Here is a 122,938-nt window from a genome sequence, read left to right on the forward strand (position 1 = left end):
TGTGTGTGTGTGTGTGTGTGTGTGTGTACATTTATACATCTTTAATCTTCGATGTTCTTTTTCTAAAATAAAAGTTTTTAACTCTAATTCTTTCTGTAATATTTCAACTTGCAACTTTTCTTTTCGCAATTGCATTTCTAAAATTTCAATTTTAAGTTCATGTTTTTCTTTTACATTATTCATCATTATATTTAATTTTATTTTTATTATCCACTAACAAATTAACTTTTTTTTTATACTCTTCCGAGATTTGTCTTGATTGATTGATGAAGTTGAAGATTATTTGGAGTTTTTTTTTGCTTGATTATCTCAATACTTTTATTGTCAAATTTTTCATCCTTTTTGTTATGCTCATTATGCACCAATCACATTACTTGATACAAATTTAATTGCAGTTAGCAGTTGGATATACGAGGGTCGTTCGATAAGTCAAGTAAATTTTTGCGAGATAGCGCTACGATGAACTGTGTAGTATATGGCCAGGAAATAATACTATTCAAACTCATACTTAGTTTCAGCCAAAAGTGAGACACTTAGTTTATATGTGGCAGACGTTGGAAATGAGCATGGCAGCAGTTGTCGTAAAAATGGAGAAAAACGAATTTCAATGCAGTGATTAAACATTTTTATTTAAAGAAGTGGACGCTTGCGCAGATTAAAGCCGAAATAAACGACGTTCACGGGGACTCTGTCCAGAGACCAGCTGAAGATCGTTTATTTTTGGATTAATGAATTCAAAAGAGGTTGGATATCAACCAAAGATAAAATGCACCGGACATCCAGTTGAAGTCATTACACCAGAAATGATTAAAAAAATCCATCGTATCGTCATAGAAAGTCACCAAATGAAAGTGCGTGACATAGAGATTTTAGGCATCTTAATAGATAGGGTGTATAATATCCTGCACAAAGAATTAAAAATGAAAAAGCTTTGTGCATGATGCCGCGATTATTGACCATCGATCAAAAACGCATGCGAAAAGACATTTCGCAGCAGTGTTTGTCGATGCTTAAGCGCAATCCACAAGATTTTTGGCGTCAATTTGTAACCGTAGACGAGACTTGGATCCATCGCTATAACCCGACTCAAAACAGCAGTCGAAGCAGTAGACAGCGCCTGGTGAATGTGCGCCAAAGAAGACGAAGATTGTTTTGTCAGCCGGGAAGATAATGGCCACTGTTTTTTGGGATCCCAAGGAATTATCTTCATTAACTACTTACAGAAGGGTCAAACAGTTATAGGAGCATATTATTCTACACTTCTGAATCGTTTGTACGAAGAGTGCAAACGAAACGGCCGAGATTGACGCGCAAAAAAATCATTTTTCACCATGATAATGCTCACACCTCCACAGTCGCAATGGCAAAATTACATGAATTAAGATTCGAATTGCTGCCTCATTCACCCTATTCTCCTGATTTGGCTCCTTGTGACTTCTTTCTATTCCCAAACCTCAAGATCTGGCTCGGGGGAAAGAAATTTTTGTCAAAATACGCATCCACAGCAGCGATGAGGAGGTCATCACTGCTGTGGATGCATATTTTGAAAGCCTCGAGACTTCCTACTTTTTCGAAGGGATCAAAAAATTGGAACCATTGGACTAAGTGTGTGGAGCTCCAAGGAGACTATGTCGAAAAGTGAAAAAGAATTTTCCGGAAAATATGATTTTATTGCTTTTTTACCTAACTTATCAAACAACTCTCGTACATTCAGTTGATCGGAACCAAGATAAAGTTGAAGGAAAACAAATTAAGTTAATCGGAAATTAAACTGAGTTCAAAATTAAATGCAGTTTACAGGAACTCTGATTTGAACCATGTTGGAAGAAATGGATATTAGAAGTTATATTGATGACAGATTGAGGTTATGGAACATATGTCTTAAAAAAGATATCTTTAAGATCTCAGAAGACGTCTTTCTGATATAATCTTTCGAAAAACGTCTTTAAAAGGACATATTTAAAACATCTTTCTGAAGACGTCTTTAAAACATGTCCAAAAGATATTATGACTAACATATTTATATAACATATTTATGACTTCTTTTGGTAAAGTCTTAAAGACGTCTCTTAGAAGACGTCTTTTAAACGTCTTTTAGACGTGCGTGCTGTCTGGGTTTGCGCATAATCTGTCTTTTCAGATTTGGCCATTGGGGAACATACAGTCCCTAACAGCATACATTACTGCGAATTATCTCATTTTTGTACTGTTTGTACTGTAATTATCTGTAATATACTGAGATTTACGCTAGAACATCACTGACAGTATCATTTCTTTCGCGCGCGTATATTTTTAGGTTATACTGGAGGTACGAAAATAGTACGTACGCCTTTCCATCGCGCGCGTATATTCTATAAACGTAACATTTGTCACAAAATATTATCGTCATAAATATATCATCATTTAATCGTTATTTTTAAGCCATTTTTAATAAATAAATAACATTATTTGAAATAACATTATTAATAATCATAATACATAATGAAATAACATTGAAATAACATTATTAATTACTATTTTTCTTTAATTAATTAATTAAATATAATATATAAATAAAAAAAAACATTTCGCATATTTAATACAATTAGTAACAAATTCATAAACAAGTAAACAAAAAAAATATATATATATATAACAATTTATAAATAATTTTCATAAGAAAAATGATTTTCATTAAACATAATATATTCATGGCTTTATATATGTAATTAAATTATCTACAAGAATTACATATGCAATCGAGATTTTAAAATTGAGACTGTTTATATGACAATAGGAACATTCATTAACCAAATCTATCATATTTTATGCTAAAATTTTGTATTCATTTATATCATCATTTTAGTAGCAGGTTTCATCCCAACATAGAAGTGAAGCAGCATCGAGCCAGGATCCCAAGTTAGATCCCAAGTTGAGTGGTTGTTTTAGAAACATGCGATGTATTAAGATAAAATGTATTAAGATAAAAAATGTTTCATCACTTTCTCTTATTATTTTTTTTAAATTTTTTCATTTTTTTCACTTATTTTCCGTAAGAGGTATCACGTATATTATAGATTTTCAGTACTAACAATTTTCAATATCGGAACGCAACCATAATCTATTGAAACTTCCCGTTTTCATCCTTTCCTAATATTGTCATCATTCGTTGTAAATATTCGCGGCGAAATTCCATAAAAGGTGTTACGTCGGACATAGGAACGAACTTAGTCGATTGCAGTATGTATGAGAATAGTCTGAGATGATCACAATATACGCATTGCGATCTTCTCAGAACATAGAACATAGAACGCGTGCTATTAGGGGTATGTAAGATAATTTCTGTGATATTATTGTGATGCATATATTGTGATAAGTATACGAAGCATGGTATCTCTATTCATAGGTACATGTAAATATTGGTGCAAATATATTGTATTTGTGCAGTTTATTTGCTAATAAATATATCTATTTTGTATATAGTGTTTATTTTTGTTTGTCTTTATTTTATATATATATATATATATATATATATATATATCTTTAATTTTATATATATATATCTTTATTTATATATCTATTTAATCATCTAATTATCATTTAATATCTATTTCAAATTTTGATATTGAAAAGGATTACATGTATATATGAGACAAAAACCATCAACCCTACCATGATGTAAAAAGAAAGGTGTAACAACATCACATATGCGCAGTCTCGACCAATAAGAATTGGTCAAAATGCTGAAAAGCAATATAGCTGCAGCGCGAACTTCCGAAATTTTCCAATTAGTGCAGAGAAACATTAACTTATATTAGAGACGGATGATTTGTATCATCTGTTTCCTGTAAATGATTGCGAATAAATAGCTTAGCTATTTGCGAGCATATAGCAAAGAAATGTGTGTGTGTGTGTGTGTATATATATATATATATATATATATATATATATATAGAGAGAGAGAGAGAGAGAGAGAGAGAAAGAGAGAGAGAGAGCTGCTGTTTTATCGAATCGTTATAACAGTCGCAGGATTTCATCCACCTCATCACACACACACACACACACACACGCACACACACACACACACATTATTGCAAATAAAAATTATATTATTTATATAATTATAAATATTTAGAAATTATTAAAATTAATTATTTAGAAATTCACATAAGTTATTCTCTTACTACAGAGGAATTTTTGTACTACATTTGTATTATTCAAGTATTTTTATACTATTTTTTAAAAATATCTGCATTTTAAGTACATGTATCCTATAGATCTTACATGTATGGACTGGTAATACAGATATGATTGATGGATGCCACGGAAGGTTGGAGAGAGAACATCTCTCTTTTTTTAAAAGTGTCCGGAAATACGTTTTGCGCATGCTTGACATACTATACATTAATGCATTCTTAAGGTGTATACTTATGCAAGTTAAAGAAAAGTTTGAGGTTATTTGCGGAGTATCGTATTTGCGGAATATCGATAGGAATATCACATTATATTTCTAAAAAGAAATAATGGTTCGAAAGTGTGTTTTGTAGAGTGAATTATTCTGCAGAAAATATTTCTTTTCATTCGTAAGTAATAGGGTGCATTCGTTTATGCAGTCACTAGACCGCAGATGTCGTTTGTTTACTCTGTCTGCGAAAGTGATTGTCATATTCGAACTCATGTGTAATACATATTTCCGGACATTTTAAGAAAAACAAATACTAAAAAGTACATCTCTCTCTCTGTCTAACCTCCCGCGGACACTGTTTCTTATGCAGAAACTATAGCAATTGCCAGTCCATATCTTATAAGGTCTATGATGTAACCATATATGATTGTTTTGTGTTTGAATAGCGCGGGTGTATTTTGATCCAAATTTTATTGGCTCCGCTTATCGTGCCGCCATTGCTATGCGCATGGTACACCTTTCTTTTTACATCATAAACCTTACAATTTACTTTAGTTCGCACTCCACCACCAGATGGCAGTGTCTTATCTTTTATTGCCCATCTTATGTACAGAATTTTCATTTCTCTTATGCTTGTTTCCTCCAACGTTTAAAATTTGAATCGAGTTTAAATTCCGATCAATGACATTTTGCGTTCCACCAAGTTTGTGGCGGTCCCCCGCTTACACAACTAATACCTAGCAAAGCATCTACGAAAAGTACCATGGCCCGCATAGCGCAGTGGTAGCGCGCCAGTCTTAGATACCTGAGGACTTAGGTTTGAATCTCACCGCAGCCAACATCTTTTTCCGTCATCAAATTCAACACAACGCTCCTCACCAACGCCACAAGTTTTTATGTACAAATTCAAGTCAGGTAAACAATGCATTCTGAACGCCCATTTTTGACCGATTAACAAGTTTGAACGGCGTTTAAACAGAAGACAACGCAAAACGTATGTGCATATATCAGTATTTGAGGGTATTTTAGTATATTATTTTATTAAACAAACTATATTCATCGTTGAATAATTAAAAGCTAGTACAGTAAATAAATAAAGTAACATTTATGACAAATTAATTTATCATTTATTTATGACAAATAAATTTTCTTTTGATCATATTTCTATCGCAAAACAAGTAAACATTAAGACTTTTATTTGATAATTATATGTAAGGCTATGAGTACAACAGTAATTTATAATAAATGTAAGTAATCCTGGTTTTATCTTTGATTATTCAAAAATATACTTATGATAATAGGAAAATTAAAATAAACACATTTTTAAAAAATAGAAATAACTGTAAATAAAATTAAATTTTGCTTTAACTTATCAAAATAATAAAAATGTAAGACTTTTTATCTATAAAAAAAGTATTTTATATATATATATATATATGTGTGTGTGTGTGTATGATATATATATGTATATTTATAACATCTTTAATCTTCGCTGTTTTTTTTTCTAAAATAAAAGTTTTTAACTCTAATTCTTTCTGTAATATTTCAACTTGCAACTTTTTTTTTCGCAATTGCATTTTTAAAATTTCAATTTCAAGTTCATGTTTTTCTTTTACATTATTCATTATTATATTTATTAACTCTATTTTTATTATCTATAACAAATTAATCATTTTTTTTTATACTCTTCCGAGTTTCGTCATGAAGTTGAAGATTATTTGAAGTTTTTTTTTTTGCTTGATCATCTCGATACTTTTATCGTCAAATTTTTCCTTTCTTATGCTCATTATGCACCAATCATTACTTGATACAAATTTAGTTGGAGTTAGCAGACATTGGATATACGTTCAGTTGATCGGAACCAAGATAAAGTTGAAGGAAAACAAATTAAGTTGATCGAAGATTAAACTGAGTTCAAAATTGAACGCAGTTTACAGGAATGATCCGCTATATTTAAATCCATAAACATAGTAGTTTAAATCCATAGACATCGAGCATGCTATATACTAGGCAATGGGCGACATGTGCGAGTGAGAAGAAACAACACCTGATTTTTTAATGTTTCCCCCACCTTCTTCTATTAGAGAGAGAGAGAGAAAAAAATCAGATGTTGTTTCTTCTCACTCGCACATATCGCCCATTGCCTAGTATATAGCATGTTCGGTCTATCTATACTATGTCTATGGTTAAATACGAGAAAGAAAGAAATATACACCATCTCATTCTAACCAATAACGATATTTTTTACTTTGCATGTGCATTGATTTAAGTGTATTGTGCATTTGTATTAAACACGTGGAAAGCGTGATAATATATTATTAAATAATAGAGATACTGAAATTGCAAAATATAGTCATAAATTAATTAATTGTGATAAATCAAATAAAAAATGGGTGGATGTTCATTTTTTTATTTAAATTTTATTTTATATTGTAATAAAGTTTGTTTATAATAATAATAAATATGTATAATAATCCTTTCTAAAAAAAAGGCATTACATCTATACTTGCATCTCTCGAAATTTCCTCGAAGTTTATTGTTGACGCTTTTCCGTCATGAATTCTCTCTGTGCTAACTTTGTGAATAGCTGTCATTGTATTGATTCCACAGAGGATCATTTTGACAATTGTGTATCAAAAAGTTAAAAATATTATAGTGTAACAGTAGTATTATAGTAATAGTAATATATTAATTTTTGCTCTTGTATTGAAAAAAATAAATAGTGAAAAAAAAAATAAATTTAAAATCATTAAAATAAAAGAATATATATTAATAAATTGGTAATATAATTATATAAAATAATTATGTAAAAGTTTTATAAATATACACATTTTATTATCTTTAAAACGCTTATGTTTTTAAATTATAATATTACAATTTAAGATTAATGTAGTTAATGTATTTGAAAATAAGTAGGAATAGCCAAAAGATAGGGGACCAATCAAAAGTTGTTTTTTCGTAGCCAGTCTCTGATTATAGTGTCTCTAATATATTGTGAGTCTACGGTGTGAGTATACGGTAAGTCTTCAAGAAGTGGAAATGTCTCATTTACTAAAAAAAGACAACGTGAGTTGGTATCGCTTTGTCAAGAGATTCTCGGATTGGTTAATGTTATTCTCCAACTATGAGGTTAACACGTACACTGTAGAAAAGAGATAAAGATTCCAACTTTAGTATGCCCGTCCTTTTCTTCGCTGAGCCGCGGTTTTCTATAGTTTAATATAGGGAAGACTCACTCCAGTATACTATAGAGCTCAATGTGTACATCTAATTGTTCGAGTTTGATTTTGGTAGTAGCATATGACAGTGTAGCAATGATTTCGGTATGATAAGTAACAGTAGAAAATGGAGGATGACATCGATATTTATGCGGATTTGCCGAGTTTCAATTTGAATTCTGAGAAAAATGTAAGAGTTATTGATAATAATATTAATTCTGGTTAGCACGACTTCTCTTTATTACGCGACTTATTTCGACACATATACGTGTGTGTGTGTGTATATATATATATATATATATAGTGTTCGATTTTAAATATATTATTGTAAAGTGTATGTTATTTTATATTTTTATATTCACTAAAAGATTAATATTTTTGTCTTCGAATTTTAACCTAACAATGACATAACTGGTACTTCGACATAACCTGAAAAGTCTTTCCCGCGCCCGCCGTAAAATCATATTTATGTATTCTGTAAATAAGGTAATTTCTCATTGAATTATTAATGTTTATATTACAGTTTATTACACTAGGCCTGTTTTTTTTTTTGGCTGAACTGGTTGTATTAATTCACAGTTTATCTTTCTTACACTGGAAGAAAAAAGATAAACTCTGAACTAATGCAGCCAGTTCAGCTAAAAAGAACAGATCCATTGTTAAATACGTTATCCAATGTTGCTGCAATAAAATAATTTTATATATAACATGACGAAAATCGTTATTTTATTAATTTATACATCTTGTTTCTTTGTAACATATATAAGATATATTTTAAATTTTTTATTTATTTATTTTTGCTACTTTAAAGACTTTTATATGTGCTAGTATATAAAAGTATATAAAAATTTAAATAAAATAAAATATATTTAAGAATGCTTTCTTTATGTACATGTCTAAGCACATAGAGCGTTACTTTTTATCAAATTTAAGATTTAATAATCTTTAATATATTCTAATGTTAATCCATATTTTCCATATTATTTTTCACAAATGATTGAAAATTAGATAATTTATTCTTAATTTAACATAATTAGTTGATATATAATTTGTGTTGTATAAAGATTTATAAAATTATAAAAATAATCCAAAAATATAATTGGCAGTGATGTTTGAAGTAACTAAATGCTACGTTAAGTTTAACTTAATATATCGATATATGAAAAGTTCATTTGCATTGTATACTTTTATAGCAATAATTCTTATCTTGATTTTAAAGTTATTTATAAACTAATTATAATTAAAACTGCATGTATTTTTTAAATCCTTAGATATAATTATGTGTATATATATATATATATATATATATATACACATAATTATATCTAAGGATTTAAAAGATACATGCAGTTTTAATATTATATCGCGCAATTATATATATATAATTCATGTATATAATTATAGTTTATATATATAATTTGTATATATAAATTTTGTGTGTGTGTGTGTGTGTGTGTGTGTGTGTATAAAAATATATCTTTGTGTAATAATATATAAAAAAATGTCCATTAAATAATACATATTGTCACTGATGTAAAATCTATAAAATGAATTAATATTTTCAAATCATTTGTAAAGGACCAAAATTGCAATTGCGAAGAATTAAAAAAAAAGCTTAATTTATTCATAAACAAATTCGAAAACATCCAGAAGATAAAAGCGAATTTGGAGAACAATCTATCTTCCTTACTTAAAACTGCAAAAGCAGAGATTGCACGAAAGGATAAGATGATTGATGATCTTAGGAAACGGTAAGACTCTTATATAAATTATAATATTCAAATCTGTTCCTAATTTTAATAAAATGTTTAGGTTGGACGATGCAACCTTTAGAAGAAACAACAGGAACGAATCTAAAGGTTTTTCTATTCATAGATTAGCGCATCAGCATACGTTAACTAGAAAGTATGAAAATGTCCCTTCAATTTATTTAGAAGAAAGCGAAACTGAATTGCATCAAATTAAATTCTGTCATGATGAATATGAAGATAAGAAGTCACAAAATGATATTAAACGGATATCGACGCTATTTGGAGAGAGATTACATAAGAGAATTATGGAAGAAGAAAATGAAAAGAAGAAACAAAAAGCGTTAAAACTTAGTGCAGAAGTTAAAACAAAAGAGTTTCCTAAAAAGGACAGCGTAGAAAACAATAAGGAAAACGGATCTCAATTCAGTATAAATAACAATGGTAATGAATCTAATACCTATATTTTAAATAGTATAAAAATTATTTTATATGCAGTTATATAAGATTGTATAGAATTGTGTAGATTCAAATTTTGATATGACTTAAAAAAATTTTTAATAAATACTTGATATTGAAAAATTATTATATTTATTAAATATCTGTTATTATTATTTATCTACCAACATCTTGAAAACTTTTAGATATAAAATTTGAGATAGCTTGCATAGTCAAATATAATTAAAAATAATCAGTCAAATAATCATTAATTAAAATGATCTATTAGTATGTTGATACTATATTGATCTATTAGAAAACATTCTTGTTGCAGAATCTTCATATAAAAAGAACTTGATGAAGAGGATGAATGAAGAGGATAATACATATAGAAATAAACGTTTAAAGATTGAAAATAAAACCACTACGAAAGAAATTGATATTGCGCGATATAATTTAATTGACAATCCTGTGCAATACGAAATGAAAGATAATCTAGCAAAATTTGAGGACCGATTAGGTGCATCTTCTTTTCTCAAAAAGGAGAAAATTCCAATTCACACGGGACATAGAGCTGCTTCAGAACACCAAGACATAAAACAGGATAAAGATTGTACAAATGGATGGAAAAGTGAGAGGAAAAATAATTCAGGAAAGGATTTAGATGGTTTCAATATTAGAAACGATGATGATTTAAGAAAATCTCGAACTCCTTCGGCGTCAAGTCATGCTTCAGAAAGATTTAACAGTGATAAAAAGAACGAATATAAATATAGCCCATCAAGAAGAAGTTCTAAAAGTAGAAGCAATTATGAGAGTACAAACAGCCATCGTTTACGTGAAAGATCCAATAGAACATATAAAGAAAAGAAGTACGATGATTATAAATACGATAGCCGATACAAAAGTGATAGATTAAAAAGAAATTACAAAAGTGAGGAAAATGATAGTAAAGCAAAACATAGACGTTTCGGAGAACATAGCGTTCTATGGGACAAATCCAAATACTCGTCAAGCGATGCAGAAGACAAAGAAGGCAGTAGCTCACATAAGAATAAAAAGTATGAAATACGCAGAATGAAAAAGATGACAGCAAATATTTTAAATGATAGAAAATTGGAGGAAAACAAAGTTACAAGGCAAACTGACTCCCAGAAGTCTTCTAGCCGAACAATTTCAAATACTATTGCGAAATATAGTATTGAGAAAAGTGCTGAGCAACATAAAACGAAGAACGAACCAGAGATGAAATCTATAAAAGAAAAGGAAGAAAATTTAATTACATGTATTGCAATGGAAGATTTGAATATTATGGAAGAAGGAGAAATTTTAGATAGTCCTGAAAAAAAAAATTCTACAAATATCTTTAAAGATAATAAAATAAAAGAAGATAATGTAAAAATTGAAAATAAAAATATTCTTATTAATACATTTACTGATGAACTCATAGATCACAAACCAATTCTTCAAACTAACACAAAACAATTAGAAGTGGCAAATATTAATACAAAAAAAATTGAAGAAACGTCACATTCACGAGAAAATTCGAAAGATTATGGAGAAATAATATATTTAAATTCTGGCAAAACTGATATGACAGTTAATGAGATACATTATACTAAAGATGAAGACATATGCATATCTCACACTAATGAAGATTTAATGGATATTCGTAATATTAGAATAATCGAACAGGTGTGTGACAGTGATATTGATATTAATAACAAAAATGATGCCGATAAAATATTAAAGGATTCTATTGTACCCGAAATCACTACCAATATTCAAGGGACTGATTTTAATGTTGAAAATGTTATTAAAATCAAAGAGTTAATCGATTCCAATATTGAAAGCGCCACTAAAAAGAAAGAAATAGACGATCCCAATATTGAAAGTACTGTTGAAGCAGACATGAATAATATTAATAGTGATAATAATATGCAAGAAATCGACGATAAACAATTAAAATCTTCTATTAAAGTTACAAAAGTGGAGACTGTGCTCGAGTGTAATATCAAAAATAAAGATTTATGTCAAATACCAATACCAATCGGAAGCAAGATTTCTCATCAAACATCAAATAAAAATGATGTCGAAATACATCTTAATGATCACAATTATGTTCAGAAAACTTTTACCAATGTTTCTGATTTTGATGCAAGTCAAAAGCCCTTATCGAATTCAGAATATGATGAAGCTGTGTTGGAAATAGTAACATCAAAAGAAATAAAATCGGACAAAACAATTAATGTTCAATCAATTAATGCTAAAAGAACAATCCCGGCTATAGTGAAAAATAAAAAAGACCAGCAAGACAAGGGAATAGTAATTTTGCATCGTCGAAGAGCTGTGATACTGAGTGACAGTAATGCGTCTATGACCATCCTGATGAATACAGATATAACGGAAACGTCCTCTGTCATTAATAATTGTAACGATAACGATTCTGTTTTGAAACCACGTGCCTGCAAGACATCACGAGTGTTTGCAAAGGCGACTTGTAAATAATTATTGTACATTTATACGTTCATACAGTGTGTTAATAAAATCGAATTTGATAAGCGAAAAAGTGAGAGTAGGAATAGTTGATTGTGCAAAATAGTATATTTTTAGTAGTATATTTTTGTTCTAAGACGATACTGAACTGACGGGCGAACTCCGACGAAAACATCACACATCTAACATACATAGATACATTTATTTATACATACATACACTCATACATACAGATACGCATACATATCCATGAAATTTTCAGGCAAAATATTCTCTTATACACAGCTCCTAGACGCATTTTTAAAAGCATAGTATTATTCCTCCTTGTAATTCCGATCCGAGTGAGTATGTATTGTTTGGTTAGACGACAATTTCCCGCAAAATGGAGGGGATAATGTTAGTACCAACGAAATGCCTCTAAACAAAATAATTTTAGTTTCTGTAGATTAGTAGCACTGTTCAAGTAGTAATCTGTTGGTTTGCACATCCTTTTTGACATATGCGCGGGCATGTATGTACGTAATAAGTATTATATATCAGAATATAAATATAAAATACATTATAGTATTTTATTAAAATAAAATTAAATAAAGACAAATAAGCAAAAACATAATAACTGAGAAAACATAAAGTGAAGATGAAAAACAATATAAATATTATATACATTAATGTTACATAATAATATTGTCGCGTTCGCGGCGTTAATTCCCGTGATCGCGATACTCGGCGGAGCGCTCTCGGAAAGGAAGAACACTGTTTTAAGAAAGACTCGCTCTTTATTAAACCAACGGTACAGAAACACGTCCGGCCACCGCAGAATCCGGCCGTCAAATCTGAAAAACAGTCGGAGAACGACGCGTTGCCAAGGGCCGATCCTCTATTCGAACTCTTATCGATTGATATTGATTATTTCTTAGCAGCGCCGAACGGAATACCGCACGGCCGCAACACTGCAAATTTTTGTCGTCGAATTAAGCAAGAGGACGAAGCTGTGCCCGCGGAGTTGGAAGAATTCTTTAATAATAATTCCCGAGAGTTGGAGGAAGATCAGAGATTAGTTTTCGCTACATTGTTGCGAGAATTTCGTGACGTGTTTTCGGAGCAAGCAGGAAAGTGTGAAGTTCTTCAACATAAAATTGAATTAATGGATTCTTGTCCTATCAAACAGGCTCCTAGGAGAATTCCAATTCATATGCGTTCAGAAGTTGAAAAAATTATGGAGGACATGAAAGAACAAGGGGTAATTGAAGAATCTTCAAGCCCTTGGGTTTCTCCAGCAGTTTTGGTAAAGAAGAAAGATGGATCTCTTAGATTTTGCATTGATTTTCGGAAATTGAATGCGGTTACGAAAAAAGATTCTTATCCGCTACCAAGGGTTGACGATCTTCTTGATCAGTTATCGGGAAATGCCTGGTTTTCTACTCTAGATTTGAAGAGTGGTTATTGGCAACTGAAAATTCGTCCCGAAGATAGGGAAAAGACTGCTTTTTCTGTGGGGAATGGACTTTGGCAATTTGTTGCGATGCCTTTTGGTCTGTGTAATGCCCCAGCTACCTTTGAACGTCTTATGGAACGGGTGTTACGGGGTTTACTTTCGAAAATTTGCCTGGTTTATTTAGATGATGTGATAGTTTTTGGCAAAACCTTTGAGAAAATGAAAGAGAATTTAAGAGAGGTTCTTCTGAGATTTCGTGCTGCGAAACTTAGTGTTAACCCAAAGAAATGTGATTTATTTAAGAGACAGGTAAAATATTTGGGTCATATTGTTTCTTCTGCCGGGATCACTACGGATCCTGAGAAGACTGAAGCGGTCACTGAGTGGCCAGTTCCTCAGAATAAGAAACAGGTCCGGAGTTTTCTTGGATTTTGCTCTTATTATCGGAAGTTTGTTAAAGGATTTTCTTCAATTGCGAAGCCTCTATTTAAATTAACTGAGAATTTGACTAAATTTGAATGGACTGAGCAATGTCAAGAAGCATTTTTGAGGTTAAAACAGGCATTAACGTCTGCACCTCTTCTTTCCTTTCCGAAGGGGGAAGGAAAGATGATTTTGGATACGGATGCTTCAGGTTTTGGAATAGGGGCGGTACTTTCACAAGTTCAGGACGGCTGTGAGAGGGTCATTGCTTATTATAGTCGAGTTTTGAACAAACCTGAGCGGAATTATTGCACAACAAGAAGAGAGTTATTAGCTTTGGTAGATTCGATGAAACATTTTCATCATTATTTGTACGGAAAGAGTTTCTCTATTCGAACTGATCATGCTTCTTTGAGATGGTTGATGTCCTTCAAAGACTTGGAGGGACAATTGGCTCGTTGGATGGAAAGGTTACAACAATACGATTTTGATGTTGCTCATCGAAAGGGGATTATACATGGTAATGCCGATGGTCTTTCGAGACGCCCTTGTGTAGAAGAAAAATGTAGATTCTGTTCTAAAGTGGAAGTTCAGAGAGGGCTTTTGGAGGATAAAGTAGTTGCTCGTATTGTTTTGCGTGAGGATTCTTCTGAGGATTGGCGAAGGGCTCAAATAGAGGATCAGGAACTGGCAATGTTTTTAACTTGCGAAAGAAAATGATTTGCGACCTTCTTGGGAGGAAGTTTCTTCGAAAGGATTGTCAGCCAAGATCTATTGGCAACAATGGCATGCCTTGGAAGTCCAAAATGGGATTTTGCATAAGAGATGGGAGGCTCCTAATTTGAAAAACAGTCGGAGAACGACGCGTTGCCAAGGGCCGATCCTCTATTCGAACTCTTATCGATTGATATTGATTATTTCTTAGCAGCGCCGAACGGAATACCGCACGGCCGCAACAATATATTATTAGTATATAATACATCATATATAATAGTAGTATATATTATTAGTATATAATACATCATATGTAATAGTATATAATTATCATTATATACTATTATTATATAACATTAATGTATATAATATTTATCATTGTTTTTCACCTTATTCATTTTATGTTCTCACTTATTTGTCTTTACTTAATTTTATTTTAATAAAATACTATAATTTTTTTATATTTACATTCTAATATATAATATATATATATATATATCTAATATATAATACTTATTACGTACATGCCTGCGCATATGTCAAAAAGGATGTGCAAACCAATAGATTACTACTTGAACAGTGCTACTAATTCATAGAAACTAAAATTATTTTGTTTAGAGGATTTTGTGGGTACCAACATTATTCCCTCCATTTTTCGAGAAATTGTCGTCTAATCTGTTGTTTACATGTTTAAAGTTTAAACTTTTGTGCACAGCAAAATGTTATCACAAGTTAATCTCAAAAATCAATAACAAAAGTCAATAACTGTAATTTTCTAACTTTTTTTTTCCTCTTTCATATGAAATATACAAACCCGGATGCATTATTATCTATACTTCAATTCTGGAAAAGGATTTTTAATTTTGTATAATCAATGAAAAGATTACTTGAAAATAATCGACTCAGTCGGTATCTCCAGCATCGTCTTAAGCTTTAATCTTTTCGCATGTGGGAATGCATGGAAGATGAAAATTAAAAAAGAATAATGGATTGTATGGATAAAACTGAAGCAAATGTTTTTGTAAGTTTAAATAATCGTAAGTGTATTTTATCATAAGATATCTGTTTTTTGCTAGCTTATCTATTTAAAATTGATTTACAAGGCATTATGTCAATATTAAAAAAGGATAGCATTTGAACAGAGGAAAATCTTTAGGCACCAGCCGCTGTGAGTGATTGTGGTCAATCGTAACGTGGTCAAATGAGATGCTTCCATTAAAGAATTATCAGTCAATGTAATTAGATTTGCTTTTTCAAGTTTGTCAAGCGTATTTTTACTACGCTGTATAGTAAAAATGATTTCGATTAAGCTCCGATTAACATAATCAATTAAGGGAGTAGACTAATTTGAAATTTTTAAAAAATCGAGGAATTTTTTTTGTTTTAAAAAATAGCTTAAGTCTTAAAGTGCCATTTCATGTGCAGCATGCAGCTGTAGTAGTTCGCTATTATTGGTTAAAATTTGTTCACTAGATAACGTATTTCCGACGCAAAATAATTTCACCGCATCTCATTTTGCTGTTTTAAAGTTGAACCGGACGAGCAAATCCGCAACAAAACAAAAGAAATCTATGCGGCGTGCAGCGTAACATCAATTAACATATATTAATGAATATAGGAGAATGACATCAAATGATGTATAGAAACTTGTTTGTGATGTTACATGAAACATATTATTAATTAATTATTTCGAATAAGTAGTAATAAGATTATTTATGTATATAAAGTCATAATCTCAATTTATCAACATCAAGAATATAAATAATGAATCGCAATTGTTGTAATCTTTTAAAGCTTGTTTATTATAAGTTATTATAAGTTTATTAAGTGATCTTATAATTTAAAAAGTTATAATTTATTTTAAATGAGAAAAACTTTGATGTTGCTTTTTTACTTTCTAAATTATTTAATGAAAAATTACATATTTTATGTAACTTACAATACAGTTTAAATGTGCTGATTACTAATTTATTTTTCTGTTAGATGTGGAATTTGTGAAGAAATAATCGAAGAATCGTTAATTTCAAGTCATAAATGCTTGGAAGGATATGAAATGTTCTTCACTGATAATAACAGATATTTTTATCTAGTACATGGTAAATATAAATGAAAATAATGTACAATTCTTGAAAAAAAATTAAAATAACTGTATATATAATAATTTTTTATATAGATAGTGGCGTCGTAGTACAAAGAAGTGCTATGGAGAATACGTAGAAAGCATTGTATACGATAAACCATCAAGTCATTAAAATAGAGATAAATATGTTGCGCTTGAGGAATCATTTATCCATTTGCTATCGGAAATGAGTGAAAATATTTTATTCAATAATTTTTCTAATTCAACGGACCTAGAAGAACTATTTATTGAGGTTGAAAAACGGGAAGCATTATAATTAGTTTACTTTTAGCACAACGCAACAGAGTGATAACTGCTAAAGCATGGGATGCGATTTCGGAATCTCTGTAGATTATTAAAAATATGACATTGGAAGATCTGTGAATGTAAATGTTTAATATAAAAAATAAAGCTTGTGTATAGTTAAACAAATTAAATAAAAACAAAGTAGTCAATAACACAAATAAAAATCCATAAACGAGAAATGAATGAAAGTTGAGAAAGAATGATACAATATATATAACGTCTCTTTTTCTTAGAAATTTTGGTTGCCCAAATTATAATTGCACCAACAGTTATTGCAATCGCAATTTTTTGTCTTTTCAAGTTTTCCATATTACATTTTTGAATTATTTGTGCACAAAACACATATTTTGTATGACACTGATATAATTTTGGATTGTATGCCATTAAAATAGGATATCCTGTATATTTGTAAAATAAAAAATTTAGCGCTTTTAAAATAAAAAAACAAATAAGAAAAAAAATCCCTTTTTAAATCGACGTTTTCTTGGTTTTTTTCAATAGTAAACATTGTTCAGTCAATATTCTCTCTTTCATATCCTCAGCTGTCTCAGTTATGAAACTGAAAATTGCCGCCGGCTAAATACGTTGCTGCCGTTATTCCTTTTCATGAGCAGCAAATGCAGCAGAAATTCTAGAAAATTTGAATCACGTGACATTCTTGCTGCCTCAGAGTGCTACGTATGAAAAGGCACCTTTAGAATTAATATGTAGAAAGCATAGACATATGAAATATATAGACCGAGCAAAGTTGTCACTTTAGATAAGGGAAGTTTTAATATACGGGGCGAGGGGCACTCCAGGGCATTCGTTCATTTCGTGTAGATTCGGTAACATTCGATTTATTTATGTTTTGTGCTCCATTTGAATAGTGAAAGTTCGAAGAAATTAGTCGTTTGAAATAAAAATATATTAAAATAGTAATGAGTTTTTGCGTTGTATATAATTGTAAAAATCATAATAAAAAAAATATGGAACAGCTAGAGATGGAAAATATTACAAATAAAAAAATATCGTTTCATTTGTAAATATTGCAAATATAGGTTATGTGGATTAAAAATTTGTAATATTTAAATTAATATTTAAATTATTCCTTAATGTATATACATATGTGTGTGTTTGTGTGTGTAACATTACTATATACATAATATATTATAAATGTATTTTATATATATATATATATATATATATACAAGTTATAGAAATTATTTTGTTTTAAGAAACAACAGAAAATATTTTATATAAAATAACGAAAGCAGCATGTTTCATTATTAATTAGTTTAAAATATTTTTATGTATCACAGTTAGGTTAAAAATCACTAATTACAAATATGACATGTGAAAAGCCGAATATATTCGAGAACTTACGAAGATAATCGTCAGATGAGTGCCCCCTTACCGCAAATATCAGTTATCCTTCGTACTAAGACTCGGTCTATTTCATATGTCTATGGCAGAAAGTCCCAAGTAAATATTCAATGTATTTTTCGAATATAACATTTTGAGTCGCATACTTACGCATTAGTAAACGCCCGAAGATCCGGGAGGCACAGTTCTATAGAATTCTCCTATCGCTTTTTTTGGGTACAATAGATATAATAAACGCCTTCTTTTGTAAATATTATTTTCGGAAGTATTAACTCCAGTCTTGTAGTAGTGCAAAAGTATCCAGTAATGTAACTATAAATGAAACTCAAAACACGAGCTAAACATGTCTCCTTTATCGTAACAAACGAAATTTATAAAAATAAAAAAATATGTTTTTTCAATATACAAATACTTATCTGCACTTATTTTTTTAACTTTTAATAATTATTTGTACTGAAAAAGAAAAAAATAAATAAAGTAATTACGTCTTGTTTTATTATAATATGTTATACTAATGTTTATTTATGTGTACTATATTATATGAAAACAATTAACATTATTTGGAAACAACATTATTTGAGAAATAATTGTTTTTCAAAGATTCTGTGTCAATGAAAAATAACAATCTTGGGTCATAATAATAGTTGTATCTGGCATTAAGATGTATAAAACAAGTTTTTTATAACTTTTGAATTGGATAATTTTTGTCCTAATTAAATAAGACCTTGAAGTCATTAATACGTATATATCAGAAATACGTGTGCATTATGTGTGCATTATCTGTATTCAGAACGCGCTTATAAATAGGTTAGCGCATATTTTTGTCATTTTATCTTTTTCGTTTAATGACTGATGAAGATAGAATAACAAAAACACGTGCTAACATTTTTATAAACGCGTTCTGAATACGGGCTTACATGTACATAAGCATAGAGCTTTTAGTAATAATAAAAAAATAATACGACAGATACAAAATATACTGTTTTTCTTGTTTTAATATCATATATAATTTTTATTTTTGACATTTTTTCATAATGGCTTTTATTAATTTTTTATTCCATAGCTTATTTTTATAATATATATGTACACACACACACACACACACACACACACACACACACACACACACACACATTTCGTATATTATACTGCTGCAGCACTACTTATCCTAGCAGACACTATCACCGCACTAGAACTGAGTAGTGACACTACATCGCACTAGTAGTGTTTAGTAATGAACACTATGACTACGTTTACACGTCCCCTTTAATCAAATTTAATAACATCAGTAGTTATGAAACTGGCCAATCACAGTCATTCCATTCTTCAGAGGAATAATTATGATTGGCCAGTTTTATAATTACGGATGTTATTAAACCCGATTAAAAGGGACGTGTAAATGTAGTTTATGCCGCACTAGAAGTACTAAGTAGTGACACTACTGCGTACTAGAAGTGCTAAGTAGTGACACTATTGCGCACTAGTAGTGCACAGTAATATTTTTCTACAAGGGAATGAGATACGATGTAAATATGATAATTAAATTCTAAGTTATCTTTGAAATTTCTATAAGTAATGATATTAAAACGAAATGAAAATCAATAATACAAGCAAATAATACAAGCAAATAATATAAGCAGATTGAATAATATAAGAAAATATAATATAAAAAAATCAATAATATAATATAAGGTCGAATAATATAATATAAGCTAATCAAATAATATAATATAAGAAAATCAGTAGTATAATATAAGCAAACGAATAATATAATATGAGACAATCAAATAATACAATATAAGCAAATCAAATATTCCAAATAATATTAGAAGCAATGATTATCTTAAATTGTTAGAAGTAAGTTATTAAAGGAATTAGAATTCTAATAATTTCCTTTTCGTTTCCTTTTACTTTTCCTTTATAATTATAAAATTCAGATTCAGGTTTGAGACAGTGACTGCACTCTCTGATGATTTGGTAACGACTGACCTACGTCTGCATCTAAACTGTATCTCTAAGGTAGGTCCGATGTAAACGGGAAAGGCGAACAAAGCACTCCTCGACTGAGCATTTTATTTCGTGTCACAATTATTTACGCGAAAATGGAAAAAAATAAATGAAAAAGAAAGAAAGGAGAATAAAACTAGGATCTAATGTTTTTCGGAAATATCGTTAGTGCTTTGTTACGTCCAACCCGAGGTAAATATATTTTTATATATATTTTTTTTTTTTAAATGGATGGGGCTTGGAAGGACGCTCCAAATACCCTCTCGCAGGTGGCCGCGCTGAGGCGTCCCTACGAGTCAGACACACTGTGCAGAGCCACGAGTGCGAGTCAATGTCTTGAAAAAGACGCTATGACTTCGACTGCGTGACGTGCGTCCGTCGGTCCGTAATTTAGGCAAGAGAATTTAATCTCTTTTGCCAGGGACAGGACCATCGCGCGAATCTTAGGATAATGAGAAATGAAAGAGGGAGCAAATAACTAAACGATAAATAATTTAAATTTTACAATGTAATTAATAATTTTAAAACGATTACAGGGTTAGGTAGCTACAAGATCGTATCATTATTTTTTTTACGTTGGAATATATTTACTGATGATATATTTACAAAAATATTAAAACAAGAAGGGTGTTACGTACAGAAATTCGTGTGTTCTAAAAATTGACGGATGTATTGTTTGGTTTTCTGTGTATAAATTCTATTAATCTATTAGTTTAGTATTTTTAATCTGTTATTAATCTATTTTAAATTTGTATATTGTTGTCTGTGTGTGGTTGTTTCTGAGAGGAGGTCGGGTTTTCGCTAGTGAGGTCTAGGAGAGGAGGGGAAGGAGTCCGTAGTTTTAGTTCGCAGAATTCGTCCAAGGATTTCTGGGTGCGGAAATCTGGATATATCTGGAGGTCATGGCGCTCTGGGAAGAGTACACTGAAATCTGGGGGTGATCCAGGTTCAGCTGGTTTGATCGGGGAATAGGATGGAGAAGATATGTGTAAATAATGGGGTCTCCTGCTGGAATAACTCGTGGTTTCTTGATGTATCAAAACCTCGGATGTCCTAGGCGAAGGATAGTTCCCTGATTGATGCGCTCGCTTGTTCCGACGGTAACGGAGCCTCTTCAGGGCTCGCCTCCGTCTTTGAGTGTCGGAGAGAGTGGATGATGCAGCTTTCACTAAAAGAAATGGATTTGGAATATGAAGGAAATGTCATTAGTCGCGAACCTTAAGGCTATCTCTGAAATATTTCAGGAAACCGAGAGATCCGACAGAGGAGAGAAATTAAAAAGGGAAAGAGAAAATTGTAAGAGAGGAGAGAAAAAAAAGGAAAAGAATAGATTTCCCGAATTACTCAGCAGCCATGCAGAACCTGCTGAGTGCTCCGCAACGCATAGGGAGCCCGAGAGGTTCGACGGCTGAACCCAATAGAGGAGAAGCAAATTTTGCCGAATTATTCGGCAGCCATGAACCTGCTGAGTGCTCCGCAACGCATAGGGAGCCCGAGAGGTTCGACGGCCCAAGCAAAGAAAGAAAGAGAAAAGAAAAAGAAAAAGGGAGTAGAAGTGTAAGGAGAACGGCAGAGGATAGAAAGGATGTAAGGGAGGAATGAGAAAGTATAAGGAGAAGAGACCCGAAAATTATTATTATTACGGAATTTTTTTATGTGTAATTAAACTTACTTTTACTCTGGAGACTTGAGACCTGCGAGATGAAGGCGGTAATGGTGTCGTCAGGAAACTTGATCACTTGTACTTGTTGATTATTTTCGACTGACACCGACTGAATTATTGACAAACTGAATTATCGACAAACTGATAAACTGAAAATGTTCCGACCGTGTAAAAAAAAAGGACGTAGCAGAGAGTGTGTGTTCCGTGCCTTTAAGGGCACTATATATATATGATGTTGAGGAAAACATCTGTACACGTGTTGTTTTTCCGCGATTAGGATAATAGGGATTATCCGCTTAGCCAAATTCTTAGTAACCGACTCTCGGAAATTCAGTTGCGTAGCCGTCGCGATCGTAACAGAACATGTGTCATCCGTTTATCAGCTTAATTAAATTCTAATAACAGACACCCGAAAGAGAAGAATCGTGCAGTCGTCACGACGTAACAGCTTAGTAGTGAATCTTATTATTGCAAAACGAGAATTCATTTTAATGTTTTCGTCAGTTAAATTTTCGTTGGGCAACGACTCTCCGAGCTAGCCTTTCATTGGAAAGTTTATATTAGGAATATTTTGAGTGCGATAAGCCTCCCCTTTAGTATAAACTAAAATCGTTGAACGTTCCTTTGTCTCTTCTACAGCTGCAGGATTGAAAATCGAAGAAGAAACAGTACGAGAAAAAAAAATTACGTTATAAAATTATATTCCCCAGAAGATGATAATAATAATAATAATAATAATAATAATAATAATAATAATAAAATGATATCTTTTATCATAAGACGAAAGAAAATGAATTCTCGCTATTATTAACTTAATTAACTTAATAATGGAAGTTATAAAATATAAAATAATAAAATCATAAGATAATAAAAGTTATATGTCTCTAATATTTAAATTCGCGCATGTGTTAACCTAAGGTGCCGTTCGACTGCATCTACATCATTTCGAATGAATGTTCGCAAATTTTAATTTTCCGCGGACGTTACAGTACATTTCACATATGCGTATAAAATAATACTTAAAATTATATCATAAGAATGGATCGTACATTTATGAACAAAAAGGGTTCACTAGGACATCTGAACAAGGAAAACTGTCGAATGGTCATACATTCGAGCGCGAAACGGCTATCACTAGCACCGCCGCGAAAAAGTTGAAAACAAAATCGGTGAAAGTGCCAATAAATGCAGGCCAGGGATATCGCATAATTAACTTTTTATTAATTTTTACAATTAATTAAGCAATGATCTGTTATACCGCTGTTTGGAAGGCTTTATGCAAAACAATAACAAAAGCCTAAATTCTTTGATTTTGTCGTTTATACCAAAATATTTAGCGACATCAAGACCGTAGAAATTATCACATATATTGCAGCTAGCATTTTTAATAAAGGCTACACAAGCATACTTTTGATGATGCATACGATGGGCATAATTATTAACCCGAATTCAACTGCTTTGGCAGAGCAACTTGACGACGCATGCGTCTTCAAAAGCGAGGCACAGATGTTGCAGCATCTAAAAAAGACCGAATCCAGAGCAGCCTTGGAGCCTTGGATGCTGCATATGAAAAAGGAGATTCATCGTATGAAGCAGTCATGACTGATTAACGGTAAGACGCAAAAAACTATATGATATCAAGTTGTCAAACTTTAAACGCATTTTTTTCAAAATCATGTTTTACAAGACAGTGTACACGATCTCAAGTTGTAACTAATGGATTGATTTGAAATTTGAACCATATTCAGAAAAACAATAATTATCGCGTAATGGAGGATTTTGTTGATAACATTTTTAATATCAAAGTATAATAACAATTAAAGCAGGGGTCGGCAAAACGCTGAAATTGGGCACGGGCGTCTGCGAGTTGTGTACATCCCCGCCTATTGTGTACATCTCAGAAGCGTATCTAATATTTTTTGTACCTTGAGATAAAGTTCCGCATTTTACACTTACAAGAAGCGTTGCGTATATATAAACGATAATGTTAAATATAACGATAGTCTTAAATTACTAGTATTCGAATCATTGTAATATCATAAAATTTGTTTATAATAGTTTAGCTAAACCGTTTAAGGATGAAATATGCAAAAATATGTTGTAATATATAGAAAAATGCATAAGTTCTTATGAGTTCTTATGAATTATATTTCCTGTGAGGGGGGATAATAAAAAAGAGATTTTAATCAATATCAAAAATATTGATTATCGAATTGTTATAGACTTACTAATGGAAGACCACTATGTAGTAGCGCGTAGTTGGTGACTGTTTGAATTTATTTCATTTAGAAAAATCTAACAATCAAAAATCCTGCTTGCCGAAAAATAGCCATGTTTCTCGTTGTAGTTTGTTAACATGTACTCGGCCCATACCTATGTATTGCTTATTCATTCAACTTACATCTAGTTAATTTTTTTATTAGTCAAATAAAAAGAATTGTTTATTTAATATTGTTATAAGAATTGTTTATTTAAAATATAGATAGTTATTATTTCATGCTAATTCTGGGTCTGAATTTGGGCAATACAATATTTTTTAACTCCTTGAATAGCACGTTCAACGAACAAACGTTCCTGCTATTCCCTCTCCTCACTTCCCATATAGAACATAACCTTCAATGAACGTCCATTGAACCTCTATGGCTCCATTAAATTTCCATCGAACGTCTATTTTCACGATGGAAGTCATATAGACGTTTATTAGAGATCCAGAAAACTTCCACAGTGGACGGTGTTCTAGGATTCCACCGTGGACGTTCATTAGCCGTCCAGCTAAACTCCGTGATGGACGATCCCCTAAGATTTCACCGTGAATGTCCATCAGCCATCCAGCGAACCTTCACGGTGGATGGTCCCACATGGAACATGACATTCATTAGAGGTCTACATAACGTCCACATAATCTTCATCTATCTCTATAGTAAAAATTAAATAAATCTCTAATGGAGATCTATACTATCTTTATAATGAAGTTCTAATGGAGCTCTACCAAACCTCCATTAGATGTCTTATGGAAGTTGTATGGATGAATCACTAATGTTTCATGAAATTTTTATTTTATCATATATTTTATAAATTTTTATCATATATAGAGCTTAATTGAAAGTTTTAGAGTCTTTGTATTAGGTGTACAAAAAAATTCTGAGCTTTTTTTTGTAAAATTCAATCTTTATTCAAAAACAAACAAAAAAATATTAATCAGCGAAATATTCCCCGTTTGCATCAACGACCTTTTGCCATCTTTCGGGTAGCTTGCGAATTCCTTGACGATAGAAGCTCACCGGCTTCGAAGCGATAAAGTCATCAATGCATTTTCGTATCTTTTCAAATCTCACGAAATGTGTATCAGCCAAATGATGCTGCAGCGACCGGAATAGATAGTAATCGGAAGGCGCCATGTCTGGGCTACATGCCGCGTGCGGGAGAAGTTACCAGCCTAACTCAAAGATATGTCCTGAGTCGCTTTCGCAACATGTGGTCGAGCATTGTCATGAAGCAAGATCACTTTACGACGTCCTTGGCCAGTAAATGGCATCTTTTCTTCTAATGCATCGCTCAAATTGGTCAATTGTTGTTGATAGCGGTCTGCCGTGATTGTTTCACCCGATTGTAACAACTCGTAATACAACACCTTTCCAATCTCACCAGATACAGAACAAAACCTTTTTGGCATGGATATTGGGCTTTGGCATCGATGTCGAAAGTTGACCAGGGTCAACCCATGATTTTCTACATTTAGGGTTATCATAAAGAATCCACTTTTCATCGCCTATAATGATTTTGTGCAGAAAATCTTTTTTCCGGAACTTTGAAAGCAAAGTGAATGTAGTGTCACGCCGACGATTTTTGTTGTCTTCGGACAATTCATGCGGAACCCATCTGCCTTCCTTCTGAACCTTTCCCATCGTATGTAAACGTACGAAAATGGTTTGCTGCGTAACGCCAAGCTGTTCTGCAAGCTCCTTTTCAGTTTGCGCAGAGTTTATATCCAGCAGTGCTTGCAATTCGTCCGTTTCAATCTTTTGAGGGCATCCAGCACGCGGTTCATCTTCAAGACTGAAATCTCCTTGGCGAAATTTTTGATACCATCTTTTATATGTAGTATGACTTACAGCATTCTCTCCATATGCAGCACAAATCATTGCAGTGGTTTCAGCAGCATTTTTCTTCAGATGAAACGCGAAGTGGATGGAAAATCGAATATGCTCTTTTGTTATTGCCATCGTGAACACTACTGATTTTTGAGGTTATGTGCATCAAACGCCAAATCGGCATTTTAGAAGGCCAAATATCAACGCTTTAAAACCGCAAAAGGGCGGGAAGATATATAAAATTTAAATTGTTATTTTGGTTGTATGAAATCTAAAGCTCAGAACTTTTTTGTACACCTAATAGATGATTACTTTATGATAAAAATTGAATATATACTTATAAATAAATTAAAAATTTATTGCATAAATCTTATTTATTCGTATTTGATTGTATATAAATGATTATACCAAACACAAGAAAACATATATTGTGGAATAAGAGAAGTATCTCACGTATCTAATACGATCAATGAATATATAAGTAAGTAAATAGAATATATATACGTAAATTTATAAATACTACTCATATGGAACATGATATTAAAAATCCATATAACATATAATCTTCACTTTTATATATATAATTAAATTATCTACAAAAATTACACACGTTATCAGGACATTGACATTGAGATTATTTGAATCTTATGACAATGTGATAACATTTACTGATCGGAGATCAGTCATATGATCTGTCATATTTTTATATCAAAATTCTAAGTTTAATTATACTATTATTCTAGTATCTGATTTCAGCCGATCACAGAGGTGAAGCGAGCTCGATCGTGTATGCTCCAAGGATGGGTGACTTTCGGAAAAATTATATACAGACATTTACAGGATAAAAAAAGATTTCATTGTACGTTCTATTGTACGTTACGTATGTATGTGTGCTTCGTTCCTTCAAAAAAATATTTTTGTTCAGCATTATAAAAAATTCTTTTTATTAACTTTTTCTGTAAAGGTCTTCTGAAAGGTTCATGGACGTCTAATGGAAATTACAAACCTCCATGATGGACTTCTAATGGACATCTATTAGAGCTTTTTGTTTCGTGTCGTCTATCGAGACTCCATGGACCCTCTATTAGCGATCACCTAACGTCTAACAGATCTCTATGGAAAACATCTAATAAAGGTCTCATAGAGCTTCTACGAAGCGGAATTGTGGATTTCTTGTGGACGTCTACTGGAAGTCTAATGGCCATCTAATGGATGTTCCGAATATCCATGACCGACGTCTAATGGACGTCTACTGGAGGATTTTGTTCTATGTGGATTTATTGCGCCTAGCGATCTCTAACGTTAGCCCCAGCGCGCTCAACTGTTGCCCGCGGGCATTTGGACGCCCGCGAGCAATGCCTATTTGCCGATCCCTGAATTAGAGTACCCTGAATTAGAATAGAGTTTATGTAAAAATTTAAACATTCATATTTTTCTCAATTTTCAAAGAATTTTCAATGGAAAAAGGCTTTGTCACGCGATAAAGAATACTCTACAGTTTATTAAACAAATCGATTTCTTTTGTTTCAGATTTATCAAAATGGCGGAATCGTGTACATCGTTTCCCGGCGCATTCAAAATCACTTTTCACGCGAATTGTTATAATTTCTTTAAATTTTAATATTTTTTAATAAAATTTGAGCTATAACAAGTTAAATATATGTACTAAAAAAGAGCTAAATTAGAAATTGCATTTATGCTTATTTCACAATTCAAGCTTAAAGAATGTCCGCTTTTTAAACCAGTCAACTGGTCTACTTCCTTAACTGGAGCGATAGCATCCTTTACGCAAAATTTCTTCTAATTCATTGTCACTAATTCAATTTTTTCTATGTGCCAAAAAAATGTGAAAAAAAAATTAACGATTTTATTTACGTTGACAAAACTAATCAAATTAATCAGATTAATTGGAACTCGATCGAAGTCAGGCCTAAGCGAGAGCACCCCACATCGATTAGTGCAGAAGAGAAGCGGCCGTGGCGTCGCGTATCGATCAGAAAATAGCCGGCACGACGACGCCGATACGCGCGCGTCGGTCGTTGACGTCACCAAAAGCGTCTGTGCGCCGCGTTGCGCTTCGGTTCAGTCACAGAAAATGTCGGGATGATCCGCGCCATGGATGTCGTCGCCGTCGTCACCGTCGCCGCCACGGCCTTTTTAACGCTCTTCCAATTCACGACGCTCGCGAGCATGTGCTCCTAGACGCTCTTTCGCCGTCGGTCCGCTGTCTCGACGACGAGAGGGAGATCCGCGCTCAGCTGCGGTTGTCCGCGCCGCGTTTACCTTCAGCGAGAATCGATCGGCGGCGTTCGCACATACAATCCGCGACCAGGCTGTCAAGATGGGTTCTATAGTGCTCAAGTCGCTCTCGGTGCTCCTTGGCATATTCTTCGTCTTCGTCGGTACCATGAAACTCACTTCGCACATCAGCAAGGATCTGCATAAGGACTTGGTAAGCTGATCTACTGAATAAGGAGAGGACCGATTCTTTCCGCCTCGTTTATACGACGCTCCGATGAAACAATACCCTGCAATACAGGATCGATAAATGGAGATTGATAAATGCGCGATTATTAGCGATTTAACAAATGAGAAAATTTTTGTTAAAATGATCATTACTAGATTTGAGTTATTACTAGATTTGATCATCTATCATCATAATTGAAATTATAATTAAATTTAACAATGGAGACCCCGTAACAGGACGTGAAGCTGATGTTATTTGTCTACTGCAGCTTAATATTGTTGAAATTGGTAATGACTCGACTGTTAATAATATTATTACATTTAACAGCGTCGAAAATGATTGATACGTAATGAGAAATTGTATAATAATCGCTGAAATCAATGTTGTATTGTTGTTAAATATAATGATTATTGTCTTCTGATTGCTAAAATTAAGTTCTTGGCTATTTATCTTGATGGTGTGCGGTTCAAGTTTGCAAAACTTCTATTTGGAATCAACAATTAATCGATAAGTTTAAACGCTTCTTGCAATTTAATCGTATACAATCCGACCCATAACTATTAGATGATGCCTAACCGATTTATTCGCAAAATTAAATTCTAACACATAACTAGAAAGTTATTAATACCATTGATTTTTCATTATATAGCTGAGATTGTTGCTTAGACAAGAAATAAAAAGTCAATTCAACTGTCTAGCAAATTGACAAACTTAGACGCCATTTGACATATGTATGTCATCCGTCTCCGCGACTTATGTAATTTCGTGGGACGTCGCGCGGTACCAAAGTAAATACGCCGCAAGTGCAAGTCGCTATGTGTATCCGTCCGGTCTGTCACAGTCCCAGCTTTGTTATGTAACATTTACGTGCTTAAACTTGAGTCTGCCGTCACTGCCCTTGATTCATTGTTATATGGTCGCGTGCGCTTGTAGCAACATTTGCGTTTATGTTCCCCTTGCCAGTCGAAATTTTTTTACCAACCATATTTCCACGGTGCTCATTATCGGATTGTTAATGCTCCAGAAAAACGAGGAAAAAAAAGTCAATGATAAATGAGTTTAATTAAGCAATCTTTAATTAAGCATCTTCATTGGATGTTAATGTTTAGATGCACACGGTGCAGTGATTCCTCAATCCCTCAAAAAAGGTGATGGTTGATGTAATTGATTGATAATTTTTATCAATATAAATTAATTTTAATTTTGCTCTAATTTATCTTTTATTTTTTCTTTAATTCTAAAAATTTATTCTTATTTTTTTAATTCTTGGAATTAAAGAAAAATAAAAAATTTAAATCGAGATTACAATTGATCTTAATATTGATAGAATGGACATGAATTATTAAGTGATGTTCTATAGGTTGATGCACATTGAGTATTTTGGTTTTTTACGATGACATTGCATCGGCAATTATTTTTTTCATAACAGTCGACGTAATTTTACAAACAAAAAAATCGTATCGAAATCAATCAAAAATAAAAAAAATGAACGCAGCGATTAAGAGATTAATACGAGTTAAACAAGAAAGTGGATTTGGAAATATCAATTTTCTTAATTTTTTAAAAGAAGGAAATTTTTTTACACATTTGACAAATGGTTTTTTGATACATCTAAACATTTAAGAAAAAAAAATGAATAATGTGCAAACTTGATCTGGTCAATATATCGATGCTTGCTCACGTGTCGAATAAGAATCTTCTACTTTATATAATTATTATTAAGTTCTATCATTTTTGCTTCTTGGATTTTTTCCGATCTTATGCATTTACTCTTAATGCATTTACAAAAATCTATAAATCTATAAAAGTCTAAAAAATAATTCTTAACCTAAATCGAAATTTTTCTCTTATTTTCGAAACGTTCAATTTACTTTGAACAATTAAATCGATTTTTTAATCTATAACTTTTATTTAAAGTCGTAAAAATTCTATTGAAAATATTTGAAAATATTTGAAAATTTCTCTTTTGAATTTTAAAATAAGAAATTATTCGTATCATTCGTATTGTCATACTATACATATTTTAGATGCAAAAAAAAGTAGGAGCTCAATTCCCATAAGTTAAATCCATTATATAATTTTTTGAAATTATAAACTTCAAAATTAAGAGGTCAAAAGTAACGGTAAAACTTCGACTTGAGATGGCCGGCCAAATGTCTAATTATGTAGCATCGCAAATACATCAGTCACAATGCGATCAAGGTCGCCAGTAAAAAAAAAATATAATTTTTGAAATCTATTCGATTGTAAAATACGACGCATGCGCCTAGCTCTTTATAGATGATATAAAAATACGCGCGTAATATGCACTCGATAACATACATAGATTTATTGCAAGTATTAGAAGTATGTTGCGTGATGTTGAAAATTACAATTTGATATAATCAGAAACGATCATTAGCATACTTTTATTAAAAGTAAAAATTTAATAAAATAAATATTTAATGAATAGATTATTATTTGTAATAAATATAAAATATTTTATTATCACATGTTTTACCTTCCTCTGTAGAGATAGTGATTCTCTTTTTTTGTGAATTTCTTTTCTTCAAGCTACAAAAGAATACAATTTATGCTAAATTTCTAGCTTGAATTAACGGAACATTGTTATCGTTACGTACAAACTCAATGTAAAATCTTAATGTAAAATATAGACCTCATCGATGTATCACTTCGTTATTTCAGTATCTCCGACATTGCTCAACGAAAGTGATATTAAGGTAAACACTCGTGCAGATTACTTGGTCAATCGCCAATAAGCTCGCTAACTTGCTAGCGAATGATATTTATATACTTCGCATATTAGAACAAGTTACGTTTTCTTCAAGTCCCCGAATTGTTTGAAGCTGCCAAAACGGACTCTCGATTATTTCATCACTATGATATCTAGATACCGTGTGATAAATGTTCAGTGATAATCATTCTAGAAATCCATAAGGGATAAATATATTTCATTGAAGTCTAAAATAATTTTTTTCTTATCAATATTTAATTCTTATCAATATATATTCATTATTAAATTATTAGCATTAAATAGCTTAATAGTAAGTCTCTAGTAAGTCTTAAATGAGAATTTTATTAGGCTCAGCTAAAGTGAAGAATATGATTTATTATCATATTCATTCAATCTCTTACAATATGATCGAAACTTCTTTCTGAGCTACGATTATACTACGATTGATATTCTTTTTAAATTATTTAAATTTTTTAATAAGAAATGCATTAAAAAATTTCACTAGGCCAATTAAATTCTAAATGTTATAATTAAAATATACCGATATTTTTTGTATCTGCTAGAAAATTGTCGTACGTAGAATTTATAATAGCAACATCTAACAATATATGTAAGAAAATTTAAATCTTATAACCAAATCACGCAGTCACTTTTATAAGAAGTGTAAATGATTATTTGATTAGCCATAAACTTTCTTGTTAAATTTGACAAATTGTTCGAATATAAATTTTATCATTATCATCTATATTAATTAGATAATATGCGATATTGCAGTGACAGTTAATCATTTATTCATTTTAGTTAATTTTCCGTACCTTTCGTAGATTTTTGCTATAACTACAAAATTTATTTCGGTATAATGCGTTAAATTCATAAAGTCTTATTTTTTGTTTTTGAAATTCACTGGAAAAGATTAATAGAATTTTGATATATTTATTTTTTGTTTTAGAGGAAGGAATATGTCAAATATGCAAAAGTATTTCCGCTCTCGGGAACGCTCGATTTCAAAGTGCCCAGCAAGTGGTATCGAAGAATCGTCGGCGCGCTCGAGATTATCTGCGGCCTCGCTATGGCGATTATTCCAAGTCGTAGGTGCAAAAGATCAACTATATTCTTAATTTCTCTCTCGCAATCGCTTATTCTGCTAAATTGTTAATTTCATGATTTTTCGCATAATTTTATGTTTTGTTTTCAATTTTACCACGGTTCTCGACATTATAGATATATTTATTTGTCATAAATATTTTATTTTCTGCGGATTTCCATGATTGTACAAATTATTATTGAATAATAAATATTAATTTTTATAGAATTTTAAGGATTTAAACGAATATTTCTAATTCCGACTTTTAGTTCCAATTTCTTATATTTATTATCCCTGGCGAAAATAAAAAGTAGAATGTAAGAGAAGAGTAACAAAAGGAGCACGTTCTAAGGAGCATAAATTGGAACAATGTAAAAGAAGCGTAAACATTTAAAGAAGCATAAAAAAGCGTTTTAATACTTCTTTTACATTTCATTGTTTCAATCTATGTTCCCTAGAACGTTTGCTTACGTCACTTTTGTCACTTTTCCCTTACATTCAATTTACGCTCCAATTTTTATTTTCATCAGGGATTCCGCGCAAATTTTTTATTTGAATCGCTATATCACAAAAATTACCGTATTTGATAAAAAAAGCCGATCCATTGCAATAATCACCTGTAAATTGCTTGCAGACAAAATTAAAAACTTATCAAACACGGTGCTGCTTCTCTTGATGCTGATGGCCGTGTATTCTCATTACATGGTTAACGACAAATTCGAGAGGATCGCCCCGGCACTGGTAAGTTCAATATTATCAATGTTATTGCATATATTTCACGTGCTGTAAATTGGGAATTGATTTCAGGTATTCTTCTTTATGCTGACGGGGCGATTGGTAATCGACTGGCAGCTAAGACAAGAAGATGCGCAATCAGTGACGGCAAACGGTGTTGACGACAAAACGAAAAAGCAAGACTGAGCGGGATTACAGTTGGAAAACGCATTGTCTGTTTTCATTTTAAATTATTTGATTCCGTGATTCAGACACTGATTCTGAGGAAGATTAATTATTTATTTATTTCAAACGTATTCTCTCCTATTTTTTAAAAAAATGGAACTTTTATCTCAAGACGCAGCGTCATTCAATACATTTTTTTCTAGATTTTTCTTCACAATAAAGATTTGATGTGCATAAAAGTATACATATGTATAAGAAGGAAAAAAATTGGAAATCCTATGGATTAAGCTTGTAAAAAGATGTAGTTTTGAAAGTGGAAACAAGATGAGGAAAGAATAATTTACAGTATTCACTTTTAATGTGTCCAGTGAGATGAATTTTTGTTGCACTCTACATCGTACTCTGTTACATATGGTTTGCAGAATAAAAAGCGAGTGTCGTTAAGTCAGACGAGATAATTAATAATATAATTAATGGAAGTTACATAAAAAAAGACCCAAAAAACATTTTTGGTCTTATAATGCTTTTTTATTGCCAGCGCGGAATTACTCGATGAATGTGCAATGCGTAATATTGTCTTCGAGTAATATAATTTAGTGATAATTACAAATCTCTGTAATCTGGTCCTTAATATCGATAGCAATTGCAGTTGGATGGTCGGCAAATGTTGTTTCCTGTAAGTTAATGAGAGTGGTAAACAATATCCTGCAATATCGGTCCATTAAGATACCATTGCATTAATGTCGATTATCGCTAGTCATAATTAAAGAAGTTATCTCTCTCTACTTATATTAAGAAAACGATACAAAAGGGGACATAAGATCATTAAACAGTTAACTATATACTACATCAGTGAAATTAACTTTAAAAAAACTAGATTGACTTAGATTGATTTTGATTGACTTAATTTGGTTGAAGATTCTCTTTATTTCTTTTGAAAGTTAATAGTAAAATAATTATTATATGACAGCTGTATAACATGAAACATTACACAATTGTAATATAAGTGATTAAAATAAGAATATAGATAGTTATGATACAAATCAGGAGATATCTCTATGGAATAGCTATAATATAATTATAAATGTATGATATAAAAGAAACTGCGATAAATAGGCGTAAAAAATAATAATATAATAAATAATAAATAATAATATAAATAGAGAAAGGAAATTTAATCTGCTACGTGCAACACGATCGACATTGGTGCGACCAATCCTCGGTGATACTAGCTTAAACACGAGGTACTAACTGCCACTTGAATGAATGCTCTTATATATATCGTGCGAGGACATGCGTGTATGGACATATAGAAAAATGTTTCTTAATAATCGAAACATATGTGCGCACTAGCGTTAATTTATTTCTTAAAATCTCTACGTGCGAATAACGAGTGTGATTAGATAATTTGATAAATAAAACCAAAATTTAAACTGTGAATAGACTTTTTTTACTATTTTTATCCATGACAGCCGTTTTTATGTTCAATAATATCCAGATTTTGATAACTGAACAATTTTTATGAATTGTTTAAAATATTTTAAATAATATTCACATCTTAATTAAAACATATATCTTAGTTTAAAAACTCTTCAGTTATATTTTTATAAATGTAAATTTTTCTTTTGCATATAATAACATATAATGCATATAATAACTACAAAATAATCAATAATGTAACTTTAGAAAATAAATACATATTTTATTTAAATATATAAAAAATATATTTTTAGATTGATCTTTTTTGATAAATGGATTACATTTAATAATATAAATTTGAAAGGAACATTGAGAAATTTGTTAACAAAAGAAGATTGATATTTATACATACATATTTATTTTATTTAGCATTAAGTTTATAAAAAAATATATGTGACATTAGATGTATATAATGTATATCTTGTATATTTAAACATACTATAAATAAAATATAACTAATTTTATATCTCTTCATCTCGATAATTTTTATAATTTAAAGCTTATGAAAACAATATTTCTAAAAAATCACAGAAGCCATTTATTTAAGAAAAAGTAATCTAATAAAAGATTCTTAATTTTTGAAATAATTAACAATAATTGTTGTACAATAATTGCTGTACAATATAATTGTTCAATTTTTTTGCTGTTTATTAGTTAGAACAACGGTTTTTTGTATATATGTCTCATCAATATCATTAAAAAATTATTTAGAAGCAATGTTGATATTAAAGCTTTTTATAAAGAGAATATTAAAAGTACTAAAGTAAATAGTTTTAATAAATATAATAAAATTACAATTATACATTTCTCATTTTAAACAATTGCAATCTGAAAATAATCCATAATAATTTCTATATTTATTAAGTGCACTGTAGTCAAGACTGATCCGACTAGCTGATTGTGCTTTTTTCGTTCTTTTGTTATCTGCATTTAAAGATTATAAAAATTATGAAATATTATTAAAATATTTTTTACTGGCCATTATAAAATAGGCAACAAGTTTAATACAATTAATTGCAGATAAGTTGTTACTAAACATGTTTTTCATTGTCTTCATAGGTTCTATGCAGGTTCCTGACCAGTAGTTAAAAGATGCAGAGCTTTCCGAAGATTCATTACAGAAGTAGATATATCATCATAATCCAATGCACTACTTGCCCATTTAATAAACTTTTGAGCCTTACCAATTTGCTCAACTGATAATTGAATATCACCTATAAAATAGTATTGTCAGAGACAAAATAATTATTTATCATATCAAATTATTATGTTGTATTATTTAGTTGATTTACTCATTTATTTTGTATTTATTTTGTATTAGTATCCTATTTATATTATGGGACTTACTTTCTGTTTTGTACGAATTATCTTCTGAATCAAATGATTGCGTTCTTGTGGTTGGTGGATTTGCAGGAATAGGTGGAATACTTTGTGAAATATCATCTTTAGGACTTTCAGATACAGTATTTATATTTGACTCAAATTCTCCATCTAGTAGCCATAAAATATTCATTAAAATTTTATAAATTTTTAATAATTTAAAACTACATGGTCAATATTTACCATCGTTTGATGCTTTAATTGGACTATCTTCATCATCATTCTCTTTCATTGGGCCTGGTATTGGAGTTTCTCCTTTTATTAGACAATTGTGAATGTAAGCTGCCTTCCATTGAGCATATTTTCGATTTTGTGTTGCTTCTACGCTCAATTCTCCAAACAGCGTCAATACATCATATAGTATCTGAGCAGTGTAAAAACTTTGTACTACATTCTTAGAGAAGTTTGCAGCTCTGTCATTCTTATCAGCATACAAAAAAAGCTTCAAAGCCCAATTTTCCAAGTGTGCCTGAGCAGCTACATCATTAGTAATAGCTTCATTGTCATATAATTCTTTCTTTGTTGCTTCCAACCAATCCATCAACTTCATTAAAAAATTTGTTTCTTCTGATGTTTTTGTTGACAACTTTAATCCAGTTTGAAGAGCATACAGGCGACCTGTCGTATATGTAAATATTACTAATTCTTATCTTCAAAATGTAAGAGAGAATCATTAAACTTTCAATACAGATCTATCTTCTCCTCTCTGCTACCATTACTGAAATGCTTTTATGATATCTATAAATAAGATTTAGAATGTACAATATATTTCTTATGTACGTACACCAATAACTGACGACGCAATCTCGCTGATCATGTTTTGCCGCAACAGTTAAATACTGTTGTATGCTTTTTAAAGGAGCAGGTACTTTCGGTAAGCCAGGTCCTGTCAGTGCCATTGGAATAAGAAATATCAAAGTTATACGTCAAAATATAATATATTTTCTTGATGGGCTGCTTCTCGAATATTCGTATTTATATATTTTAACGTGCGAAAAATAATTATTGGCCGTATTATAACCGCGACAAGATTACTTAATATGCAAAAGATGATTTTTTTATTATCGAAATAATTAATCTCTATGTCGATCAAAATCCTTCAGAATATCTTGCAGTGATGTTTCATATCAACAATGAAGTTGTAATTTGTTAAGGGTCGGCTGGAGTGACAGATAAATTCCGAATTGATATTAGAGATCCATGCGGTGATATTCCGAAACTCTGACTTCAGGTTTACCAATGCTGAGAAATAAAATCTCAATTTCAATGTATTGATATATGTCCATTGATATATGTACCAGAGAGGAACCTTAGAGCGGCCACGCCGGCTTTTTTCATGACCGTAAAAATCGTCGTACACTATCGCCACCAACGTCTATAATTGAGCCGTGGAACTACAAGTCACATCTATTTTGCGACACTGCCGATAAAATTATGTCTCGTGAAATAGATGTGGTGCGAGTCCATGCTACATCGACAGAATGTAGATGAGAATGTATATATAATTATATATGTACATATTATATTTACGTTCGCGTAATTTTTCTTTTATTATAGACTAAAGTATTGATTAATATTGACAAAAATATATACATTTATCAATATATTAATTTTTTATACATTCATATACATTTCGATTCGATGTTGATTCGATGTCGATTCTATTAACATTTTTCTCGCTGAGATATTAGTTCATATTAGTTTCTTTCTTTTGTAAAATTTCTGTTTGATATAACAAAAATAAATCGTGAAATTTATAAGATATGATATTTATTCATATAATCTATTGACCATTACAAAAAAAGTAGCTATTGTATAGTAACTGTATGTGTAATAATAATAATGAAAGATAAAAAATAATTTTTGTATTTTTTCTTTTATAAAAAGAAAGTTTAAGTTTGAAGATAAATTGGAATTGAAAAGAAAATTGTTCATATGTAATTATTTATATTTATGATTAAAAATATGTGTGTGTGTGTGTGTGTGTGTGTGTGTGTGTGTGTGTGTGTGTGTGTGTGTGTGTGTGATTATACACATACAATTTTTTTTTATTTAAAATTATTAGCTATTATACTAATAAAATATAAGCGTGATATTTAAATGAATTTTAATTTATTAAAGCAAAAATTTCTAATATTATTACACGTCTAAGATTATTACACTTATAATTAGATTATTGCATTTTCGATAACAACTATCTTTTTACTTGCTTATAAGATGTTGAAAACTTTCGGATTTTTTTGTATATAATTAAGTGAGTGTACAAAATATTCGAGAGACGTTTATAAAATAAATTTTATTTTAATCCACAATCTAATTTTTGCTCGTTTATTTGGTTTTTAAATGTATATTGTTTTACATATACTTATATATATATATATATATATATTTATTATTATGTGTATATATATATATATATATTTATTAATATATATATTTATTATTATTTTTTTATTATTTAATAATAATATATAATTAATAATATATTATTATTATTTAATATATATATTTATTATTAATTATTATTAATTAATTTGATATGATGATTTAATTAATCATTATTATATTAATTAATTAATTTATCCTGATTTGATCTTTATTCATTTTGTCGAAAAACTCTGATTATTCTGATTATTCACTGTATGTGTTTTTTCCGCAAAAAAATTAGATTCAGCGTAACAATAATAGGATAAACAGCATAAAGTGGAATATATAACGAAGTCAAAAAACAAGACGGTAATTGGCTATCGCATTGTCGCGTTGTCGCGTTGCCGCTTTGCCGCGTCCTGTGTGCAGCCGGCCTAAAGTAGCGAAATCTACTTTAATGTTTAAAGATGTTTAAGTGAAACGATGTGATTGGTCGACGCTTACGGTAGTTACGCTGTATGTGACGGCACCCTAAGAGTCTAACGGATTTGTAGAGTAGCTGAGACAATTTGGTTGGATGACAGTTTATTGTAACGTTTGCAGAAAATTAAAACTTGCGGACCTTGCTTTTATCCGAAATGACGTAGGTGCAGTCGATACCTTAGGTTAACACATGCGTGATTTTAAATATTAAGAAATATATTTTATCATTTTATAGTCTTATCATTTTATATATATATTCCTTCTTTTTTTTATATAACTTTTATTATTAAGATAATTAATAGTAAAGCGAGAATTCACTTTCTTTCGTCTTGCGATAAGATATAATTTTATTTTATTACTATTATTATTGTTTTCTTTTGGATATATATTTGAATATATAATTTGGAAATATAATTTTATAATTTAATTTTTTTTTCTCGAATTGTCTCTTCTTCGGTTCTCGATGCTGCAACTGTAGAAGAGACAAAAGAGGATTCGATCTTAGTTTATACTAGAGAGGAAGCATTCAATGCCTATTGCACTCAAATATTCCTAATATAAACTTCCCAACGAAGAGCTAGCTCGGAGAGTCTTTTGTTGCGTAAACGAAAATTTAACTGACGAAAACGAAAAATATTAAATGAATTCTCATTTGCAATAATAAGATTTATTATTAAGTATTAACGATATCTCCGAAAAAATATTAGGTTTAGCTTTATTTTTTTTCTTTTTTTTCCTTTTATCTTTTCCTATTTTCGCGTAAATAACCGTAGCACGAAATAAAATGCTCAGTCAAGAAGTGCTTTGTTTGCCCCTCCCCTTTGCATCGGGCTCTATCCTAGAGATAGAGGCTTAGATGCAGACGCGGCAGTCGTTACCAAATCATTAGAGAGTGCAGTCACTATCTCAAACCGCTGAATCTTATAATTATAAGGAATTACATCTTATAATTACAAAGGAAAAGTAAAAGGAAAGGAAAAGGAAATCACTAGAATTCTAATACGTTTAATAACTTACCTTTAATAATTTAAGGTAATCATTACTTCTAATACTATTTGGAATATTATTTGATTTGCTTATATTATATTGTTCAATTTGCTTATATTATATTATTTGTCTTATATTATATTATTTGATTAGCTTGTATTATATTATTCGACCAGCTTATATTATATTATTGATTTTATTATATTATATTATATTATATTATATTATATTATATATATATTATATTATATTATATTATATTATTATATTATATTATATTATCTGATTTGCTTATATTGTATTAGTGATTTTCATTTCATTTTAATATCACTACTTATATAAATTTTAGAGATAACTTAGAATTTAATTATCATATTCACATCTTATCTCATTATTATTACATATTTGATATTTTTATATTGGTTGAGTTGTATATCATTCATATTACTATTATATCTACATCTATCTATATTCAACGTCGATATCTTTGTTTGTGTGTGTGTGTGTGTGTGTGTGTGTGTGTGTGTGTGTGTGTGTGTGTGTGTATTAATATTCCTTAATCGTATATCTTTGAATTTACATATTATTTGTTTATCATTCCTATTTAATATTTTCTGATTTCCATTCCCATTTCATAATAATTAAGCTTATATCACCCTCATCTTTTGCATAGATCAAGTATTCATATATATAAACCTGTATCATATAAGTAAACCTGTATTTCAGATATTTTGGCATTATTTTATTCATCACTATATTTCACCATATAATTCTCATTAATACTTTCATTACTATTATATTATTATTATTATTATTATTTTCTTTATTATTATTATTTTAATGTAACTATTTATTCGTGTTATAATTTTTTTACATACATTTAATATTTTACAATAATCAAACAAATCATTTCTTTCTATCATATTAAATAACTTTGAATCACAATTTCACAACTAATTACACCAACAATCATAACTTTACAATGCAATATCATATCCCGATTATTATATTAACTATTATTAATTAATTAAATTATTAATTAAATTAATTAATTATTATTATATTAAAACATTTCCCCGCGATTTCCGCTCAATCGCGGGTTCCAATCCGAAAATATAGTTTATAATCATATCCAGTATCGCCATTGAACATAAATACACTAGATATCCCTTCCCAAATTCCATTAACTCTTCTACGGCATCTTGAGACGTAACATTATGCTTACGCAAGTGGGAAACCAGTTTAAGGGTGCCATCACATGCGGCGTAACTTGCGTAAGCGTAACTTGCGCCGACCAATCACATCGTTTCACTTGACATCAGATTCCGCTTAGTTATTTTATGCTGTTTACGCTATTATTGTTACACTGAATCTAATTTTTTTGCGGAGGAAACACATATACAGTGAATAATCAGAATAATTAGAGTTTTTTCGGGAAAATGAATGAAAGATTAAGATAAGTTAATTAATTAATATAATAATGATTAATTAAATTATATCAAATTAATTAATAATAAATATATATATATTAATATATATATAATTATAAATATGTATATAATTAATATATACATATATATTATATATATATATATATATATATATATATATAAATTAATTTAATGTTTTTCAATGCGTAGTTCAACAATATCTAACAACTGATTAAACATTTCTATGGACATTCTACAATAATATAGAACATTTTTGTAATCTTTAAATTCCATTTCTTTAATCAAATTGTCACCGTCACCATGTAATAATCTTCATCTTTCTGCGAATATTGGACGCACTCATATTCTATGACGAGCTTTTTCCTGTTGTGTATACTATCTTGTGATATATACTATCAGTTTCCAAACAATTTTAAAATATTATATCGTCTAATTTTCTGTTGTTGAGATTATTTCATCTTCTTCCACTTTTACCATTGCTTCCATATTATTAATAACAACAGGTCAGAGTCCATGATAACTTCTGAATACACTCTCACAGATTAAGTCACATCTACTTGTTCGTACCATTCTCGTACATAAATCTCGGTTCCCATGAAGCGTACTTTTCTAGATACGCAGATTACAAAAACCAATCACAAATTAGTTTATCATTTCTGTTAGAGAGTACAACAGAAACCCTAATCAGCAATTGGTTGTATTAAGTACGCATTTCTCGAAATTCCACGAAATATGCTTTATGTGAAAGAAAGCTTTCAGAATGGCATAACATATTTTAGTAAAATACTAGAATATGCAGATTACTCTTGCGTAAGTTACGCCACATGTGACGGTACCCTAACTTCTTAACGACAGGATTGTTATCGTTACGTTGTCGTTGCGCAAGTATAATATATGGGAAAAAAGGTGGTGAGGTCCAATCGGACACATTGCCGATTGATCAATTAAATAAAAAAATTTTTGATAGGTGACTAGAAAATTCCTAGGTATCGGCTGATGTGAATGGTGTGTCCGATTGAAAATATGCGCATTTGAGACACTCCCAAAAAGCTGCGTAATGACATACCTAGCTAGTGAAACTGTCGTTAAGAAGTTAGAGAATAGGCCTACAGAAATCTGATCATTTGTCGTTAACATCCTAAGAAAAAACGCAACTATAAGAGTGAATTCCCACTGAGCGCGTCACGTATCGCGTCACGAATTAATCAATCAAAACATCCCATTTTATTGTATCATTTGCCGCGCAACTCCTTGCACGACGCATCGGTTAGATTGCTTGGCATTCTAGATACAAAAGGATTCCAAAATAAGGAGAAAATGGATCCCAAATCGCGCACGTTTATAATTCTACAAACACAAATTAAAGAAATAACACTTGAATTAAAATAATATATTTGTATACGTATAAGTAAATATATATATATATATATATATATATATATATACAGAGAGATTATGTTTACGTACGATTTTACTTTGATATTAAGTTAGTGCTCGCTCATGTGTTGTGTTGATTTGCGGCGATGCGGCAACAGCGACGCATTCAATGTGAATAAGAACGACGCTATCTTTAAGTTTACCTCGCGTCGCGTTATAACGCAATGGATAATGCGACGCGTGACGCGCTCAGTGGGAATTCATCCTAAAAAAAAATGTATAAAAATTTTTTATATTGGTGAACTTGATGAGAACGAAAAATGTGCTATAAACTGATTACCTAAATGTCCCTAGCATTTTGGGTTTAAACCGAGTTAATGAAATCAGACATAAGTAAAAAATACTCTATACATGATCTGCATAGAGAAACTCTACGAGATGGCAGCACAATAAATTCAAAGAAAAAACATGGTGATGATTCCTTGTAACTGCGCTCCCACTGTGTGATATCGCATGTGATTCCAACTTGTCAGCGGAACTTATCGATGATATTTTTATTGTCTTTGTTCTTATGTTGTGCGTTGCGAATTTTAATAAATGATGTAATAGGCAAAACTTGAAGATGTCAAAATTGAATGGACAATTTTTTCTTTGTTTTAAATCGGTTATTATCGCTTCGACTGTACGTAACGCATATATAATTATGTTTACTTTTTTAAATTTATTGTTTCATGTTACTATTATATGTTTTGTGTTGTTTCTTAGAAATAGATAGTTTAACTGGATAATTAATACATTTATATTTAATAGAATCAATCTATTATTTATATTTATTTAATATTTATTTAGCCATATATTCCATATATATTCCTAGTCATCCTTTTTAATGAATACTCAATTTAATCTAAAAAGATACTAATTATTGATATTTATTGTAGGTTTTAACTGTAATTTTCGCAACTTATTGTGAAGTACCTGAACATAATTTAAGTCTTGTATATAATTTAACAAAGTTGTCATTTAGGGAAGATATTATCATCAAGCACGATTATCCTAATGAAACAATACGAATGCAATTATGTTCTCCGTTAATCAAAAAATGCAATAACCAAGATGGTTATGCAATATGTCTTATAAAAAACAACATAGAAAAGGGAATAGGTAATATTATGTAGCTTAAATGTTATTTATTAGAGATATATATAATTATAAATTTGAAAAAGGAATTAATTTTGTTTATATATAGGAAAGTTTCCCCCAGTCTTAGATACATCTGGCAGAATTTTATTTAACTTTACTGGTGACAATTGCCTAGATGGAATCAATTATACAGTGCATGTTATTATAAAATGTGATTATAGCATAGGGAATAATTCGTATCCTGAATTATTTCCACATGTAAGTAATTTTTTTTAAGATAAATTTAGATTGAGTATTGTATGTGATAAAGATATTTTTAGAGTGATCAACAATGTAATTTATTTATGATATGGAAAACGGCATTGGCTTGTGGACCCAGAACTCAAACAAACTGTACAGTTGTCAATGATGGACATTATTATGATTTAAGTCCTTTGACAAGGTTCACAGAAAATTATGAGATTTCCATAAATAATATGACGTATCCCAAAATAATATTAAATGTTTGTCATTCTACAATACATCAATATAGTGCCATATGTCCAATTAAATCTGGAGCTTGTTTGGATGATCCTAAAAATCCCAAGAGGTAGATATTGATATATCTTTTATTAAAATCTTTTATTAAAATCTTTTATTTAAATTAGATGCAATGCAATTGTATAATTATATATTATCATGCAGACTATTTTGTTTTAATTGACATATTAGAAATTCTTTAAAAATAAGTGAAATATAAAAATGTAATTTTTATAACGTTATATAATTGCTTTAGAAAACATAATTAGTATTCCATAAGATATTATTTTATTTTAAAATATTATTTTAAAAGTAATTGTACATTTTTTTACATAAATTGATTTACTTTATTTTTTATAAAAGTATTAATATAAGATTATTGGAAATGAATGTTTTTTACAAAATGTGGAAAATATTTTATATCACTTAAGTAGAACAAAAAGTCATAAAGATGATGTCAAAATGATATTATTTTGATGTTATCTTGATCTTTATATGAATTTTTTATTCTACTAACAGATATCAAAGTAAAATATAAAATTTCTTTTAAAATATAGTTTTTTAGAAATACTTTAATAACAAATGAAGTGACTTAAAGGTTATAAATATAGATGTTTTAAAAATTGATTCTATTTAAAAAGATGGTAATGATTTTTATGTGACTTTGGAGCTTCCATTTAAAGAAAAATTTTTAATAAAATAATTTTTAACTCGTTACATTAAGAACCATAATGCGATAAAAATTGTATTTTTATATTAGTTTTAAAAAAATTTGAATATATAAATTAAAAAATAGAAGGATTGTATATATGAATATAAAACTTTTTTTTTTTAAATAAATCTTGTAGATATTCTAGTCTGGGAGAAGTGCAAAAACCTCCTTTCTTTGCGAATGGTCATTTACAAATAGAATATCAGGATGGTGCAGTATGCAAAATGGAAAATATAATGACTCCTCATATTAAAACAACTATAACATTTATATGTAATTTGAAATCTATGGTATAACATTTATCATAACGAAATTTATATGTATATAGCAGAAAATATACTAAATCCATTTAATGAATATCATAATATTGTTATTAGGAATCTATCCCAGAATACATAGGAGAAAGAAATTGTCATTATCAGTTAATATGGTATACCGCTGCAGCATGTGACATTGAGACTTTGCGTAATTATAGTATTACAACAGCAGATAAGTGCATTGTTACAAATCCAGTTACTAATTTCACGTAAGAATACTCTCTGATATACAATTAATATCAATAAATATATAACACATATTTATAATTTATCTATGTATTATCTATGTATTTATCTATGTATTTTGTAATATACAGATATAACTTGCAAACATTAATGAACAGAGAATTCACCGTTACAAGTGCAAGCAATGTTAAATACAAATTCAGTGTTTGTAGTATGCTTATTAACAGTACCTGTGGCACTGGGACAGGTGCTATACTTTATCATAAAACTACGATGTTTATATTAAGTAGTAAATCTGAATTTTATTTATTGTCATTTTTTTGTGTAGGAGTATGCAATTCAGAACATGGTACATCATTAGGCCAAGCTAATACAAATCTAATATGGAAACAAGGTGGTCCCTACTTAAATTATACCAACGGGAATTTGTGTAAAAATGAAATGCGTCGTCATACACTTATTGAATTTTTGTGTGGACCTGAAGGATCACCTGATTTGCCGTTGCTTATGGAAGAATATCCTTGTCAAACCATCATACATTGGAATACAAATTTAGTTTGTGAGAAAAGAGTAAGCGTTATTATATATATATATATTAGTTTTTTTATATTAGTTTTTCATGATGTAATAAATACAGAATTATTTTTTTTGTTTAGATTAAATGTGCTACTGATAATGACGATGAAATCAATTTAACTCCGCTTATACAATCTAGAAAGAATTACATTATAAAAGTTAATAGTACGGAATTTCATATAAATGTATGTCGACCATTAGTTCCTACTCAAGGTCTTACATGTGAACATGGTAGTGCTGCTTGTAAAGTTTTGGTAACTTCAAAGAATGAATATGTTAATGAAATTGTGAGTATAATTAATATTTATATTGCTATTAGTAACATCATAATAATAGAAAATATATAGTAATTTAAATATCACAATAATTTAAACACATATTTTCATTAAAATAATAATTTAATTAAAGAGTTTAGGATTCCCTGAGGAAAGTCCAACATTAAATAAAGATCTACAAACAGTATTACGTTATATTGGTGGTTCACAATGTCCAGAAAATCCAGCTAAATCGATATCTTCAAATTTCATATTTATTTGCAACAATAATAATCAGGTAACAATATATACAATTTTTCAAAAATGTTAATTTCTATTTCAATACTAAACTTGTTATTTAATCAAATTTTGTAATCCAAAGAATTTAGAAGAAAATCATATCTTATTGCAGCTTTTTATATTGTTAAAGAATTAATATTTGTGAAATATTAAACTTAAAATTGTAAAAGGTAAAACCTGTTTAAATTTATGTAAAGTCTTGTTTATTTTATATAATACATTTTCGTATTTTTAGGGACTTCCAGTATATAAACATTATATTGATTGTACTTATGTATTTGAATGGAATACTAGTATAGCATGTGGAGCTGTAATGGGAGATTGGAAATCACCATGTACCATAAAGGATAGTTTTCTATCATATGAATATGATCTTTCTTTGTTATATAAAAAGCAACAAATACATTATGTAAGTTTAAAATGTTAATAGTAATTTTGTGCAGTTGTGTATGTATGTGTGTTTGTGCGCGCACAAGCGGGTATAGGATGTCCCGTAGCATATTATCATCGTTCGTGAGAAAGTAGATGGGAGCGAGATAAATCAAAATGTCTTATATCATTTTGCGATATTCGCAATAATTTTCGAGTTATTAAATATTAAAGTTGCACAAATAAGAGCGGGGAGAAAGCGCTCTGACCTGTAGGACGACCCAGTGTGACGACAATGGTCATCCGGCGCTCGGCGATGGGCGGAGCGCGCGCGGCGAGGGGAAGGATAGCCGCCGCTCATTCGTCCTACAGGTCAGGCGGGAGAGCGCTTTCTCTCCGCGCGTCCTTATTTGCAATTTTAATATCTAATAACTCGAAAATTATTGCGAATATCGCAAAATGGTATGACATTTTCATTTAGCTCGCTCCTATCTTCTCACAAGCGGTGTTACACATACTGCCTGTGTGCGTGCGTGCGTGCGTGCGTGCGTGCGTGCGAGATGTAATAATTATCTAATCTACTTTTAAATGATTTTGTTATCATTGACAATAATGCCTATCAATAATGTAATATCTATTAATGAAATATCAGTAAACTTATCAAAAATAAAATTATAGGTGAAAAGTAGACAAGGTAAGGAATATGCTCTGAATATTTGCGGCGGAGAAAAGTATTGTAACGGTTCTGCTATATGTCACGAAGACAATGGTTATGGATCGTTGGGAAGTGTGATTTTTGATTATAGCCGTGATAATATAAAACTAAAATATTCAAATGGCAGTAAATGTAACAATAGTAAGTTAAATATTTGCGTTTTGCTAATATACTCATTTACAAGTATATATAAAAGATACATTTTTATGTAACAGGTTCTTACACATCTGAAGTAAGATTTATTTGTGACTTATCTGTGAGCATCGGTACACCACAATTGCTATTGGTAAGTGAAAATAAATATACAATGTCTCTAGGTAAAATATGAAATTTTTCAAAAGTAAGATAATGAAAATTAGATATTAATAAGAATTTGAATTCTAAATTTTATTTATAGAAATATATAAATAAAATATAAATCACAATTATAATAGATTAGATTTTTAGATAAAAATAAATTAATAAATTTTAGCTTACTTTTGAAACTTTTCTTTTATTAATGATTATATATGGCATTTCGAAATTTCTTTCCAAGCATTTCAGATACAATTCTTTATATAACAAATACATCTAGACAAAATATTTTATATTTAATTATACTAATATAACCTGTGGAATTAATTTTTAATATTGCTTGATTCATTTATGTTTTGTCAAGATTTTAATTTATAATATGCATGTTATATACATTTTCCATATGCAAATATATTAAATTTTGAAAAGATTATTATATTTACAATATTTATAATTGATTTTCATTAATTTAATATAATTTCATATATATATATATATATATATATCCTGTTATGATAGTACAAATCTTCGTCATTATTTTCTTATAAAATAATTTATGGATTATGTTTTGATTTTTTTGTTTGGATTTATCCATTTCTATCAATATACCAAAGAGTTTAACTTTAATCGCAGTTAATTTATTCTCTATTTTTTTCTAATTTTTAGAATTAAAAAAGATAAAAAGTTAACCAATAAAAAATTAATATAGAAATGAATATAAGAATAAAACCTGAAGATATATTAAATAAGATAGGAATGAAAGATATGCACAAAAAAGACACTTTATATTTGCACATTCTATTGATGTATGAAAATGTTTTAAAAATTACATGAAAATAGTTATAAATCATAATTAATTACAAATTAATTGTTTGTCAGGTACTTAATAACTTAAATCTTAATAACTTAAATTTATAGATATGTTTTTTGTTCTTGTTGCATCAATGTTTAATATAAATTTATCCAATAATTTATCAATTTATTCTTATATATAGATGCTACAATAAAAGTAGAAAACATCTTGCATAAATTATTACATAAAAAATATATGTAAATTATGTTATATAAACTTTTTTTCATTATTGCACTATATACATCATACATTGGTATATTTTATAGCTAAATCAAGTGCGCGAATTACAATACGTAACATGTTCATTGAGTATTTTCTTATAAGAGATATTAAAATATATCTTAAACTTACAATATTGCAACACTATAACATATTATAAAAGCTATAACACATTAAAGATATATTCAAATATACTTACTGATATATTTAATGAAGAGAATAAGCATCATATTATGTAATATTCACGATAAATATATTATAAACAATAAGATTGTTAAAAATTAATTTCGATTATATATTTTTTACAAGTATATTTTATCTTGGAATCTTATAACTCACACAGAAAGCGTTTAAATTTAAGTTACGCATTTTCTGATTGAAATATTCTTAGATATTTCCCGGAAACTTAAATCGGCAGTAATATAATAAGTATTCAAAATATGTATGGCGTATTATTTTATTTAAATCAGTGCTCGGAATTAATTGCCCTTTTCGACTCGATTTCGAAGGCGACGCCTACAGTTTCCTTATCGCTCGAGACTTGACGGTCGAGCCGCCGTAGCCTTACCATATGTCTTAGGAACGTCTTATATTAAAAATGCATCATTTCCGCCAAACAAATTATTAAATCAATTTCTTTATTAAATTATTTTTATTTTTACAGATATTAAATTTTTTTAAATATATTTTATGTGTTTTATAATATTTAATGATAATAAATACGTTTATAATAAAATTATTACAGAATAATTAGAATAGAATAATTAAAGTTTTAACAATAGGTTTCGCATGAGATATTATTGTTGACACGTTTTCTTTTTAGTGGTTTCCCCAGTAAGCCTATTCCATTAAAAAATAAGAAATCAAATATGGCTTGGCAGGAAAATAAAATTCTATATTGTAAAATATGATATATAAAAAATAAGAAAAACGAAAGGAAGAGCAATTCGTATAAAAATACTAATTTGATTTCTTGGATCGTGTAAACGATCTATTTCTACTAGAGATATCCACAGAAATTTTAGAAGAACTAATTCGCATTAACGAGGATGCACAAGAAAAGAAAAACGTCTTTTGAACGCTTACTACTTCTGCTGATGCAAACTAGTTCTTCCAAAATTTCTATTGATATATCATCTCTAAAATTATGCATACAACGTAGAAAATAAAATTAATTTTCCATGATGTCTAAACAAACAAAAGGTCATTCCGGTCACGCTTTTATTTTTCATTTCTTCTCAAGTCATATATTTGATTCTTTTTAATAAGAAACTGTTAAGTACTATTAAGTACTTTAAATAAGGAAACTATTAAGTAAGGAAATTATTAAGGAAATCACTTTAAAAAAATATGTCAATAATAATACATAGCTTACGAGTGATGTGGAAACCTATTGTTAAAACTTTAATTATTCTATTATGTAATAATTTTATAATAATAAGATTATAAACGTATTTATTATCATTAAATATCATAAAATATATAAAATATATTAAAAAAAATTTAATGTTTGTAAAAATAAAAATAATAAAATTTAATAAAAAATTACTTTAATAATGGTTTGGTGGAATATACAATTTGGGCGCATTTTAACATGAAATGTTCCTGAAAGCGTGCGGCGGCTCGGCCGTCAAGCTTCGAGTGATAGTGGGGGAGGGGAGGGGGGCAGTAGGCGTCACCTTCGAAATCGGACCGAAAAGGACTACTAATTCCGAGCATTGATTTAAATTAGAGACACTATAATCAGAGACTGGTCACGAAAAAAATAACTTTTGATTTGTCCATTTTTTGGCTATTCCCATTTTTTTTCAAATACATTAATTATATTAATTTTAAATTGTATTATTATAATTTAAAAACATAAGCGTTTTAAAGGTAATAAAATGTTTATATTTATGTATATATTTATAAAACTTTTATATAATTATTTCATAATTATATTGTCAATTTATTAATATATATCCTTTAACGGTTAGAGTTTTAAATTTATTTATTTATTTTTTTTTCGCTATTTATCTTTTTCAACACAAGAGCAAAAATTAATATATTATTATACTACTGTTACACTATAATACACTATAATATTTTTAACTTTTTGATACACAATTGTCAAAACGATCCTCTGTGAAATCAATACAATGACAACTATTCACAAAGTTAGCGTAGCGAGAGAACCCATTGCGGAAAAGCGTCAACAATAAACTTCAAGGAAATTTCGAAAGATGCAAGTATCGATGTCATGCCTTTTTTTAGAAAGAATTATTATACATATTTATTATTATTATAAACAAACTTTATTACAATATAAAATAAAATTTAAATAAAAAAATGAACATCCATCCATTTTTTATTTGATTTATTACAATTAATTAATTTATGACTATATTTTGCAATTTTAATATTTCTATTATTTAATAATATATTATCGCGCTTTCCACGTGTTTAATACACATGCATAATACACTTAAATCAATGCACATGCAAAGTAAAAAATATCGCAATTGATTAGAGTGAGATGGTGTATATTTCTTTCTTTCTCATAGGATTTAGCCAGAACATGACGGATCACAGTCTCTGATTGTAGTGTCTCTAATTTAAATTACTTAGATAAATCATTTCCGAAAGTTTTTTTAATTGTATAAGAATTGATAAAAAAAGATTGATAAAAAAATTGATAAAATATATTAATATTATTTATTTGCCTATAACAAGGTTATGAGAAAGTTACTTTCGAAAAGTAACTGTTATGGTACGAGTAACATTATAAATAACATATTACTTCCCAACGCTTGCGCGTGATAGATTTAGTTTAACATCAGTCAGTTACGCGTCATTCTTATTTTTTTGTATTTATTTTATTTTTTTTTTGTATCAAGTTTATATCCTTAATTGTTTAATTTGAAGATTCTAAATTAAGATCAAGTCTTCATAAAAAAAAAAAGATAAAAAAATATCAAAATGTTCTGTGTAACACTGCATTTTTAAAAAATGGATTTTTAAATGATCACTAATCATTGCTTTTTATGAGTGTTTTTATCTTTGTGCTCAAACAACACAATCTCCATTACTATGTTTTATTAAATGTTCTGGTGTAAGAATAATCGCAATGTTTTCGTTCAACTTACACGCTTCATTGGGCGTATACTCATTTAGAAATAATTGTTCTTCTTTGTCGCATATAAACTTTTTAAGCGTTTCGGCCGGCGGTGTAGTATTCGGTGGAGTCTCCGGGAGTCCAATCGGATAGATGAGTTCTTTTTTATCACCGTTCGTTTGAATACACAATTGGTGATTCTCGAAGATTTTTTTTCCGGCGATACTGTCCCTCGGAAATTTGGTTTGATGTGGCAGCGCGTATCTCAATTTATCCCAAAACCAAGGATCTCCCCATTTGACATATGTATTCATACTTATGTACGCCTTCAATTCTGGATCCAAGTCATCGGTGGGCCCGATGTCACCGTACAGAATCAATATCACTCGTGCTCGACCTTCGCTCAATGCTTGGCTATGGGCGGCCCGAAATTCCATTCTTCCCCAAACACTCTCCATGAAATTCGGCGATAGCACCACTATTGTTCGTCTGGAATCTTCTACAGATCTAGCGATATTCGCTGGTATCCATTCGCCTGCTAACCAATCTCGATAATGAAGGCACAGCTTGAACGGCGTCGGACCTTTCTCTAATTTTGGCACTAGTTCATTTACGACAAAATCATGATCTTTGTGTGAGTAGCTCACGAACGCATCGTACAATTTATCCTTATCCAATTCCTCTTCTGTGACAAACCACAAACACCACTTATGTGCGAAAAGCCATACTTTAATTTGCCGTTGATACTTATAATAAAGTAATCCAAAGATGCCGATAAATAATCCCATAAGAGAAATCGCTACACTAACGCTGATAATCGCTGTCGTATTAAACGGACAAAAATCAATCACACTCATTTCCGTTATAGAATTATTTTTTCCCGAACACATCACTTCAAGCAGACCGGATATTGTCACGAATTTCGTTTGAATAAAATTCAAGAAATCCTTAGCCTCACAGTCACATTCCCATGGGTTTTCGTATAATGCCAATCGAGTTAAATTCGTAGATTGTTTCAAGAACTCTAACACGTCAGGCTGTATTCTTGTTAGATTATTATTATTTAGTTCTAAGACCTGGAATAAAATTAAATTTTCAATTTTAATATAGTGCAATTCAATATTTTTTTCTTATTGTTTTATATATCACTATATAAAAGGATTTGAAAAAATATTAAGATCGATCTATATATATCTTTAATAATTACTTTTTATTTTATGCGAATATCTAGATTTTACAATTTTTTTTACAATAAAATATTCTATATATTTTAGAGAGATTTGTTAATTTACATACCTGTAACGTACTAGACAATCCATCCAAAGAAATTTCGGAGATGTTATTGTGAGATAAAATAAGTTTCTTAACTGATTCAAACCCCAATGTTTTCAAATTTGGCATTTGAGTTAATTGATTATCGGAGAAATTTAGTTCAACTTGCAAAGAATTGTCAAGTTTTTTAATGTTGCTTGGTAAATTGACACTAGTCAATTTTTTATGAGAGAAATCATATATGAACGTTTTATCCTCGGGCCTTAGAAAACAGTTGCAGTTTTCGGGACATACATCAGGATCCATTATTAGGCACGTTAATAATTCAGATCTCAAATCCTTAACGCGCACATTCTTCAGATTCTCTGGTGTTTGACAGGTCAAATGTCCTGGTATTATGTGAAAATAATTTTGGACTTTAGGATGCATTCTACCTTCGATATAACGCAGAAAGTCATATAAGTTACAATCGCAATGTAACGGATTATCTTCCACTAGTATTATTGCATCATGCCTAGCTGCTTGATAACTCGCAATCTCTTCAGCGTCGCGTAAAAGGATATGTTGGATTTTATTATGTGTTAAATCCACTTTGATGTTATTTGATATAAACTGCATATCTTCTGTCTGAAATTAAAAAAGAAAAAATCAGATATTATTTCCTACAAGCATAAATGTAATATATCTCATAAATCTATCATATTTATATTAATAGTGCTTTTTCACAAATACTTACGGTTATAATAGATATATTATTATATTTGAGATCTAATTTTCGGAGTTGTGTCGTGCTCATAACCCAATCGCTACATATTTCCGAAATACTATTATTGGCCAAGTATAATTCCTCTAACGATTCGCAATCGTGGAAAGGCGACTTTGTTCTATATTCATTAGGATAATCGTCAAAAGTACGTTGTAACGTAAGATAATTGTTAGATAATTTGGCGATCTTCAATTGTTTTAAAGGACTAAAACTGTAGTCATCAATGATTATTAGCTGATTTTGCTCCATATTTAGTTTCTGTAACTTTTGTAACCCTTGGAATAGATGCCTGGAATATCAAATGGTTCTGTATTAATAAAAGTTAAATTAAAATCATAAACAATTATTATCGTTTATATAATGACAGTCATTTAAACGTACTTGGAAATAGAAGTAAGCCGATTTTTTGATAAATCTAACGTTATTAATTCCTTATTATCTGAGAAGATATGATCAGGCAATTTTTCGAGATCGTTAAAATTTAGTTTCAACTCTTGGAGTTCATTCAAATCCTGGAATATGTGTACAGGTAGAGTTGTAAGATAATTTCGTTCCAAAGAGATATTAGTCAATGAAGAAGACCCCCAAAAAAGATCTTCCGGCAGTGTAACAAGTCCATTTTTTTTCAAGTTCAGCACCTTCAGTTCTATTAAATTAGCAAACAATCCATTTGGCAGAGTTGTCATATTTTGCTTGTTATCAAGTAAAGTGACAACACGTAATTTTGTGTTATTTTGTAACAGATTCCTCGGTAAATGTGTAAAGTTGTTTCGAGATAAGTTAAGAACTTCAAGATTTTTGAGTTTTGCAAAAATATCTTCTGGTAACGTGACCAGGTAATTCGTGTTGAGATCGAGGGTTTTGAGAGTGACAAGTTTGTCAAAAATTCCGGACTGAAGTGTGGTCAAGTGATTTTTCCACAGATTGAGAAACGTTAGATTTTTAAGATTATCAAACGTGCCTAGTGCTATCGACTGCAGATCGTTGTCGCCCAATTCAATCCACTGCAATCCGGTGTTATAATTGAAAAATCCGGAAGCTAAGTGTAAATTGTTTTCACGCAAGTCAAGCCCTGTCAAGTTAACTAGGCCGGCTAACAGATCTTTATCTACATAGGTCACGTTGTTACTCGATAAGGTCAGATACTTCAAATTCTCGAAGTCATCCAAATGATGCTTTACTAGGGTAAAGCTTAAATTCTTGTACGACTGAAAGGATAATTTTTCCACGCTGGTTCCAATTCCCAGCATTCGCGTGATTTCACCCAAACTGCTGTTGGTCGGTAAATTGCACATGCGGAAATATATCGACTTGATATCGTCATTCTTCGTCAAGGACGATACGTCTAAATGGAAATCTGACCACTCTGGCGAGTTAATACATTCAATCTGTGTAAAAAAACATTCACCGATATAAATTAAAACCATTTAAAAAAAACCCAAAGTTTATATGAATTAAAAAACGGAGATATACAAATTCTAATGTGAAGATTAAATATTCTTAGAAAATATCTTGTATTAAATTATGAATATTTGTATATATTATATATTGTATATTTATATGTTTCTTCTAAAATTTATTTTCACGAAGTAGTTAATTAGGAAAGGCGGGAGATCTCAAAAATTAAAAAAGAATGAAAACGTGAAAACGAAGAATTCCTAACTTGTGTTGTCATTGGTTAAAAATCTTAGATAAAGCGAAATTCAAAATTAAGATACAAGATGTCTTTATTTGTATTGTGCTGGAATCAGATCTATTGAATTGTTGAAACGGATCATTTAACTTTTAATAAATCTCTATGGTTAATTAAATACAGAACTAAGTTCGTGACTAAGTACCTTTAGATATTGGCCTGGCTGAATATTCACGATAAACGAAGACTCATTTTTCATTAAACAATTTATCTCGACTCCTCCATCATGATTCGGCTGACAGATGCAATTTTGATTCATAGGGCAATGAGAAGCGGAAACATTACCCAAAACAATAGCCAATATTATAAAGCATGCTTTACGCGTGATCATTTTCTTATATATACTTAATTTGATCCTTGGTAACTTCCTTAATACCTGTTTAAACATAAAAACATATTTTTATTGCTAGTATATTATTTTATTACATATTATTACAACTCGCTTTCACCTCTTAGTTTATTTCCTAACCGTAGATGTTAAGAAAAACCACGAAAATCGGAAGCATCGTGGGTTAGATAAATATTATACTTCCTCTTTTCGAGATAAGCTCGCTGTTATGTGCTGATATGTTATGTACTTTTTTTCTCATAAATAATATCGTATGGAATAAAAATCATACTTAAATTCATAATTAAATTATATAAATTTCTCTTATATAGATGTAATTACTTTAATTAAATTACTATATAAAAAAGAGAGCATAACATGATGATATATGCATATTTTTTACAGGGAAAATATATTTTTTTATGTAAATAAATATTTTATTAATTGATGTGATTTTAATATATTATGATTTGATATGTGAAAAAATATATAACAAAGTGCAAAGTATAGCAACAGTTCGTAAGAGAATAATACTTATTTTTTTATACTCTAATAAAAATTCTCTAAAATAAAATTTAATAAAATTTAAATATAAATATAATAAAGTTTTTTTAAAAATAAAATTTAATTGCTTATAATTTATGAGTTATTACAGCTCAATTTCTTATTTTAATTAATTTTTAATATTAAATTATATTTTTGGGATAGTTTGTATAAAGAACTAAACTAAAAGAATTTATTGAAAGATAAAAAATATGCATATGTTATCGTTGCTCTTTGTTTTATATAGTAATTTAATTAAAGTAATTACATAAGTAGTGAATTTTAAAATAAAAGTTTATAATAAAAGCCATATAATAATAATAGTAAAGGAGATTTATTCATAAGCTTCTTAGAAATTCATTCCGTGAATGAAATACAAATGACATAATTGCAGAACGGGAACTATTATGATAAAAGATTGTTTCATAATTCTGCGTATTTTCATAATCCGGCATCAATGTAATGTGACCGCCGCCCCTGGGATCGGTCTCGTGAACGTAACTCAACGATAGATTTGACGCCAGGCACGTGCCACTCACTTAGAAATAAAAGATCGCAAAAATTATCTTACGCAATTTAATCCAGACTCGCGGACGCGAGCGATGATTTCGGCAGTTAGTTTAGTTTATAGGCGATAGAGGGGGGAGTTCACGGGACGGGACGCGAGAGAGAAGGAATAAGATGTTTCATGTAAACAATAATTAATTGCGATAACAAAGAGATTGCCTTTATTCTTGGCTCAAATAACAATCAACACGAAATCGTATCGGTCGCAGTTTCAATGCTCAGTACTTTCCCAAAGCAGTCCAAATCTCATAATGACGCAAATCACAAAAAAAAGAAAATTGCAAGTTGAATAGAATAACGACAACGGTACGGTATTCGACTCGATAATACACGCGGCAACGATTTTCAAAAATCACTGCCTTATCCTGATCTTATCCTTTCCGAGCTCACATTAAACAATTTCAATTGTTACACAAAGTAATTTAACTAACGACTAACTTAAAACAACGCATGTTATCTTACTTTTATGGTACAGTTCTACACGCGATAACAATACATGAATTGGACGAATACCCAATTTATTTCCGAAAATGACGAGGGCGAAAAAAAAAAAAACTACGAGAGATCCGGTAATTTTATCGAGAAGAACGACATGTGCTGACCCGCCGGAAGATACAATGGCAAGTATACACGAATTCTCGCGGTCGCGGGAAACGCTTTCTCTTCGAAATTTCGCGAGCCAGCCCTCGCGCGATTCCTCCGATTCACTTCGATTCCTCCGGCGAAATTGATCGATTCTTTACAAATAGAATTCGATTGTTCGTCTCATCAAGTGACGACGCTTCGCTCTCCTCGACTCTGTCCTCATGCACGGATCCTCCTCAAGACTTCTGCGTCTACTTGTCTACTCAGCATTTGTCAACTACCACTGAACGGAAAGTGATTTTCTTGCAAATCCTGCGGCGACACGAACACGATCGTCATCCCTTCTTTTCTATAAATTAGCGCCGCGGCGCGATCGATCGATAGATCTTCTGTTCACGCGCGAGCCCTAGATGACCGTGCCTTCGACTCTGCGGAAGATTCGAAGGCGATCTCTTATCCTTGGCTTATTATTCTTGAGGATTCTTTCACGATTAATCGATTTTTTTCGGTAAGAAGTGGCTATTTCCTCTGGTTCGATTATGTATGTCCTCCAATTTCCCAGTCAATCTTTCTCGATTCAGGGTCTCCTCGCAACTTCGCGCGGAATAGCGCCTCCCCTTTTGATCACTCCTTTGTCCCCGTATTACTGTGATCGGCATCATGGTTGCTGTAATGACGTTACTTAAGGCAAAGGGAACTTTGCGTGTAAAGATCGACAATTATTTAGGGTGATACGATTTGTCTAGTTCTCACATCCGGTGGCAGCATCCTCTTCTAATCCGGTCACAGTTGATTGTCAGGAGGCATGCGGTCGCAGATTAGTATTCTGATAATTTCTCAATCTCGCCAATTTAGGATAGTAAAGTAGAAAAACCAAGTAATAGTAAAATAGAAAACAATAATAACGAGAACAAAAAACAAAGAGATTTACGCAAAAATATAGGCTCGCGCCGCCCGAATTTCGTCCGTGTTCTCCTCCCTCAAACGGGTGGACGCAGGACCCAAAACTCTCAGAATAGAAGCAAATGCTCCTTGTGACAGGTGATCTCAAGACGCACAGTAGATACATTTATTTCTCGATGGAATACATGCTTATTATATCTATATTTATATATGTTTGTATGAATAGGAATAGGAATCAATATTTTTTATTATCGCTTTCCAAAAAAGAAATGCAACATTTTATTTGAATTAGAAGCTGATAGAAAAATGGCAAGACTTCTGATGCAGTGTTACTTACAATATATAATTTATCTTTAATTTATAATAATCGTTATAGTAATCGTTATACATCTCTCATTAGTCAAAAAATAACAATATTACGGACCTATTTCTTAGAAGTCTATTTTCATTTATTTGTATTTCCCAGTAATCGTCGATTTGCCTTCACCTTTTTAATTATTTATCTCTTATTAGCAGTTAAAAAAGTCTCAGTACTAGCTGTACAGTATTAGATAAATCCACGTTTACGTAAATTATTATTATACATCTATGCACATTTATTCGTAGAATTGTAGTTAATTGTAGTTTATTGTAGAACTGTAGTTAATAGATAATTTTACAATAAGGAAAAAGCTAATCATATTAACTCAATTTTATTGATGGAAATTAAATCGAACTGAAGCAAGAGAATCAATAATTTTTTTATATATAAGCATAAAATCTACAGACATAAACAAAGATATAAACAAGATTTGAAAACTTTAAATTTTAAAAACAAATTCTCATTTCAATTGATTATTTCATAATTATAGATGTATTCATGCTTGTTGTGTTATAAATATTAAAAGTAAGTTTTTTATTTAGTTTAAGAAATTTAGTTTTTAAATACAAATTAACAATAAAAGCTTTACTATATTTAATATAAATGCATGAATTTAATATTTTAGAATTTAAAAATTTGACGTGACAATTTTGCAATCAAAATAATCGCGTATAAATTATTATTATTTATTATAATATTGCGTTCAAAGTTATAAATGATGATTTATCTAATAAAATATTCTCAGAAATAAAAAAGGAAAGAAAAATACATTATTTTATATTTAGAGTTATTCAAATTATTCGAATTTAGGTTTGAAGTTGGATTTGAATCGAATCCAAATCTATCATGTATGTGTAAGCGAGCGCACGTATGCGTACGTATATACGTATATTCAAATTAAAATAATTCAAAATTTTTGAATTGTAGAAATTCAGAGTGGCAATTTTACAAAATTAAATCAATACTTAAAACGATACTTATGAGCCAACACGAGATATGTAAATGTATAAATTTGTTTTTACATTATAATGTTCTTATAGAATAAGAAATTCATAAATGTTTCGAATCTTAATTTGGATTCTTTTCAGTATAGATTAAAAAGTGCCGCAAATAAAAAGATAAAACAAAACATATATCCGGTGGCTCTCATTGACATTATTTTACTGATTTTATCTGAAGAGTTTTAACTTTTTTTATTTATTAACGAAATCAAATTTTATTGACATTACGTTTTATTATCATTTTATTATTATATTTTAATCTCGCAATTATATTATTAATTGAAAGTTAAATTTCGTCAATTTAATTCCAGTGAAATTTTATTCAATTCGATTTGGCGGTCAAAAATCATTAATTCTAATATTCTTAATAATTCTAAAATTATCGAATGAATATCTAAAATATTAATAATATTGATTTATTTATAATATTTATATAATATATAATATTTATAATATTTCTTAATATTATATATGTAATCATGGCAATTATCCAATAATCAATATTAAATAATTTTTGAATCAGCATTGAATTAAATCAGTAAGAATTCAAATATATTTATAAATAAGCTTATAAATATTTTATAAATATTTTTTTATGTTATATATTACATCATGTTTGAACATCACGTCTTATATATCTTAAATAATTATATGAAATTAATATCAAGAACATGTGAAAATATATTATCATCATGACTGAATATTATTATCCTTCATTTTAAAATGATTCTATTCTGCGAAATATTTTCAGACAGATTAGTTTTTTTAATCATAAATCCATTTAAAAGGATTGTATAATTAGTTGAGAACATTCTGTTAAACTTGAAATCTAATTCGCATGGATCACTGGATAAGATGATATGATGACCGATGGAATATTAATATCTGTTAAACCGCGTATATTAAAACACAAAGTAACATGCTCAAGTAACACGCTCAAGATTTTATCCATTAAATTCTGTAATTGATGGATATTTTCTTTGATATTTGCAATGACATTTCCGGCAATCCTAAGAATGTCGAAAGTCAAAATGGCACAATGATTGCAAAAGTAAAGGAAGCCATAACGAAATTGACAAGACTTTATTAATTTTATTGATTTAATTTTTTAGCAATTTTACTCTTTATCACATGCAAATATTAAAATATTTATTACGCTTGTCAAGCAAATGAAAATAAAATTATATAGTTTATATAGTTTTTGAAATATATTAATTAAATATTCTTTTTTTTCTTTTTTCTTTTTTCTTCTCCCCCCTCCCCCCAATATACTTTTATCTAGGAAGAGACAGCGAAAGTGAATGAGGAGAGAGAGAGAGAGAGAGAAAGAGAGAGAGAGAGAGAGAGAGACAGAGAGAGAGAGAGAGAGAGAGAGAGAGAGAGAGAGAGAGAGAGAGAGAGAGAGAGAAGTTTTTAATCTTTAATTTTATTTTATTTATGAAAATATTTTTTAATTTTGTTTTTTTAATTAATGACCTATTTGAGTTCTAAAATTTAAGAAAGTAATTCTGCATTAAATAAATCAATTCGACAAATTCTCATGAATTTACCCGTATTGTGTTTTTAATCTATTGCAGTTTCTGTGTAAAAAATGATATCGTATTAGTGATAATACGTGATCTTTGCGTGCTCTCTGATATTTTCCAGCTTCCTCTTTCTACATTCATCTTTTGTGAATGTATACAAGTTAGTTTTGTAACATATAGAGAAAAATTTAAAACAATTTAAAAAATATCAGCATACAAAAAGATCACGCGTTATTATGTGTCATAAACGCGATATCACTTTTCATGTAGAAATTGTAACAGACATCCGTTGCGGATGCGTATTGTAAAACTCAATTCCTAAACTCATGAGAATTTATCGAATTAGTACGAAAAGAATAGTATTGATTTGATTTTGTAAAATTGCCAATCCGTATTTTCAAATTTCTCCAATTCGAAAGTTTTGAATTTCTTTAATTTAAAAGTTACGAATTATTTTAATTTAAACCGTACACACATTCGGATATACAAATTCGGGTTCGAATCAAATTCAATTTCAAATTTGAATTCGAATAAGTCGGACAACTTTAAGAATATTATAGAATAATATTTTTCTTTCCTTTTTTATTTCCAAAAATATTTTATTAATCATTTATAATTTTAAACACGATGTTATAATAAAAAATAATAACTTATTTTAATTGTAGAATTATCAAATTTTTAAATCCTGAAAAATTAAATTCATATTTTTGTATAACAAAGCTTTTGTTGTTCACTTGTATTTAAAGATTAAATTTCATAAAAAATTTTATTTTTATTGACAAATCTAAAAGTTTGACCAAATATAGACTTGAAAATAATTTTGTTAAGTTTTCAAAATTATTATATATGATGATCAAATTATTTCTAGAAAATCAATAATCTTTACAGTATTATTATGATACTTTGGCGTCCTACATAATAATTTTGATGATTCCAATAAAATTATTTTCAAATTTAGCCAAATTTTTAGATTTGCCAGCAAAACTGTTTTCTCCGTGTTTATATACAGCTATATACACAAAATTAATACCCGGATTATTCTACTTTTTTTTCATAAGTATAACGTCTTATATAATTTTATTTTTTTCAAGATCTGCGATTGTTCGAAGCGCGCGCTTTCACATTTCATAGTTTAGTTGTTCAACATTTCATTTGGCTCCGGTTATCAATATGGAGAAAAAAAAGATCGATAGACACGCCGATCCAAAGTTCGTAGACAACAATTATATCTCGATTCTGCGATACGCGACGCCTCTCCTTTCGCTTCCATCGCTCGCGTCTATCTTGAATAAATCTCAATTATATGCTCGTGTTATATAAACACCTGTTACCAAATTCCAACCGCTGTGTATACGCGTCGTAAAATCACACTCGTCGCCGGGGTATTCCCCAGAGCACGTTAATACCCAGTGTAATGACCAACTTGTTAAATCACGAGGAAAATAGACGCGAAACCTGACCGATTTATTTTATTCAAATGAAAAAACGTCGCGATAATGAAAAAAAATAAAGGAAATAGTACACCCTCGGCGACATCCAACTATGATTCGATCGAAACGTGAGTTTAATATGTGTAGTCGTTGTGTGTAGCCTTGACGCGATCCTGCACGGATAAGTTGTTTACGTCATGCGCGAACAGGGCTTAACTTACACGTTATAAAAATTATATAATGTTATTAAAATTATTATTTTTAATTGAAATTTTTATTTAAATCGTATAAATTTATTTTTATTCTTTTATTTTTATTTCTATTTTTATTATAAATTATTGAAAATTTAATAATTATTCATGTGATCTTAAATACTTTCCTTCAGTGTGAAAGTAAGTTTACTTATACATTGTTTGTACATAGAATCTTTATTGATTTCCAAAAGGGTTATAAAGACTTCCGCTTTTTACAAATACATATACATGTGATCATTACAATATAAGATACGAAAATACAAAAAATACAATTAATATAAAAAGAGAAAAGAAAAACATTTTATATTTTTTATATTTTTTTATTTTTGGTATTTTGTTTTATTTTTATTTGTAACTCTAGTGAAAACAAAAAATCTTGAAAAAATTATCATCTATAAAATTTTGTCTAAGCACCTTACGTATGCCATGAAAAAAATATAAAACAAATGTATGTAATTGTATGAAGATATATATATATTCTCATTTTTAATTTAATTTAAAAATTTTATATTTGTGTAATGTGTGTTATACTTTTTTATAATATGGACGCTTATGTCCATGAATTTTATGGGAATACAACTTTTTAAGACTTTTCCAATTTCACGAAAACGTTAATCTTTCTCTTTCAATTTTGCTCTTTAATTTATTTTTATTATATGATGGGGAAAGAAGACATGACATGCTCACAGTCGCGTTCTCCTAACGATAAAGGGACTTCAAAAAATATAATATTATTAATATTCTTTATTGAACAATGTAACAATGTAACAATTGAACAATGTACAATTCCGAACAATTATTATCCGCATTAACTGCATTATATTCCGCTGCAGAATATTTGCAGTTTTCGAACGCAGAATTATCAGATCTCTATAGAAGATCTAGGAAGGGAGATTAAATCCGATCCTGCGCGCGAGACGATTATACGTGAGGCGTTGCCTGAACCGGTTTCGCGGAAATGACGTCCGCATATCGTCGTTGACTTACCAATCGCAATATGGTGGACTGCGGTACGATTATTTGCGATCTCCTCGTGCCTATCTCTATTCCTTTATCGTATGATCGCAGTAATTCTCAAGAATGATATCACACATCATACGTATATCTACACTTATGTATAATACACTTTTCGTATTACGAACAGAATGACATGTGACTTTCCCGCACAGAATTCTTGTATTAATAAAAAAAAATTTTTTTTTGCTTTTTAATAGCACTCGATTCCGTTCATTTGCTAAGGCTGGATTCTAGATGTAAGAAGTATAAGAAAATTGCCGTAGTCGAAGATGAATGATTTTTACACGGAGAATCCCAACTTGATTCATCGGAACTGTCATTAAACACTAACACCAATTCGACCATTCAGCCACGCAGTCCGCCACTGACTGACTCCGGCCGATTGCGCACAACCTGTCCCCCTACTTTTCTTCTCTCTCCTCTTTTATTCATTCTCACTCATTCTCTCTCTACTCTCCCTCTCACTTAGTCATTTATCTTCTATCTTTTTTTATCTGCTATCACGGTTTTATCATTAGGCATAGAGAAGAACCGCGATGTACGTATCCAGTTATAAATACGTTAAAACGCATGAACTTGCTTACAAAATCAGGATGCAATGCTTTGTATCTGTATATTTGTGTGTCATGTATTGGCCATTATTGATTATTTATTATTTAATAATAATTTAATAATTAATTTTACTTAATAATATTAAATTGATAATAAAAAATTATTATTATTAATTAAATTAATCTTTTTAAAATATCAAATAATTTTTCTTTTAGGATTAGAGATAGCAAAACTCTTTTTGAGCATTTTGAGATTTATTAAGATTTTTTTATATGATATCTATGTGTGATATAGGATATGTTATATTATTATAGGATTTTTAAAGGGATGATAAAAAGATCAATCCTCCATATTTAAAAAAAAATTTTAATTAATTAATTAATTTTGAATGCTTTAATACAATTTTTCTTCTTTATAAAAATTTATAATAAAGTTATATTTAAAAATTATTAGTTTTGAAATTATTTTATACTTTACTCTGACATATATCTTGACATAAAATATGAAATATTTCGAAAAATATTTAGTTTTCCTTAAGCTTAATACTTTTATAGAATAACGAGACAAATCAATTGTAAAGAAGACATAATTAAAAAAGTATATAATTATAGATTGTAAATTTTTTTCAAAACAACTATATAGCTATTATTTTCCTTGCATCAATTGATCATAAATCGATGGATTGTTTGCTTATTTGGTAACAAATATTCAACAATTACAATATACAAATATTTAAATACGAAATATGCTTTAATACATACATACATATATTCATGTATCAAGTAATTTATAATCTTGTGTGTGTAGGGACAAAATTATATAAGGGTAACGCTTTAGTCCGAATACAAGTGTTATCGAATTTTCTGAATATAATAAAGACTTTCTCTTTTTATTTAATATATTTTTTTATTTTTACTTTTTACTTTTACTATTTTTACTTTTGTACTTTTCTTAAATTTTTTTTCAAATAATCTTGATTTTCTAAATTGGCACTCTTTTTTTTATAACTTATCTAAAGAAACAGGCGAAATATATTCGACATCTATATCTTGATAATAATACGCAAGCTTGATAAGAATGATGGCAATAGAAGAGGGACAATATCGTGCTAAGGATATCGTGTAAATCTTTTATATGTGATGTAATATCGAAAAAACTCATATATGTGTTTTTGTAAGATAATCAAATTCCTATTGAAGTCTTATTACTTCTTAAAAAAAGCAAAAAATTCCAATTTTTTAAATATTTTTTAGAAATAAAATAAAGTAATAAAAGAGAGAGAGAGAGAGAGAGAGAGAGAGAGAGAGAGAGAGAGAGAGAGAGAGAAATTATCTACTTAAATAATAATTTTAATAAGGTAGATTTAATTTTTGTTAATTTTGTTTATATTTTCATTTCCTGCAACTGATTATGCGTTTAATTTATTCTTATATAATATCACTTTAAAAATTAAAATTTAAATTTAAAAGTAAAATTAATAAAAAAATTTTTAAAATACATCTTAAAATCTAAGAAAAACATTTTCTGCTTTTTCTCAGTGATTTATTCAACATTTATTCAACATATTTTTTTGCAGTTGTGCTTTAGCTTTCTCGGTTGCGTAGAATATATGTTTATTCATGACTGAGATGGATAAGATTGTCATATCGGTCACGCGTTTAAATCTCTGGATTGTTATCAGATGCAGCGCCGAGTAAAATTTACATTAAACGCTGCCAATTTGTATTTAACATAGTAACATCATACTTTTTTTTTGATTCAGGAATCCCAATGCAGCGCAGAATTTGAGTGGTACACCGACGTAATCTGCGGAAAACATGCCAATTCTCAGAACACAGAAGATGTATCATCTTCTAGGAATCTTTTGGAGCAACTGTCTCCTAGTCACGGTAAAGAGCTACATTATTATCAGATTTTTCAATATAACCTTTATCAATACTGAATTTAATAGGACTGAGGTGAGTGATAAGAATATTTTGATTAATTGGAATATAAAGCGAAACATACGCGAAGAAATAAAATTATTTATTTTCTTGTTTTATTTTTGAACATGTTTATCGAGTTATTTTATATTGAAAAATATTAAAAAATATAAAATATTAAAACATCAAATTATTTTATATTTTAATAATAAATTTGTCGAACGTTTTTTTTTTATTCATATTTTTTTTTTTTTATTCATTTCCTCTTACTCCTTCTGATTATCCTGGCCGTTTTATCCCGCCGAAATAATTTCACGATGATTAATATTTGTGTTTACAGTTGGAACAGTAGCTGGCGTAATTTTAACTGTGATTGCGGTGATAGCCGTTTTAATTTATTTTCGAAAACCAGTAGAAAGGACGTGTTGTCGTCCCTGGACAAACCTGTTTAGTTTCAGAAGAGGCACTGATCGTGTCCAATATTGTAGAGTATGTTTGTTTTGTTCTTACTTTAGAAAGTTTAAAAATCCATTATATAATATTTTCTTTATTTAAATGTTGCATATATATTGCAACATTTATATCTTGTTTATTATCATAGGTTGATACCACTGAGGAAGCTAGACTTTTGCTTGATGCTTCTGATCCCATGCAGTGTCAAACAGACAGCGATGACGACCTTCTACATGCATAACAATGTGGTATTATTATCTTTGTTTTAGATTATAGACTGCATCATTGAGTCGCATGTTATTTTTAATGTTTCTGTATAAATTGTCAAATAAAAACCAACTTGAAAACCCTATAAGATGAAGTATAGCATTTATTAAATATATTTTATTGATAAATTGTGTTTCGTATTTTTCTACTATTTTTTTATTGTTTCTGTCATTTTCTTTTTTTTATGTAAAAATAAATGTAAATATGGAAGAAACATTTTATATAAATAGTTTAGTATTAGAATTTATTAGTAAAGGACTTTTAGATATAATAAGAATTTTATAGTATAATAAAAATAACTTGTATTTATATTAATAACAAGAAACATTATTAAGTTTTGTTATAAATTTAGTATTATCAGTACTTAAATCTTATGTCAGTTTGATTTGGATGTTCTATAAAAATTGTTATATCTTATATTCTGTATAACAAATATGTATACTTTGGTCGCAACTTATATAGCTTATTTATGTATGTTATCTTGTTAAATTTAAAATTTCTAAAATAATAAGAAATAATTATTCTCAATAACTATATATATATATATATATATATATATATATATATATATCGCACACGCACGCACACGCACGCACGCACACACGCACGCACGCACGCACGCACGCACGCACGCACGCACGCACGCACGCACGCACGCACGCACGCACACACACACGCACACACACACACACACACACACACACACACACACACACACACACACACACACACATTATAAGTACTTATAAAGCAAGAAGTAAAACGAGAAGAATGTAAATTGTAAATATACAGAAATATAATTGTGTGACGCAGCGGACACTGTAACATTATCTTTTCGTTTTCCGGGTTTTGAAATGCATATATCTTCGCAATCTTCATCTTCGCATAGGTCACATAAGGTTGTCGTCTGTCTAGGCTCGTAAAATACTCTTGCTCTTCTCGCTGCGCATGCAGAAACAAAATAAAAAGAAAAATATTTCTTTAAATCTCTTAGAAATCATATTATGTGTGTGTGTGTATATATATTTCTATCTTGAATATTTTTTACATTTTATTAGATAAAATTGATTTTTAAAATGTTTTATCATACTTACATGAATCATAATAGTCATAAATAGAAACGGGAACTGGTTTTTGTTTAGCTACTTTGTGCGTCCTAAATGCGGACACTGTTGGACAATATTCTTGTTTCACCATCTATAATAACAAATAATTTTTATTTCTTATATACTAATTGTTTTTCTTATCAAATATCTTTGTGCAAGATATCCAAATAATTTACGCAATATCGGTTATACTTCATGATCCATGATATACTCCACCTTGTCAAAATATAAAACCACCATTGTATCACCATTTCTAGTTTCCACACGCTTTACATGTGATGATATTTCTAAACTCGGTAATGAATCCCTATCTACTGTGAAACCAGATGGTAGGCTTACTTCCATAACAGCCATGTTACTTTCGTTTGCTTCCTTGATTGGAACAAATCTGACAACAAATGGCTTGATTATAATCTCTGGTCAAAAGAATTATTATAATATCGCTATTTAAGAATAAAATTATTTTCATTTTTTTACGTTTTCAGGAGTTTTGAATTTAAACGTAGATATTTTACATATATATTTACGTATACATTTATATATACATTTTTTTTGTTAAAATAAAAAATAAATTTAAAAATTATTTCTCTCTTCCATGATAATTTGCACTATTAAAATTGAAAAAAACTTTCTTGTTCATTAATTTAAAATTAATACATTTAATTAATTAAATTAAATACATAATACCGTACCCTGAGCATATAGAAAGTTGTAAATGATTAGCATTTGAATTTTTATCTACTTGAGGATCCAACGTGAACAACGGCCATGCTCCAGTTACATTTAGATTATATTGATAAGAAATTTGCACCAGTACAAAGCCTTTACCGGATGCTGTTATATTGACAAATCGTGTTTTCGCAGGTAACTGTAAAATGAAAAAAATAATATTTTATCGTGACAAAGTTTAATGTACACATAATACAATTTTTACTAATTCTTATTATTTCTTATTAATTCAAACTTACTATTTGCTTTTGTAGTATCATGGAATTACCGCTATTTATATTCATATAACCTTCGCCTTTTCCTTCATATTTATATGTGATACGAACTGAATTCGTGTCCTTCGACAATTTTTCAGCGAGCTTCGCCAATGCTTGAAGCCCGATCACAGTATCCTAAATTATTTTATATATAATTTTTAATTGGAATTTCAGTTCGTCTTTTCACGCATATTTAAAATATTATAATTATATATATTTTTGAAATATTGCTTACTTGCGTCGATGCAAAGCCACCTTCTGTATTTCTTTGTTTCACCAGCCACTTCATCACGGGAATTGCATCTGCGACTAAATTGCGTCTGAGATACAAGAGTAAAGCGTACGAAGTCATCTCGACATCAACGGAACGTGGCAAAGAATAGTGCGGATTTTTATCATCTTTTGGAATGGGCTTACTCCACCATTTGAGATCCTGTTTTCTCATAGCTTTCGATTCCAAGAAGTTAAATGCCGATGTCTCATATGGATGTTTCGCCAAATTTAAAGCGTAGGCACATAGGCTTAATGCATATGTATCGTTTAATCCTTCCATATTACGAACAATATAATCAACAGCTTTATTTATCGTATTTCGATATTTCCCCACAGACTCCTATATTAACATATACGAATTCAATAATTATGCATGAAAATGGAGTTTTTATTTTGCGTATTGCGTTTTACTGTGTTTTTTCAACAAATAATTATAATTATCTCTTTAAACAATGGAATTAAATGATTATTAAATAAAAGAGTATCACTAATATGATATTAAATAAAAGAATATCGCTAATAATTGTACTTACTTCATTTTCTAGAAAAGCAATGAGCGTGTATGCTGTCAAAGCCAATCCTTTTGCAGCTCCACCCTGCATATCGCGATGACTTACTTTTCCTACTTCGGGAAAAGAGCCATTCGGTGCTTGATTATTGGATAACCATTCTAATGCTCCGTTTATGATCCTATCCTCAATTGCTATATATTCCGCCGCTTGTTTGAAAGATTTTGCTACGAAGGCTGTAAGCCTGATGAACGAAATGTTTATTTTATAATAACAGAACAAAAAATGAAGAAGGCAACTACTTGGCGAACTCGATTTTAGGCGTCTGACAATTTTTCTTTTATTGAATTTATATATATTAATTCAGAATTAATTGCTTATATTGCGAACTACATGCCGTTATTTTTTAATGGATTTATAGACGGCATATAGTTCAATTTAAACAATTCTGAATTTATATATATATATATATATATATAAATTCAATAAAAGAAAAATTATCAGACTCCTAAGATCGATTTCGCCGAGTAGTTGTCTTCTTCATTCTCTGTTTTATTATTTGAAACTTGGCCTAGCATACTTTGCATTGTTTATTTTATAAATCAAATACCTTGTAAAAATGTAATATGAATTATTAAACAATATATGCAATTTTGTACCATGTACTTCCGCTAGAATCCGACATGCCAAACGCACTAAATGAACCATCAGTATGTTTGTAAGTCAATTCTTGTTGGTAACCGATATCCAAGTATTTTAAAGCTTTGCTTTGTACAGCTTGCGTTAATTGATTTGTATTCTAAAAAAAGTATTTTTTTCTTATGTGAAAATTATATGTTTGTGTCATATAGCGGCAGTGATTATTATTAATACCTTGAGATAGTTTAAAATGACAATATTCGGTACAAAATTCAACATATTCTGCTCGCCGCAACCAAAAGGCATTCTTATTAAATTTGCCAAGTTTGGGATACTAGGGCCCAAAATATCACCTAAGATATACGATAAATAAAGAAATAAAACACTTCTCAAAATATTCTATCCAGAAAAAATTATACAAGTATTATACAAGGTTTCCCGGCATCAATTTGCGATATTCGCAATAATTTTCAAGTTATTAAATATTAAAATTGCACAAATAAGAACGCGCGGGAGAAAGCGCTCGTCCGCCTGATGCGTAGGACGAATAGGAAGCATGAGGCGGCTACTATCTTTCCCCTCGCTGCGCGCCCATCGCCGAGCGCTGGATGGCCATTGTCGTCATGCTGGGCCGTCCTACGGTTCAGGCGGGTGAGCACTTTCTCCCCGTGCGCTCTTATTTGTGCAATTTACACTTTAATATTTAATAACTCGACAATTATTGCGAATATCACAAAATGATATAAGACATTTTCATTATCTCGTTCCCCTTCACTTTCTTACGAGCGGTGTTACCCATGCTGCGGGACTGTATAGATATTTTACATGCATACATATGTATATATGTGAATATGAAAAATATTTATTAACATTCATTATAAATAATAAAAAGTCTGGAAAAAATCAATAAGATTCTTTTAACTTGAAAGCAATATGTATAATTTAAATAATATTATTACCAACTGCAGATATTTGTATATTCTCAGATCCTGGAACTGCGTTGTTAGGTATATTGATGGTAACATTTGCACTCGTCTGTTCAACATTTCTTAAATCCAGAAATACCGCTTCATTTCTGTATTGCGTTTCTCCTTCAGCCTGAAGTAGAACAATATTTATATCTTCCCAGCAAGCAAAATGCTAGTAATTTGCTAGCAGATTGGCAATAAATTCGACCAGATATTGACTGCAAAGCCATCTGTGTTCGCATTAGGCTCGGGATTTGTCGACAAAGTCTGCTGACATGCTATGCCAGCAGATTGGCGGTAGAAACCGAGCAGAATCTGCTGACATGCTATGCGAACAGATTGGCGGCAGAAACTGAGCAGAGCCTGTTGACATACTATGCAAACAGATTGACGACAGAAACCGAGCAGAACTCGCTGATATGCTATGCCAGTGCTATGCAGATTGACAGCAAAAACCGAGCAGAAGTTGCCCTAACTTCCTTGTGGACGATTACGTCTTGCATCAAACATATACATAAAAATACGTAAATAATAAATGCATGTTTAAATTTTGCTTATGATTTCGCTTATATAAAAAGTCTGATAAATTTTGCATGCGAGAAACGGACGCCATCTAGTTTTCTAATATTATTGTGTTTAAATATGCATAATAACCGAGTTCTGCTCGGTTTTTGTTGCCAATCTGCTGGCACAGCATGTTGGCAGGCTTTGTTCGGTTTTTGCTAGCAATTTACTGGCATAGCATGTCGGCAAGCTTTGTCATATTTTTGAGGATAGTTTGCTCACATCGTCAGATATTACAGATTCTGTGTGCAATTTGTTGCTTTTTTATCATCAAATATTGGTAGCAGGCTCTGCTCAAAATCTGTTTTTGCAGGTTTTGCATGGGAGTTATTATTATCGAACAATTAATATAATATGCGAACAAAAAATAAAGATTATTACATTGACAAGTAATTTATGTTCAACGCTGTCGCCAGCTAAAACGCTATTAGCAGTCGCTTTAATACTGATGTATCCCAGTTCTCTTGGAATAATCATGAATGATACAGTCGAGCCGGAATTAGCTTTTACATCTACTTTCTTTGTGCGATATAACTCCAATTCTGAAAAATTATAATAAATTATTATAATAAACATCAGTTTCATTCCGTGAATTATCGTAAATTTATCATAAATTATTATATGTGTTTATTATTAAAATATATTTGTAAGCTGCATATGTTACTATAATTACAAATTACAAATTAGCTATTGTTATTTCTAATTCTTTTTTTGATCTAAATAACATTATGTCACAACTTACTTGGTGCATCGTGAACTTCGTTGGAAACTTCCGCAAAATCAAATTGTCCCTCATTCGTTAACAGAACTTCGGTTATCAAGTCCTTATTCATGTAATTGAATACCACGATTTGTATCCCTACGATTTCTCCCCGAATCACCGAGTACGGCAAATCGATGGATATGAAGAATGGTTTAAATACCTTTAACTAATAAATAATATTTTCATATGAATATAATTATTCTGTAATTATGACGTTAATTCATCTTATTTATTTATAGGATAATTTCTTTTTTATTATTCGCATTCGCATAGATTTTTATCGAGATTATTCGAGATGCATTTATAAAAATAAGATATATGTATATAAAAGATAGTCGTTATATTTTATTGTTATAATTAATCCAACATTGCACCATTAGAGATTAAAAGAACAAATAGATAAAAAATCAATGTGCATGATTTAAGCATGTTATAATATTAAAATAATAACAAATCTTCCTAACAAAGTGTGCTTGCGAAAAAGAGAATCAGAGAATTAATAGAACTTTCAATAAGAATTTTATGATCGAATTTCTCTCATTTATTTTGTTATAGCAAATTTAATTTATTATTGAATTTATATTTCGTTTTTGAGAAAAAATTTATTTGGTATTCGCAGTTACATAATAAATTCAATTTCATTGTCAGAACTTTCTATAATTTTGATAATTTAAATACATATATTACAATTCATTAATATTTCGATATTTCGATTTATATAAATGTATATATTTATCTACAACAAACCTTTCTGGGTTCTTCTATAAGGCCTAATCCGTGCGCGTCATTGACAGAAAATGCAGTCAGTACCCACGACGTGATGGAATCTGGTACGTTTCGTCTCAATTCAGTTTTTCCATTATATCTGCAAAAGTACATAACATTTTTATAATCACGCGACAAAGTGAGCTATTTAAAATCGCTGAGAATATTCTTTATTTTGAGTATTCTACGTTCCATCCAGATAATAAAGAAAACAAAATATATGATGAATTGATTTCTCCGAAAAGTAATTTTTCGGATGGTGATAAAAAAAAATTACATTGCGGCTGTCTAGTGAAGCAACAATACAAAAGTATACACGATACAAGCAAGAGAGCTGATATAACATGAAAATAACAAACGTGTTAAATTCTTACATTTGTATCCTTCACCTTACAAATGTTTTATGTAAATGATATATAGATAGCAAACAGTGTTACAAACAAAAATCGATCGTTCTCTTATGCATGGCGTGACATAAGACATAAGACATTGTTTTCTAAGAACTCTGAAATATATTCATGATACGTAGAACAAGCTTTTGTAACGCAACTTACATTTACATTCTTGAGAAATATGAGATTGTACCTTTACCTTGATCAATTTTCACGTAACTGTACAACTGTACTGTGGAATGCACGTTATTTACAGATATACAGGGTGTCGCTGAAATACTTGCAGCAATACGTTCAGAAGTAATTTTATTTTATAACTATGAAACGGCTAATTATTTTCTTTTCAATTTACATGCACCCTCTATATATATATATATATATATATATATATATATATATCGCATATACATAAATGTGCATATACACGTGCATAAATAGAGTAAAAGTATACAAGATACGAAATAAATACCCTGAAGAGAAGTTTGTGAAAAGCCAGGTGTTTAAGATGTCATGCATTAGGAATACACGGGGCTTATTCCAGACAGGGGGTGGGATGCGAGAGAATGCATAAGGACCTGCCAGCGGTGGTCTTGTCGCTAATCTGTGCGTGACAGGTGGACCAAGGTCTGGTCGAAGCGTGGACACCCCATGAGGCGAGCCTGTTATTCTACCTTCCAAAATTTCTGGTCCTGCAATGCAATTCTGCATGTTGTATTACACCAACTCCGATTCTGGATCGAAAAAGGTAACTATACGCAAACATAGTCGATGTAGCTTAATGATGATTATCTCTCGGTACTCTTGAAAGGTTATGATTACTTTTACAGAATGTTTCGAATTTATTATTACCTTTTTTACTACCTACAAAAAGAATTTGCTTAGTTTTAATATTTTTCATTAGTAGAATTTGAATATATATTTTCTCTATTTAATATTATATCTGATAAAAGATTTTCAATATCCAGTTTTACGTCTAAAATTTTCCGGAATTTATGTTATTTATTCTTTATTATTAAAAGCTATAATAGTCTTGATATTAGTACAAAATAACACATTAGAATAGTTTTTTTAATTTTCGATAATTCTGAAACATTCTTTATATATATATATATATATATATATATATATATATATATATATATATAATCAACTTGATTAAGAAGTATTACGTTATGAATTTAATGTCAAACGATTCTAAAGATCAGAAGTTTTTTGATCTTGAGAAAATTTGTTTTACACTTAGTTCTTTATGCAATAGTTAACATACAATTATTTAATAATTAAGTTTCAATTTATAATTAAATTATTTGATAAAACAAAAACAAATATATCTATTATTATGAATAGAAATTTAAATTTTAAATATAAAATGCAATAATGAATTACTTAGAATAATTTTAATGTATGAAAAAATAAATAATGATTAAAAATGAAATAATGATTAAATATATAATGCTTAAAAATAATTATTTATTATAAATTTGTAAAAAAAGTTGAATTCTGTAATAAACAATTGATATTTTTCACTTTACCACCTCTTTGCATCTACTATAGATTTCATAAACTCATATCTATTTCTGAAAGCTTTCTTGCTACTCTCAAATAAATACATTTTAATATTTTTAATTAAACATTATTTTTACATTAAAAACTTTTAATGTTACTATAAAATTTGGTAAAAATGAAAATTAGGGGACCACTCTCCAATGGCCTTGACCTTGATATATGTTGTCGAGATCATGACTCTGAGTAATTTTCAAAAAGTGATTTTATCCATCGGACGTCCTTCCTTAAAAAGTTATAATCATAAAAAGTTAATTAATATTAGAAGGACAATAAGATATAGTCAAGCATATGAAATAAAAACTGCATAAGTTAGGCGATCTCACGGACTTCAATGACATTAACATATATTGTCAAGGTCATCATTCTGAGTAACAATCAAAAGATTCTAGCCATCGCTTGACGTATACATTTAAGTTCAACTTTGCGTAGAAAGTTATAAACCTATGTGGAACCCTGTTTTGTGTCAAAAAGTGTATGCGTGGAATCAGTATGTTCCGTCTCCCCTATGAGGGGGCTCCACTACTGAAAGGAATAACCTAACCAACCCTTATTACAGTGATAAGTTCAATCTATATTCAAATCTATATGTTGATACACTGATAAAAATTAAATTTCAAATCATATAAAAAAAATATATAAATTTGAATACCAATCGATACTACCGATCTGTGAAAAATGTCGATAGAAATAAACAACAGTTACGATTCAATGTTGAAGGACATATTTGTTATTGTACGCTTACAGATACCCTGTTTACAGATATCAACGATTTTCACAGATCAATAGTGTTACGATCACCATCAGTATCGTACCGATATCACCATCATATCGACAATATATATTAGCCAGGCACTTAAAGAACTTTAATACGTGTAAAATAATTACATGTTGTAACATGCATTTGCATGAATTTATTAATATGACGTAATTTTGATTGTTTGTGGAATTTTCTATATGAGAAGAAAGTTGTACGGAGTGAAGTGACATGTCCGATTATATGGTTGATTATATTGTCCTTCTAATATTAATTAATAATAATATTAATTAACTTTTTGTGCTTATAACTTTTTAACGAAGGACGTCCGACGGATAAAACTTTTTGAAGGTCACTCAAAATCATAAACTTAACAACATATGTTAAGATCAAGGCTATTGAAGGGTGGTCCCCTAATCTTCATTTTTACTTAAAATTTAATGTTAGTATTAGATTGCGGAATTATATTTTGTCAAAATTTATTTATATAAAAGAAACGATCAGAAATAGAAATATCTGTTTAATAATACTAAAGATAATAATAATAACATTAAGAGCACAATAATAATAATATAAAGAGCACAAACGAAGTATTAAATTTATAAGTTTGTAATGGTAAAAAAATTAATAATATATATATGTATACAGGGTGTTCTAAAACTCCCGCATTTGGAGTATACTACGTGATTTTTTTATGCTAAAAGAAACAACTTTTTCCTTTAGAAAAATTGCGTGCGAGTAATTTTTACAGTGGATTAAAAGTGACGAACGACGATGAGCGCGTATGTGCGTGTATGTGCGTAGCGGTCAGGGCCGGCGCGCATTCCTCAGGCCGACGCATGAGACTTAATCTTTGACGATTTCATGTACTGTATTAGTTAAAATATAATACAAGTTAACAAAATAAGTATTATTTTCATCCTTTACATAATGATTTAATAAAAGAATTGTCTGATTTCGTAGCATTATCTGGAAATAAAAATAAATGTAAATTGTATGGTGTACGAACTAAACATTCTATTATTTTAATTATTTTTTTTATTGTCGTATGTGCAATTGCATATGACAATAAAAAAAATATTGAATTTAAATATTTATTAATTACATGAGTATGTAATCACGAAAAGTAAAAAAATTGATTTTTTCATAATAGTCTAAATAATTCGTTAAATTCAATATTTTTTTATATTGTTATATGCAATTGCACAGTAATTAAAATAAGAGAATGTTCAGTTCATATACCATATTATTTATATTTATTTTTATTTCGAGATAATGCTACGAAATCAGATAATTTTTAAATTAAATTGTTAAAGGATGAAAACAATATTTATTTTGTTATCATATTTCATCATATTTTAAACAATATAGTGCGTGAAGTCGTCAAAGATTAGGTACCAGGCCGCGCCGGCTTGAAGATTACTCGTCGCACGCAATTTTGCTAAAGGAAAAAATTGTTTTTTTTTTAACAGAATCACATAGTATACTCCAAATGCGGGAGTTTTGAAACACCCTGTATATATACATATTATTTAAAATGACAGTAATTATATCCAAATATTAAATAATATTTAAATAATATACAAATTTCCCCAAACTCGCAGAAATTTACATCTCGCAGTATACAAGACTCCGAAAAATTGAAAATTCTTTCCACCACCATTAGTTATCCAACGTCATAAATTTTTCACCAACAAGTTCAATGCGCAACTTTAATGCGAAGCATTCTAGTTTGCATTATTTCTTGTTGTATGCATGCTTATTACATGTTAATATTTTGATGTAGATATGTAGCATATGAGTGTATATGAATGTAAATTAATATCAAATCTTTTCACCAAAAAATTTTAGTTCAAAGAGGAAACCATCCCACCATAAAATAAAACAGTAGTTTGAAAATGCATTAAAAAGATGTTACAAAATAGTATGAAATAATTTTAATAAAATAATTTTGTTATGCAATTAAATAAGTATTCAAGTGAATAATTAATTTTTTACAAAATTTACAAGTAATGTAAAATGATGATGCATGATAATTTATTATGTCATTGGCATTACCCAGCGTCAAGCGTTTGCCAAAGCCAAGTTTCAGGGAAATTCTTGCGAACTTTGATCTTCTCGGGCGGTAATGCAGCAGCCTGGCCTGAGAATGCTGCAGGGGATGCATACATCACGTCCTCGAAACTAGATCTGTAGTATACTACACACATACAAGCTCGGTTAAAAATTATATATCCAGTCTGACAGAGATTGGCTCAACGATCAATATTGATTAAAAGAATAAATCAAGAATAAAGATGTTATTCTCATGCTGTATTACAAGTAAATTGGTACATGGAACGGTATTCATAATTAATTTTTATATTTAATTCTTAAATATGGTCTCAAGATGCTATACAACTCTTTTATTGACTGAGCGATTTTAAGATCATCTAAGGCTCGGCTTGAAATAATCTTAAATGTAAGAATTGATTATGAATAGCACCCATAGTTATCTGATGTATCGTATATTCTACAAAACGCAATTTAAAAATACTTTATAACAGATGTGTGCGTTAGTCTTTCACTAAGTATAGTATATTTTAAATTATGCATCTTGATTATACTTACGTATAGGGAAGTTCTCATGGACGTATCCGTTTGTGAGGATTATTAAACCAGTTTTCTGTCAGATACATTCGTTATTTTAATTTAATTACTAAAAATTGAAAGAATACAAAACTAAATGTCATGAAAAATTTTTACTTGAAATACGTCATCCGCTGTTCCTGAACCGGGTCTCCAAAGAGGACGACCGAAAAATGCATCTGTATGTGGTGATACTTCTGCTTTATCATATGACTGTAATTCTTTGTACACTTGTTCCTATGTGTAATTAACGAGTACAATAAGAATAAAGTAAACATGAAATCACATATAAAAATTTACGGATATTTATAATATGTAGTGTATATTACGTACATAAGAGATATCATTTCCGGATTTCAACAAGAGGGATCTCTGATCAATACCCAATAATCCAACGAAAGAATTTGGTTTCGTGGATATCACGAGATTAACACTTTCCCCAGGCATAACTTCGCCAGGTGTTATTTTAATATCGACCTATAAATATGAGATATAATATTACAATATTATTTACATTTACATGCTCTCTGATACAGACTAGTATGATTTAGACATTTTAGAACTGTTGTAATAACTTACGTGATTTTGAAGTATTCCTGAAAATTCAACATCTAATGAGTCTGCTATTACTTCTCCATCTGTCCGTATGTAATATATAATTACGTGCGCAGTAGGTGTCATGACGTATGTCGCTAAAAATCTGAAACGTATTTTTGTCATGTAGAATATTAATTTTAAGATAAAAATCAAACAAGAATTTTGAAAGGCTTTGAAGATCTAGTTATCAAAGTTGAGTGTAAAGTTTGAAAATCACAAATTATTTTTTTCTATAGTCCGATTCGAAAAATCTGAGCAATTTAAGATTCGTCTATCAGAAAATTCTCTTCTAAACTTTGATATCAGGAGACACTCAGGAGATAATATCTCCGGTGCCAAGTCAACCGAATACTACCATGTGACTTTAGGCGAATACTACCATGTGAGTTGGCGAGATGCGAGCATCCGAAATTGTCGGATCTAATAACGGCTAAACCGATCAACTTCAAGTAGGCTTGATTGATAGCTTGAGTTCGACTTGCATAATAAAAGTATTTTTATTTTTCTATTACGTGCCTCACTAGCGGAGATCTTTGCTACGCAAAGATTTGGAAATTTTTACTTTAAGAAACGTCATTATCGTTGTTCTCATCTACGGTTGCAATTTCTATCACGGAGGCGCCACTGTCCAATGTACACGCACCGGCGGAAATGATGTCTGTGTGCTCGGCGCGCGGCCGCATATGCACATGAAGCGCGTAGGAGATCGCGGAGCGGAGGGAAAAAATAGTGGGGGCAATTTTTTTTTGTTGCATCCTTGATGCAAGACGCGCGATCGAGAGAGAAAGCATAATCGGACGTGTACCGAATTTCGATGTCCCATTTTTGTCTCACATACTTGACGCTAGGCGAGTGAGAGATCGCGGTGTCTCTATACGTCGCGCTTTTTTCTTTCTTTCCCTCTCGTTCTGATTAATTATTGATTATTCAATGATTATTTATTTATTTAATTGATTATTTAAATATAATTATTAATTATTTAATTATCGCGTAATAATTCTTTTATTATATATTTTTAAAAAAGTTACGTGTAAAATTACAATTATCATTGCGGTTTTGGACATTGAATGTCTTACAGCTATCTCAAGCAGCCGATATTAAAAATTATTTTAAAAAATAATGAATTCACGAAACTCTATTAAAAAATAAGAAAGATTATATTCAATAATAATAAAAAGTTATTAGTAAATAAAAAAGTAAAAATCAAAATAAATATTTTTGAAATAAATATTATGTTGTAAATTTAAAATTTGAATTTGTAATACTGTAATTATATAAAATATTATTTCTATATGTAAAAGTATTATTTCACGTTACATTATAATATAAAAATGTCAAGATGCGCTTTTCAAATATAGAAAGATGATTAATACTACAAAATATCTGATATCACTATAAAATTATTTTTTTACAAAAAGGTAAAAAAAGGGTGTCAAGTATAGTAAGATCCTATTTAAACCTAAGTGTTATATCACAATCTTATTAAATTCAAATAGTATTTAATATTCAACCCTAATGTGTATGTCATTTATATAAAAGATTTGATATCAAACATGTGGCGCCAAGTTATAGTCTTATTATCTCGAAAGTTAAATGTATAATTGCTTTTAAAAAATGTAAATCAATCAATGATTGATATCTTTGTATTCCCATTAAAATCTTTTTATTCTAAAACCCAAGTGATAGTAGCTTTAATTTTTTTTTTTAAATAATGATATAAAATTGCATTTAACGTAATTAATATATACATCATCTATATAAAAGATTTGATATTAAAAAAATGATGCCAAGTTATAGTCTCATTATCTCGAAAGTTAAATGTAGAATTGCTTTTAAAAAATGTAAATCAATCAATGATTTTTTGTATTCTCATTGAAGTCTTCTTATTCTAAAAGCCATGTATTCTCATTGAATCTGATGATTTGATCTTCTTATTTTAAAACCCAAGTGATAGTAGCTTTAATTCTTTTTCAAAATTATGATATAAAATTGCGTTTAACCTAATTTAATTCAAATGATGTATCTAACATAAGTGATAGTAGCTTTCATTTTATCTCAATATATGTATACATAATATTCAGGCATATCCTTTTGTAAAGAATTTTTAAATACATGTATATTTGAATCGAATAGAAAATTTAATTATAAAGAATTAAAGAGATAATAGTACAAAATGAAAAAGAAAAAAATTTAATTTAAATAAAAAAATTTTTATGTAAAATGAATATTATGTATACATATATTGAGATAAAATGAAAGCTACTATCACTTATGTTAGATACATATCATTTGAGTTAAATTAGGTTAAACACAATTTTATGATATCATAATTTTGAAAAAGAATTAAAGCTACTATCACTTGGATTTTAGAATAAGAAGACTTCAATGAGAGTACAAAGATACGAATCATTGATTGATTTACATTTTTTAAAAGCAATTGTACATTTAACTTTCGAGATAATAAGACTATAATTTGGCGCCATATGTGATATCAAATCAACATTTGCTATCAAACAACATGGCACAACATTTGATATCAAATCTTTTATATAAATGACATACACACATTAGGATTGAATATTAGATACTATTTGAATTTAATAAGATTGTGATATAACACTTAGGTTTAAATAAGATCTTATTATACTTAACATCCTTTTTTTATCTTTTTGTAAAAAGGTAATTTTATAGTGATATCAGATAAATATTTACCTGAACGATGTCGTGTATTTGTCTTGCACATAGATCGATCCTGCATCTAAGATATTACCGCGGCCAAGTACCTCATAACTTACATATTTCAACGGAGTGGTGGAATTTACTTCAATTTCAATATAATTATTCACCTTGCAAATTTAAATAATTATAAGTAAGATTTTTTATCTCTGAGAAAATTTGAGCATAATAATAATGAATGAAAAATATACCATCGGTTTTTCCGTTTTCAGAATTGCCTGGATGTATTCATTGCTTAGGGACGTAGCTTGATTAGTCGAGGGAAACCATTCGTGAAGATTCAAATATTGTGCCTGCGTATATATATATATATACACAAACAATCAGATATCACGTATTTGTAAGACACACAAGAAGATCTGATTAATAATTTTACCTCTATATTTAAAGGAAAAGAGATGTTATCCTTTGCCTTAGGTGGATAAAAATCTAGTTGCACCATACCATGTTCGTCTAATTTCCTCGTAATATTTGAATACGCCGATTGATTGTATGTGTATCCATATGCAATCAGAACATCATTTTTGATATCTTGTACTGGCGATCCGTCATGATATGTTAATTTTAGCTGCAAAAAGTATGTATGTAATAGAATTACAAGTTATACTGGATAACAAATTATAACTCAAATGTTCAAATTTGCCTGTCTAATATCATAATAAAACTTACGAAAGCAGTATATTTTAATCCCGGTTTAAAATATTCCGATGTTCTTATGAGTTCCATCGTATATTTGTGTTTATGTAGCGTTATTTGTATCGAAGTATTTTGTCTTCTGGTAGTTAATTCCTCTTCCACCACCACATCAATCATTACGGGTCTTTCATATTCGTCAGTCAGTCTAACATATGCGTATAATACAATATATTATAATATATATAAAATATCTCATGATTTAAAATTTAAAATATCAAAAGAATAATATAACTTTACAATTTTTTACTCCAAACAGAAAACTTTTTACTACTATAATATTTTGAGAAGCAAAAAAGAATTTAAGACATTCTATATAATATTATACATGCTTGTAATATCATTAAATTATACATGCTTGTAATACCATTAAATTATACATGTTTGTAATACCATTAATATTATACATGCTTGTAATACCATTAATATTATACATGCTTGTAATACCATTAAATTTACCTTAATTCAGACAATATATCGAAATCGACCGTAACTTTCCCATTAATCGGTACTACTTTTCTCACAGGTTGTTGGAAAATCGGTTGAATAACGCCAGAAAAAATGTCTGGATAAACTGTTATCGTAGCTTCACCTTTTACTGGTTTTCCATAAGTGTACCTGAATTATGTCCACTTACAAATGAATACTTTTGGTCAAATTTTTTATATAAATATTGAAAAATCTTTACATGTAATTTAAGTAAAATCAAAAATGTCAAATAATTAATTGTTGATTCTTTGAATAATTACAAATTTTTTAAGATAGCTAAAAATTTATCATTAATCTTATCAAATCTATTTTCAAATTTGGTTCTAATCTAGAAATAAAACAAAATAAATTTATAAAAAAAAAATCTTTCGCAAAATTTTTCAAATCTCCTTTGTAAATTACTAAAATATAGTCGCTTACTTTGCGTGGACAGTTGCTGTAATTTTTGATTCTTTGAACTGTACATGTTTTGGCGAATCAATCGTCACTTCGAAATTTGGTAGAACGTATTCCGCAACTTCAAATTCCTTTTCAAACGTCTGATCACCTACATTAGCAATGAGTTTCCACTTGCCTAAGACTGGCGACTGCGATAATTCTAATTCACTGCCGAAGATACCGTGAGTAACTGGTGGTCGATTCCATTGTTTGATACGATTACCATCGCCATCCTGCAATAATTTTTTTCTTAACTTATTTTATTTGATGTTATTTATTTTCAAGCAAAATTGTTTGTTCATTGTCCTAAATATCAAAATTAACGCAACATGTACACTAAACTTCGTGCATTAATACATCCACACACACATACACATACACACACACACACACACACGCGCGCGCGCGCGCGCGCTCGCACATGCACGGAGAGAGCAAGAGAGGAAGGGAGCTAAGGAGGGCGAAGGGGGGGGGGGAGAGAAAGAGAGAGAGAGAGAGAGAGAGAGAGAGAGAGAGAGAGAGAGAGAGAGAGAGAGAGAGAGAACCATATACACATACTTACGATGATATATATGTCCGTTGGTCTCACGATACTTGGTCTCAGCCGCGAATCCAATATTATACAACGAAACATGACTTTGTGACCGGGTTTATAAATCGCCCGATCGGTTTGAATAAAGACAGAGTAACTTTTATGTACATATTCGACATCTACCGATTTATAAAAATCGATACCGGATAAGCCGCGTGCTATAAGTTTATACTTTCCTGGCGTGGTTTCGCCAATCTAACAGTAAACAGAATCAACAATATAAATGATAAATTAAGACAGATTGTTGATAGTTTTTATCTTTTTTAACAAACTATATAACTGTTATAAATTTATTTGTGGATTGTCGTAAACATTTATACATACATCTAATCTCAGAATCTGAGTAGAGTAAGGCTCAACAACTGCAGTCCGAGAAATATTGAATATTTTGCCCGTATCGAGTTCGCCACTCAGTTCAATGTATATCGCTGACGGCGTTGATACTGCAGTGACACTTGCCGCTACATTATATTCTGAATCAGGACGTACCACTTTTGGCGCAATGATCGTGTAATACCTTTAAGAAAAATTAGAATCTTTCTCATTGTACTCTTTTCGTTTTCTTGGAACTTATCAAAAACTATATCTATTGTTAGTATTGTTAATACTGAGAAACTATCCCATGTTACAGCACAATCGAACACATGTGCCCTTATTTGTAATTCAAAAACGATTTGTTATTATGAAATATCATGTGATCTTAATGATTTTGAAAATTTGTGTATGTCGATTATTACTATGTACTATTAAATATTATATTATAAAGTATGAAAGAAGATAATGAAAGCATTATAAATATATATATATATATATATAATAAATATAATACATATATATATATATATATATATATATATATATATATATATATTAACACAGTAATAATCGACATACACAAAATTTTTAAAATAATCATTAAGATCACATGATATTTCATAATAACAAATCGTTTTTTAATTATAAATATATATATATATATATATAATATATATATTATATTATATATATATATATATATATATTAAATTTATATATATATATATATATATAAAACTTATGTATATAAATTTTATTTTAATTATTGCAACTTTCTGATATCATATTATTTTAAAAATATAAATAATAAAATTATAATAAGTATACGCTAATATCTTGTCCTTACAATTATTTTCTACTTTTAAAAGTTTTCATGAAATGTTTCTATAATATTTCGAAATCATTTAACTATAATAGTTTTAAACTTTTACATGCACTAAAAAAATCTTTATTTATTTCAACAATCGTTTTATGTAAAATTTTTTTATCTTTTTCAAAAAAATAGATTTATTAAAAATTATATTTAATTAACGTGTATATTTGATGCGTTTTTGAATAATTATTTTTTCAATTTTTGGTAACATTTGATTTCTACTTACGATTCTGCGGCTATATTTGAGATTATTCCCGATATCAATAAAATGCCTAACCATTCCATGTTCCAAGAAAGACCTATAGTGAAGGAAAATCGAATGTATTTAATGTAATAAAGTGTGATTATATGAATGCACAATTAAAAACTTGAAAAGTGTTCAAAGATCTTCGAAAAATTAATATTTTTTATATGTACAAAATAATATCAATGCATTAACTATAACTTCAACATAATTTAGCTTATAATCTTCAATCTTCTTTTTTCAATAAAAAAAGAATATTTTTATGTTGTTCAGAAAAATATAAAATCATATAATATTGCAAAATATCAAAAGATTTGTGTTTTCCACAGAATTATCTTCCATACAATTATTTTTGCAATAATGAGAATAATTAATATAATTTTTTTTATGAACGTACAAGTGAAAATTTCAAAAGTAGTGATAAACACAAATGAACACATAAAAGTGAAGAATTTTAAACAATTACAAGTAATTAGATGCCATTATGTACGTAAGTGACACAATGCGCGCTGTATGCACAGATGCCCGTAATTATGTCGCCGTGTAGTTTCCTTTCTTTGCGAAAGCTTGTATTCCTTATAATACCGGTTTTTCCGGGAATCTATTATGTATACTCGTCATCATTAATTTTGAACATTCTGAATACGATAATTACTAGCCAAGAAGAAGAAGAAAAAAGGTGATGGATAAATATCGTAACCGATTATTCCTCGAATTAATAGTCTCTATACAGTCATGTTAAATTATGATGTTAGAGAGATTGAGAGAAAGAGAGAAACAGAAGCTGGGGAATTCCGACAAAGTATATGGAAATATTTTTTGCACATACATCCGCGTATTATATAACACCTCATATCAAACAAATTATTTATATTTAGTGAGAATTTTCAAAGTATTGTATTTGTAAAATTCAGCTTTATAAATTATTTTTATATTAATTATAGTATAATTAGTATAATTACTTAAAAGTATATCTATATAATATATCCAAATATTTTGCAAAAATATATCTCAATATTTTGCAAAAATATAAAATAATTAAATACCCATTATATATATATATATATATATATATATATATATATATATATACAACATTAAATCTCCACTATATATAAAATATATAGTGGAGATTTAATTATCATATATTGCAAAATTCTTATTATATTTTAGAAGTTTATTTCATTGAAACAGTACAACAGTACAAACGATATCACGTTTTGTATTTAACTCTATTAAACTTTAAACAAACATTGTAGAAAGATAAACTTAATCATGTCTTTCGATGACATAAAAAAGCAACAATATTTTTATCATAATTGTAGCCCGAAAATACAAAACAATTTCTTATCTATCTATTTTGCGATAACTACTTGAATTAATATCACTTTTATGTTTTGTGAATATTTCTTAATAATATAATATTTATTTAATTATTCGCATTAAGTCTAAGTTGTAAAATTATTATCTTTTGTCTTTTTTAGCAATAAATAAATTTAATTTACACAAAAAAAAGAAAAGAGAAAATGCAATTTTTTTAGAAATCAGTTTAAAATTTTTCAACGTTATTTTCGTTGATAATTCTTAGTTATTATATTTTTCCCATCATTTAAGTAGTTTTAAGTAGTTTCATTTTGATTTTTGAGGCAAAATCAAGTTTATTTAGGTTAAATTCAACTCTAAAATAAAATACAAAAAAATTTAGCTTATCTAATATTTCTCTTTCTCTCTTTTTCTTCTCTCTTTTGCAATAAAGTGATACGTGATGCTAAATACGGAGAATACTGCGAACGGAGAATATAAGATCGAATTACGTTCTTAACGCTGAGAATCTTGTAACATTAGTAGGATTTAATTGCATCTGACACTTTTGCACTGCTCCGTTTCTTTTGCGAAGAAAAATAAGACGTACATAGTCGTAAATATGTTCTCAACTTCTATGTTTGCAAGATGTTCTTGATCATATCTATTATATTAAAAAGATAGAAAATATTGTGTATATCATTCAAATAGATCATTTCACAATATATGTTGATAATTTTTAATTTTTTAATGTTTCGTTAAATATTTTTCGTAATACTTTATAACATTAATAACACAATATAACATATTGTATCAAAAAAAGATAATAAACAAGTTTTAAATACTTAATTAAAATACTTTTCACTAATTTTTCATATAATTTAACATTTTTAACATTTTTCATATAATAATATAAAAGAAACGATAATTTCCGTGTTTATGATTAAAAGAAAAGAAAGATTTGTCACGCATAACAAAAATTATGTTTTTCATCTAAAATTTTAAAGATACATAAAGTTAAATTAGAAAGTTGCTATATGTATTATAATTTTTCTCGATATTCTCGTCAAGAAAAGATCGACCTCAAATTGATTAAAGAATCTGTCATTAAAACAATGTGCGGGAAGTGGAACACATCGTATATGATAATAGAGCGAAATTCTCAGCACGAAAGTATTCATATTAGGCCATTCTACTTTCCACTTGTTTATTCCGTAAATTGGGAAATCGGTGGATCTCAATTCAGCAGTCTGTCGAACGTTCCGTCGATTAAATTTAGCCATCAGTGTGGTTAAAAGTCTGCAAATCACTAGCCGCAACGAAAGTATCGCGACCGATTCGTCGCTACGACTTTGGAACTTTCACCGACGGGGATTCAGGGCAATCGTGAATGAAAGAAAAGAAAAAAAAAAGAAAAAGAAAAGACGATTCCGGCTCATTGAAATGACCAGACGACCGCGATTTTGCGTTATCATTGTGAGGCTGCGAATAAGAAAAAGAAAAATTCCTCCTACGAGGACAGGCAAGGAAATCGCGTCATCGCACAAAATAATTCATCTCGGTGACTCACCTGGCCAGAGACGGAAGCGGACACCTTCCTCCGCTGCACCAAGAAAATCACGAACTTGACGACCGAGTTGGATCGCCGTAGATAGTTTTGTATTTCGTGTCTTCTGCGATGCAAAAGAAGAAAACACGGGGGTGGACGTTAAGTCGGAAAGTTGGAAAACTCTTGGAGAGTCCACACCTTGCTAACGGCTCAACGGTTAAGCAAGCACTGACGGCCACTACCAATCATGGCTGCAAGAAACCGGGCAGTGCAGGTTTTCCTTCCGCCTCCACTGTCTCTGGCGCACCGGGCCACAACGATCTTTACCGTTAGATAAAAATAACGCGAATAATACATCGGCTAGGACTTACAGAACTTTCATCGCAAAAGAATTCTACTTAAAAAGACATGATTTAATTAATTAATTAATTTATTTTTTTTAATTGTCCTTAATGTTGAATCTAAAAAGACATTATATAAAATAGAGTTTTGCATCGACAAGTGTGTTTTCATATACGTGAATCAAATTCAATTATCACGGGAAAAAATTTGGGATAGAATTAATTTTTGAAATGGATGTTTCTTCTTTCTTTTTTTATTTTTATTTTACACAAATTATAATTATATGTAATGTTTGCACACGCTTATCCGAGTTCAATCTCGTTTTCTGAATTGAATCAATGTGATTGCTCATAATTTTTATAGATAATTATTTTATAGATAATTGCATAACACAATACATGTTCCCTGCAAGATAACATGCGATTTTATATTATTAAACTGTTTTAAGATTTATTATAATAATATTCATCATATGCATCTATTTCCAATTATTTAATACCAATTATTTTAAGGATAAAGGTTCAAGATAATGTGTATGTGTTTATTTGTGGCCTAATCCTATTTTGATTCAAAATTTGAATGGTAATGAAATTCCAGTGAAATTCTAGTGGGCGAACATGGATACGATTAATCTTGACACATCCTGTGACGCTACACGGTGTAATCTCAATATCCTTGAATAGGCAACACCTGCAGCTTGTGGTGACTTTAACGCGTGTCCCGGTTAGCGAGAGTAGACGAGGCCATCGTGTATGTAGGCCAGCGGAGGTATTTTGTATTCTTTTTGGCGATATTTATTAGTATATCTGAAACTATTGAAAGATATTATGTGTTATATTGAGATTTCATATACTTTTGAATACAAACGCAGCTAATTTATAAATTTCGTCGTTACAATTTTTTCAAGCGACATTTTTCAGTGAGAAGTATTGCTACGGAGAAAGATGGATCATAAAAGGAGATCTAGCAAAAGATATAGCATTTTTTTAGATCATTATCTGGATTGTAACGAAATGCTTTATGAGAAGATTAGAAATAGGCTCAAGTTTAATATTATATATTTAAAAATTTTAATGAAAACTAATGATCAAGTTTTCTTTCCCAGGAAAATGATATTTATATAATATTTAAATAATATTTATATAAAAATAATATTTCATACATTATATTGAGCGAAATAATTGAGTTTAATTATTCAATAATTTTGGAATGAGTATTTGCAAGATTCGAAATATATTTGCAGATAATAATCTCTGCTTTATAAAGAATTGAATCTTTATAAAGTATTTGAATTTAAAAAAATTATTAATTTAAAAAATATAATGCGTAATGCTTTTAAATAATTTTCATTCTATATTTTTAATTGTATTGTTATTATATTTAATTTTAATGATTAATAATTTACTAAGTTATAGTTATTAAATATTATAATAACTCAATTATAATATTTAATTTACGTTTTTAATTAATACTAAGATCAAATCTCAATATAAATACAATTTTAAAAAATAGGACAATTAAGAATCCGCGCGGTAAGAAGTGCGCTAATATATTTTTAGAAATTTAATATAAAAACTTATTAACGTACTGGAATTAAGAAAGCTTTTCTCATTACTATCATATATATATTATCATTGAAGATCGCTCAAATTAGAGCCGAAACGTTTGATCTATTTTTATATTAATATATTAATATTAAATTTCTAAAAGTATCGGCGCACTTTTTACCACGTGGATTCTCAATTAGCCTATTTTTTAATTGTAAAACATTTTGACTCAAAGCAGCATAAAATTTCTAGTAAATATTTATAAAAAACATTTCATATTTGATTCAAGTTTGAATTTACTTGAAAGAATTTACTTCGATTTTTCAAAGTACTTATATAGGATTTATATACATTTTTATATACATTTCATTCAGATTCGGTTTAATTGAAAATATTGCTTTTATTTTTCGAAGTAATCTCAGAGAATTCAAAATTACGTAAATAGATTCAAATCTATTTGTTTGATTTTTAATCTCATCTTTAAATATCAGATCATATGTTGTAGGCAATTTCACACTGTTTAACGTAATATTTTAAAAATAAAATAAATAAAAAAATTGATCTTTTGATTAAACTTTGTAAAGACAACATATTTGACAAGCAATATTGCGATGTTGTATTAAATTGAAATGTTTTCTGTAAATGATAAAAAACATTTTCGCTCAAGATGAATCTTCGTTATTGAGAAGAAAAGAATTTTGTTAAAGTATTAAGTATAGTAAAGTATTAAATATAGCAACCAGTAGCACAACTAAAATATAGTACCCTAATGTTAAATAGAAGATTCGTAATCCTTTATCACTTTATCATTATTATAATAAAAAGTTTTATTATTAATTCTTTGATACAATATACAAGATAAATACAGTATAAATAAAGATTAGAATAAGCGAAATAATAAGCCTATTTAGAAAAATATATTTTTCACATAGTATTGAAGTGTTGGAGAAAGATTCAAGAAGTTTTAAAATTCTAATAGACTAAACACTAAAATAAAAGTTTGCATTAAATATTAAGGTATTCATAAAGAAAACTATTTGAAAAAAGGTAAAATTGAAAGGTTTCAAAATCATAAACGATCTTAAAATTTCAAAGTAAAAATTGCAGCATATAATATTATACATTGTGACTTCTCTTTTACGCAAGTCATGCATTAAGAATAATAGAATTATACATAAATATAATTGGTTACAGAAACATGGCGCTTTTTCAAATGTACATGATGTAAAGTATTGTTTTTTAATCGTTACTTTGAAAAATATATACCCTAATTATATACCCTAATTATATACCCTACATAAATATGTACCCTAAATATATACTAAGCACATGATATTATTCGAATATTCTACACTTGTATTGAAAGTGAACTGTAGTGAACTGTGGTCATACATACTATTGCCTAATGTATTAGAGAACATTCATATGATATCTTGATGATATATCATTTTTCGTACATCCTTCAGCTCATCTTCAGAATATACCCTATCAGCACATGATCTCATACGAATATTCTATATTTATACTGAATGTACTGTGATTATACTGAAGATACTAAGATTATTCGTATAAAATCTGTGTAGAATATCATTCGTATTTCAAGTAATAAGATGACATCATTATGATGATGTTTTAAGATTATTTTTCCTTATTCGACGTCAGTGTACTTAATAATAACGTAAAATAAACGTAATTTGTCACAAAATATTATGTTATAAATATATCGTCATTTAATCATCATTTTTAAAAATTAAATAATGAAATAACATTGTTAATTATTATCTTCCTTAATTAACTGTAATGTATAAATAAGAAAAATATTTCTTATATTTAATACAATTATTAACAAATTCATAAACAAATAAACAAAATATATTCAACAATTTATAAACAATTTTTATAATAAAAATAATTCTCAATAAACACAATATAGATTTACGGCTCTATATATATATATATATAATTTAATTATTTACAAGAATTACATATACAATTAAGATTTTAAAATTAAGACTATTTACATGACAATATAGTAATATTCATTAACCGGATCTACTATATTTTAAGTCAAAATTCAGTGTTCACTTATCCATATCATTATTTCAGTTGCAGGTTTCATCCCATTACGAAGTTAAGCAGCATCGAGCAGGATCCCAAGTAGGATGGGTGACTGTTTTAAAAACATGCAATGATACAAGATAAAAAATGTTTCATTACTTTCTCTCATTTTTTTTCATTTTTTTCACTTATTTTCCGTAAGATATGTCACGTATATTATATATTTTTGCGATCTATATGGCTGTCTGGGATACACTTATGCATGCCCTACATGATATACTTTTTAAACTATTTTCATCCTATGGCCATACTGCGGGATATTCTCCAGGATGTTCTACATACTAGGGATTATGTTAGTGAGCGGTAGTAACGACCTAAGTATATTTCACAGTATGTCGCAGTACGTATTTCGAATGTTCGGAGAACATCTCGAATATACTTGTATAATATCCCGTGGAACGTTCTCGGAATAAACAAGTGCTATTAGGGTAATAGCACATGATATCATTTGAATATTCTACACTCATACTGAAAGTACTATATGTACTATTGCCCAATATACCAGAGAACATTTATATGACATCTTGATAATATATCATTTCTTGTATATTATTAAGCTCATCTTCAGAATATATTAAGATTATTCGTAAAATCTGTGTAGAAAAACATTTGTCGTATCTCAAGTAGCAAGATGACGTCATTATGACGATGATTTAAGATCATTTTTCATCATTCGACGTCAGTGTACTAAAAAAATGACGTAAAATAAACGTAACAATTGTCAACAATTGTAATTAATATACGTGTTCCATGAGATGCTATGAAATAAAAGGAATGGCAGGTGGCAGAGAATGGCAGTAAGCAAAATCGGCCGAAAAGTCCAAACCGACCGCAAGCTTCTGCCATAATAAATGCAAGCTATATGCTTTTGAGGCTTATCTATGCAATAAAAGTTATTGCGTAACCATAATGAAAAGTGCATGCTTAAGCTTTTTATACTTGCAATTAGTAGAATATCTTATATCTAATGTAATTTACATTACAAATTTTTAATTTACTTTTCCAAAATATAGAAATATTTCTGAAAAATTACTATAATATTTGTTGTAAAATATCAAGAAAGATTTTCGATGTATTGCTTGAAATGTTTTATGGAAGATTTTTGGAATATTCTAAATTTTATAAAAGATTTCATAACTAATAAAAAAAATGTCGTGAAATATTTGTAATATAATGCAGAAATATTTATAGAAATATTTTGTGAAAGATTTTTTATACATTTTTGAAATATTTCATAAAACATATTTGAAATATTTAAAAATATTTTGTGAAAGATTTCATATCAGTCTATTAGAAATATTTCTTACAATATTTGTGCAAGATTTTTAAAATATTTTTGTGAAATATTTCTATGTAATATTTTAAAATATTTTACAAATATTTAAAAAATATTTTTGACATATTTTATTGAAATATTTCAGAAAATGATTCACAAAGAATATTTCATGCTGTGTGGGATTATTTCATTATTTATTCATTAAAAATGATTTAAAAATGATGATTAAACAATATATTTATGATAATATATTTATGATAATATTTTGTGACAAATGTTACATTTATTTTACATCGTTTTTTAATATACTGACAAAAATTGATCTTAAATAATCATCATAATAATGTCATCTTGCTATTTGGGATACATAGATTTTATACGAATAATCTTAATATATTCGATATGATTACAGTACATTCAGTATAAATACAGAATATTCGTATGATATCATGTACTGCTAGGGTATATTCGGTATATTCTGGAGATGAGCTTAAGAATATACGAGAAATGATATACCATCAAGATGTCATAAATGTAGTATATTAGGCAATAGTACGTATGATCACAGTATTTTCAGTACGAGTATAGAATATTCGAATGATATCATGTACTATTAGGGATATTACCATTTAATCAAAATTGTATTATTTAATCAGGGAATGTTGTTAATTTTTATTCATATTTCTATTTTATTTTCTTATTTTATTTTATTATATTATGTGTATGTATGATTAAATGTACATACATCAATTGCTTAGGATAATATATGTATATTTGTAAGTGTACCCTAATAGCATGCGTCTATTCTGAGAACGTTCCACGGGATATCATACAAGTATATTTGAGATATTCTCCGAACATTCGAAATATGTACAGCGATATACTGTGGAATGTACTTAGATCGTTACTACCGCTCACTAACCCAATCTCTAGTATGTACTGGAGAATATCCCGCAGCCGGCCATAGGATGAAAATGGTTTAAAAACAGTATATCATGTAGGGCATGCATAAGAGTCCCAAACAACCAATATAATCAACATAACAATCAATATAAATCATGAAAATCTATAATATATGTGACATCTCTTACGGAAAATAAGTGAAAAAAAATTTTAAAAAATGAGAGAAAGTAATGAAACATTTTTTATCTTGTATCATTGCATCATGTTTTTAAAACGGTCACCCATCCTACTTGGGATCCTGCTCGATGGTACTTAACTTCATAGTGAGATGACACCTGCATCTGAAATGATGATATAAGTGAACGCTGAAGTTTGACATAAAATATGATAAATCCGGTTAATGAATATTATTATATTACTATATTGTCATATAAATAGTTTTAAATTTAAAATCTCGGTTGCGTATGTAATTCTTGTGGATAATTTAATTACGTATATAGATGCGTGAATCAATATTGTGGATAATTTAATTATATATATAGATGCGTGAACCAATGTTGTGTTTAACGAGGATCATTTTTATTATGAAAATTATTTATAAATTGTTGAATATATTTTATTTGTTTATGAATTGTTGAATATATTTTATTTGTTTATGAATTTGTCAATAATTGTATTAAATTGTATTATGAGAAAAATTTTAAAATTATTAAAAATGGGAAATATTTTTCTTATTTATATATTACAATTAATTAAGAAAGATAGTTTAATTAATTATGTTATTTCAATTAATAATGTTTTTTCATTATTTATTTATTAAAAATGATTAAAAATTTTAACGATTAAATGCCAATATATTTATGATAATATTTTGTGACAAATGTTACGTTTATTTTACGTCGTTTTTTAGTACACTGACAAAAAATGACTTTAAGTCATCGTCATAATGTCGTCATCTTGCTACTTGGGATACATAGATTTTATATGAATAATCTTGGTATATTCGATATGTCACAGTATAAATACAGAATATTTGTATAATATCATGTGCTGCTAGGATATATTCGATATATTCTGAAGATAAGCTTAAGAATATACGAGAAATGATATATCATCAAGATGTCATATATGTTCTCTAGTATATTAAACAATAGTACGTATGATCACAGTACGAATGTAGAATATTCGAATGACATCATGTGCATCATTAGGATAATTAGAAATGAATATTTATAACTTGTATATAAATCTCGAAAACTATATGTCTTTTTGCTGAAAGATTGCCGTAAACGTGTGACATTTCATATTATCAACACTTAGCATTGAACTACAATTAAAAATCTTCATGTTTGAAGATATATGTGACAACGGATGGAAATCATTATATATGTTTTGTTGCTGTCATGTTTTCATCATGATGCTCAAAATGAAACGATTAATCATTGTTGATGACATGTTGTTGATATATTGCTGATAACATAACATACTAGTATTGCTGACCTTTTGCTCTTAAAATTTCGTCAACTGATTGCGTCCATAAACAGGTATATTGTTTTATTAATTACGTATCCTATTTCGATGTCAGCAAATATATGGCAAATATATAGTAACACATGCAATGTGTATTAGTTCGCTCAATATGCTATATCACTACTTGGCTATCTGGGAATAGTACATATGACCACAGTATTTTCAGTACGAGTGTAGAATATTTGAATGATATCATATGCTATTAAGATACTGAGTATATTACTTAGTATATCGTAGTACGTATGTCGAATTTCCTGAGAATATTAGCAATATATTGTCATTCTCCGAAGATTCTCAGATGCTCCATTGATATTCTCCGAAGATTCTCAGATGCTACTTGTTCTGTAAGGAAGAAAATAAATATATATTTGAACAAAAGCAAGATAGAAAATTTTAGTGCATCCCAATGTAAGAACAAAAAACATATCTAGAATCTAGGTTTGCGCAGATTTACTCGCGTAAATCATTAAAATCCCCAATGAAATTAACGAGCTAGATATAATCCACAGGTATAAATGTAATTCACAGACAAGCTATAAACAGTCATATGTATAGGATATTTAATATTTCTATTATATTCATTCCTGCTTTTTTCATGATGAAATAATCACATGAGACGCCGAGATCAAAGATATTGACACAAAGTGACTATATTGGTTATATTGTGAATATTATAATTTAAAGAACGACCCCAGTCAGCAAAATGTTAACAGAATGTCGACAAACTGGCAACAGATTTAATCAGAAAATGCAAACTGACTTCATCTGAGATTTCATTCTGCTTACATTCTATTGACAGAACCTGTTGATATTCTGTGTTAGCAGACTGGCAGCAGAAATTGAGTAGATCCATCAAATTATGTCACGCAAGTCCTACTCAATTTCTGCCGCCAATTTGACGGCAAACTGCAGGATCTGCTCGATTTCTACTGCCATTCTGCTGGCACAGAATGTCAACAGAATGTCCTGTCAGGTTTCTGGCAGCAGTTTGCTAACATTATCAGATATTACAGAATCTGTTAGCAATCTGTTGGCTTTCTAACATCAGAAATTTAAAACAGACTTTGCGCATAATCTGTCCTTTCAGGTTTGACTATTGGAGACAATATCAGAAATAAAGGTATCTAATCATGAGAAATAGATTGCGTTCAACGAATACAACGGTAAATAATTTGTTAACATAATTAGTCTAAATTTAGAGATTTAATAATAAAGATTAAGGCTCGGTTCTCTCGCGACACGATATGAGTTGTATGACGTCAGAGGCGAGAAATGACATGTAAAATGTTTCTTGCGCTGTATAGCTTTATCGAGAAGAATCCGATAGCATACAACGTTGATTGGCCAATTAAACATAAAATTTTCTGATTGGTGATCCATTGGAAAATTCCTAAGCAGTGGCTAATGTGTATGGATGTGTGCTATCGCACTGTGCTAACGAAACCCTCCCGCTTTAGGCTGGTATTATATTTGTCGTACGACAAATTTTTCAAGCATCTTGATTGATTGCAGGATAGAAAGTTTCTAGAGACTCAAAAATTTCTCTATTCTGCAGCCAATACATTTGAAAAATTTGTTGTCCGACGCATGTAATAGCACTCTTATCTTGTACTTTTCTCTTAAAAACATGATATTTTTGTACTCTTAACTTAAAACTCGTAAAAAAATATTAGAGAGTAAGATATTTGTCCAATAAATCATGTAAAGGTGTAAAATAATTCTTGAAAATTGGCTGTTTTCCAGTTAGGACACACTGTGTGAAATGTGTGAAATGTTTGCAGTTTTATCATAATTATAATAATTTTAGTATAAAATATGCAAAATATTTGTGTTAATATAAATAAAGATTAATATAAGTAATAGTATAAGAACCATTTCATTCTATGTTTATGTTTCATAATTTTATATAAGAGTTTTTGCAAATTAAAATAAAATAACATGAATAAGTATAACTACTTTTTTTTACATTATACATTATTAAAATTTGAACAATAAATTAATGAATGCATAATAGGTACGAATAACAGAATCAAATTATGGAAAATAATAAAAGAACAATGTTAAAAAGTAGAAAAATGTTGAAAAATGATTAAAATTTATAATACATCTATTTAGTTCTATACTTCAATTTTATTGCATAGATACTTCACATTGTGGTATTTCTTTCTTGTTACATATATAAAATATTTTTTTTTGTTTTTACATCTGTATTTTAGTTTTATTAGCTTATACTTGTATGATCTTTGTATTATTTTTTGTTTTGAGTTCTTTTTAATTTTGATAATATTACATATTTTATATTTTTGTTATATTAAGTATAATATGTATAGTAAAACGTAATAGTTTATTAGTTTATCATAAAAGGCTGAAAAAGGAAAAAGGTTTTTTATTAGATGTACAAAAGCTTTAGATTTCATACAACCGAAATAACAATTTAAATTTTATATATCTTCCCGCCTTTTTGCGGTTTTAAAGCGTTGACATTTGGCCTTCTAAAATGCCATACGGTTTGGCGTTTGATGCACATAACCTCAAAAATCAGTAGTGTTCATGATGGCAATAACAAAAGAGCATATTCGATTTTCCATCCACTTCGCGTTTCATCTGAAGAAAAATGCTGCTGAAGCCACTGCAATGATTTGTGCTGCATATGGAGAGAACGCTGTAAGTCATACTACATGTAAAAGATGGTATCAAAAATTTCGCCAAGGAGATTTCAGTCTTGAAGATGAACCGCGTGCTGGAACCGCGCGCCCTCAAAAGATTGAAACGGACGAATTGCAAGCATTGCTGGATATAAACTCTGCGCAAACTGAAAAGGAGCTTGCAGAACAGCTTGGCGTTACGCAGCAAACCATTTCCGTACGTTTACATACGATGGGAAAGATTCAGAAGGAAGGCAGATAGGTTCCGCATGAATTATCCGAAGACAACAAAAATCGTCGGCGTGACACTGCACTCACTTTGCTTTCAAAGTTCCGGAAAAAAGATTTTCTGCACAAAATCATTACAGGCGATGAAAAATGGATTCTTTATGATAACCCTAAACATAGAAAATCATGGGTTGACCCTGGTCAACCTTCGATATCGACGCCAAAGCCCAATATCCACGCCAAAAAGGTTTTGCTCTCTGTATCTGGTGGGATTGGTGGGAAAGGTGTGTTGTATTACGAGTTGTTACAACCGGGTGAAACAATCACGGCAGACCGCTACCAACAACAATTGACCAATTTGAGCGATGCATTAGAAGAAAAGAGGCCATTTACTGGCCAAGAACGTCGTAAAGTGATCTTGCTTCATGACAATGCTCGACCACATGTTGCGAAAGCAACTCAGGATCATATCTTTGCATTAGGTTGGGAACTTCTCCCGCACGCGGTGTATAGCCCAGACATGGCGCCTGCCGATTACTACCTATTCCGGTCGCTGCAGCATCATTTGGTTGATACACATTTCGTGAGATTTGAAGAGATACGAAAATGCATTGATGACTTTATCGCTTCGAAGTCAGTGAGCTTCTATCAAGGAATTCGCAAGCTATCCGAAAGATTGCAAAAGGTCATTGATGCAAACGGGGAATATCTCGCTGATTAATATTTTTTTGTTTGTGAATAAATTGAATTTTACAATATTTTTTTAAATTGAATTTTACAATATTTTTTTGCTTGTGAATAAATTGAATTTTACAAAAAAAAGCTCAGAACTTTTTTGTACATCTAATATTATCTTTCTTAATTAATGTATACATAAGAAAAATATTTCCCATATTTAATACAATTATTGATAAATTCATAAACAAATAAACAAAATATATTTAACAATTTATAAACAATTTTCATAATAAAAATAATTCTCATTAAACACAATATAGGTTTACAGCTCTATATATATATATATATATATATATGTGTAATTTAATTATTTACAAGGATTGCATATGCAATCAAGATTTTAAAATTAAGACTATTTATATGACAATATACTAATATTCATTAACTCGATCTATCATATTTTATGTCAAAATTCCGTGTTCACTTATATCATCATTTCAGTTGCAGGTTTCATCCCATTATGGAGTTAAGCAGCATCGAGCAGGATCCCAAATAGGACCGTTTTAAAAACATGCAATAATACAAGATAAAAAATGTTTCATTACTTTCTCTCATTTTTTTTACTTATTTTCCGTAAGAGGTGTCACTATAGAGGTGTATATTATAAATTTTCACGATCTATAAGGCTGTCTGGGATACACTTATGCCCTACATGTTATACTGTTTTTAAACTATTTTCATCTATGGCCATACTGCCGGATATTCTCCAATACATACTAGGGATTAGGTTAGTGAGCGGTAATAATGGTCTAAATACATTTCACAGTATATCGCAATACGTGTTTCGAATGTTCGGAGAATATCTCAAATATACTTGTATGATATTCCATGATACGTTTCTCAGAATAGACGAGTGCTATTAGGGTATGTGCTATTAAGGTAGTTAATGAAAGTTACTATATTGTCATATAAACAGTCTCAATTTTAAAATCTCGATTGCATGTAATTCTTGTAAATTTATTACATATATAAAGTGAATATATTATGGTTAATAAGAATCATTTTTCTTATGAAAATGGTTTATAAATTGTTATGTATATTTTGTTTATTTGTTTATAAATTTGTTAATAATTGTATTAAATATGCGAAATATTTTTCTTATTTATATATTATAGTTAATTAGTTAATTAGGGAAAGATAGTAATTAATAATATTATTTCATTATTTATTAATTAAAAAATGGCTTAAAAATAACGATTAAATGACGAGATATTTATGACGATAATATATCGTGACAAATGTTATGTCTATAGAATATACGCGCACGATAGAAAGGCGTACTCATTTCCGTATCTCTGAGTATAACCTAGAGAATATATGCGTGCGATGAAAAAGCGTATGTACTGCTGCATAAATCCTGACAATACACGCGCACGAAAAAAAACCGAATGATACTGTCAGTGATGTTCTAGCGTGGATCTCAGTACGTTACAGATAATCACAGTACAAGCAGTATGAAAATGAGATGATTCGTAGTATGTCGCGTGCTGTTAGAGTCCTTCAAAGCGACCAGCGAACTCTCTTAAATGGCTTCTATGGACTCAAAACGGCGTCCACGAAGTGACTTCTTCAATCGAAGGAATAGGAAAAAGTCACATGGTGGCATATTTGATGAATATGGTGTTTGTGGAACGATATTTGTTTGATTTTTAGTATTACGTCCGGCGGATTTCACGATTCTTCTCTCTTTTCGGAGCGAACGGGCGAACTCCGATACAGCATAAAAAATATCATTTTGTAAACTAAGATAATTTTTACTTTAGCTCTGTGGACGCCAGTCTGCTGAACACGTGAATCTCAGACTGTTGAGGGCTCGCTTTTCGAACTAACAAATAAACTATAAACCCGATTGAATTGCAACTAAGTTAAGATAAGACTTGAGTCATATGCCGAACGTAAAGAAATCCTTAGTGCACTGGCGACGACGGAAAATCATAAATCGCCCGAGTAGGTATCTGTTTTCCCTCAGGGAGACTGCGTATTCGAATAGCCGCCTTCGTGGCGTCGGTTATTTAATCCACCAACTACCCATTCGGCCACAAATATTTAGATAATGCCGTGTTGATAAAGACCCACCACCTAACTATTATCCCTAAAAAAATCTTCCTCGTACCAATCAAACTCTTTTTCCAAAATTCTGAACTATGATAGGCTAACTTCCCCCACATTCCTAATGACTCGCTAATTTCTATTCATTAAAGACTCGCGAGATATTCTTAATTCCCGAACTGAAACTCCACCTCGCGACAGCTTTTTATCAGGATCCTCCCCGGAGGAAAGGCACTTCGAAAACATACTTCGCACTTGTTCTTTGACCGACAGTTTTCACGCGTTTTGATCCGTTAGTTTTTTCGAACAATCTTAAATCTTTTTTTTGGGTATTCGTGTACCTGCCCGTCCGTCCGCATTCGCTTTTAACTCTCAGCTTAGTTTTGTCGGTTCTCGTCGAAGTAATCGCAGATTCAGTATTAATATCGAGTCTTATTTAAGTATTAATATCGAGACGAGTGAATAAAATTAAACTTGTAATTTCTTTCAATTATTGTTTATTTCTAAACGGGAATGTTTTTTTGTGTGCCCCTTGATTCTTCTGGAGCATCCTGCAGAGAACCACTGGCAGCTGCTCCCTACCCCCGTTTGTCTCTTGTCGATCTACCTGCAATGACATTTCTTGTTATCAACAGTAAGTTGCATGGATTAATATGATCTACCAATCATCACTTAAATATCGATTGTTCCTCCTTGCTCCCCTCCTCCTTACTTACCTTTCTGAGCCTACTGTCCTTAAAGTCTAAGGTCTTAACACTTTTACACTTACATAATTGTTTGTTTAAAATATTTTATTTTTTTGTGTTCAATTATTTATACTGTAAAAACCGGGCATGGCTCTAAATATTTTAAATATTTATTGTAGAGTTTTACCCCGAACTGCCATGCCCGACGACCTCCGCACTTTTGTAACACCCGCGTGCTACATTTACATGCAATTTTTTTCCACTCTCATGCGCCCATTCGAAATAATATACGAATGATATACGAAATGATTAACCGTTATCATTACCGAGTAATCACTATGCATACTATTTCTCCTTTACATTAAATATTTGATTTTTAATTTTATTCGTTACTTTAGTTAATTAAATGATTACTTTAATGATAAATCAATTTATTCATTAATAATTTAACCCTCTCGTTACGCTCGTTCCCGCCCGTTTTCGGAGATCGCATATGGTCCTATCCCAGGCAAAAGAAATTAAATTCTCTTGCCTAAATTAACGGACCGATATATGTCACGCAATCGGAGTCATAGCGTCTTTTTCAAGACGTTGACTCGTATCAGCTGACCTGTACGGTGCGTTCGACTCGCAGACACGCTCCAGAGCGGCCACCTGCGAGAGAATATTTGGTGCGTCCTTCCTTATCCCATCCCTTCGACCTTTAACTAATAATTCCGAGATCTAGACATAACGTTAGCAAAAAATTGGCGAATAATTATTGCGATGTGCGATGGTGCGTTATCGTGATGCCTAAATTATTCTTCAAAATTGATTGAACTGATCCGAATGATATTCTAGTCCAATGTCTACAATGTCTCTAATATTTAATCGGCGATTACTCAGTACAAGATCTTTGATTTTATGAATGTTTTCTTCATTGATTGACGCGAAGGTCTTCTTAAACGAGATTCATCTTCAACTGCTTCTCTACCATTACTAAAGTCTTTGTACTTGTAAACTTGTAAACATTTTTTTTTGACATCTTCGTCGTACCACTTTCTTAACATTTTTAATGCATCAGCACAAGAAATTTCATTTTTAGACAAAATTTAATGCAAATTCTTTGCTCAATGAATTTATCCATTTTAAAAAATTGCCGACAAAAATTTTTAACAATTATAATAGAAAAAATGCTATAATTTCTAACTTAACAAGTGAAATGATTTGAAACTTCTGTCAGATGTTAAGGACAGTCATACCAAAACAAATGGTGAAAAAACAAATGGTTATATCAATTCGTAAAGCGCGCGAATTTTTAAAACAAGTCATCTTACTTTTTGATCATAGTAGTACAATGAGGAGGATAAATGAGGTCCTTTTTCGATATAGCTAGAGAGTCTTACCTTTAGTAAAAGTCTAGCCCTTTAGTAAGAGTCAGAAACTCGATTTTGAAATGTTTCAATTGGTCCGCCATTTTTTCTCTAATTTAAGAGGAGGTAGTTTCAGCACAAGCATATGAAATGATGGAACATACATAACCTCAGAAAAACTTACAAAACATATCGGTTCGAATATTATTCAGGCAGATTCTATTTTCCGTAGATTGTGACACAATTCTTTTTTTTTAATAAACTTTTAATATTATAAAATTATTTTTAGATTTGTAACGCCTTTATAAAAATCGAATGCTGAAAGTGATCTCCATCGAGAGAATAGGACCATCATCTCTCTGGAGTACCGGTCGTGGAGATTCGAAAGAATACATGTATATATGTATATTGTAATATATGTATATATATATATATATATATATATATATATATATATACATATATGTATGTATATATATATATATATATATATATATATATATATCATTTTATTGTTGACGTGTTATTCTAAACACGTTATTTGCGATAAATATCATCACATGCCTCGGTAGTCAAAAGGATAAGATGCCTGCCCGGTAAGCAGGAGATCCAGGTTGGATTCCTGGCTGAGGTGGTATTTTTTCGCAAAAATAATTGCAAGTTTTCACGACTGGTTCGTGGTCGGGCCCCGCCGTGACGCATACCCTCCCTTCTTATTTGGGAAAGTGATTGATTATTCAATTTGAATATTAAAAGCAATTATTTAGTGCTTTTAATATTCAAAATAAGTAATTTCTAGTATTATATTAATAATTACATTTTTGTAACAGTGATGTAACATGTAACCAATGATAAATACAAAATGATATTTTCATTATTGGATGAACAAGGAGGAAAATAAATAAAGTTTAACAGTTTATTTTAATTTATTTTATTGCATTATGCATTGTTATTGACTTACTGTAATCATAATATTTATGTTTAATAATTCTTTTTTTATTAGATATCCTTATTTATAAACTGCAAATCTGTTTGCTATTTTTATATTTAAATTATGACATTGCAAGATGTGACTATTACTTAAAATATTAAGAAACTTGTTAACTAAAAACTTCTTATTATTGCGAATAGATTTTTGGATATTTTTTGAATATATATTCTAGTTTTTTTTAATATTTTGAATGTTTGATTATTAACAAAAAATAAAGTGTTATCTTTGTAACTTCTTAATCGTATTAATTTTGCATGTCGTGAAAAATTTCGATTTGTAGAATCTACACTATTAATACATCTCACATAGAACAAAACCCTCCAGTAGATGTCCATTAGATGTCATGGATATTCGGAATATCCATTAGATGGCCATTAGATTTCTAATAGATGTCCACAAGAAATCCACAGTTCCGCTTCATGGAATGGAAGTCTATGAGACTTCTATTAGACGTCTTCCATAAACGTTAGACGTTAGGTGGATCGCTACTAGAGGATCCATGGAGTCTCGGTAGACGACCCAGAACAAAAACCTCTAATAGATGTCCATTAGAGGAGGTTTGTAACTTCCATTAGACGTCCATAAACCCTCCAGAAATCTTCTACAGAAAAAGTTAATAAAAAGAATTTTTTATGATGCTGGACGAAAATATTTCTTCGAAGGAACAAAGCGCACATACATACGTAACGTGCAATGGAACTAATGAAATCTTTTTTTATCTCGTAAACGATCGGTAACGTCACATAATTTTTCCGAGGGTCATCCATCCTTGCAATATACACGGTCGAGCTTGCTTCACCTACGTGATCGGCTGAAATCAAATACTAAAACAATAGTATAATTAAACTTAGAATTTTGATGTAAAAATATGACAGATCTTCGATCAGTAAATGTTATCATATTGTCATAAGATTCAAATAGTCTCAATGTCAATGTCCTGATAGCGTGTGTAATTTTTGTAGATAATTTAATTATATACATAAAGAAAAATTATATGTTACATGTTATATGTGAAGATTATATGTTATATTTAATATCATGTTCCATGTGGGTAGTGTTTATAAATTTCCATATATATATATATATTCTATTTACTTATTTATAGTTATATATTTATATTTATTGATCATATTAAATACGTGAGATATTTCTCTTATTTGACAATATATGTTTTCTTGTATTTGATATTGTAAGAATTAGACGACCGTAAGCGGTCATGAAAGAGATTCGGAATATAAACACTAACAGAGAGGAGCCGTCGTGGTCGTGCAGACTAAGTGTCGGATTGGTAGACGAGGGATCCCGAGTTCAAATCCAGTCGGTCTCCGTTAATTTTTTCCGAATCTAATAGATATCTTTCAATATAATTATTTATATACAATAAAATATAAATAAATAAGATACATGCAATAAATTTTTAATTTATTTATAAGTATATATTTTCAATTTTTATTATAAATTTTTATCAGAAAGTAATCATCTACAAAGGATCTAAAATCTCCAATTAAGCTCTATATATCATCCATAAAAGTTTCATGACATATGTAATTTATCCATACAACCTCCATAAGACATCTAATGGAGGTTTGGTATAGCTCCATTAGTGTCACACAACACAAGGATTGGGTATGAAGTTTTCGCTGATCTTTTCATTTTGTTACAAATATAATTTTGTATTGTTTTCGTAATTAGTTCTGTGATAATGGGGGGGATTCGCCCCCCCAACCCTCCCACCAGGGGACCCTCCGACCAAGAGGTTTCGCTCCCTGGATCCCTGACGAGGAGCTTCGCCCCCTCGACCCCCGTTCGGGAGGCTTTGCCCCTCGGAACCCCTCCTATCATGCGTACAGAGTCACAACACATGCTCAGTTTGCTGCATTACATCGCTATGACAGATTTCCTAACCAAAAAAGTTGTCAACAATATTATAAAAAATGTCATATTATATTTATTTATATCAGTTAAATTTAATATCAATAAAATATTATCTTTTATACAATAAAAAAGTTTTATTACATTTTAATTATTCGAATATAAATTTATGTATAAAATTGTCTCTTTACTTATCATTCAAATAATCGGCTCAATTTCTATTGGAAGGTACGATGCGTGCAATTATTCACGCAGTTATCCGTTCGAAATTTCGATCACGTGCAAGCAGATGAGAAAGCAATGGATGTGTGGCGGTCCCCCGCTCACACAACTAATACCTAGCAGAAACATACACGAAAAAGAACCGTGGCCCGCATGGCGCAGTGGTAGCGCTCGAGACTCATACATCGGAGGACCTAGGTTCGAATCCCACCGCGGCCAACATCTTTTTTCCGTCACCAAAATTCTACATATCGTGGACAACGCTCCTCCAACACCAAGCCGCCACAGATGCATAAAACGTCCCAGATGCGCACATTTGGACACTTACATCAGCCAATGCAGGAATTTTGGAGTGAGCCACCTATCAAAAATTTTTTTATTTAATCGATCAATCGGCAATGTGTCCGATTGGACCTCATCCCACAAAACACTGCGTAAACAAATGCACTTATTGGATGCCTTCCCAGTAAGTTTATTCTCTAATTTCTTAACGACAGTTTCACTAGCTAATGATGTCATTATGCAGCTTTTTTTCCACATATTATACCTACGCAACGACAACGTAATGATACAACACTGTCGTTAACAAGTTAGAGAATAGACCTACAGCTACAGAACACAGTGATACATTGTGTGACATAGTAAATCTGTTCTTTTTGGCTGAACTGGTTGTACTAGTTCACAGTTTATCTTTTTTTCTTACACTGGAAAAAAAACAGTATTACATAATATCGATTTGTAGCTGAAACTCTTTAGCTTTTTTATTTCATCATCCGAGTACAGGACAATCATTTAACGAATTTTTTCAGTTATACTAACTCCCATAAGATCATCGATGTTAATGATTTTATATATTGTCGGTGGTAAGTTTACAATTTTACTTTATTTAAAATTATTTAATTTTATTAATCAGTTAAATAATTTTTATATAGAAAATGATATCCGCTTCAGTGATACCAAATGCAAAAATGTTGGTATCCATGAAGTGATACAAAACAACGTATACAGCATTTTAGTGTGTACGATTGTGTCGATTCGTAGCATAGTTAGAAAGTACTGGGTTGTACACTAAGTGTTACACAGTATCGCTTGTGTACGTTGTTGGAAAGCACCCTATGTGATGGCTAGACTTTTACTAAAAGGTCTCTAACTAGGAGTAGGGTCACATATCTTTTCAATATCTCGATTTTGAAACGTTTTGATTGGTCCGTTAGATTAATAATCAATCATTTTTTCTCTAATGATGTATTAATGTCACGTGATATCGATCATAGCACCTAGCGATCGTTGAGCTCGTTTTCGGCATTTTTTCTTTTATTTTTATTATAAAAAGAAAAAGATAAGGAGAAATTATATATTCTACAATATTTTTTGGATGTAATTGCCGAACATAAATCTTTAAAATATTGTAATCATTCTCAGGATTGTAAACTATTCTCGGAATTTCCTACTCAATCAAATGTTGATATGTCATACGTATTTCAAAAAATAGAAGAATTAAATTATATAGAAAATAGCGTTTTATCGCTGGTTACATAATAACGAGTATTAAAAAAAAAACAATTTTGTGAGCAATGTATTAATAGTGTAGAGTCTATAAATTGAAATTTTTCACGACATGTAAAATTAGTACGATTAAGAAGTTACAAAGATAACACTTTATTTTTTGTTAATAATCAAACATTCGAAACATTTAAAAAACTGGAATATATATTCAGAAAATACCAAAAATCTATTTGCAATAATAAGAAGTTTTTAATTAATAAGTTTCTTAATATTTTAGTAATAGTCACATTTTGTAATGTCATAATTTAAATACAAAAATAGCAAACAGATTTGCAGTTTATAGATTAAGGATATCTAATAAAAAAAAATTTATTAAATATAAATATTATGACAGTAAGTCAATGGCAATGCATAATGTAATAAAATAAATTAAAATAAACTGTTAAATTTTGTTCATTTAATTTCTTCCTTGTTCATCCAATAGTGAAAATATCATTTTGCACTTATCATTGGTTACATGTTACATCACTGTTATAAAAATGTAATTACTGGCCAATATAATACTAGAAATTATTTATTTTGAATATTAAAAGTACTAAATAATATTGCTTTTAATATTCAAATTGAGTAATCAATCACTACCTTTCAGCATTCGATTTTTATGAAGACATATATACGTTGCAAATCTAAAAATAATTTTATTAAGAATTTATTAAAGAAAAAGAATTGTGTCATAATCTACGAAAAATAGAATTTGTCTGAATAATATTCGAACCGATATGTTTCGTAAGTTTTTCTCTCTTTTTTATGTATGTTTCATCATTTCATATGCTTGCGCTGAAGCTACTCTCTCTTAAATTAGAAAAAAATGGCGGATCAATCAAAACGCTTCAAAATCGAGTTTCTGAGACTTCCAGAAACTCTCTTACTAAAGGGTCTCTAGCTAGGAATAGATGAGCGCGTCATCTGTAGATTGTCGTTGCACTTACTTTCCGAGGACCAGTGTCAAAGATCGAACGCATCTTAGTTTCTGTATATACATTGTTCATACGTAAAGACTTTAAAAGCCATTGTGAAAAAATTTTAATGATAAAGTAAAGTCGTAAGCGAATTGACCAATTACAATCAATTATTTTTAGACTGTAAGGAGAATAATTGATTCTGATTAGTCAATTTGCTTATGATCTTACGATTAAAATTTTTTCACGTGCAATGGCCTTAAGGATCGACAGGAGTGACGAGCTAACTCTGATTTGGCTAAAATGATTATTTACTTCTTATTTACAGTACAGATATGTATCTGTACTCAATTATATTTTGTTCTAAGTGTCGGTCCACAATAGATGATTTAAGCTTTAAGAAGTAAGAAATTGACCAATTATAATCGAATATGAAAAGAATACTCGATTATGATTAGTCAATTTCTTACGGCTTAAAGATTAAATACTTATTGTGGACCGACACTTATAGAAACGATGTTTCGTTAGTGTCGGTCCACAATAGGTGATTTAAGCTTTAAGAAGTAAAAAATTGACCAATTATAATCGAATATGAAAAGAATAATCGACTATGATTGGTCAATTTCTTACGACTTAAAGATTAAATACTTATTGTAAACCGACACTTATGAAACTTTGTTAAGATAATTTCTTTTACAATTACGAAGCTACCTACAGAGCCTAAATTTTACAATTTAGCTCTTAAATAATTAAAATAAATATAACTATCTACTCCTTATTTACAGTGCAGATATATATTTGACTACACCCATATATTATCTTGTAGAAGCAATATTCTGCCATGAGTCTTTTTTTATGTATTTTTTATAAAATTATGACTCTTGCTACAGAATCGGATTTTGCAATTTGGTTCTTAAAAAAAAATTTACAATAGATGAAAATATTTGCACTTTATTGTCTTATAGTGCAAATCTATTTATGCATAAATTATTTATTTTTACACATTTTCTTACAAAAATCGTTCTGTAACTTTCGTCAGGCAAATATTCTGATTATAAATATCATAACCATATAGCTTTTCTCGCAGCATTTTTGCCGTAATTTGGGTGAAAAGAAATTATCTCCGATAGAAGTCTCCATAGTCTCTCCTGCCAACCCTTAATACAATTATTTATGGAATTATCATTTATATTCAATATAATTCATGCAATTATCATTTACATATAGTATAATAATTATATTTTAATTATAATTATCATTCTACATCTGTATTATTATTCTCATGTTATTATTCCTCCTTCTCATGTTATATATAGTACACACAAACTATAAAAGTAATATTTCAAACATTTATCAAATAAAAAATTTGATATAAAAAATTTTAGATTATACGTTAATGTTTGAAATATTATTTTTACAGTTTGTATTTATTGGAATAATAATAGGAGAATAATTTATAATACAGATGTATATTATAATAATTATAATTAAAATATAATTATTATATTTTAATTAAAATATAATTCTTATATTGTATGTAAACAGAGATGAGCAAAATACATTAAATATTGTATTTAAATACAAAATACAAAATACTCAAAAAAAAGTATTTAAATACAAAATGTATTTACGTATTTTAAATACATGTATTTCAAATACTGCTCATCTTTGGTTAACATATTAATTATATTTACCGACGCGGTTTTAGTTTATACAGAAATGTTTCATTACACTTTCACTATTGCCTCATCATTTCACTTACACTATTGTTTCATCATTACACTTAAGCCCTTATCATTACACTTATCAGACTAGAGATTGAGATTAGATTAGAATTTAACCAATGAAAAAAGAAAATCAATCTCAAGTTTGGTGAACTTTGTTTAGATTAATCAAATTTCAAATTCTCAATCTTAATCTTTAGTCTGATATAGGCTATACATGATATCGAATTTATTTATGCACACATCTCGGGATAGTCGATGGTAGTCTATAAAAAAAATCAAACCACCGACAGATCTACGTAAAAAAAACTCAAGTAAGGTTCTAGCCTGATAAACTTGTAACAGCATAACCATATGCATAAGGAAAATTACCCAATTGTATTTCTATCATAAAGACATATCTAAAATGCGATTGGATAATTTTTCTTATGCATATGGTTATGCTGCTATGCACGTTTGTCTGGATAGACTCTAGGATACTATACATATGTCGTATGACAAATGTTTTTAAGCGTGTTGATTGGCTGCAGGATAAAAAAGTTTCTAAAAACTGGAGAATTGCTCTATCCTGCAGCCAATCAATACGCTTAAAAAATTTGTTGTACGAATCTAATATTACGCTAATTCACTGTGGTGGTGCGAATATGTAAATAAATGATTGTTTTGCGATCACTAAGGCCGGATGCACTACCACGTAGTACTCATTCTATGCATGATGCAACATTGGCAGACTGCCAATGTTCGATATTCCATCGATATTCTTTTCAAAATGTATTTCTTTTCGAGCCATGATTGATTGAAACCAACAGACTTATCTTCATATATAATAATTTCGACGAATTCAATTATTGCAAAGACAGTAGACACAATGTTGTTTGATTGATCGTTTTACAAAATTTAAATGTATAAATAAAATTCAAAATACAAAATACTCTTAAAAAAGTATTTAAATACAAAATACACTTAAAAAAAGGATTTACATATAAAATACATAAATATTTAAATACGTATTTCAAATATATGTATTTCAAATACTGCCCACCTCTGTATGTAAATAATAATTGCATAATTGTATTAAAGTCTTTTACGTGCGAGCAATGTATATGCAGAAACTGAGATGCGTTCAGTCTTTGACGCTGATCCTTGGAAAGTAGGTGTAATGATAATCTATGGATGGCGCGCTCATCTACTTCTAGCTACACGAAAAAAAGACCTCATTTATGTTCTTCATTGTACGTCTATAAGTTTTACTATATTTATACAAAATTTTCCTCGGAAAGGACGTTTTGGTATGTAGCCTAGAAACTTTAAAAAATGAAATCTATCGAATGTCGAATCATTGTACGGGTGCAGTGTGAATCCTGCATTATAATTTCACTCGCGGTTGCGACTTAGCTATCTTTGTATCGTAGGTGATTCTGCGATCAGTTGGCCGCTTGGAGGCTTGAGTCCTGAGTCCTGAGTCGACAGTAGTCGCCAGTCTAGCGAATATGGTTGAGAACAATGGTTATAGTTGTTATTGAGCCAATTTTGCGTTCCATTGATACTTGTCAACAAAGACGTTACTTCTAATTTATGTGCGACGTGTTACGGCTGCTCAGCACAGCGTAATCGTAAGTCGCCCATCTTCCTGCTTCCGCCTTCCTTTCTCCGCGCGAGTACTCATATCAGTCTCACTCGCGGAACGTTCTCGGAGGTTGTTGAACGTCGGTTGTTGAAGCGACTCATGCCTCTCGGCGCCGTTCGTCGTTTCCTGCTGCTTTACAACGCGATTCACTCATCGCGTTAGCGACCTCGCGATTCCGTAATTTTATATTTCCCATTTTGTGACGTGCGAATAAATCTTTTCTCCCACGTGCACATACATGCGAGCACAAAACTGTCCCCAGCATCCGCTCTGTGTTCTCTGCGATTTATTCCTTATCCTGCCGAATGCAACGCGAGATGCATTTTGATCGTTGTTTTGCTGAATGACATGATAACTCTGCCGGCTTAAACTGACTGTGTGTCATTACTTGCTAGTTAAGTTTATATGAAAACGTCTTGAATAAATATTGCTTTTGTTATGATAGTAATTAAGGATAGGTGAATAATTCGTTGTAACTCAGAATATAATTTGTAGTATATTTTGCATTACATTTGTAGTAAACCTAAATAAAATTTATGTAAATTAGATAATAACTGGATATTGTTATTCTTGGTAATTATCGTTAAATGCAAAGTTTGTTCTGACATAGTACTTTTTAAATGTCATTTAAATTATATTTTATATACTTTCAAAATAAAGATCTATATGGAAATCTATATTGTGCTAAATATCATTCAATGTGCAATTATTTCAAACTGATAGAGATAACTGAGAATAGATATTTCTTTTATATGCTTCTGTATATTTATATATGACTAGTTATGTCTATCATATGACTAGATGAAATTAATAATCTATTTACATACAGATTCTATATGTAAATTATCTAATATATTAAAACATGAATAATTTATGAATTATTAAAAAATGAAATTTGAAAGTAGATTATATTTTTAATGTCTAATGTATATAACTTTATGATATATAAGATTATTTTTTAATAAATTTATCTTAAAATTTAAAATTTATTAAGGTATTTAAAATTAAGATATTTAAAATTTATTAAGGTATTTATAAAATTAAGAAAGATTACAAAATATATAATGGCTTCTTATAGTATTATAATTATTTTAAATTTTATCTTAAATGAGAAATATATTTAATTTATTTATAAATAATTTTTGTTAATAAATACAAAATTAATTATATGATATAAAAAAGTAATAATTTATTCTATTTTATATTATTATTTAATTATATAAATTATATAAATTTCCCCCCTTTTTTTTATTTGAATGTGTATGTTAAATGTACTGTAATTTTAAAATTTTTACAGCTTTACTAGAATCTAAAAGTCCAATTTCATTATATTATTTCATTATGTTACAGGTATACAATATTATGGCAACTGCTATTCAAGAGAATGGCATGAAACCGTTAACAAATAAATCTTTGAATCATGTAAAGGATGTTAATAACTTGGATAAAACTAACACCTGTACAGAAGAACAAGACAATAGATTATTTGATGGACAACTTCAATCTTATGTAGATCATGCCGAAGAGCCTCACGAAGAACCTCCTGAACTTGATATTGTTATTAATAATGTAGTCTGTAGTTTTAGTGTAAGGTGTCATTTGAATCTGCGAGAAATAGCACTCAATGGATCCAATGTTGAATACAGGAGAGAAAATGGGGTATGCAATCTTTTATATATTTCATTTATATATTTCAATAAGAGATGATTATTTTTTTTCTTGTATCATAACATGTTGTATCATAACATGTTTGTACATTTGTATTGGACTAAAGCTTTCAATATATATATATATATATAAATGATGCAGGTATATATGAATCTTGTTTCTGAATTTGTTTCAGTGAAAAATCAGTTAAACTTATTTATTATTATTATTTGAAAATCCTGTTTTTTAAGAGATAACAATTGCTTTATCCTAGTTAAAATTAAATTTATATTTTAAATACCTTGTCTAAACATTTTTCTATTAAAAATTCTTAGTATTGTATATATGGAGTGATAACTTTGAAAATCAACTGTAAATTTTTTTTATCATTTCTCCAGCACTGAACTATTTAATGCTTCATAACAAGATTATTATTATTATTAAACAATAAGTTAATATTTAAAAAAAATACATTGAAAAACAGTTTAAGTAAAAGTAGGATTTTATTTATATTACTTATAAGTTCTTTATATTGAAAAAAATCAATGTTTAAAAAGATAATATCATGATGCGTTTCTTTGAAACTATTATGATTATTTGCTTATGCTTAGGAATCTACAACTGTTTTTTAAAACATTTTGTGTCCTCTAGACTTAGCATTTTTAGATATATCGGTTTACAGTAGATATAATACCCTTGATACATATGTGACAATTATATAAAGGACATTTATTTATTTTTATTATAAAAACAATATAGAAATATTTTTCAACAACAAAATAATAAAATATTTATTATTGTTTATATAATAGTTTTTAAAAGTTGAAGTTTAATTATAATTAGAAAATTAATATATTTATATACTATAAGCTTATTATCATTTATAATATTCTAAGTCTTAGTTATTAAATAAAAATTTCTAATTATACATGACATATAATTATCCTGAATTGTTCAGTCGTGAAGTACATATTTTTGTTTTATTTATTAATATTTAATATTATTGAATGTTATATTAAATAATAAAACAATTATAATTATTAATATTTATAAATTTTTATAATAAAATATTTTGTGTTTATAAATAAGGAGATTTTTATTTATATGACTTTTTAGATGATAACAATGAAACTAAGGAGACCATATACTACAGCATCCATTTGGTCATCCGGTAAAGTAACTTGCACTGGTGCCACCAGTGAAGTTCAAGCAAAAATCGCAGCACGCAGATTTGCTCGTTCCCTTCAAAAACTTGGATTTAAAGTGAGATTTAATAATTATAGAGTGGTCAATGTGTTAGGCACTTGTTGTATGCCATTTGCTATCAAGATAACATCTTTTTCGATATATCACAAAGAAAATGCTGAGTGAGTATGCAACAATCCATAGTTAATTATCTGTGCGTACGTGCGTGCGTGCGTGCGTGCGTGCGTGCGTGCGTGCGTGCGTGCGTGCGTGCGTGCGTGCGTGCGTGCGTGCGTGCATGCGTGCGTGCGTGCGTGCGTGCGTGCGTGCGTGCGTGCGTGCGTGCGTGCGTGCGTGCGTGCGTGCGTGCGTGCGTGCGTGCGTGCGTGCGTGCGTGCGTGCGTGCGTGCGTGCGTGCGTGCGTGCGTGCGTGCGTGCGTGCGTGCGTGCGTGCGTGCGTGCGTGCGTGCGTGCGTGCGTGCGTGCGTGCGTACCATAATGTGTGTGTAATAATATATATTACAAATTATATATTTGTTAAAAGAATTGTTTTAATTTAAAGAATTATTTAATCAACTTTTTTTTAAAATTTTTTTTCCAGTTGATATAATTTGTTATGTAAATATATTATGAATCTGATGTATTTAAATTGTTTAATTATTATTGTATTTATCAGTGATTAGATATAAATTTATAAAGGCATGATAATACAAATATTTTTTATATGACAGTTATGAACCAGAATTACATCCTGGTGTAACATATAAGCTAAAAGAACCTAAAGCTACTCTAAAGATATTTTCTACAGGAAGCGTTACTGTAACAGGTTAGTATTACATATTTTGTAGAGAAACTAGCTTCATGATTAAGATTTTTAATTTATATCAATCATGTAAAATCATAACAATAAATTCTCAATGTAAGAAATACAAATTTTTTATTGCATCAAAATAAATCAATATTTTTGTATTTTTTAGTATTTTGCTTTCAGTTTTATAATATATTGCTGGATTAAAAAGCTTAATTACATCAAAAAGAAACAATCGAATATATTAAAGAATTAAACATTAAATTTATATGTGTTTGTTTGTTCAATGATGATTATCAGTAAATAAGCAATTTGTATAATCTTGATTATACAACTTTTACATGCTATTTTACAGCACCTAATGTTGCTGCAGTCCAAGCAGCAATTGAACACATTTATCCACTAGTCTACGAGTTCCGCAAGGAGCGAACACCAGAGGACGAGCTTGCGTTAACAACGAAGAAGCGCAAGTTAGGCTTGAACAAAAGAAATCGGGATGAGTTCCTAGAAGACGAGCCAGATTTGTCGAATGAAAGTATGATCTCTGATGCAGAAGATGTACTCGATGAAGCAGAAAGCGATGGCAGTTGGGACTGATCTGTTTTATTTTATCGCTCTGCTGTTAAACGTGAAACTGTTGTCTATATCTCGTTTTTTTGATATAATAGATACATACTGCTCTATGTACAAAAGTGTTATTGCTAAAAGTGAAGTGAAACATAAATTTGTTTCCATAGTGCATGAACAAATGTGTGAGTGTTAGGCATAAAATAGAGATACATATATGCACCCTTATGTATACAAATGTACACGAGGGTATAATTATCAGGTACACATCAAACGAACTGATTATCATCCTAAAAATAATATCCTGAATAGTTACTTTGCAATATCAAGTATCATAAATATAGATATAGATATAGATATATATATGTGTATATACATATATGATATTACACATATGTGTAGTACATATTATGTGTTATAAATGTAAATATGAATATATATATATATATATATATATATATATATTTATATTTATATACTTAAATATATAAAACCACATATAGATGTATCTGCGATATATATCTATACGTACATACAACACACACACACACACACACACACACACACACACACACACACACACACACACACACATATATATATGTGTGTGTGCATATGCATATATATGTATATATATATATGCATATATTTACATATGTATTGTGTATAAATATGCCTAGAACACATCTTTAATTATAGAATTGATTAATTTTTTGGAGTTTATTTATCATTAGATAAAACTCATATATATGCTTTTTTGGATAAATGGTTAGTACAGGTTTAAAAATAAATACATATTGTACGTATACACACAAACACCACACATGCATATATGTATGCGTATTGTGAATTATAGCCTGTACATTTATGTTTTCATTTATTTTATTATTTTTATATTTAATTATTATAACTAGTTTTTTGCTTAATTAACATGTTGTGCCAAAGATAGATTTCAAAATTTAAGAAGTGATCAAGACGAAATACAGTTGACGAGTTTAAAAACGATTAACTTCCACAATGCTTATAATTAATTAAAACATGTGGTAGAAAAATATTTTTATTTTATAATTCATACATTATAAAATATTTTCTATTGATCAAAACAGTTATTTTACTTTACAATTTGGATTATGTAATCTACAAAATATATATCAATATAATTCTGTACTGCCAACAGCTCGTTCTCGCTCAAATAACTTTTGTTGTTCAAAAAAATCATTTCTGTATCCTATAGAGTTTATTATTATATTCCTATATTTAATGTATCTTAATGTCTTTCAAATATATTATTTCATATGTTTATATCCACAACATTTTCAATACAAGATATTGATAAGAATTATTTATATTATAGGTATCATGTAAATACGCCTACATCTATTAAAATACTTTAAACTATAGAAAATCTATATATAAAAAAATATATTAATAACATAAAAGAGAGAAAGAGAGAGGAGAGAATATGATAACTAAATCTTAATAAATTATGCATTCATGTTTATATAATCAATTGAGAATTTATATTACAAGAATGAAATTTTTTGTTTCAACATTTGTTATAAGTATCATGATAAATTTTGGTTTTTGTATTTCGAAAACATTAATATCAAAGTTTTATGTAAAACAGACAAGATTATTTGCATGTTTGGGCGAAGATACGGGCTGTTTTTTTTTGTGGATGTAAATGTTTAAATATTAAATTTTGTTTTAAAATGTTATTACATAAAGATATGTGGTCTAGTTTGCAGTATTCATGAATTCAAATTCACGTATTACAAAAGCGTTTATTTTATTTATATAAATATAAGGAAATAAAGCTAAAATTACAACACTAATTTAGAACTATGAACTATGAACGTTTATAGAAATTACAGATTTATTATGTCAATGCTTTGTATTTCTTAAGTATTTCTTAAAATCCAGACCACAAGTTTAAACATACGAAACGAATTTATTGTGTTCAATGAGATATTTATTTTTGATTTATATATGTGTGTGTGTGTGCGCGCGCGCGCGCGCGCGCGCACACACACACACACACACACACACATATACTGACTGGAATTGCATATTTTTTAGAATCTGCAAGAAAGACATAAATAATGAGATAGGATCCGTTATAAGTTAGTTATTGTTTTTTGTATTAGTCATCTACGTACACATTAACATCTTATATAAGTATTTATTTATCATTTACCTTACGATGTTAAGCGCATTTGAATCATGTCATTTTCATAAATATTAATTTTTTTGAAAGTCTAAAGAATTTCTCCTGAGTTTACAACAATGTTTATTTTGTCCATTCATAAAATATCTTTACAAAAAGTGATATTTTTACACACGACTTTGCAAATCTAGTTACATTATATTTTTAGAACTCAGTTTTTATAAAGATGTATATCAAATATTGTGCAAAACATTACACTGAGGGTATAATATAAATCACATTATCTTTCTTATACTTCACGATTATTTACATTCATAAAATTTATCCTTTTAAAAAATGATTAGTAAAGAAGCAATATATATTAATACACATAAAAATATGTATTAAAGATTTGCGTAATTCATTAATAACATAGAAAAATTAATATGTGAATATCTTATCAAGAAAATATGGATAAGGTATGGCCGATATTTTCTTAGAAGATTAATTCGTTCGTGCCATATATAACATACATTCGTTAAAATTAGTTGAAGCGAAGTTTCATGATTTTTCATAATGTATATATTATTTTTACAATGAACAAATTTTTTTACGACTTAAGCTAAAGTCACTGCCCTTAGTGTATTCAATCAGAAAATGTAAGACTTGATTCACTAATGAGTATGTGACACAAGTTAGTACATTTTATTTACATTATTGGACGTAAATATTACTCTGCGTTATTAATCATAGAAGTTTAAAATTTAGGCAAAGAAGTTGATAAGACGTTGTCGAAATGTAATGACAAAAATAAATTCTATCATATATTTAATTTTCATGATTACTATAGAAGCATGTCCTTTTGCTGTATTTAACTGTTAATATTTTACGCAGTATGTGTGATTTTATTTATATATAACATTTATAAATTTATATTTTCAAAAAATAGATCTTATGAATCTTTTAAAAAACAAAAGAATTTTACAACTTTTGCGAATAGAAACTTTGTGATAATTGTGATAAGCTTATAAAGAGCGCTTTCTTTGATTTATATTTTTTAGTTCTCATATTTATATATAATTATGCTATATATTTCGATATGATACTTTATATATAATGAATATAATTTTATTTACTTATTTCATTTCTTGTTTTTGCATATTTTTTTTTATATGTTTGATAATATATTGTCATTTTATATATTATATCTGACATTAAATTTTGATTAAATATTTGAAGCGATATGTACTACTTGAATATTTATGCTGAATAAGACAATAGAAAATAAAAATCGGAAATGAAAATACAATGATAATTAGATCATTATACTTAACGAGAAAATTACATTTGATTTCATGAAACTTTTGTGAAATAAAACTAATGCAGAATTAAATAAAATTAGCAAAGTTACGTGTGTATGTGTGTGTATGTGTGTGTGATGTGTGTGTATGTGTGTGTGATGTGTGTGTGTGTGTGTGTGTGTGTGTGTGTGTGTAATATTTGTGTGACTAATATTTGACAGTTATAGTAAAAACATAATTTAAAAATTTAGATCTTAATTTTTTTTGATAATATACTTTTCATATATATACGATGATTTTCATATGAAAAGTATATAACAAAAATAATTAAGATCTAAACTTTTTAATTATGAATTATAACTGTCAAATATTAGATATTAATAATGTTGAGTATTCATAAATTCTTAATTTCTTTTTGTATTGAATATTAATCAAATATTTTAATTAGAATCATTAAAATATATTTCATAATTTCTATTAAAATATTAAAAATATCTTTTAAATATATTCATAATTAATTCATATTCAAATAATAACATTCTCTTATATATATATATATATATATATATATATATATATATATATATATATAAGAGAATGTTATTATATATATATATATATAGTCATGTTCTCCAAATAGTAATTCATAGTATGCTAGCAAATATGATACTTTGTAACAAATTGCTATTTTGTGTTCATGTTAGGCACTACAAAATCTTGGTTCATGAATAATTTTATATGAACAACATTAAATAACAAATTAATTTTATTCATTGAACATTTTGAATATTTTTATTAAGTTTTATTTAGAAAAATATAAAGAAATATGTGTCAAAGCTCGGCTAACTTGCCACAATCATATTAGTTTATGATGTTGATGATTGGTTTATGATAATCGAGAATATATAAGTTTCCTATGATATAGCTTCATCTTTCAGTTTTTCTTGAAAAGCATAATAATTTCGTAATGAAACCTGTAAAATATGTGGTTAGCTAGTATATCTGTCCGATAGAAATATCTCATATAGTCATATAGAATTGCAAAATAATTTCTGAAATAACGAGTCATTTTTCAATTATACTTAATTGTTATGCCTCGTGTATGGCTGATAAAAGATTCATT

General features: G+C 29.4%; 7 protein-coding genes and 5 long non-coding RNA genes across 22 annotated transcripts; 7 read left to right on the top strand and 5 right to left on the bottom strand.

The window, feature by feature from the left end:
• Nucleotides 1-7,404: 7,404 nt before the first annotated feature.
• On the top strand, nt 7,405-12,357 carry FLASH (FLICE-associated huge protein). Of its 2 annotated transcripts, XM_089078396.1 has the most exons (5): nt 7,405-7,792; nt 9,181-9,353; nt 9,415-9,461; nt 9,537-9,794; nt 10,123-12,357. In XM_089078396.1, exons 1-5 carry the CDS (start codon nt 7,730-7,732, stop codon nt 12,294-12,296), a joined length of 2,715 nt encoding a protein of 904 aa, XP_088934522.1. In that variant the 5' UTR covers nt 7,405-7,729; the 3' UTR covers nt 12,297-12,357. The 2 variants fall into 2 exon arrangements, with proteins under 2 accessions (XP_088934522.1, XP_088934521.1); XM_089078395.1 differs by having other exon boundaries at nt 7,407-7,792; nt 9,415-9,794.
• A 153-nt stretch (nt 12,358-12,510) lies between these two features.
• Nucleotides 12,511-17,422, top strand: LOC148936343 (uncharacterized). Its single transcript, XR_016139576.1, has 4 exons — nt 12,511-12,799; nt 15,709-15,877; nt 16,840-16,952; nt 17,030-17,422. It is a non-coding gene; the product is annotated as an uncharacterized LOC148936343 (long non-coding RNA).
• LOC148936344 (uncharacterized) lies at nt 17,329-18,925 on the bottom strand. Its single transcript, XR_016139577.1, has 2 exons — nt 18,797-18,925; nt 17,329-17,912 (listed from the first exon to the last, which is right to left on the bottom strand). It is a non-coding gene; the product is annotated as an uncharacterized LOC148936344 (long non-coding RNA).
• Nucleotides 18,926-28,370: 9,445 nt separating this feature from the next.
• Nucleotides 28,371-35,032, top strand: LOC105430998 (putative acetylcholine receptor chaperone). Its single transcript, XM_011644872.3, has 4 exons — nt 28,371-28,859; nt 32,558-32,696; nt 33,327-33,433; nt 33,500-35,032. Exons 1-4 carry the CDS (start codon nt 28,749-28,751, stop codon nt 33,611-33,613), a joined length of 471 nt encoding a protein of 156 aa, XP_011643174.1. The 5' UTR covers nt 28,371-28,748; the 3' UTR covers nt 33,614-35,032.
• Nucleotides 35,033-35,406: 374 nt separating this feature from the next.
• On the bottom strand, nt 35,407-37,670 carry Vta1 (vesicle trafficking 1). The gene is made up of 4 exons (XM_011644871.3): nt 37,236-37,670; nt 36,635-37,069; nt 36,419-36,562; nt 35,407-36,285 (listed from the first exon to the last, which is right to left on the bottom strand). Exons 1-4 carry the CDS (start codon nt 37,348-37,350, stop codon nt 36,134-36,136), a joined length of 846 nt encoding a protein of 281 aa, XP_011643173.2. The 5' UTR covers nt 37,351-37,670; the 3' UTR covers nt 35,407-36,133.
• A 5,895-nt stretch (nt 37,671-43,565) lies between these two features.
• On the top strand, nt 43,566-70,604 carry Lerp (lysosomal enzyme receptor protein). Of its 2 annotated transcripts, XM_011644870.3 has the most exons (17): nt 43,566-43,798; nt 44,055-44,277; nt 44,363-44,514; nt 44,577-44,845; nt 45,624-45,777; nt 45,865-46,013; nt 46,122-46,237; nt 46,319-46,560; nt 46,647-46,853; nt 46,975-47,118; nt 47,356-47,529; nt 48,168-48,345; nt 48,420-48,490; nt 67,225-67,351; nt 67,725-67,873; nt 67,986-68,085; nt 70,477-70,604. In XM_011644870.3, exons 1-16 carry the CDS (start codon nt 43,739-43,741, stop codon nt 68,076-68,078), a joined length of 2,508 nt encoding a protein of 835 aa, XP_011643172.2. In that variant the 5' UTR covers nt 43,566-43,738; the 3' UTR covers nt 68,079-68,085; nt 70,477-70,604. The 2 variants fall into 2 exon arrangements, with proteins under 2 accessions (XP_011643172.2, XP_025075059.2); XM_025219274.2 differs by lacking the exons at nt 43,566-43,798; nt 44,055-44,277 and having other exon boundaries at nt 44,389-44,514; nt 44,567-44,845.
• On the bottom strand, nt 49,281-65,506 carry Tl (toll like receptor). The gene is made up of 6 exons (XM_011644867.2): nt 64,881-65,506; nt 56,541-56,771; nt 55,084-56,090; nt 54,673-54,991; nt 53,961-54,563; nt 49,281-53,740 (listed from the first exon to the last, which is right to left on the bottom strand). Exons 2-6 carry the CDS (start codon nt 56,724-56,726, stop codon nt 52,616-52,618), a joined length of 3,240 nt encoding a protein of 1,079 aa, XP_011643169.2. The 5' UTR covers nt 56,727-56,771; nt 64,881-65,506; the 3' UTR covers nt 49,281-52,615.
• Nucleotides 68,382-90,077, bottom strand: LOC105431001 (thioester-containing protein 1 allele R1). 2 transcript variants are annotated; one of them, XM_089078498.1, is made up of 28 exons: nt 89,868-90,077; nt 86,978-87,050; nt 85,887-86,079; nt 85,533-85,757; nt 84,953-85,203; nt 84,503-84,661; nt 84,020-84,191; nt 83,727-83,918; nt 83,542-83,643; nt 83,327-83,460; nt 80,597-80,717; nt 80,351-80,494; nt 80,135-80,254; nt 80,000-80,054; nt 75,539-75,758; nt 74,660-74,777; nt 73,892-74,078; nt 73,531-73,691; nt 72,577-72,715; nt 71,852-71,970; nt 71,638-71,777; nt 71,003-71,222; nt 70,432-70,809; nt 70,179-70,331; nt 69,903-70,078; nt 69,427-69,598; nt 69,199-69,301; nt 68,382-69,046 (listed from the first exon to the last, which is right to left on the bottom strand). In XM_089078498.1, exons 2-28 carry the CDS (start codon nt 87,034-87,036, stop codon nt 68,838-68,840), a joined length of 4,422 nt encoding a protein of 1,473 aa, XP_088934624.1. In that variant the 5' UTR covers nt 87,037-87,050; nt 89,868-90,077; the 3' UTR covers nt 68,382-68,837. The 2 variants fall into 2 exon arrangements, with proteins under 2 accessions (XP_088934624.1, XP_088934625.1); XM_089078499.1 differs by lacking the exon at nt 75,539-75,758 and adding an exon at nt 79,448-79,589.
• Nucleotides 75,682-121,346, top strand: Trf2 (TATA box binding protein-related factor 2). Of its 2 annotated transcripts, XM_011644866.2 has the most exons (6): nt 113,709-113,823; nt 113,947-114,147; nt 115,512-115,820; nt 116,925-117,175; nt 117,725-117,819; nt 118,157-121,346. In XM_011644866.2, the coding sequence occupies exons 3-6, from the start codon at nt 115,524-115,526 to the stop codon at nt 118,396-118,398; spliced, it is 885 nt and encodes a 294-aa protein (XP_011643168.1). In that variant the 5' UTR covers nt 113,709-113,823; nt 113,947-114,147; nt 115,512-115,523; the 3' UTR covers nt 118,399-121,346. The 2 variants fall into 2 exon arrangements, with proteins under 2 accessions (XP_088934627.1, XP_011643168.1); XM_089078501.1 differs by lacking the exons at nt 113,709-113,823; nt 113,947-114,147 and adding an exon at nt 75,682-75,814.
• LOC148936345 (uncharacterized) lies at nt 83,358-84,344 on the top strand. The gene is made up of 2 exons (XR_016139615.1): nt 83,358-83,483; nt 83,563-84,344. It is a non-coding gene; the product is annotated as an uncharacterized LOC148936345 (long non-coding RNA).
• LOC148936346 (uncharacterized) lies at nt 99,579-102,171 on the top strand. Its single transcript, XR_016139616.1, has 2 exons — nt 99,579-100,226; nt 101,615-102,171. It is a non-coding gene; the product is annotated as an uncharacterized LOC148936346 (long non-coding RNA).
• LOC148936347 (uncharacterized) lies at nt 106,188-109,597 on the bottom strand. Of its 7 annotated transcripts, none has more exons than XR_016139609.1 (3): nt 108,674-109,597; nt 106,940-107,062; nt 106,188-106,852 (listed from the first exon to the last, which is right to left on the bottom strand). It is a non-coding gene; the product is annotated as an uncharacterized LOC148936347 (long non-coding RNA). The 7 variants fall into 7 exon arrangements; XR_016139610.1 differs by having other exon boundaries at nt 106,935-107,062; XR_016139614.1 differs by having other exon boundaries at nt 106,940-107,075.
• Nucleotides 121,347-122,938: the final 1,592 nt, after the last annotated feature.

The sequence above is a fragment of the Pogonomyrmex barbatus genome, unplaced genomic scaffold (genome assembly GCF_055798465.1).
Source record: "Pogonomyrmex barbatus isolate J1 unplaced genomic scaffold, ASM5579846v1 scaffold23, whole genome shotgun sequence".
Classification (NCBI taxonomy): Eukaryota; Metazoa; Arthropoda; class Insecta; order Hymenoptera; family Formicidae; genus Pogonomyrmex; species Pogonomyrmex barbatus.

Excerpts from the sequence above, each read along its gene's own strand:
- LOC105431001 (XM_089078498.1), bottom strand. The coding sequence starts at position 87,036 with ATGGAATGGTTAGGCATTTTATTGATATCGGGAATAATCTCAAATATA. Across the intron at positions 86,080-86,977 it reads TCAAATATAGCCGCAGAATC|GTATTACACGATCATTGCGC; the intron begins GTAAGTAGAAAT and ends TTTTTCTTAAAG. Across the intron at positions 69,599-69,902 it reads CAACTTTCTATATGCTCAGG|ATTTGTTCCAATCAAGGAAG; the intron begins GTACGGTATTAT and ends ATTTGTTGTCAG.
- LOC105430998 (XM_011644872.3), top strand. The coding sequence starts at position 28,749 with ATGGGTTCTATAGTGCTCAAGTCGCTCTCGGTGCTCCTTGGCATATTC. Across the intron at positions 32,697-33,326 it reads TATGGCGATTATTCCAAGTC|ACAAAATTAAAAACTTATCA; the intron begins GTAGGTGCAAAA and ends AATTGCTTGCAG. Across the intron at positions 33,434-33,499 it reads AGAGGATCGCCCCGGCACTG|GTATTCTTCTTTATGCTGAC; the intron begins GTAAGTTCAATA and ends AATTGATTTCAG.
- FLASH (XM_089078395.1), top strand. The coding sequence starts at position 7,730 with ATGGAGGATGACATCGATATTTATGCGGATTTGCCGAGTTTCAATTTG. Across the intron at positions 7,793-9,180 it reads ATTTGAATTCTGAGAAAAAT|GACCAAAATTGCAATTGCGA; the intron begins GTAAGAGTTATT and ends TCATTTGTAAAG. Across the intron at positions 9,354-9,414 it reads ATTGATGATCTTAGGAAACG|GTTGGACGATGCAACCTTTA; the intron begins GTAAGACTCTTA and ends TAAAATGTTTAG.
- Lerp (XM_011644870.3), top strand. The coding sequence starts at position 43,739 with ATGTCAAAATTGAATGGACAATTTTTTCTTTGTTTTAAATCGGTTATT. Across the intron at positions 46,561-46,646 it reads ATTTAGTTTGTGAGAAAAGA|ATTAAATGTGCTACTGATAA; the intron begins GTAAGCGTTATT and ends TTTTTTGTTTAG. Across the intron at positions 47,119-47,355 it reads TTTGCAACAATAATAATCAG|GGACTTCCAGTATATAAACA; the intron begins GTAACAATATAT and ends TCGTATTTTTAG.
- Tl (XM_011644867.2), bottom strand. The coding sequence starts at position 56,726 with ATGATCACGCGTAAAGCATGCTTTATAATATTGGCTATTGTTTTGGGT. Across the intron at positions 56,091-56,540 it reads AGCCAGGCCAATATCTAAAG|ATTGAATGTATTAACTCGCC; the intron begins GTACTTAGTCAC and ends TTTTTTACACAG. Across the intron at positions 54,564-54,672 it reads ATAATATATCTATTATAACC|ACAGAAGATATGCAGTTTAT; the intron begins GTAAGTATTTGT and ends TTTTAATTTCAG.
- Trf2 (XM_089078501.1), top strand. The coding sequence starts at position 75,764 with ATGCAATTCTGCATGTTGTATTACACCAACTCCGATTCTGGATCGAAA. Across the intron at positions 75,815-115,511 it reads CCGATTCTGGATCGAAAAAG|GTATACAATATTATGGCAAC; the intron begins GTAACTATACGC and ends ATTATGTTACAG. Across the intron at positions 115,821-116,924 it reads AATACAGGAGAGAAAATGGG|ATGATAACAATGAAACTAAG; the intron begins GTATGCAATCTT and ends ATGACTTTTTAG.
- Vta1 (XM_011644871.3), bottom strand. The coding sequence starts at position 37,350 with ATGGCACTGACAGGACCTGGCTTACCGAAAGTACCTGCTCCTTTAAAA. Across the intron at positions 37,070-37,235 it reads TTGCGTCGTCAGTTATTGGT|GTCGCCTGTATGCTCTTCAA; the intron begins GTACGTACATAA and ends CATATACGACAG. Across the intron at positions 36,286-36,418 it reads TAATTCGTACAAAACAGAAA|GTGATATTCAATTATCAGTT; the intron begins GTAAGTCCCATA and ends ACTATTTTATAG.